The 117,215-nt window shown below is 57.1% G+C and overlaps 4 protein-coding genes across 11 annotated transcripts; 3 read left to right on the forward strand and 1 right to left on the reverse strand.

Annotated features, from left to right (window-relative positions):
• Nucleotides 1–1,927: 1,927 nt before the first annotated feature.
• Nucleotides 1,928–17,731, forward strand: LOC308181863 (nuclear receptor ROR-beta-like). Its single transcript, XM_080565605.1, has 10 exons — nt 1,928–2,885; nt 9,821–9,906; nt 9,981–10,122; nt 10,434–10,847; nt 11,285–11,406; nt 11,602–11,734; nt 12,651–12,758; nt 13,086–13,196; nt 13,582–13,694; nt 13,846–17,731. The coding sequence occupies exons 1-10, from the start codon at nt 2,879–2,881 to the stop codon at nt 14,005–14,007; spliced, it is 1,398 nt and encodes a 465-aa protein (XP_080421731.1). The 5' UTR covers nt 1,928–2,878; the 3' UTR covers nt 14,008–17,731.
• Nucleotides 17,732–21,830: 4,099 nt separating this feature from the next.
• SCAMP4 (secretory carrier membrane protein 4) lies at nt 21,831–41,578 on the forward strand. Its single transcript, XM_080565612.1, has 8 exons — nt 21,831–21,977; nt 26,564–26,627; nt 27,075–27,128; nt 29,721–29,849; nt 32,902–33,058; nt 36,184–36,285; nt 37,290–37,407; nt 38,351–41,578. The coding sequence occupies exons 3-8, from the start codon at nt 27,122–27,124 to the stop codon at nt 38,525–38,527; spliced, it is 690 nt and encodes a 229-aa protein (XP_080421738.1). The 5' UTR covers nt 21,831–21,977; nt 26,564–26,627; nt 27,075–27,121; the 3' UTR covers nt 38,528–41,578.
• Nucleotides 41,579–45,108: 3,530 nt separating this feature from the next.
• On the forward strand, nt 45,109–82,998 carry CSNK1G2 (casein kinase 1 gamma 2). Of its 6 annotated transcripts, XM_080565611.1 has the most exons (13): nt 45,326–45,485; nt 69,294–69,788; nt 75,439–75,479; nt 76,026–76,095; nt 76,534–76,682; nt 77,102–77,336; nt 77,558–77,643; nt 78,044–78,128; nt 78,228–78,376; nt 78,699–78,782; nt 80,249–80,356; nt 81,887–81,993; nt 82,461–82,998. In XM_080565611.1, exons 2-13 carry the CDS (start codon nt 69,602–69,604, stop codon nt 82,513–82,515), a joined length of 1,356 nt encoding a protein of 451 aa, XP_080421737.1. In that variant the 5' UTR covers nt 45,326–45,485; nt 69,294–69,601; the 3' UTR covers nt 82,516–82,998. The 6 variants fall into 6 exon arrangements, with proteins under 6 accessions (XP_080421735.1, XP_080421737.1, XP_080421732.1 ...); XM_080565609.1 differs by lacking the exons at nt 45,326–45,485; nt 80,249–80,356 and adding an exon at nt 45,109–45,315; XM_080565606.1 differs by lacking the exon at nt 80,249–80,356.
• Nucleotides 82,999–88,114: 5,116 nt separating this feature from the next.
• BTBD2 (BTB domain containing 2) lies at nt 88,115–111,219 on the reverse strand. 3 transcript variants are annotated; one of them, XR_013941605.1, is made up of 9 exons: nt 110,558–111,219; nt 103,703–103,822; nt 99,942–100,098; nt 96,007–96,112; nt 95,009–95,206; nt 92,012–92,160; nt 90,146–90,233; nt 88,959–89,105; nt 88,115–88,411 (listed from the first exon to the last, which is right to left on the reverse strand). XR_013941605.1 is itself a non-coding variant. In XM_080565603.1 (9 exons), exons 1-9 carry the CDS (start codon nt 111,202–111,204, stop codon nt 88,250–88,252), a joined length of 1,818 nt encoding a protein of 605 aa, XP_080421729.1. In that variant the 5' UTR covers nt 111,205–111,219; the 3' UTR covers nt 88,115–88,249. The 3 variants fall into 3 exon arrangements, 2 of the variants coding, with proteins under 2 accessions (XP_080421729.1, XP_080421730.1); XM_080565603.1 differs by having other exon boundaries at nt 91,968–92,160; XM_080565604.1 differs by lacking the exon at nt 95,009–95,206 and having other exon boundaries at nt 91,968–92,160.
• Between the last annotated feature and the right edge of the window lie 5,996 nt (nt 111,220–117,215).

Below are 117,215 nucleotides of genomic sequence, written 5' to 3' on the forward strand. Positions count from 1 at the left end.
GGGGAGGCGAAGAGACCCGGCGTTGCCGATGGTGGCCAGCACCATGCCGGGGCTGGGCGAGCTCGGGGCAGCCCCGACGTGGGGCTGTGCGCATGGGGCTGCTCCCCGAGGCCGGGGTGAGGGGCTGCGGGTGCAGGAGGGGCGATGCTTGCGGGCGGGCGGAGGGGTTCGCCCCTCGCTGGGTGCGGTGCAAGCGAGAGCAAACAGTGATTAAGGAGGGGTGGTGTAATCCCAAATTCCTGCTCACCTTCAGGCCAGCCAGGGTGGAAGGGGCAGATCCTGGTGGCGGAGCTGTGCCGGCAGCTGCCGCTTCGGGATGCTGCAGTTACCATCTCCGCATGCATGGGCTGCTCGAGCCGCCCACAAACAGGGCTTGGCATTGCACCAGGCACGACTGCATGGAGGGGAAAGGTTTTTGGGGAGGTTCAGTGCCCTCCAGTGTCGCCAGGTGCAAAACAGTGCTGGGGCGAGGGGAGGGGGTAGTATCCCATTGGGAGCAAAATCACCCAGCGAGCCCAGCCGAGGCTTTGCCGAGACCAGGATTTGGTCATCTCGGGAATTAAATCCAGCCGAGTGCACAGGGCACCCATAGGACCCCTGCCCTGCACCATCGAGGGCCCCGGTCAGGACAAAATGGGTCCCATCCCGGTGCAGCTCCACGCACACCCCAGGGGAGCAGCATCTCTCTGCCCGGCCGGGAGGGGCACGGCACAACGTCCGCCCCCACCAGCACCCGCCTGGCACAGAGGTCAGCGCCGTGCACGAAGGGTTAAGGAGCCGTGGGGCGCGAGGTGCAGGCGGCGTGCGTGGGTCTGGCGTTGCTCACCGCGAGGCGTGGTGCACGCTTATGCAACCTCATAGTTTTGGGTTGCGCCGGGCACCTGGGGGATATTGTTGGTCTCGCTCTGGCGAGGTTCGGTGGCGACTGTCACAACAGCGGCAATCTCGGCGAGTGGCGAGCGCCTGCCAAGAGGGGCGAGTGTGCCAGGGCCAGACCCACGTGCTCTGGGCATTGCTCTGAGTCTCAGTTTCCCCACCTGTGAAATGGGGCTAATGACGGTGACCTCCTTTGGGCAGAACCTTTGACCTCCAAGGACAGCTGCAGCCTTGCACTGGCATGGAGGAGACGCTGGCCGGGGTGGGATGTGCAGGGGGGGCGCTCACAGAGCCCGGCTGGAAGCGGAGGCTGCGAGCGCCGAGGCCGCCCGTCACCCTGCGTCCCGTCCGCGTGCCCAGCCATGCGGAGCGCGGCGGGGAGGAGGGACGGAGCCGGGAGGAAGGAGTGAATCGGAGCGGCGAGAGCAGTGAACCCGCTCCCAATCGCCATCAGCACGATCACATCAGGCAGCTGCACTGGAGCGCAGCGGCAGCTCGGCCCCCACCCCACTGCTTGCATCCCCCTCCCTGGCCGCAGCCCCTCTACAAGGTGCCACCGCTGCCACCTGCCCACACCGGTGCAGGGGACAAGAGCCAGGGGTGGCCTGGGAGGGTGCAGCGATGCCACGCGTGTGGCCACAGCGGTGGCTGCATCTGTGCCCGTGGCTGATGTCACCTCCACGCCCATGGCAGATGTCACCTCCATGCCCTTGTCATGGTGGGTGCCATCTCTGCACACAGTGGGTCCCCAGACCAGTGCCACCATCCCAAGGACCCAGGTGTCCCTGGGCACTGCTGAGCACCGTGTCCGTTACACCCTGAGCCCTGCTCTGGCTGTGGCATGGACCGATCGCCTCCCGCCCTGGGATGTGGCACCCTGGGGACTCTGGTCACCTGGCACAAGAGTCACGCTGCCAGCCCCATGCCAACACCTCTGACGCTGCACCACAACCACCTGGCCCAGAGCCGTCATCTCTTCGCACTTATTACAGCAGCACCTTGGAGAACCTCGAGGTCCTGGGCACAACCCTGACCCCAAAATCCTTGGCATGCACTGAAGCGGGAAGGAGGAGGAAGCACGGTGGGAATAGCTCACTGCCCCCAAAGGTTTCGCAGCTCTCCCAGCCAGGACGTCCCCTTGGACCACGGCATCTGCAGCATGGTGGCACAGGGACGCTGAGGTGCCCGTGCTTTCTACATCACCCACAAAGGGACGCAGCAGCAGCAGCAGCAGCACCCGATGCCAGCACCCGCTTCGGGGAGCCCGCCTGGAGGTGCGCGTCCCTGTGCCAAACGGGGCCGGGCAGGGAATGGTGCAAAGGGCCGCGGTGCAGTGACTCAGTGGGACACGCAGACGTCCTCGTGCCTGGGCGAGCCAGGCCAGGCATGGCCCTCCCATGGGCGGGCAGCACTGAGCACCCGGCGCGCAGCACCCAACATGCAGCACCCCACGTGCAGCAAGCACCTGATGTGCATGAACCAACGTGCAGCGCCCGGTGTGCAGCACCCGGCGTGCAATGCCCAGCGGGCAGCGCCCGACGAGCAGCGCCCGGTGTGCAATGCTCAGCGTGCAATGCCCAGCGTGCAGCACCAAGTGTGCAATGCCCAGCGTGCAGCACCCGACGTGCAGCACCCGATGTGCAGCACCCAGCGTGCAATGCCCAGCGGGCAGCACCCGACGTGCATCGCCGAGCGCACGGCGGCGGGGCGAAGGAGGAGGAGGAGGAGGAGGAGGAGGAGGAGGAGGAGGAGGAGGAAGGGCAGGAGGTGGGGCTTGAAGTGAAACCGATTTGGGGGGGCGGTGCCGCGCGGGCTCGTCATGTGAACGGCCACATGCTCGGGCAGAAGTGGGTCAGCGGCGCCGCGGAGGGGCAGGTGCCAGAGCCTCCGGTGCCTCCCGGTGCCTCCCGGTGCCGCCGCGCTCCGCAGCCGCCGGCCCCGGCCCGGGACCCCTCGCCGCCCCATGCGCCCCCCGGCGCGCCCCTGAGCGCTGCCGGCCACGATGCGAGGTGAGCCCGGGGCTGGGAGGGGGGCGGCGGCAGCCCGGGGTGGGGGGGGGACACGGGACAGCGGCAAAAGTTGGCCCCGGGAGGGAGGGGACCGGGGCGCCCCGCGTCTGCCCCGCCGGAGCGCAGCGGGGCGCAGGGGGCCGCCGGCGTTTGCCCCATCGGGGGCACGGGGGGCACGGGGGACGCGGGGGGCCCGGGGGGCACGGGGGTGAGGGCACCCGGGACCCTCCGGGGCCGCTCCCGCTGTTCCCCAGCTCCTCTCCTCGCCGGCGGTAAAATCCTTGTTTATTTCGCTTCGTTTCCCGACGCCGGCTCAGCCCCGCGCTTAAGCTTTTCCTCGCCCTAAAGCCCCTTAATCTCCCCGGCAAGATGTTGTTCCCACCGGGGCTCGGGTTAGTCCGGCCCCCCCCCGACTCCCCGCAGCCCGCTCTGGGTGCCCTCGTCCCGGCAGCGGCTTTCACCCCCCCCCCCCCTTGCATCCACCGTCCCGCACAATTCCTCCTCTCGCCCAATTCCTCCTCTCGCCCGTTCCTTTGCAAAGCTCGGAGGAGGAGGATGGAGGGGAGGAAGGCTCTGGCGGGATGGAGCCGGTGCCTGGGGAGGTGACGGTGACGCAGCGGTGGCCGGACCTGATGGGAGCGTGGCTGTGCCACGACACCCTTGGATAGGATTTTTTTTTGTTTTCCCCTGGTTTTCCACCACCACTGGGACTTGTCTGAAGTTGCGCCGTGCGTGGATTTGCGTCTGCTGTCTTTGTGCCTGCGGGGATGCGCGTCTTCGAGCTCCTCAGATTGGTTTTCCTCCCTCTGCGCTCTTGTGTAACGGAGCGCGTGGGGCTGGCGAGGACAGGGCGAGCCCCCCGCGTCCCCTTCCTGCCCCGCCACATCCCGGGATTTCACCTTTATTAGCACGGAGAGAAGCATCAGCGCCCGCCTAATTGATAACAGTGCCGGGCTCTTACGTAGCGCTTGCACAGCCAGCACCAGGCTTAATTAGCAGCTAGGTGAACTTTTCCTTTTTTTCCTTTTTCCCCCCCAATTACTGCATGTTGGCCCTAATTAAGGGCCAACCCCATGAAGTCAGTGTTTCCCCCATCAGGTGTTTTTCCCGCATCCCTGTTGGGCGCGGGGTCCCTGCCTCTCGCCGAAGCCCGCATGCCGCATGGTGACGCTGCCTTGATTCAATCTCCATTTCCTTCCCCGAAGCCGCCGCTCTGCCCCTTTCCCCGGGGCTTACGGCAGCTCCTCGCCTCGGCCCTTCCCGCGCTGCGGCTGCGCCGGAGGCTTTGCCTTGTATAATCCTATAGGGTTTCCAGCTCTCCCGCTTGCTTGTTTTGCAAGCGGCATGGCTCGGAGCGTGCGGTGGCTCGGCAGCCTCTCCAACTTGTCCTAGTGACCTAGATCTGTCATTGGAAAATCAGCGAGGGCGGAGGAGGAGCCTCCCTGCCCGCTCGGGCAGCGTGCGCGCGCTGGCGTGGGCAAGGACGGCGGCACCCGATGGCCTCCCATGCGACGGCTGTGCCCGCGCCAGGCGGGATCACCCTGCCCTTCGCCATCCGAAAATAAGGCGGGTGGGGAAGGCGGCTGCTGGCAGCTTGTCATCCCGCGGGATGGGTTTTGGGATCCTCGGGCGCCGGTTGCCCCTGCAAGGTGCAGGAGAAGGACCCCGATGGGTTCGTGTTAGTGATGCTGCGGGGATAAATCCCTGGGATGGGGCCATGCCCCGTGGCTGTGTGGCACCAGCAAGCGCTTCGTCCCAAAGGTTTTGTCCCCAAGAGCTGGCCAGGCCCCAAAGTCACTCTTGGGCGTTGAAGCAAAACGGAGAGGTGGTGGGGATGGAGGCACCAGGGACCCTGGCACTGGGGTGGGCGAGTCCCGATAACCCCAGGGAGCAGCGGCAGTGGTGCCCGGAGGGAGAAGGCGCAGGGACAGAGCCGCTCATCCCCGCGGCGGCGGGTGGCAGCGGGTTAACCCCGCGGCATCCCCACCTCCCCGCCGGGTTTAACTTTGGACTCGGCAGCGGCTATTTAAAGAGCTGCTGAGGTCTAAATCTTGCCCTGTTTATCGGATGCGCCAGCTCTCTCCGCCTTTATTTAGCCCCACAGAGATAAATCCCCCTCGATTTAGCTGCGGGGCTGTAGGGGGGGCTCCCCTGCCCCAGCCTGGTTTCCCCCACCCGGGGCGGTGGCAGCGTGGGTCCCGCTCAGATGTGGGTCCTGCTCAGACGCAGCAATGCCACCGCCCGCGCCAGCCAAGGTGCAAAGTGCTGCGCCTGCAGGGTTGGGCTTGCAGCGAGGCCGGCACCGTGCCGGCGTTGGCGAGCCCGCTGGCTGTGCAGCCGTGCCGAAGGCACTGGGGTCGCCCCGAAGGCGGAGGAGCGCATCCGAACCCTGCTTTGCCCCCTCTCAGGACCTCCTGCCGCCGAAAGTTTCCACGAAATCTCTGCTAATCGGTTAAGAAACCCGTTCCCACCTCCAGCCTCGCAGCCGGCGCAGCGCCAGGGTTGCGTAACTTGAGTTTTCCTTATTGAGCCGGAGCAGTCGGCCGCGCGGTGACGGTGGCGGTGACCCCGCGGCCCGGAGCCCACACTTTGCTCAGCGTGATGGGGCCGTGCCGGGCGGGCGCTCTGAACCGCCCCAGCCCATTTGGGGTCAACCACAGCATAGGGGTGCCGATGGGCGAAATATTTTATTTCATTTCCTTTTGCCGGGATGCTGAAGGTGCTGGGTGCCACAGCTTTGTTTACAAACAAAGCGCCCGGCAGATCTGAACAGGTGATAATTCCCTGCATTTATTTTTTCCGACACTCCTGCCCAAGGCCGCCTTCACCTGATGCAATCAAGGCTAATTACCCAGGGAAGCTCAGCAGCATCCAGCGCTTGGCCCTGGGGGCAGCGCTGGGGTTGGAGGACAAACTGGGGACTCTGTTGGTCCAGGGGTCCCCCGTGTCCCCATGGAGGGAAGGAGCCGCTGCGTCCCCGTGCGCTCGGTGGGGATGGGGGGAGCTGTTAATTACCGCTCGCTTCCCCTGCCCGGAGGTGCCCCGGCCGGCGCATCGCATCGATCGCGGCAGCGGTATGGGGCACAGACCTACTTTCCCAGCAGGTTCGCTGGGTAATGAGCCCGGCGCTGCGGAGGCCGCGTGCCCCACACGCAGTGCTGGAAAACAAGGGGGTATCTGGGGCAGGGGCAGAGCCACCCCCAAAATGCCTGGAACCACTCCCCAGCTGTCAAGGGACACCCGTGCCCTGGTGGTGGGTTTGCTGCCATCGCTTCGTTTGGACCATATGGGGGGGGAGGCCGCATCCTGGCCCCATGCTGTGGGTTGAAGGATGCGCTGGGCTCACCCTGGGTACCAGGGCATCTTCAGGCTCCTCTTGCGGGGGTTGCAAAGACCCCCCCCAGGAGCCCTCGCCCCCCCGGCCACAACCATCCCCCGTTGATCTGACTTGAGGGGGGGCAGCTCCAAAAAGCCTCCAGGTCTCGGTGCAGTGCTGAGCTTCTCGTGGTGCCCCCACCCCGGCAGGGAGAAAATAGAGGGGAGGGGAGGGATGGGGCCACCCGCGGCCGGGTCTTGCCGCACGCGCTGTGGGGCCCGCCTGGCTTTGGGGCGCGATGCCCGCCCCAGGGCGGAGGCGAGGGCGGGTGGTGCTGGCGCGGGGTGGAAGCCGAATCCTGCCCCGGGGAGGGCGGCTCCGGCTCTGCCGAAACCGTGGGAGCCGCCTGCCCGGGAGGGGACGTGGCTGACGCGGGGCCTCGGCCACGGGGACCGTGCGCGGCGGCCGCCGCAGGGACGGGGAGGGGGCACCCACGGGGTGCTGCAGCTCGGTGCCACTTGGGTGGCAAATGGGTGCCACTGTGGGTGGCTCACGGCGTCACCCCCAAAGTCCCCGTGCGAAGTGGCAGCGGGTCACAGCCCACCGTGGGCACAAAGTGTCCGCCTCGGTGCCACCCCGGTGCTGCCGCCGTCCCCAGCCCGCAGGAAGGGTTAACGGCCGCGGCCAGCGGCGTTACACAAGCGCGGTACGGGAGCAGAAAGTGTGTCAGTGGGACAGGAGGACTCCAGCAGCGTGGGCTCGAGGGATGGACGCGGGGCCAATTGCCACCGCGTGGCCGAGCCCGATGGCCGGATGGTGGCACTTACATAAGGGACAGCCGGTGGCAGCGGGCCTGGAGTTGGGCAAGAAATATTTACAGTGGGAGGAGAGCAAATACCGCGGCTGGGACATTTTAATTGCCAGCTGGGAAATTTTCTTTTTAACCCTTTTTTGCTTTGTGGCCCCTTTTTAGTTTTTAGCCCACGCAGCACGCTGTGTTGCTGCCAGGGGGGGGAAGTTTGCTCGCCCCCACCCGAATAAAACCCTCTGTAGCCCAGCCTGGGCGGTGCGTGCTTGGTGCCGGGGCTGGGGAGGAGGAGCTGGCATGGCCCTCGATGGGGAAACTGAGGCACGAGGGGGGGGCCGGGCTGTGGTGATTCAGCCAGGGGTTACAAACAGAACAGCAATTAAAAGCTGTTCTCGGATTTAATTGCCATCACGCCGGAGTTACGGCTGCATCTCCACGTCAGTTATTTGGGCCTAACGTCCCATTAGAGGGTCAGGTGCTCGCTGTGAGCACACGGGTGTAATTAGCAGGATGCCGTATTCCCAATTAGAGCCTGAAGAGGCTCGTCACGGCCATAATCGCTGGCGGTTTCTCCTTTAGGACCATTTGGAAAATTTGGGGTCAGGAGGTGACGCTCGGCCTGGGGAGAGGCCGGAGCGCATCGTCCCCTCTGCCTCATCCCACAAACGCCGGGGCTGCCGTTCTCGGAGGCTGCATTTTCCAGTTTTGGTGTGCAGACAGGGCTCGGGGCCAGGGTTTAGCCAACACCATCCCATGGAAGGAGAGCATTTCTGCCAGCGGGGAGACGCTGGGGCTGGCAGCGAGGGCTTCTCCAAGCAGCACCCAGTGGCCATGGGCACCTCGGGCTCTGCCCCGCGGGCTCCAGGGCCACCCTGAGCCCGGTTGTCCCAGCGGGCACGCGGTGCCGAAATCGCTGGGGGCCGGGTATCGGCTGCGGGCGTGAGGGCGAGGCGAGACGGAGGATGCATCACCCGGGCGCTCCCGGCGGCTGCAATTAACCTTGCATAACGAACGCCGCTTCCTGCCGGGGGTGGCACCACCTCTGTCCATCCCCCCCATGGCGATGGTGGCACCGCCTCTGCCCCCCGTGACGCTCTCGGGGTGTCAGGGCGGGACGGGGTCCCTGTGGTTTGCACATCGCGGCGTTGCAGGAGTGGAGGCGGTGGTGGTTTGTCGGGCACAGGTTGCAGCAAAAGATGGGAAATTTGGGGTTGTCTCGGTCACTGGAGGCCACCTGCATGGCGGTGGTGGCCGCGTGTCGCCATCCCGGTGCTTCAGTCACAGGGGGTGATGCCATGGGGTTACGATAGGGTCCCAGGGGTTACAACGGCAGTGCAAAGGTTGAGGGGGCTGGGACTGGATGCCCCACACCGCACCTGCCCGCACATCACCCCTTTCGGGAAAAGCCCTGAAATCACCCTGTGCCTTTGGGGCGGGATCTGACCAGAGCGCTCGACGTCAATGGACGGGGCCAGCATCAGCCCGGCTGCCCCACTCTAGGGTGAAGGCTGCGCTGACCAAACCCAGCCTCACCCAAACCATTGAGAGAAACTGGGACATCGCCGGCCTCTGGGTCACTGGGTGAAGGAGGCAGCGGGCAGGAACACCAGCACCGGGGCTGTCACCCACGGAGGCATGGCGCAGCGCGGGGACGAGCCCGATGCCACGCAGGAGGAGTGTGGGGACACGATCCTGCACGGACATGGGGGTGAGACCCCGCTGTGCCTCATCCCAGCCTCCAGCCCAGCGGTGGCCGCATCAGCAGGCGAGCGGTGCTCCCGAAACCCCAGCACAAGCCCAGCGGGCACAAAGTCAGGCGGCGCAGCGGGGACGTAACCAGCCACGTGCAGCCCAGCACCAAAACGCAGCCTCCCGCGGGCTGGAACGGGGTGACTGTCAGGAGCCACCCCCGAAACGCAGCCCTCGATGAGAAATGGTGGCTCGGAGGGTTGGAGAGAGGCAGAAGGGAATTACCCACACCGGGGATTTGCACAGGCCCAGGAGATTTTAAATACCCATAATCTGGCCGCGGGGTTTATTTTGGCGCGGCGGTGGCTGCACAGCACCCTCGGGGGCGCGGGGGCCGGAGCGGGGATTAGAGGGTGCAGCGATGCCGGGAGGCACGTAGGAGCGCTGGGGGGGCAGCGCCAGCCCGGATCTGGGGCAGCTGGAAAATGAGGAGGACGAAGCCTATTAGCAGCTCAGTGCCAGCGAAGCAGAAGCAGGGAGGGAAGCGGATTTACGGGGGGAAGGGGCCGGGACCTTGAGCCAGCGATTGCTATATTGGTCCTCGAGCTGCCGGGGGGTCTGGGTGGGGGGCCAGGTCCTCTGCTTGGGCCGGACCCCTGGCAGGGGGGTGCCTGTGGCTGCAGGGATGGGGGTGCTCCCTGTGCCTGGGGTGTCCTTGGTGCTCCCTGCCCCCCCCCCAGCATGCACACATCGGGCAAGAAATAAGGGGAATGATCCCAAAACTGAGTTCAGGGAGGGCTGGTGTACAAGTACGCTGTGCTAGAAAAGCCAGAAAAGGCTTTTCTGCCCATCTCCTGTTGTTGGAGAGGATGGGGGACCCCATGGGAGTGCCCATGCCCTGGGTGGGCCTTTTTGGGGTTCTGTCCAAGGTGTGAGCATCACCGCAGGCTCATCCAGGAAGGGGCAACCTGTTGTTGGGTCCGGCCCTCGGGTGGCACGGCCGTGCCTCAGTTTTCCCAGCAGCCACAGAGCTGTGGCTGCCGCAGGGGTGGGCGGTCTCCTTGGTTCAGCGGCCGCCGTCATTAACCTTGTGGTTTTCCCCCCCACTTTCCTCCGCCGCAGCCCAAATCGAGGTGATCCCGTGCAAGATCTGCGGGGACAAGTCCTCGGGGATTCACTACGGCGTTATCACCTGCGAAGGCTGCAAGGTGAGCACGGCTCGGGCCGGGCGGGCGCTGCCGCCCCGCCGGGCGCCTTCCCAACCCCTTCCCGTCCCTCGCAGGGTTTTTTTCGGCGCAGCCAGCAGAACAACGCCAGCTACTCCTGCTCGCGGCAGAGGAACTGCCTGATCGACCGCACCAACCGCAACCGCTGCCAGCACTGCCGCCTGCAGAAATGCCTGGCGCTGGGCATGTCCCGCGACGGTGAGTCGCGCCCGGGGCCGTCCCCGCTCCTCCCGTGGAGGCTCGAGGCCGCCGAGGCTGGAGCTGCTTCCTCCACGGGGCTGGAGGAGAGGGCGCGTGGAAATGGGGAGCGAGAAATGCTTTGGCGTTTTCTAAGGGGAAAATTCCAACCTCTGCTGTTTGCTTTGAGCCTGGGTTGGTTTGGGGCAGGGGATGCATCCAGCGGGGCCCCGGTGCTGGTTGGGGCTTCTAAACGCCGCGCTGAGCTGGGACCTGTCCTGCCCTGATGTGGTGACAGCACCCTAATGTGGTGGCACTTTCCTCCCCGTCAGCGGTGAAGTTCGGCCGCATGTCCAAGAAGCAGCGGGACAGCCTCTACGCCGAGGTGCAGAAGCACCAGCAGAGCCAGGAGCAGAGCGGCGGCGCCAAGGATGAGCCCGAGCCCCTGAGCCGCGTCTACACCACCAGCGTGAGCAGCGGCCTCTCGGACCTGGACGACATCTCCACGCTGTCGGACGGGCTCCTCTTCGACTTCCCCCTCACCCCCGATGGCAGCAGCACCTACTACAACCTCGACCTCCTGGCCTCGGCGCAGCCCTCGCCCGACCAGTCCAGCCTGGACGTGGCCGAGGCCACGCTCATCAAGCAGGAGTCCCTCTACGAGCTGATGCTGGAGCCGGCGCTCTTCGCGCACGGCGCGCTGGAGGGCGGCCAGCTGGCCACCGACATCTCCGTCCTTGAGATCGGTGAGTGTTTGCCCAGCCCCAGCACGGTGCCGGGCACGCACGGAGCGTGCAGCCCCGGCGTGATGCTCAGCATGGTGTGCGCAGCACCGTGCTCAGCACCGCACGGGCAGACGCATCCAGCCTGGGGTGCAGTGCTGGGCACGCTGGCAGCAAGAGGCAGACCCAGCCAGAGCGGCCCCGGGCGCTTCCTTCCTCAGGCTGAGCGCTGATGGAGCTTGGCGCAGCTGAGGTCGTGCAGAGCATCCCCTCCTCTGCCCCTCGGACACCCAATCTGTCCTCAAATCCTCGTGCATGAGCCCCTCTCCCCCTCCAGCCTTCAGCCCCTGCAGCCCCCAGGGGACGCCCAGGCTGGGCTGGGAGGGAACAGTGCCAGCACGAAGGGACAGCAGGGTTGGCGGTGTCCCCGCGGCTCACCACCCGCTGCCACCTCTTTGCAGACCAAATTGCCCAAAACGTGGTGAAGTCGCACCTGGAGACCTGCCAGTACACAGCGGAGGAGCTCAAGCGCCTGGCGTGGACGCTGTACTCCCCGGAGGAAATCCGCGCCTTGCAGAGCAAGGTGAGTGCCACGCCGCGAGCGGGTCCTAGCACTAGCGGCTGTCCTAGTGCCACCGCTGCCCGTGGGTGGCACTGCACCGGGGAGCACCCCAGGGTCCCTTCCCTGCCCCGGGTGGTGGGGAGGTGGGAGGACAGGGGTCCGGGGTGGCGACGGGGCAGCAGCGAGCCCTAAGGGATGTCCCCACTGTGCCCGCAGAGCTGCGAGGCCATGTGGCAGCAGTGCTCGCTGCAGATCTCCAACGCCATCCAGTACGTGGTGGAGTTCGCCAAGCGCATCGACGGCTTCATGGAGCTCTGCCAGAACGACCAAATCATCCTCCTCAAAGCCGGTAAGAGCCGGGCACCCGGCCGTCCCTAGCGCCTCCCCCACGCGGCAGCTGCCGTGGCGAGGGCAGATCCCGTCTCTTTTCTCGGCTGATGCTCTCCTCTCGTGCTCTTTCCTCCCGAGCATGCCTGAGCCCCCAGCCTCGCTGCTCCGGTTGCCCCCGGGCTCGGCTCCGGGGGCTCAGCAGCATCCCTGTGCCAGGAGGGGTCTGCACGTGGCACCGGGGACGGAGGCTCCCCGGAAGCCTCTGTGAGACATGACCTCTTCCAGGAAAGCCCAAGACCTTCGGGAGGAGAGCATTGCAGAAACCAGAAATGGGATGGCTGGGCTTTTTTTTTTTTTGTGTGTGTGTGTGCTTTCTGCCAGTTTTTATAGGAGCACAGCGGTTCCTCCCCCGGGAAAAGGGGTACCAAACACAGAATGAAGCAGGGAGAGAGAAAAGGAGAAGACTGGATTCTTCTCCCAGCCAGGGACTGGCAGGGTGCCATACCACAAGGCTCAGACCTGGCCATGCCCAGCACATGGGATTTTAACTCATTTCTTCATTTCTTCCTTCCATTTTGTTTTTCTTTTTATTTTGTTTTCACCCTCTTCTCTCTTGGTGCTCCACCATGACATTGATCGATCCCTGTTTCTGGCTGCTGAATGACTGGATAATATTTCCCTTTGGTGAAATATTGTGGTCACAATTGAAAACCAAAATAAAAAAAAATATGGGGAAAAAAAAACAAACAACAAACCAACAACCCAAACCCAAACTGGATTTATTGGAATAACCATTGTGCTCTTGGAAATGAACAATCCGGACGTCAAACTTGCACTGGGGGCTTTTCTCTTGCTTTCATTTGGTCCTGGGATGATGGAACCCTCCCCTGCCCTCCCCTCCCCTCCCTCGTCTGCTGTCTCTCTGCCTATGTCAGGTTGCCTCGAGGTGCTCCTGATCCGCATGATCCGCGCGTTCAACCCCTTAAACAACACAGTGCTCTTCGAGGGGAAGTTCGGCGGCATGCAAATGTTCAAGTCACTCGGTAAGAGCCGCTTTGCTGCCTCTCTTTCGGGGCTTTCCTCTCCTTTTGATACCCGGACGGGGCTTGCCACCACGTGAAACTGGGACAAATCCCAGCAGGGCTCGGGAGCGAAGTGAGATGCCGTGGGGACAGGAGGGGATGAACGCCCCCTGCGTTTGCTTCTGATGCCCACCGTGGCTGGTACCCGCTTTCCATCCCAGCCCAAAGCCCAGCGATGCAGGCGATCCTCCGCCCGGGGACCATCTCCTCTCTGAAAGCTTTCCAGAGGGTGGGACGAGAGAGGTCGGGGGCCATGCAGAGCCGTGACGCCCCCCTCTTCCCCGTTAGGCTGCGACGACCTCATCGGTGCCGTCTTTGAGCTGGGGAGGACCCTGTGCCGCCTGCAGCTGTCGGACGAGGAGCTCGCCCTCTTCACGGCCGCCGTCCTGCTCTCCCCGGGTGCGTGGGGACGTGGGGGGGACGCCGCAGCCGGGACCGGCCGGGGGTTTCGTGCCAGAGCTGGGGAGAGCTGACCCTTAAATCCCAGTGCCGCTTCCTCGGCGGATGACTGGGGGGAAAAAAAGGCATCTAAAAGTGATTAAATAAAATGATTGGGGGGGAAAAAAAAAGACATCTAAAAAGGCATCTGCCAGGCCAGGTCTCCTCGGTGGATGGCGGAGCTGCACCGCCTGTGCTGCGGGGGGCACGGGGAGGGGCTGCGGGGTTGTCCCACCATCCCCAAAGCCACCCCGAGGAGCAGGAAAGGCAGTGGAAAGAGCAAGAGGAGCCGGCGCCGTGCGGGGTGGGGACCGGCTCACGGCACTGACCCGGCCGTGTCCCGCAGATCGCCCCTGGCTGACGGAATCCAGGAAGGTGCAGAAGCTCCAGGACAAGATCTACGTGGCCCTGCAGCACGAGATCCAGAAGAAACACTCCGCCGAGGACAAGCTCTCGAAGGTAGCGGTGCCAACGGCGCGGGGAGCCCCGCTGGGGCTGGCGAGCGGCCGTTTTCCGTGGGGATAACGCCCGGCCCCAAGGGAGGGGGAACAGCAGCGTGTGGGGTGCTGGCTGGGAACCCCACGTTCACCGGCTCCTTCTTTCCCTGCAGATGGTTTCCAAGCTGCCCCTGATGAAGACCATTTGCAACCTGCACTTGGACAAGCTGGAATTTTTCCGTCTCCTGCACCCGGAGACGGCCGTGAACTTCCCACCCCTCTATAAGGAGGTTTTCAACTCGGAGCTTCAGTACAGCGACCCGCGGGAGAGCTAAGGCTGGGAGCCACCAGCCGCCTCCTCGCTCCCCAGATCTGTGGACGAACTGAACTTCAGAGGTTTGGGGCGGTTTGTTTCAGTCAAGTAATCAAACCCAAGACAACCTGGGGGGGGCGGGGTATCTCCCCAGCTCCGTTTCCTTGCTGTGGATTGCAATAGCTCTTGAATGTAAAGCACCTTGAAGGAAAAGCAAACTGACTTTGCCATACTAATGAAATGAATGTGAAATCTCCGCTCGGGAGAGGAGACGCTCCTGTAAGTGGTAAGGCACCGACTCCTCCCTGTGGTGCATGGATCCGGGGGAGTGCATGCCACACGCACGCCGTTGTGCTCGTGGCACGGTCCCTCCCGCGGTTCCAGCTGCACTCTGTCACTGATATTATTTTTTTATTATTTTTTTAATTTTTTTTTTTAACCCAAACACAAGGCATGGGATGAAGAAGGGGCAATGCAGACTCATCGGGACAGGGGTGAGCCAGGCAGCTGGGGGCAGCAGCCGGCTCCCAGCTGGACCCGAGGAGAGGGCGCAGGCAGAGGCTTCTCTTTAGTCCTTCTCCCATGGGTGCAGCCTCAGGAGCTCAGCCCAGAAAGACCCAGCCATGGCTGGGGGGGTTCAGCGCAGGATTTCGCTGCAGAGCAGGCTGCTTGGAGGGAAAGGAGGCCCAGTGCAGTGGGGGAGAAGCTTTGCAGGGTCTCCGTGCCCTCCATCGAGGTGTTTGCCCAAAGGCTGGGGCTGCGTGGCCGAGCTGCCCCCTCCCCGGTCCGGATGGCTTTTCAGAGCAGATTTTCTCGAGCACCCGAGAGGGGCTTTGCCCTTGTGATTGTGGCCAAATCTCGGCTCCTGGCTGCCGCACCCCAGAGGCAGCCACGCGCCGGTCCCTGCGCGATGCTGTGAGCGGCGGCTCTTTCAGGTCCTGGCTGTCAGTTTTAGTTTTCTTATCGAGACCTTTCCAAATTCCCCGTGGCTCAGCACCCAGAGGAGGTTCTGTGGCCTTTCCTCTTCCTCCCAGCCCGGAGCCAGTCCCGCTGCTGTGTCCGCAAGGAGCACTGCCTCTGCCGTGGGTCGAGCTGCACCCAGGGATTTCCCCCCGGGAGCTCTCTAGAACTGTTTATTCTCTGCTTAGCAGAACCTGAGGGCTTTTTCAGGGTGAAATCCCTCTTTGGGGACAGAGGGAAGCGGAAGGTCCTTATTTCTTTCCTGGGAAGCTGTGCTGCTCCGAGCTTGGGAGGCCCAAAAGGCAAAGAAGGGACAGTTTTGTGGTGTGATGCTGGCAGGGTCACTCGAGGGGCTCTCCGGCCAGGCTCTGCGCGTGGTTTTTTCAGTCCCTGTTCCTGCTCCTCCTGCAGCGAATGCCAAAAGCAACAAGGGAAAAACCTGCTACAAGGCAGCCCTGTTTTCTGCTGACAAAGGGCTAAAATCCCAAGCTCCTTCTCGCTTCCTATTGATTTCTCATGCGTCCAACCACATCCTCTGGCAGTTTGGATCATCACCGAGCGTGAGCCGAAGACCTTCATTTCTGTAACTGCACACCCTAAACCAAACGAGCAGCTTTCTTAGTGATGTAGGGGATATTCATGCTTCTAGTTAAAAGACCTCCTAGGGAAGAACATGGACCAAACTCGATCAGGGAAGACTCGCCAGGAAGGCGAAGGGATTTCTGCTTCGGTGTAAGGCCAAGACAAACTTGGGGTTGTGCTATTCCCTGGCCACCGCCATCCACCACACACAGCTGTGCGCTTTCTGGTTTCGTTAACCACCGTCTGAGCTGATTTTTGGAGCGCGTTGGAGTTCATCAGCCTCGTTTCTCTCCCCGATGTCGGTAGACCCCACGTCTCCGGTGAAGGCTGCCGAGCGTCCCAGCGGCCCCATGCAGTGCCGAGTGCCAATGCGCTGTTCTCCAGCGCGGTGTTAGCAGGGGTGGGGATGTGCCGTGCTTGTTTCCTGCCCTCTCGGATCCTGAAGCTTGACAGAAGTGAGAAGTCAGTATTGCCTTTTTCGTCTAGAGGGTTGTGCCTTTTTGAAAAATCATTTCCGACAGCACTGTTCGCTTCCTGGCTCCTCTCTCCGGGGAAGGCAGGCCTTAGGGAAAAGCACTCGAGAAAATGAATGTGCTTTGCAGAGGGGTCTCTGCCCTCCTGCAGAAACAGAGGGTAAGCGATCCCTTTCTCAGAGGAAATAGCTGCGGATGTTTTGAAATGTTTGGGAAAAAAAGCACACACCCTTCTTCACGTCCTTGGTATTTGTCAGCCAACATGCACGACTGGTCAGTGTCACCGTTTTCATTTCATCGGCAAAGAAACCAAGAAAGCACCTTAAATCAGGAAAAGGCTGAGCCCTCGCCACGAGCTGCGTTTTTCCTGCTTACAGCATCTATCTAATGGGAGAGATTTGGGATTCTGAGCAATAAAAGCCGGCGTGGGAATCTAGGGAAGCCTGGAAGTATTAAACACTAGTAACTCAACCTGCCAAACTGCGGGAACCTGCACTTTTATGTTCTCTTTAAACGAGCCCCCTCATCGATTAAATTATTCCGTGGGAGAGGATCAACTGTTGTTTCAGGAGGAGGGGAGTTTGGGTCCTGGTGCCCATTGTGCCACCATCTGAGAGCCGAACAAGTGCCCAGGGATCTGGGCAGGTGCCCTGGGGCAGGTGGTGTGCGTCGAAAGGGATGGTAGCAGCACACCGAAGCCCCTGCGGCACCTGTGCTGGCTGCAGCCCCTGCTTTCGGCTCGCTCCTCCGCGTTTGCCCAAATAAACAGGGCCGTGGTCACTGTGCTGAGGTCCCTCGTGCTCCCCTCTGTGCCACCAACAGACAGCGGCTTGGCATCGCGAGGAATTGAGCTTTAAGGGGAAGGGAGAACAAAAAAAGCCCGGGTAGAAATGCCTGGAAAAGGGAGATTTGCGTGCTCCCTTGCCCCGGTGTTGCATGTGACAAGTGGAGAGGCTGCGGTGGAGCCCTGAGACCCCAGACTCGCTCAGTGCTCGGTCCTCAGCGTCTCGGAGAAACGTTTCCATCCCACCAGCAGCCAGACGTTTTGCCGCTTTATTTTCAAAAAGACCTGAGAAATGGTTCCCTTTAGCAGGGTGACCTCAGCTGCGAGGGATTGCTCTTTTCCAGATGAAGATTAATTTTGTGTTTGTTTGTTCGCTATGGCAATTTAGCTGAGTGTGCATTTCCACCTCCAGAACCCTCACACTGTGTATAAAAATGGATAAAATATATATAATATATATTCTTGTGAATGTTGGTGCAAAAGAGAAAATATATAAAGTTTCAGTCGGCTTTATGTTATTTTTTATCTATATGAATGAAAGGAAGAAATGGAAAATTATTTTTTTCCATTTAACACCCTCCACACATACCTACCTGTAGATACCAACAGGTTTTATGGAAATGTTTTACTTTTTAGATTTAGGAACATGCTTCTGTTCTCATTGAATGTCTGTCTTGTAAGATTGTAATTTCTATTTTTTTAAAGAAAAGAAAATAACTAAATAAAACTTCCTCTTTCAGACCAGTCAGCTAGGAAGGGAGGGCAAGGGAGGGAGAAATGTTTATTTAAGGACAAAAGCTTTGTCTGATTTTTTCATGACATTAAATAAAAAGTAATATAATGTATGGAAGAAAAACTTTTTATTGAGGTGTATTCTATAGGTATATACATGTATATTGCACAAAATTTACAGGAAGAAAAATAAAGTCTGTTTTACAAGGTAAAAATAATAACGGTGGAAATAGTGTGATTCTAAATTTTAGCAAATACTGAGGCTGGAAGCAAACCCCTCGAAGTCGTGGACTAGCCTTTAATTGTTCAGCTGGCTCAGGACCAAGCTGTAATAGACACCACGATCCAGCACGCTGTTTGGAAACAAGGCTAAACAGTAGAGGTTTTCAGGTGTTATTTATTCACTTCAAACCAGGCACGCACTTAAGTGAGCCAGGGAAAAATTTGGATTTGTCTCCTGTGTGTGCGCTGGGTCTGGAGCCCTCACGAGCACTTCCCATGCTGCTGAGCATCCTCCATCCCGTGCGCTCAAAGTGGGAACAGAGCTTGGGAAGAGGGCTTGGCGTGGGAAACCTGTCCAGGTAACACCAAGCTGAGTACAGTAATCTCACCCTGCAGTACTGGAGACAAGTTTCAAGACAGGCAGGACACGGATTTGTTTTCCAATGGTACCCACCCTAAGAGGGAAGAAAGGAAGACACCTGCCTTGAATACAGCAAGGATACAAGGACCTGGGTGCAAGGATGCTTCTCCATCAGGACGCAGCGGATCAGAGGTATTGTATGCAAAACTTCAGCCCTTTGCCCCCTTAGCTTCCCTTGAAATCCTCACCTGGCAGTGAGCTCCCTGCTCACTCCCTTTGCAGACCCAGAGCCGTTGTGTCCCCAGGCAGCCGCGGTGGAGCTCAGGGAGCTGTGGAGCAGAGCGATATAATGAACGAGGATCTCTCCTCACCCGCTCCGCAGCCAATACCACCCTGCCGCTCCCAGGAGGCAGCATGTGTCCTCCTTCGCTGCTCTCACCCACAGAGTTATATATTGCACAGTAAAACCTGGCTGCTACGGAGAGCCGGGAACAGCCAGAAATAGGGCACGGCTCGTGGGGACGCGGGGAAGGAATCATCCAATTTGGACAGGGAGGTTGCAGAGATGGGGCACCTGGCACCGTAGAGAACCGCTGCACATGGGGCAGCGTGCAGAGCAGCCGCAGCTCTGGCAGCTGTGCAGGTGTAAAGCCCACAGCCCTTCCGAGCAGCTGTGCGCTAACACCTTTATTTGGTTTTCAACTTTAAATAGCTGCCTTTTTTTTTTTTTTTTCTTTTTCTTTCAGAGGAATCACGAGCCCATCCCTGGGCTCTGCCACCCTGTGTCCCATCAAACCTTCTCCCAGTAAGCAGTCTTGTCCCTCTTGCTGGTGGCCCAATATCTCCGGTAGCACTGGATTTACTTGGGCGGAGTGACCTCTACTGGTTTATAGCTAAAATAATCCCTACATTTTTGCGATCCTTGCAGATAGATGGGGTGATAGGAGGTCTGATCCTTCCCTCCCAGAAAATATTTGCCCACCTGGCAAATACTGCAGTCAGTGGCATTGCCTGTGCCCTCTGGGGAGCAACCCTAAGCCATGCTTGGCAGCCTGCCTGGAGCAGGGGCCAAACACGAGCAGTGAACCCCAAGACCTGTGTTTTAGGGAAACTTTGCTGAACTGCAGATAAGAGATGTGAAGGCCTCAGCATTTGCTTAGCTAAGTACTAGAGGGATGAGTCTGAATCCTGTAGCCCGGGGCTGGAGTGCTCTGTTTACAGAAACCACAGCCTCGGAGGCTGTAAATATTTTTGAAGTAGAGTGGGTTTTATATACCGCCAAATTAACAGCATTTACATAGCACTGGTACCTTGGAGACTGATCGGTACTTATGTTAATAAGACTAATGCAGTGTAAATGAAGAGTTAAGGAGCTATAGAGCCACATTAAAGTATATAAGCCCAGAATGTTATAAATCCAGGTTCTGGTGAGGCTGGGTGAGGACTTCTCAGTACATCACTCTCAGGCTGCATTATCACAAAGATTTTGGAGTAATTTGTCTGCTAAATCCTCACTACCCTGTTTTGCTGAAGCTTAAATTCTACAGAAGGAGGTAAGTCACGCAAGCACTGGGCCCTGGGCAAGCGCATTGGTTGCTGCTTGTGCTGATTTAGCTGACTTATTCAGAAGTGAAATCAGCATTTAATGATAGATGTTATAAATAGCAGTCTCCTGAGTGACTGCACAGCCCTGGGTCCTGAATCCAGCTATCACCTATACACGTTGTAACTAATCCGGGAAATAAAATGTGGCATTCACCATTAGTCAGCCCAGTCAATCTAACTAAAAAATTAGGCTACTTAAGTTATATGATTAACTTCCATGGAGCTTCTGGTTTCTGTCAGCATGAGCGACAAGCAAAACCCTTTGGATCTGAGTCTGAAACTGTGTGGACTGGGCTACACAACAGGGCCTGATCACAGTATCACAGTATCACAGATTTCTAGGTTGGAAGAGACCTCAAGATCATCGAGTCCAACCTCCGACCTAACACTAAGTACTCCACTAAACCATATCGCTAAGCTCTACATCTAAACGTCTTTTAAAGACCTCCAGGGATGGTGACTCCACCACCTCCCTGGGCAGCCCGTTCCAATGCTTAATAACCCTTTCGGTAAAGAAGTACTTCCTAACATCCAACCTAAAACTCCCCTGTCGCAACTTTCGCCCATTCCCCCTCGTCCTGTCACCAGGCACGTGGGAGAACAGACCAACCCCCACCTCTTTACAGCCTCCTTTAAGGTAACTGTAGAGAGCGATAAGGTCGCCCCTGAGCCTCCTCTTCTCCAGGCTGAACAAGCCCAGCTCCCTCAGCCGCTCCTCGTAAGACTTGTTCTCCAGACCCCTCACAAGCTTGGTCGCCCTTCTCTGGACTCGCTCGAGCACGTCCACGTCCTTCCTGTAGCGAGGGGCCCAAAACTGAACACAGTACTCGAGGTGCGGCCTCACCAGAGCCGAGTACAGGGGGACAATCACTTCCCTCGACCTGCTGGCCACACTGCTTCTTATACAGGCCAGGATGCCGTTGGCCTTCTTGGCCACCTGAGCACACTGCTGGCTCATATTCAGCCAACTATCCACCAATACTCCCAGGTCCTTCTCGGCCAGGCAGCTTTCCAGCCACTCATCTCCCAGCCTGTAGCTCTGCTTGGGGTTGTTGCGCCCCAGGTGCAGGACCCGGCACTTGGCCTTGTTGAACTTCATGCAGTTGACCTCAGCCCATCGGTCCAGCCTATCCAGATCCTCCTGCAGAGCCTTCCTACCCTCGAGCAGATCGACACACGCACTTAGCTTGGTGTCATCTGCAAACTTACTGAGGGTGCACTGGACGCCCTCATCCAGATCATCGATAAAGATATTAAAGAGGACCGGCCCCAGTACCGAGCCCTGAGGGACACCACTAGTGACCGGCCTCCAACCAGATTTGACTCCATTCACCACAGCTCTCTGGGCCCAGCTATCCAGCCAGTTTCTAACCCAGCGAAGCGTACGCCAGTCCAAGCCCCGAGCAGCCAGTTTCTTGAGGAGAATGTTGTGGGGAACGGTGTCAAAAGCCTTACTGAGGTCAAGGTAAACCACATCCACAGCCTTTCCCTCATCCACCAAGCGCGTCACTTGGTCATAGAAGGAGATCAGGTTCGTTCAGTTTGATCCTCAAACGCTCGGAGGGCTGAGCTCCCAGCAGGATTTGTACACGCTGAGGACACTGCTGTGGCTGTGCTCGGAGGGGCTGAGCTCCCAGCAGGATTTGTGCACACCAAGGACGCTGCTGTGGCCGTGCTCGGAGGCTGCGGGTGCCTCTGAAGCAGCGCCGGTGCTGCCGTGTCCTGGGCACGGCGCAGCCACCTGGGACACCACGCCTGTCCCAACCCAGCTCTGTTTACGTGAAAATAAAACGTTTCTGCTGTGTGTGTGCGGCCTGCACGGGCAAGAGGCACTGCCGCAGGGCGAGGGCTGCGGCCGCCTCAGGGGCGATGGGTGTTTAATGGGGGACTGGGTGGCGATGCTCTGGACGCAGAGGTGCTCCAGGTGCTTCTGCCCACAGTTGGCGGCCGCAAGTCACGCGTGGCCTCGCCGTGGCGACAGGGACAGGGAGGTGAAGGGTGAGGGACCCCCCGCGGCAACGCCTTCCCCCCCCCGCAATTTCGTCCCTCTCGCTTCCCCGTAGCGCAGTCAGCCTCGCCTCAGCCCCCGCCCCGTCCCCGGCTCTCCCCTCACGTGACGGGCGCGCCGCGGGGCATGCTGGGAGTTGTAGTCCGCGGCGCCGTGAGCGCCATGGCGGCGGCGCCCGGCCGGACTCTCCTTCCCAGCGCGCCCCGCGGAGCCGCGGAGGGCTCGGGGGAGCTGGCCCGGGCCGCCGCGCCTGGAGGGGGGCACGGTGAGAGCCGGGCTGGGGCGGGGGGACAGGGACGGGGGGGGATGGGGACAAGGGGGGGGAGAGGTGGGCGGGGGGGGGGACGGGAGGGGACAGGAGGGCGGTGACAGGAGAGGGGGACGGGGACAGGGAGGGGGGACGGGGACAGGGAGGGGGGACAGGGACAGGAGGGGGGTGGCGGGGCAGAAGAGGGGTGACAGGAATGGGGGGGTGATGGGGACAGAGAGGGGGTGACATGGACAAGAAGGGGGTGACAAGGACAGAAAGGGGGGGTGGGGACAAGGAGGGGGTGGCAAGGACAAGAAAGAGGGTGGCGGGGACAGAAGGGGGGCGGTGGGGCAGAGGGGGACGGACAGGGACGGAATGGGGGTGGCCGGGCAGAAGGGGGGTGGTGGGGACACGAGGGGGTGACATTAAGGGGGATGGTGGGGACGAGAGGGGCGGCGGCACAAGAGGGGAGCGTGCTGCAGGGGGGCGGTGTCTGGGAAGGAATCGGGGACAGGGCTGGGGGGGCTGGCGCCTGGGCGGGGCGGGATCGGGGATGGGGTGACCGGGAGGGGTCAGGGTGAGGGGTGGTGGGGAGGGATCGGGGTCAGCTCTGTCGGGAGCAGCGTTGGGGCTGCTCAGGGCCGGAGGCTGGGGCGCAGCGAGGGGCCCCGGGCACAGCACGACGGCAGCTGGGGGGCTGCCGGCCCCGGCCGTGTTCCCCCCGAGGGCTGCTCGGGGATTTTCAGGGATTTTTGCTTCCTGAGGTGCATGGTGTGGGCAGCGACTCTGTCCCGTGTTGTCGCTGAGGGAGGCAGGCCAGACGCGTGGCGTTTTTTTCCTCCCTGGACTTCGGTTTTCGGGAGCGTTAACTAGCTCAGGAAACTCTGACAGGGCCTGTGGCGAGGAGCGGTGACGGACATTAGGCAGGTACCTGATGGTCCGTTGTACCTGGTTCTTTTTTATCCCGGGCCAACCGATGTCGTGCTGTCGCCTGCAGCCCCGGTCCTTTATGCGAGGCCGGTTTGAGCAGGCGGCAGTCGGAGGAACGGGCTCGTGCCCTGAACGCGCGTCCTCGTGCTTCCCCTGGAGCCTCTGCGGTTCTGCCCGTGTGTGGCTGAGCCTCGCCTGCGGACGGGGTCGCATCGAAGTCAGCGTCTGTCTGCTCCGTGTGTGGCGGGACCTGAACTGAGGCCTTTCCCTGTCTGCTGTGGGTGGGGCTGTGTGAGAGCCGCGGGGAATCGCTTCCCCTCGGCCCTGCTCTCACCTCAACTCACAGCTCCACAGTGGGAGGAGAGGAGGGCAGCCACGTTCCTGGAAATCCCGGCGTCCCCGAGGGGCTCCCTCGCTCGGGCTCACGCAGGAGGAGGCCGACCCTGCTAACTTCGGTGGGCCTCGTGCGTCTTCCCAGCAGAAGCACTGCCATAAGCAGTTTACCCGTTCTCCCTGGTGCTGGGTGGCCTTTGGAATTACGTTTTTCACTGGATTTATCCCTCCCTGTCCCACAGAAGGCTGCGGACGTGGTGCTGGCACCGCTGGAGGGGCAGCGCGTGGCCCTGCGAGGGCTGGCAGCGCGTGTCGGGGAGGGGACGCGCTGCCGAGCAGGAGCTGTTGGAGCTGTACGGGGTCTGCCTTTGTAAAGCTGGGCCAAGCGCTTTGGTGCCTTGCAGAGTGACACTCCGAGGAAAGCCTTTTCCCTTAAAAACCAGGGCAGAGTCCCGACTTCCTTTTTAAACGCAGCTGGGAAGGGATGGGAACAAGGCACCTGCCTCTCTCAGGCTCACCTGAGGGAAGTTGGTTTCTTCCCTAGCCTGGGGGTCTCTGCGGGGTGCCCTTGCTTTTAGATCGTGGCTCTTCTGGGCTCTTCGTGGCTTGCAGCATAAGGTGAGTTCAGGAAGCCTGATGCCAGGTCACAGCCTCGCTCACCTCAGGGGTAAGCCCGAACCATTTTAAGGAGACGTGCGTTGTACCCAAACCTCCTTAACGTGTACTCCACTCGTGAAGTCGCTGCGTTACGAGGGAGCATCAGCAAGTTCTGCTGTCACCGTTACGCAGGGACCCTGCCACTCGCTTTGCTTCGGGTTAAACTCTTGGGTACGGGTCTGCGTAGAAGCTCGCGTGTCATCACATCAGGAAGGAAACAAAGTGGTGCAGAGAATATCTGACAGCAGGGCTCCATCAGCTGGCAAATTTTGCTAGAGAAGGCCTGGGATGCGAGGCACTTCGGGGTTTGGCTGGGACACGTGCAGATGGCAGGAGAGGAGCCGGGGTCCCGCTGTGAGTGCGGTCCCGGTGGCTCGCCGCAGCTCACCAGGGGCTGGGGCAAAGCAGGAACCCAGGTCGGCTCTCCCACCGCCCGGCCAGCACCCTTCTTCTGGCCTCCCCCTTATTTGTTCCCCTTATCCCTCTTCTCTCTTTCTAGAGAAAGAAGCAAATAATGAGGAGTAAAAAAAAACTTTTAGAACCAGCTACTATAATATAGGCAGAATAAATTTCATGTCAAACCACGGGCCGGAACAGGACTAGACCTGCGGTCAGGTAACGTGCCCCAAACAGGAACCCCGGGGGTTCCTGCACCACGCTTTCCCTTACCAGAGATGACGATTCCTATCTGGATATCGGGGTGATCTTGGGGTGTGCTTCCTAGAAACCAGCGCTGCTCGCATACGTGTCTTGGTTTAAAAGGAAAATGCCGTCTGCTGAAGTGACAGCGGGCGCTTTTGTCTCTGAAATACAGATGAAGAGAAGCCCGTACTGCCTCCGACGGGCCTTTGAGAGTCCTGTGAGCTGCTCTGTAAACTTGGGAGCTATTCACTGACTGCGTATGAGCACAGTGGAAAAAGGAAGTTCACTTCACACCACGGTTTCCTTAGTGTGGTTTTTTTTCCTCCCACAAATAATGGATTTTGTGTGAAGAAATCACTGCGGCAGAGCACAGGACGTTGATTTTTATCTATTTCCAATTAATTTGAAAGCACTCCTGTGAATAGAAAGCTTATTTGTATGTGCTATTATCTTCCACAAGAAATTCACGGGCGGTTGGATAATCCTTGTGTGTCTGTACCTGTTTATCTGTTTCCTTGTGCCTGGCTCTTGCAACTGGAGCTTGACTTGAGGATATTGAGGCTGCGCAGTGAAATTTTCCATCTGAGTCAGTCGCTGGCCCTCAGAGTCGAGCACTGTCCTCGCTCGTCAGACACAAGACTCCTTCCCTGACTGTGACTCTGAGGCCCGTTATCCCAAGACGCTGCAATCCGGTTTGCAGAAATCCGGCCAAAATTAACTGCTAAGCTGGGGAAATGGGAAAATGGTGACTCGTGTGCAAGCCGATCTCAGCCACTGAACAAAAAACGTTCTTGGGTTGGATCTTGAGGTCTGAGTCCATGCCCAGGGAAGGTTTGAGCTTGCTGCTGTGGGTGTCCATGGGGGAAAACTCCCTCCTCCCAGGGCAGCAGCACCGGAGATTCCTTTCCCTTTGTGTGTTGGCATAACTGGTGTTTGTCCGTAATTTGCTCTTCCCCCAGAATTTACGGATCTCAGCTGGGAGCAGCTGCAGCTGGGTGGGGCGAAGCCCTAATTGTGCTCCGAACTGTCCTCGTATTTATTTTCTATTCATACATAAAAAAAAAAAAGGAAAAAGGAGGCAAAGCCTTTCTAAATCATTTTCTAAGTTACAAAACGCCTGCCAGACGCTGGATGGTGGCTGTTTGTATTGTGGGAAAGCCCGGAGGCTTCGGCTGCGCTGGGGCCCCATTGTGCGAGCCTTTAGCAAGGGGCTCCCAGCCCGATAGGCTCGTGATTTACGCAGCCTTCCTGTCCCCACTCCATTTCTTTAGACTGCACGGGCAAAGCAATGTGTTTTCCTCGACATTGACATAACTGAGATAGCGCATACCTGCGGCCCGTGCGCAGGAGGAGTCGGCGGCCCGGGCAGGTCCTGTTCTGTATCAGCGCTGTTGTCACCACCGAGGGCTGTGCCAGAGTAGGTCAAATAAAAAGGAAACGGATTGCAGCCCCCACAAAATAATTGCACCCGTGTGAAATCCGGGCCCTCTGGAGCAGGAACACGGGAGGACAGCACAGAGGTGCAGGGAAGGGAAAGGAGCTGCTGGAAATCCCGAGAGCTCCGGCTCCAACACAGCTATTCTGACCCCAGCGCCCTTTGCTGTGTTCTTGGAGGGGCAGCTTTTAGTCTGTACTGCCTTCGTTCCTGAGAGTTGTTCACAGAGCCTGAAATGCCCGTTTGGAGGGTTGTTCTGCCGTGGTCCTTGTCAGCCTGGAATTTGCAGGTGTGGGCGCACGGTGGTTGTCCCGAAACAAAGAAGTGAGTAGAGTCGAAGGGGCTGCTCAGTGCAAGCCCCTCTGTGGCTTCTGTCTGTGCCATCCTCAGCAACACGCCTGGCATGGAGCAGACTTCACAGGATTTGATTTCTCCAGAATCACGGCTGTGTTCAGTGGCGGTAACAGGAAGACTAAATCTGCCCTACGATAAGGTCGTGCGGAATTATCACCGTACGGAAGGATGTCAGGCCGCGCGTACCAGTTGATGTTCCGAGCACCAGCAGTTTAATTCCCAGCTAACAGTGACCGTCCGTTTGTTTCAGGCGCCGGGAAGGTCCACAGGGAGCCAACAAATCGTCTCAGCACCTAAATGAGGCGTTAAGTCTGGTGAGTTGGTACGAGTTTCTCTTCCAACGCGCGCTTTGCTGGGTCCCAACCAGACCTGTCTGCCTCGGCTGGAAGGTGCACGTGTCCTGGCAGCGGCCGTCTGTGCAGCCTCAGCCTTTGCCAGGTACCCTCGGAGCACATTTGTTTGCTGCTGAATAAGACGAGCACCAAAAACCCTTGACAGTTTTGTACAGGGTGAGATGCTTCCAGGGGAGCTCTGTACAAACAAGGAGAAACCAGGAGCCTTTCCGTAAGGTTCCAGCGTGCCAAATTTGTGCAGTCTTTAGTGGTTTGCAGTGGGAACCCTGGGCTTACAGTGAGTCAAGCACTGTGCAGAGATGCTCCTAACTTTAATAGCTTTTTTGGGTGCGGGTTAGTGATATGTTCTGGCCTGATTTTCTTTTTTTTTTTTTTTCTTTCTCTCTTTTTTTTTTTTTCCTCCCATAGATCTCTTGCTGTCTGTCTGAAACTTCGCCAGGGAACACTTAACAGAAATGGCAGGTAAGGGCACCTCAAACTATGGCAATGGAAAGAGAAAAATGGTTCCAGATCATGTTTTTCAGTATGGCGTGATGGCTGCAATTCATTAGTAATTCATTCACATGCACTTCGCTTTCTGAGATCTTAGTGATCCCTAAAGGTCTTTAGCTTCTTCTTTTCTTTTCCCCTGCTCATGTTCCTTTTTGTGTAGATTTGCTAGCAGAGGTTACTGGTCTAGCAATAAAGGCTTAGGTGTGACTTTTTGGAAAGTTTTATGAGGATGGAGTTTATTCCCAAAACGAGAGTAGTTCCTTCCTTTCAGAGGCTAAACAACTTTCCATTCCTAGCTGTGCTGTCAATTTTGATACAGCTTAATTTTACTTGTAGTTAAACTAGTAACAAGATTCCTCCTAACTTTTTTAAAATAAGCCAAAGTCCAGGACTTGTACCCAGCTGCTGTTCATTGGTAATACAGTTTGGTTTTTGAAAGCATGGATTGTGCTCGCTGATCTAACGTGTTGATCCAAGCCTTGATGGGAGTGCTGGAGCACTCCAAGTTCCGCAGTCAGACATGAAAGAGGATATTTTCATTTGATGTCTTTGTCTTTTCTTGGGAGTAACCCAGAACACTGGAAAACTACACGGGTCTCTGGGTAGGAGAAAGCAGTCATCTGGCTTCCTGAAGCTGGGCAGCCACAAAGAAGAGGTGTAATCCCGATACTTCTGTATCCAGCAAACCGTTATGGAAGTACTTGGAGCGTTTTGTGAGCTTGAAAATTGCAGTGGCTGGTGCCCAGAAGGCCAGCAGGTTTTGGCCCCACCGTTTGGGGCCTTCTGCGCTGGAGGCTGGCGGCAGCTTTATTGTTGGTGAGAGATCTGTACTGGAGGAGGGAGAAAATGGAAGAGGGCTGAACCAAAGTCACTAGCTGCATCTCCTGTTGAAGAGGGACAGAACAAAATTTCCCCATCCCTCCTAAAAAAGATTGTTAAAGAATCCACTTTACTGTGGTCAGTTAACCTTGGTCTCGCTGACTTCCCTAGAGAGCTTTCCCTAGAGAGCTGACTCTTCAGCTTTACGAGCTGCACCCCCTTTGTTTCCCTTGATCCAGCACTGTCAGGTCCTTTCACGGACATCTGAGACAAATTGTCCAGGAGAAAGCCCAGGAGGTGTTCATAACTTACCAAAAGCTAGCGCTAAAAAGTCCAAATTCCTATGGACTTTGAAAGCAGGCAGGGGAACTGAGTGCTCCATGTGATGTGGTTAGCAGTAGGCGTTAACCAGTAACTAATGCCAGCCCTAGACGGCATCTGAATTAATGCAGGATGCGTTTAGAGGTGATGGGTGAGGAGGGGCAGCAGATGTAATGTTTGTTTTCGTGAGGAAAAGTCTACTGAAAAATCAAGCTGGGCTGGTGACTTAAGACGTTCTTCCGTGTTTAATTGTTATGTACTCCCAATGGGTGTTATCCCCACCATATTTTCTGCATGAACATGTCTTTCCTTTGCGTGAAATAAAGCGCTTTCTTTCCTAAAGCATGGCATACAGCTTTAGACGCTTCCCTGCCAACCTTCAAATGAAGTTAAGAAGCTGCTCCTGCAGAATGTCTTCTCACACAGAGATAATGGCAAGAGAAGGGGAACTCTTGCGCTGACAGTTCTTGTTCAGACATTTCCTCTCGTCTTCTGTGCCATTTGGAGGTTTTCCCAGGACATTCTTCATCTCTTCCTCTGGTTGTTTTTAATTCTGTTTACTGGGGCTGAAGTAGACTAGAGACAATTAGTCACAATGCCCTGGAATCAAACTTTAATCAAGACTTGAAGGCAAGAGCAAACATTCCCAAACATGTAGGAACTCGCATCCAGGCACACGCACATTGCACAGATTTGTCTGTGCATCTGTCTAGAAGCTGACAGCAGCTTAAATATGGAGGATTTAGGCATTTAATTACTTGATTTTTAAAATGTAATTTCTTCCCAAGGTAAGTTCTTCACTGTATTGCTTTTGTCGGCATTTGCTGATTTATGGTATCTGAATGCAAAGCTTTTTTTCTTCTTTTTTTTTCCCCTCTGGGTCTTAACCTTGCATAAAAACTTGACTTAGAAAGAAAGAAGGGGACGTTCATGAATCTCATAACAGCAAAATCATCCCTGATGTCTTGCCTTGCCTCAACTGGATGGCATCTGAGTACTAAATTCCAGTTAGAGATGCTTTCCAAGGGCACCCTTCTTTACAGTCACGAGCACGTACCTAGTACAGGGCCTAAGCCTTGCCCCAGCAAGCCCACCCACTCAGAGCTTGTGTCTGCTTTTGTCAGGAAGACCACCAGTCTTTCCTCCTCCTTGGGTTATCTGAGGGTTTCTAAATAAAAACCTCCGGGCAGTCTGTTGCCCCCAGGTGTTGCTGGCCAGCAGCTTAGCTGGCCTCTGCCCGCTTCCTGAGGAGCTTTGTCCCTGAACTTATTTTAAGGTGGTTTTTTTTGGTTTGTGTTTTGATTGTCGTGAGTCCCCTCGTACTCGGAGGGCTGTCCCGGGAAGGTGTGGAGGATGTCACACTTGTTCAGCCGTGCAAGATCGTTTCTGTATTCAGCTAATCTGTTGTGTTCTGCGTTGTAGAAAAGGTGAATAACTTCCCACCGCTCCCCAAGTTTATCCCTCTGAAGCCATGTTTCTACCAGAATTTTGCAGATGAAATACCCATCGATTATCAGGCCCTGGTGAAAAGAATCTACCACGTATGGATCTGTAAGTTGAATAAAAATCCCGCTCTGGGAAGATTGTGTATGTGTAATAGAAAAACTTAGAATTTGATCACTTACAAGCTTTAAGATTTTGACTGCAATTAAGTGATGAGAAACAATGATTCCTCTTAGAATGCTATAATTTACCTGTATGCCCAAATTTCAGGCTGCTGTGCCTTGAATCTTTGTTGCAGAGCTGCTGTTGAAGAAAGAAGAGAGCATCAGTGCTAGAAAAGCCTATTAGTAAATTCGAGGAAGAACAGAGCAGACTGTATCTGCTGTCTTTTCTAATGTCAAGTGATATTTCACCCTCCAAAATAGCCCTCTTAAAGTAATTCCTGATTCACCTAGAATAAGAGGAATAGGAGGACTGAAGGCTAGAAGATTAACATGACCTGTATTGCTCGCTGCCCATCTCCCCACCCTGCTTTGTGAATGCTGCCCCCAGTTTGTGCCAGCCAGATTTCCCTTCCCAATCGAAGCAGCGCCTTCTAGCCTTACACCGTCTCGTCCCTTAGCCCCCAGAACGTTCCCAGCCCCGTTCTGAAGGGCGTTGATCCCCTTGGTCACAGCTGGTGATTTGCTGATATTCTGTAGGAGCAGAGCTGCTGGCTCTCTGGGCTGGCGTTGTCTGGCTTAGCGATTCAAAAACCGGTAATGAAAATTGACCATTCTTCTCCAAGGAATAAAATCGGATGAAAAATGGTGTGGCAGGCCTAGAGAACCACAGGGAATGCTTCGGAAGATTAAAAATCTTTTTGCCTTGCTTATCTTTTTTTCCCAAAATGCTTGTCATCCCATTTACCCTTCTCACTGAAGGAAAGCTTGTTTTCTGCCAGATACGCATTTGGTAGCCTGGCTTTTATTCCAGATGTATAGGATGTGTGTAGGAGAGAGATTTGTGCGCATAAATAATAGCATAATCTATCACTCCATTGTTCTTTCGTTATTTAGAGATGCTGAAATGAGCTCTGTAATTTTCTTGCCTGAAGAAACTGCTTGTCCCTTCAGACTAACTGGTTAAATGTTGCATGCTGCAAAGCTGCCTTTGTGTGTGACTCTCCTTAAACAAAGCGCCCCTCAGTCAAGTTAATGGAAGGATGGAGAGGTGCCAGCCATTTAGGCAACTGGTCATATGCACGGCTGGGGAGACCTGGAATTTTCACCATGAGTTTTAAATTTCCATCTGCCGCACAGTTTTTGGGGGTGTCTCCCTGACTTTTGGGGACGGGACAGAGAGCAAGAGACATGTACAGAGGGAAGGCAGTAAAGAAGAAAAGGCCAGTAGTAAAAATAGAAACAGAAAAGTCGTTGCTAGAAGGTTGAACGCTCATTACTTTAATTGGATGTGAGCATTTCATTAAGATGGATGGTGGTTTGGGGAAAACTGTACCAGAGCTCCCACTGCTGGCGAACGAACTCCTGCCTGACACGTAGGGAGAACCAGAAGCTCCTTGCAACGTTATAGGTGCTCTTGACTTGATGTGGTTTTGTTTGTTTGTTTTCTCATTCAGTAACTTTTGGAAAACAATTGACTTCTGGAAATAATAATTCTGAGAAGTACAGCTAATTGTTATGTAAATGAAATTCAGATAATTAATACTCTTTCCCCCTTGTAATAAGATACATCCAAACCGTTGCATGTAAAGCCTTGTTGTTAGCTACTTAGAAGAGGGAGAACATTTCTCTTTTGTAGAAGTGTTTTATTTTAGTTTTCATGTAACTCGTATGTCGCAATAAGCAGCTGGGTTAGGATGTCTTACACGCTAGGTTCTCCTGGCTGTGTTGTCAATATGATTTTGTGACCACACAATTTTGTAGCTTTAGCAGCCCCTGAGACGAGTGAAGGCAGAGAAAAGAGTCACTGGAGGAAGAGGCCAGGCTGGCACCGAGAGTCAGAAGACCAAGCCAGAGATGTGCAAGCGTGCTGCAGAGCCGCAGCTTGTAGGAAAGAAAGGAATGGGCAGGGCACGTTTGCTTAGCACAGGGGAAGAGAAACTGAGGGATTTATTTTTGACTTGGTAAATGAGACCGGGGTCTAAAGTGATCCTACTGTGGCCTCGTCCCCAGGCAGCACCGAAGGGCTCTTGGTGTTTGGACTGTCTGCCTTCTCATTTCTCTTTGTCTGTGCTAATTGGTTCGGGTTACCCCCGAAAGATTTTATGAATTACCACCTGTTTTCCAAAATCTGAGCTTGTAGCTGGGCTAAGCCCGCTAGACCCCGGCAGAGCCTGGGGGATGCGGGGACAGCTGCAGGAGTCTGTCAAGTATTAGGGGGAAAGCGGGGAGCCCCTGGCACAGGGACTGAACTCAGCCTACAAACCCTGGAAGCGTTCAGCCTCGCTTCAGCAGTAACGTCGAGCGTCAGAGAAAGGGGGTGGCAAAGGCATTTCCTGCAGGGTTACTGAGTGCGGCGCTGGTGCCCTCTGGGATCTGCTGTCAACTGTTCCTTTTTATCCAAGTGGCAGGGACAGGGATGTGAAAGGGCCTTTAAGCCACCCTTATGTTCGCATGTTCTCAGCCTGATTGGAGTTTGCTTATTCCCTTGCTCAAGGCAGCACTTACAAGCCCTGAAGCTGCTTCCAGACTTCCTCAGAGGCCCAGGGAAATGGAGAGAGAGCCTGCAGGGCACTCTGCTGGCTCTAATAGCTCCTGAGGCAACAACACAGAGACCAAAGCAATGGGATGCTGAGTGCACGGCAGATTTTACACCGCTCTGCTCTCATCAAGGGGTTTTGCCACAAACGGGGGTTGCTCATTGTTCATAACAGTCCCGGGCTGAGCCTTGTGCTGGTCGCACCAGTTGCCACCCAGATGTCCGTCCTTTGGCAGGCCCCGGGGGAGTTTCCTCACCCTCTGGAAGGGGACGCATGTCCGTGCTGCCGGCCCCTGGGCTCACAGCAGAAAGCTGCGACTCCCTCGGAGCGGTCGTGTTGTTGGGCAGGAGTTTCCCACCGCGGTGTGGATCCTTCCTATTATAATGCTGGGTGTTTGTTTATTTCTCCTCTGATGTGAAACAGCACGAGTTCACGCTCTTTCCTGTGCTCTCTTCACAGTTTACTGCATCACGCTAGTAGTGAATATAATTGCGTGCCTGGCCTGGTGGATCGGAGGAGGCTCTGGGGTCAATTTTGGCTTGGCCATCCTCTGGCTTATTCTCTTCAGTCCCTGCGGCTACGTCTGCTGGTTCCGACCGGCGTACAAAGCCTTTCGGTAAGTGGGAGCCCACGAGGCGGTTGAGTTTCTGCTTCCTCTGGGAGAGAGATGTGTTGTTGCTGAGGAGTGCCCCTCTGGAGAGCTGGATAAAGATTAAGGGTTTGATATCTGAACGTCTCATTGACTTCAGAATTGTTTTCAGCGAAGAATGCGGCGACTTTTAAATCGTAGATGAAGGGCCGAGGGTCACCTGCCTCCTCGGACTGGAGGTGAGCAGCACCGAGTAGTTTGCCGCTTCTGTGAGGATGAAATTCATATCTCACCCAAATATCTCAGGCTTAGCAGCACCCTCATAGCAGTGTAATATCAGGGTGGATATTGATTTGGTAAAGCTTTGCAGCGGGCTGTTTTGATGGAAGACTATTAAGTTATCAGGAGCCAAGCACTCTTCTGGATTTTGTCTCCAGATACCTGAGAACTTGGCTGCTTTGCTTTTTAGAAAGAAGTGGTTCACTAGGGCGAGTCCTGAAACTCCACAAGTCTTTAAAGCCATCCTGCATTTTTACTTTAATTAATAATTGTTTGCATTTGCTCGTGCTTCGTGTGTGTCACGAGGCATTATTCAGACATTAATGCATAAGGCTCGTCAGAGCTGTGAAGGTCCCGAGCATTTTCCAGTCTTGTGTAGGGAGAGGTGGCACAGAGGGCAGGTGACACCGGGTCACACCGCAGTCATCAGCAGGCCCCACACTGGGGTCAGGGATTTGGACTCTGAAGGGGAAGCTCTTTCTGGTTCCCCACTACCAGAATCCTCTGGATTTTGATCATTTACCAGATTCTGTGATGAGTTAGTCCAGATAGCAGCAAAAGCAGCTGACAGATACGAGAGTTGGCAGATGGGGTCCTGTCTGTTTAGCACATGCTAGGTTAGTTGCTTAAATGCTCTTCTGAATTTACACTTTGTGTACTAACAACACTGGGCAGCTAATGCACTCGAGGTGCTTAAAATATCAGGGACTACACGAGGGAGTACAGGGGAGGATTATTTCTGACTGAAGGGGAAGGCCACTGCGTTGGATTCATCTGAAAGTTTTAAAAGATGTGAAAATACCAGCTCTGAACTCTTGCCCTCTGGGGCTGGGATTTTGTCTCCATCTCTGGTTCAGAAGCCCGAGAGCCTCCAAGTGCCGACTGGAGCTCTGTTCAAAGAGCATTTTCCGTTCTGAAGTCTGGGAAACATTACTCTTCTTCATTGACCTCCTCTGGGCTTACAAGGACCGTTTCTAATTATTTCTTTAATGTTGTTTGTATGTGTTTATGCAACTGAATACCGAAAGGTCCCTGAGGTTATTCTGTGTAAAGACTTCTACAGTTAAAAAAAGAATAAGCCCTAGAGACAGACTGGCAAGCCCAGAGGCCGTCAACTTTGACGTCCGTCGTAGAAGATGCTTGAAAAACACTGCAGTGGGGCGGCGCGGGTAGTTTTGGGGCTGCAGGTAGTCCTGGTTCCGGAAAGCCAGGTCAGGTCCGCTCGCTGTGCCGTTTGGGAAGACGCAGCCCTTCCACACCGGCATCGTGTGCTGTGAGGATGCTTTCGTAAAACCTTCGTCACACAGCTGCATCCAAAATTAAATTAGCTGCAGAGCTTTGGCGCTAGGGCAAAGCTGTTGCAAATCTGCACCAGAAAGCTGGATCAGAAATCACCTTTTCTGTGCACCCCCACTAATTCCCAGGGATCCTTTCAAGTGAAGACTCCTCCAGCCCTTTCAGGTCTTAGTTGCAAGAATCTGTTTGAAGGCTCAGCCTGGAGCCTAATCCTTTGTTAATTGGCTTATGACAGGCACTACTGTGAACAGTCCATGTTTAAAGTATTTCTTCCACATTGCTGTACTCTGAGGTGCTGCTGTTTGAAGGGTGGGATCACAAGGATTCTCCAGGACAGTTTCTTTCTTTCACAGCATCTATCTAGCCATCTCTTTGGGAGATGGAAGATAACGTTATCAACACATGCAGAGCCGCAGGGCTCTGGCTGGAGGTTTTCCCACTTGTCTCAGAGTAGGCAGGCTTGGTGGCATTGACTTGGCCAGAGCCTGTGGTCCTGCCTCCCTCAGCTTTTGACATTATGGGCTAGAACTATGAAGACCATTAAAATACTTCTGGTGTTTGAGCAGGGGCTGGGAATGACTGAAGCTCTTTTGTGAAGTCCCCACTGCACCAAATTGCTGCTTTAGCTACTGAAGTGTTTTTGTAAACCTGTTCTGTAGATCACGGGCCCTTTGGGTTCCTGAGAGAGCGGGAATAACTCGTATCATTAAAAATGATAGGTCAGCTGGCTTGGAGGGTTTCAGAGGTGTGCCTGGGCTTGCAGTGGAAGGCTGGCTCATCGACACAGCCGAGTTAATAGGACAAAGATGTCCTGTGGCAGAACAGCGCTGTGCCCCAGTGCGCCCGTAATGGAGAGACCATGAGCAGATCTGGGACCGTTTTCCTATTTGGGATTATACTCACACTGCCTATTTCACCTGCATAAATTAAAAGGACCTCACATAGTCAGAACCCTCTCAGTGTACACGTTCTGAAGATGCGGAGTCTGTGCAGATGCCAAAGCACACTTCTGCGTTTCCCCAGGCAGCGTACCACCCGCTTCTCTTGTGGCTATTTTTCCTCCTATTCCGTCCCGGTGCTGGGTTATTAACCGTAGGCGTGTAAGCTTCATGACAAGCAGGCACTGCGACTTTCCCAGCTGGGCTCTCGTGCTCAGGGATCACCTTTAGCACATGGGCAAACTGCCTCTGGTGTCTGGGCTCTTTTGTGCCTGCTTGCTGGTGGCTGAGCTGCGCAGGTGTCCGGCAGCGCTGACTTCAGATATTCGGTCAGAGAAATGCTTCGGGCACTCTGTGTTCTGCAGGAGACTGCCTTTCCTCGTGTGTCACCATATATGTAATTACTTCGGTAGAGCAATTGCAGGAGCCAGGCTTATTGGAAGAGATTAGGCACTGATGATTCATGGATCTGTGCGCTTTCACTGCCAGGGAAAGAGGAGTTGTCCTCAAAGTTCGTAGCTGTTGAGGGACCTTTTCTGAGATAGCACATTTGAGCGTGTGCGCGTGATGGGGTCAAACGTTAACACGAAGCAGTGCATGGTGCCAGTGTCCCCCTAACTGCCTCTCCTTCCTTCGCAGGTCGGACAGCTCGTTTAATTTTATGGCTTTTTTCTTCATCTTCGGCGCACAGTTTGTTCTCACGGTCCTGCAGGCGATCGGATTCTCTGGATGGGGAGCTTGGTAAGCAGGACACGCCTGGAGCCTTACAGCTGAGCCCTCAGCTCCTGTGCCTGAGAGTTTCAGCCCACGGGCTGTTTCCCTGAGCATTAGAGGAGCTGGTGGGAGTCTGTACAGGGTGGGGTGGAAGAAGCTTTCTGATTTCCTCTGTGGCATAATTATATCTGCTCTTGGAGTACACAGTTCTGTCTACTCCCATTGCTGGCTATTGCAAGAGTTCCTGTATTGGCAGAAGTCAGATATCTTCACCTGCCTGGTTTTTTTTTAGCACCTTCCTGTAATGTCCTTCCTTTCTGCTGTTTAACCAGAGAGTTTCAAGATTGATCTGATCCTCTCTTAGCATTGCCCTCAAAGTATTTGCAGCACATGTTGAGCAGTGCATGATGACTCACTGTTGGCCTATAGAGCAAGTATTGTGAGAGCTGTCCTAAAATAAATGGAAGCATTTTAGTGTCTGTCCCTGGTTATGTTATAATTATTTGGCATTTTAACTTTCTGTCTCTGGAGACTTGAGAGCAATTCCTGCTGAAGCTGCAAATAATAGAAAGTCCTAGACTCTGCACAGCATTTAGTTTTAACTGCTGATGCTCTCAAGTTGCCCTGTCTGGTTGTTGCCATCAAAGGGAATAGAGATGCATTACAGATCGGAGGACCCTGATGTTCCATGTTCCCAGGTCTGTTCTCTGGTTGCACAACCTCTGCACCACCAAAAGCGTCCTGGGAATAAATCTTCTCTCCCTGAAGCCTCGCTGTGCAGCTGGCTGTCCCCTAAAGGTCTGAGACTGGCTTAGCAAGGGATGCTGGCAAGCCAGATTTGAGACCTTGGGGAAATACCTGTCTGAGCTGCATTTAGCTCTGACCATGGTCTTCACTGTTTTTTTTTTTTTTTCAATTTTGGGAGCTTTAAAGCTGCCTTGTAACTTCTCTGTGTGCGTAAACCATCTTTCTGGTAACAATTGTGCTTAAAAAAGAGAGCAGTAATGATACTGTTTCTTTGTTTCTTGCAGCGGATGGTTGGCAGCAATTACTTTCTTTAGCACCAACGTTGCATCTGCTGTGTTCATGCTGTTTCCTGCCATTATGTTTACAATGTCAGCGGTCACAATGCTCATCTGCATTTTAAGGGTAGGTGCCTCAGACGTCTCTCTGACTTGGGATATCTGTGTTTTGTATCACAGTAACGTGAACAGGCAGCTCAGCAGCCACTGTGAGCCATCACTGCCTCTGAAGGTTTTGTAGTGTAGTCAGTCGGTGTGTCTCGGACTATTTAGAGGACGAATGCAGATAATGCAGGACAGCTTGAGCTGGACGTGTTCACCGTTCCATGTTCCTTTATGTCACTTAAGCCAAGCGTCGCTGGGATTGTAACGGTGAAGCATCTCAAGATGCCCGCAGCAGGGACAGGGTGGCAGGACGACAAGTGGTCCTTGGTTGTCTGCAGAACGCTGGATTTGGATATAAGACCTTCTGGAAAGCTTCAGAAGACTGATGGCAGAGGAGGACAGAAGATAGAAGGGAAAGAGGACAGGCAATTAGCCCAGCACAACCCTGTCGCAGAGTAGTTGCCATCATGGAGTTTGCCATAGGTTCATTGCAGCGTTTTGCCCCCTGTCACCATGGTTAGCGCCACTGCCCTGTGCCCTGTCAGGCATTTCCTGGTGGTGTGACCTTTAAACCAGATCTTTTGTGTCCCTGGGTTCCCGGTGTAGGTTGTTTCATGTGCTACAGCCGAGTCCTTCAGCCTCAGCCCCACTGAAGCAGCAGTTGACGGTTTTATGGGGTTTTCAGCCCGCTAACCTGGGCCAGCTGCCTTGCTGCATGGACTGTTGCTGTGGGATCCCCAACCTAAATCCCAGGTGTATGGCTAAGACAAGTTCAAGCCTTGCATTGATACTATCCATTTACACCTCTTCATTATGTTATTGTAGTTTTTGTGCCTTTTTTTCTCCCTTGGAAAAACAGTTTGCAGAGAGAGAGGAACAAATACAGTACCAAAATGACTATAAGTCCTCTCAGGAAGAGGTGTAGGTACCTACTGCTGATTTTTCCTCTTGTTTTACTCCGTTAGGTTCACAAGATCTACCGAGGGGCTGGTGGAAGCTTTCAGAAAGCTCAGGATGAGTGGAACAGCGGTGCATGGAGGAACCCCCCCAGCAGGGAGGCCCAGTACAGCAATTTTTCTGGGAACAGCCTGCCAGAGTATCCCACAGTGCCCAACTATCCCCCGGGAAACCAATGGCCTTAAGCAGCAACAGCTGCAAATTGCCTGGATTCTCTTCTTTTTTGGTCCTTTTATTATTGTTATTTGAAAAGATCATTTGCATTCCCCTACACGTACCCCAGTCTTCTGGGGACTTTCTTTTTTTTTGTCTCCTCGTCACTGCAGAAGATGTGTGCTGTCAGCCCACGGCACCTCGGGAGCTCTGCACGGCCTTATCAGAAAGGTGGTTTTTTTGTTTGTTTGTGTTGTTACCAGTATTTGCCTTGTTGCAGACTGAGGAACCAACCGTTCACTGCCCTTGCTTGAGGACTGCTCTCATGACCATATGTGAAGAAGGCTGGCTTCCCCGTGACGGTGAACACTACCAGAATCGCTCCTTCTCCTGCCTCCCCGCTTAGTTTTCATCACATGCACAGCGCACCGCCAAATCGTCTGTAGTTGTAACAAACACAATCAGAGCATTAGTAGCAACCGGTGTTTGCTCTCCCGGATGAATGATCTGGAATTTTTCACTCTAAGGGAAACGCAACACCTGAATTACCTGGTACTAGTGATATTGAAGGTATTTGTAAAATCTACAGCTTCATTTGCTTGCGCTTTCGGGTGAAGAATCCTTTAGATAACAGCGCTTGCTGCGGGTGAGCGTTGTTCAGATACTAAGTCCACAAGAGTCCTCATTTGCCTGGCTAGGACTATTGTTATGATAGAAGTCTTGCTTTCCCTGCCTCCAAAAGTTTTTGCTAGATCCGTGTGCTGCGGAGATGCAGATTCATCTCATTTTGTTACTGATTGCTCACTAAAAGCCTGATTCAAAGCCCACTGGAAACTATTGAAAAGCTGACTGCTGTTGGGCTTTGGACCTGGCTGCCTGGGTGACGTTCACCCCTTTCCAGGCAGGCAGCGCGAGATCTCTGTGCCATCTAAATTCCAGGTACATGGCGTCAGGATTTTTGTGCTGACCCAATACATGCCGTACTGGACACGCCTTGTCCTGTTGGGACACCTTTTTTTTTTCTGGGCTCCTGGCCAGTAGCTGGGTGCCAGCTAACTATTGATCTCAGTGCTGGGGCCCCAGTGTGGTTTGGGAGTAATTCCATTACAACTGATAAATTGAATTCTGCCTTCTACCGACGCAGTTAAAATCCAACCGTTCTGCAGTGAGCTGTCTCAGAAAGCTCGTTAGTCCTCGTAGCTGACGCTAGCTGTGCAGAGCTGGTACGTGTCTGCGTCGCCAGCAGTGATTTCCTTCCCTGTACGAGCAGGGGGAGAGAGGTTCTTGCCTTTCCCCAGGAATCAGCTGAAGAGAGGATAACGCTCTTGGGAGGGGTTGTTTCCCCTGAGAGCTAGCATTAGTCTCATCACTCATCTTCATCTCATGCATGTACATCAGGACTCCTGGAGCCTGAGCCATCCAATTCCCCTGTGTCCTAAAATGATCCAAGCAGCAAAGGCTGCAGTCTTTTCCTTTCCTTCAACAGCCTGCTAGGAACTTTCTCAAACCTGTTAAAACTGGGAGGTCAGTTCCCGATATTTTTACAGGGAGTTGAGTGTTCAATGTTTGCAGCTCTGGGAATTTCAACGGACAGTGAAGGGCAGAGTGCTCCAGTCTGGAGACTTGAGAGGTGTGGGGCACCCTGAGAGTCAGGCCCAGAGCCTGGCCAGTTGTAGGAGGTGACGCCAGAGGTGTTACACTGGAAGTGGAGTCACTCCACGTCCACACTAAATAACTGGAAAGCAAAATTGGCTCCTGGAAAGGGACAGGGAGGTTGTCCTTGCTAGGTGGAACTGATTTGCAAGTGGTCTTTTGAAAACTGTCTCTACATGTGCCTTATCTAATAAAATGTTAGTTCATGAAGGAGAACTTTTCCTTCCCCACCCCCCCGGCAAAACTTCCCATTCACTCTATTAACTTTTCCCGTGTCATACTGTAAATACTAAGTGAAGTACAGCTTGGAGTCTGCATGACACCTTTGTTACTAGGGCCAAAGCAAAAGCAAACATTAATGGGAGGTCAGAGCCTCCGCGAACTTCAGTTTACAAGCAACACTGACCCCCTGCTGCAGAGCCAGCCTTTTGCTGGCTCTGCCTCATGCTTCAAACACAAGGGTGATTTTTTTTTTTTCTTGCGAGTGTGCAATGTGCTTGTAAGTACAAATGCTTGATGCCTTCTTAATAGAATACGACCCGGTCGTGTTGTCAAGCTTTTAGGTGCCTTTGTCTTGTGTCAAGTGAAATTTTAAGTGTTCTTTGTCGCTTGCCATCAGAGAGTGATAAAAGAACTGCCTGTCGATGAACTCCCTGGAAATACGATTGCGCTACGGGGGAGCGAGGTGAGGTGAGCGGGGCCGCACTCGAGGGTGGCCGTGCTTGGGGGCCCAGACGCGGGGTGCCCGTGCAACACGCTCCTCTGGCTCTGACCCCTGCCATCCTCGGCCTTTTGCCAAATTTTTTTTCAGCAGAAATTGTAGTCTTTCTTTTTTTAGTGTTTCAGGTTGGAGATTTCAATTGAACCAAGAGGAGAAGCGTTGCCAGGGGACTCTTGAGTCCGGCTTCTCTTTTTCCCCTTGGATAACCCGGGGATCTCTTTTAAAGCACCCATCCTCACATTTCCAACCTTCTTGATGCGGTGAGGGGTGTGTACTTAGGAGCCTGCAATCCAAAATGGTTGGAGGCAGACACCAATATCATGATCCATTAGCAAACACTGCCTGAGATTTCTAAGGAGCTTAAATGAAACCTCCCTGGACGGGAGCTGCCATCTCCAAACACATCGCCCCCCTCCATCCTCTTAGATGCCAGAAACCGTAATTCCAGAAAGTTGACTCAACACGCTGCCTGAACTGCTGTGGCTTTTTTTTTTTCCGACTCCTCTGTATGTTTTTTAATGTTTACATTAGATTTCTAAGACTCCTTAATACCATTAACCTGGACCTGGCTCCCGGTTTCGTTCGGCATCATGCGGCATGTACGTGTGCGATGTTTCGTGTCACTTGTGGGGCTCTGGGTTTTGTTTGTGTTTTTCTTCTGATCACAAGACAATAAATGCTCATCCTGTGCTTGATGAGAAGAACTGGCTGCATTAGAGAAGTGTGTCTGTTCCTAGGTAACCAGAGTTATCTGGCAGAGGGAAATGGCGAAATCTCTGTTTTCTTCCAGTCTCCCACCACTTTTTTTTTCCCTTAAAAGAACAGCGCGTTTATGGATGAGGCTCACCCTCTTGCTGGGGACCACCACAAGAGTTGGCGTGCTGTAGTTTGTGTTCTTGCAGATGCCTGACAAGTGTTTTACACCAATGTTACCATTATTCTCATTTCCTAGCTATGGAGAAGTGCAGGTGATGTGGCGTGCCGGGGTTGAACCCTCCTTCCTGGCCTCTCCTTAGCAGCACACGTTCACATTGGCCCTTTGCAGTGCTGGCCTCTGCCTTGTCTGGTTTGCTGCCTGGAAAGATCCCGTCATCCCTGGGGCAAACAGGCTGTCTGACAGCAAAGGTGAGTTGCATCGCTCTATTTAGTGTGCAGCTGGATTTACTGCCCCAAATGATGCTATCCTGGCTTCATACCCCAGCTCTGCTCCATAGCGGATTCGTAATCCTAGAAGAGCTGTTTTCATCTCAGCTGCTCGATCCCACATCTGCTAATCTCAATGTTTTCTTCATCTCCAAAGCCTTGTGCCCCCTCTGCAGCCATTAGCATCTCACCTTCGCTGGCAGGAGACTGTGTAGTCCTCATGTTCACAAAAGTCTCACAGCAGCACCTTTTCCCTGAGCTGTTTTGCTCCAGGCATGCATGGGGCAGGTAGGCATCACCTCCTGCAAATACTGCCGGCTCTGCCCGCACCCGGGCTGCGCTGGGCTCTCAGAAAGTCGATGGCAGCTTTGATGTATTGGCCTGAGCACGATTCAGTGAGGCAGCAGGGTCAGACGGAAAGCCCCAGGCACTGGTTTAGGTATTAAATAGCATTTAGGGGGCTGCTGGTTGTCTGCACCCTGAATGTCCGTCTCTCTGCTCCTGGCTGTGTTATGGAAGTGTGAAATCAGGGATTTCCAGCAGCTGCTTGCTGCTGCGTCCATCACATGGTGAGTATGAGGATGAAACAGCTTTTACTCAGATTCTTGCTCCAAGCCCTCAAAATCTTTGCAGGAGGTGCAGGTTTGAGCTCCTGCTGCTGCCACGAGCGGGGCAGGTCCCTGGTGCTTGGGTTTTCCTCCGCCGCACACCTTGGACGAGAGCCGGAGCTCAGGGGCTTGGCAGGAGCAGGGGGCAAGGTTCAGTGGGGATGGGGCAGTGGCTGCGCCGCCGAGCTTGGCCCCACAAAAAGAGCTCCCCAAAAGTCCCACGGACCCCCACATTGGGGTGGGGGCTCTTCCCTTTGCGCTCCTGCTCCTCCGGCTGGAGCCCTGTGGCTGTGTGGGATGGGATGCTGTGAGTGGCCTCGCTCTTTCTTCTTTTCTTTTCTTTTTTTTTCTTGGCCGATTCTTAATGGATTTCTATCACTTTGGTGCCATTTCCCGGGCCCTGAATGCAAATGCTTCAGCAGAAACACTACACTGCCTGCTCCGAGCAGCTTTTTCCTCTGTATGAGTTACAGCAGTCGTTTTTTTTGTGTTGCCTGCTTGCGAATTAGCCCTAATTAACTCGTGCCCTGGGGAGGAGGGCAGGGTTCAGAGCTGGATGCTTTCCCAACAGAAATTCCCTGGCTTTTCTCACTAACTCGCTGTGCTGAGCCGGTTCCATAGCATGAGTTGTAGAGGTCTCTGCAGCCCACACCTGGCACACCATGTATTCCCTGCCAAGTTACGGCATGCTGGAGATCCAACTTTAAATAAAATCAGAACTCTTTACTTTCTTGTCTCCTGCTCCAGAGGATGGATAAATTATCAAGCCAAATGTCTGGACAACTCATGTAGTCTCAAAGTGCTAGAAATCACCTTTCTCCCCCCTTTCCTTCCCCCCCCCAGCGCAGCGGGATGCAGTGTTAAAAGCCCCCAGACTCTGTAGGATCACAGGCCGGGGCCGTAGCAGGCTGGGAACCCATCAACATCACCCCACGCTCAGCTCCTGCCTCGGGGCCGAGCCCAGGCTGCTCTCGACACACGCACCGTGTGCTGAACGGTGCCAGGGCCCGTCAGCACCGCTGCGCCCGCTGCGTCGCAGCCCCGCGGGGTGACGAGGTGGAGCGGGGCCGTGCTGGGCAGAGCTGTGTGTGACTGCTCGCAGGGTGTCACCAAAAGGGACGCAGAGGGGAAAAAAAGGGGATGCGGCGGTCTGGGATGGTGCGAAAGGAAAAGGGGAGGGCGGCTCTGCTGCTGGGGACTTTGGGAGAAGCGTTACCTCCAGCTGCGGGGCACAGATAACGGCCCTCCTGCACCCTCCTGCGACAGCAGGAATCCCCGCGCCGGGGACGGAGCTGCCAAAGGGCAGGGCCCAGGGGTGGCAGGATCCCCGTTTGGCTCCCGGTGTTGCTTGTTCCGTGGTCCTAATTCTCTGATGTCGCCATTCTTCTAGAAGCAAACACATGCAGGGGAAAAATACCTTGGAGGAGCAGTGCGAGGCGGGAGAGGGGCTCACCAGCAGGAGCGCTTCCGCGCAGCTGGGAGAGAATTGATTCAAGCAGCTGGGGTGGCTGACATGGGTGGCTGGGGGGACGATGGAGCCTGAGGACCGGGTTCTCCCCAGACCACCCCAGCTCCTTTGCCAGGTATTTGGGGGCGAGTCTGCCCCGTGCCGTGACACCGATGAGAGCAGCAGGACCCCACGGGGCGCCTGCTCCCCCTCAGCGCCAGGGTCGCTCTCAGAGGCTTGGGGAGGGACGGCGGCTGCGTGCCGTGGGGAGGCAGCGGTTCTGGCCGCGGGGAGCGGCGTTCTGCGGCTGAATTACGTGAATAAACCCAAAATGGACCAATGTGACGGGCTGGGGGGGGTGGTGGCAGCAGGGCTGGGCCCCCGCCTGGCCCTGCGGGTCCCCGAAGCAGGGCCACCCCCTACAGCTGTGCGCTACACTTTGGTTGATATATGTATATACACACCATATATATATGTATATATCTCCCTGATGTATGTGTATATATGGTATATGTGCATATATGTATATATCTCCCTCATATATATATGTATATATCTCCCTGTCCTGAACTGGGGCCATCCCCTACAGCTGTGCACTACAGTTTGGTTGATATATATATATATATGTATATATATGTATATATCTCTCTGGTATACGTGTATATATGGTTATGTGTATATGTGTATATATGTATGTATCTCCCTGTCCCTGCAGGTTCCTGAACTGGGGCCATCCCCTACAGCTGTGCACTACACTTTGATTGATACATATATATGCATATATCTCCCTGGTGGCTATAACCTATAGCAGAGCTCTGCCTGCAGCAGGACCCGCACCATATAGGGGTTATGGGCAGCAAGGGACCCATGCCCTATAGCAGAGCCTGTACCCTATAGTAGCAGGGCCTGTCCCCTATAGGGGGCAGCAGGGGCCCGCCCCTATAGCAGGGCCTGTCCCCTATAGGGGGCCGAGCCCCTTCTCGGAGCGCTGTGGGCAACAAGGGGTTAAAGGAAAGCCCCGCCGGGAGCCGCCGAGCGCGGCGCTGCCGTAAAGCGCCCCGCCCTGCTGTAAAGCCCACGCCGCGCTCCGCAAGCCTCCTATTCTCGACCGCGCTTTACGCCAACGCCGCTGCGCTCCCCCAGCCTCCCTTCCGCTGCGCATGCGCCGAGCTGCGCCGGGCCTCCCCGCTCCGGAGTTCGCTATTCAGGAAAGGCGTTTGCGCCGGCGGCCTGGCGGGGGGCGCATGGGTGCGTGCGGAGCCTACGCCGGCGGCGTAGCCGTGTGGCTGGCTGGGCGCTGCTGAGGGAGGCGAGAGGCGGCGTGAGGGGAGCCGGGCAGGGCCGGGCCGGGGGCGCCGCCATGGGGAGGCGGCCGCGGGGCAGCGGCTGCGGGGCCCGGGGCTGAGGGACCCGCCGAGGTAACGGCCGCCGAGGGGCGCCGGGGCCGTGCCGGGGCCGTGCCGGGGTTGCCCCGGGGCTGCGGCACGGCCCGGGCGGGACCGGGAGCGGGGCGGCGGGGCGCTGAGGGGGACGGGGGGGGCGGCCTGGGGGGGCTGGGAAGGGGCTGAGGGGGCCGTGGGGGCTGTGGGGTGGCTGAGGGGGCTGGGGAGGGTTAAGGGGGGCTGTTAGGGGACTGAGGGGGACTAAGGGGGGTTAAGGGGGTTGGGAGGAGGGGCTCAGGGGGCTCTGAGGGGGCTTAAGGGGGGGCCCGAGGGGCCCGGGGGGGATCCTGAGGGGCCCGGGGGGCTCTGAGGGCCTGGGGCCGCCTCGCTGCGGTTCCTCCCCGCGCCGCCTCCTTTGGAGCTATGGGGGAAGAGGCCTGGGTCCCCCCCCCGACGTCGTGTGTCCGTCTGTCTGTCTGTCCGTCTGTCTGTCCCCCCCCCAAAATAAGCGCCGTTTGGGGCTGGGGCCGGTAGCGGGGCACCCCCGGGTGTGTCCCCCTGCCCCGCAGCCGGGGCCTCGCAGGATGTTGGCTCCTTTGTATGTGGCTTTCCTCCCTCCGGAGGGGCCGGGAGGTGTTTATTTGGGGAAGGGCCTGCGCCGAGCCTGCTATTTAAAATAGCTCTTTTCCTTGAGCAAAGCGGGTGCGGGGGGATGTGAGAAACAGGGAAAATAACCTGCCCTCCTTCTGCCCCGCCGCGACGGAGCTGACTCGAGCTGTTCCTACGGCACCGGGGAGAGGTTTGCAGCTGGGGAGCAGCTCTCCCCTGCCAGCCTGGCAAGCAGGGAGCCGCCGCCAGAGGCCTGCGGCTCCTGGCTGGTGGCTGGCAGAGGGAGCCGAGGGGCTCCTCGGGCCGAGAGGGAAATAAGGAGACGTTTGGGGGCTGTTAGGGAGCGAGGCTTTTCTCACGAGGCATGGCTTGCGGTCTGAGCAGCACGGGGACCGGCCACGCTAAGAGTGTTTCTGAAGTTAAAAATGAAGTTTGTTAAAGCTCTTTCAAGCTGCTGAGAAATCCGCCTGTTCTAAGCAGGGTGGAGGTAACAGGGACCCCAGCCGCGTTCTGTGTGAGCTGACTGCTGGCTTGGGAGCTGCCTCGTTGGCTGATCCGTTTGTTTTCCTGCCGTACAACAAGTGGGTGGGTATCTGGGAATACGCTCTGAGGCGTGTGTAGGCTCACCTGCCCGCCGGGCTGTCCTGTCGGCGTGCCCCCACCTCACCGCTGCCAGGTTTAAAAATCGGGCCTTATGTAACGGCATGGAGGAGACGTTTGGGGTTTGCCAGCGCGTCTGACAGAGAATTGCTGCGAATTAGGGCAGGAGGCCTCCGTGGGGAGTGTGTGGAGAGGCCTCCCGCGTGGCGGGGCAGGCTTGGCTGCTGTCACTCGCCAAAGCTTTGTTTGGTTTTGGTTTAATTTGGGGTGTTGCAGACAGGAGCGGCGTTCCGGGGCGATTTTATCGCCGCTTGGCACCTCTGGGCCTCTGGACGGCTTGGGAGCGTTGTGGTGCGGGCCGGGATGCTCTGCCCCGACCGCGGCTCCCTTGGGTCCATGGTGGCACGGGTGCTGGGGCATCGCCTCGCTAACTCGTAGGGACTGCGGCCCTCGCGTGCCGCTCTGCCCTGGGATTCGCCCTCCTGCTCACCGCTGCGCAGTTCCGCGAGGCCTCAGGAATCCCTTCAGTGGTTTCTCCGCAAGACCAGCTGCCGCTCCGCGCCCGCACCGCCGTGGCCGGGGTGCAGCTGGTAGCAGCTTGCAGGGGGAACGCGCTCCTGTGCAGCAGCTTCTCAGGAGGTGCTGGACGGAGCTGCGTGCCGCTGCCCTCGCGGCGGGGCTGGCGCGGGGGTTTCTTGTTGCGGCTCTCCTCGGAGCGAGCGGAGGGGAGGAAGTTGGCGCTCGCAGTTCAGCAGGTTTCCGAATTGTGCCCTGCGAGCGCTCCTCCGTGCCGCTGCCGGTACGGCGAGAGGCTTCGCGTCGCCTCTTGCTTTGTATTCTGCTTCCGAGCTCCTGTGCAGCCCGAGCGTTGTCAAAACTGCTAATACGGGAGTGACTCAGCGGATCAATGGGAGCGACAGGAGGGCTGTGCTGATGGACGGTCAGGATTTTCCCCCCACCCCCTCCAGCCCCACTGGGCTGGAAGAGATGATGTCCGAGAGCCGCTGCCAATGAACGTGTTTACCGGCCTCGGGCCTGATTGCCTTCTCCAGCCTTCTCTTCCCCCCCCCCCGTGGCTTTCCCAGCTCCCCTGGCGAGGAGAAGCCCTGCGCCGGGAGCAGCGGCGCTCGGCTGTGCCCCCCCTGTCCAGGTGCGTGGGCAGCCGGCGGTCTGAGGGCGTCCGAGCGGCCGCAAGGACTGGCCCCGGCGCCTGCGAGCCGGGGAAGGAAGCGGCAGGGCACCCGCAGCCCCACGGGCACCCGGGGGTGTCTGGGATCGCAGGGAAGCCTTGGCCGGTGGCACCTCCTGCTGGAGCTCTAGAGGAGAGGGGCAGCCCTCGAGGCCGGGGAGGAGAGGTGTCCCTTCTCTCCCAGCAGCGTGCTCAGCGCCCCGCCGCGCCTCGCGCTGCCCCGTCCTTTCTGGCTGCCGCTGGAGTTAACCCCCCCTTCCCTCATGGTGCTGCCGAGGGGCGGGGGACTCGTGCTGACGAGGGGCTTCCTCCGGGCGCTCTTTTCGGGGAGCAGCTCTGCCTTCGGCCCCGTGACTTGTGGGCGTAGCGAGGAGCCGCTGGGGCCGCTCGGCCCCGCCGTGCCCGGTGCCCTGGGAGGGGGCGAAGGGGAAGGAGTCGCCCTGGTTCCGGAGTTGTGGCGGAGAACAAGTTCTCTTCCCGCTAGAAGAGCTGCGTGCTTATAAATAGTTTTGGTTTTTATTGGAATGGATGTTTATACTTCCTACGGGCAGGCAGCATCTCCGGGAGGACCGTCGCTGCCGAGAAGCAGTAGGGCTCGGCTGTGGGGGAAGCAAAAGGTGACTTTCCGCTGGAGCAGCCCACCACCGAGCGTTCGGGCTCCCCTCCCGGCTCCCAGCTCCCCGCTGGCTGCCCTCCATCTCCTGGGGGATTCTCCCGAATCCCTGCTGGGGCTGCAGCACCTCCCGGTGCGCAGCCCCCCCGGCTGTTTCGGTGCTGCATTGTTCCTAGGAAGTGGTTTTTAAAAAAAAACAAAAAACAAAACAAAAAAAAAAACCAACGTGGAGCCCAGCGGCCATCTGGCTGAGGTGCTCCAGGGTTCCTCCTGCCCTGCCTCTGCGGTGGTGCTGGCTGCGGGGCGGCTTTGGCAGCTGGGGTGAACCCTGGGCCAGCCCTTCCAAGGCTCGCCTCCACCCTGAGCTGTCCCGAACTGGGATTTTCCGCCCCCCCCTCACCCCCTCGTGGGTTCTGAGGGTGCTGCTGTGCTGGGGGTGAAAAGCGGCGCAGCGAGGGCTGGGGGGAAGGCAGCCCGTGGAGAACCACACGTCCGTCTGCCTTCCGTTGGCTGCAGCGGCAGCGTCGTGGCAGATCGGTGAGCTCGAGGAGCGTCGAGGTGATCCCGTGCCTTGTGATGCGGGAGCTGGTTCTTCGGGGACGCTGCAGCTCAGAGGCAGAACTTCGCAGGGCGGTTGAAAATGCGGCACGGGCCGAGACGCGCGTGCTTGCTTTTGTGGCCCACGGAGAGGAGGGTTTGTTGGGCTCTCCGTGGGCTCCCGGGCTGCGAGAGGGGCTGCGAGGCTGGAGGAAAGAAGCGGTAATTTTCTGTCATCGTTCATTTTTACCCAGCCCCTAACCGGAGAGCGTCCTGCAGCCCTTTGCCGTGTATCGTTACGCAGTGCTTCGTGAGGGAGGCCTGGCTTTTACTCGCCAAGTGGCGGAGGAGATGCTTGGCAGGCGATGGGCAGGCTTTGCCCTCCTGAGAGGGAAGTGAAGTTCGTTACCAGAGGTTAACGGTGGCCTTGGCCTTGGATTCTGTGCCGCTGCCTTCTGGAAGAGCTGCGCAGCCCCTGCGCACCGGGAGGGGGCCCTGGGGGGGCCCTGCGAGCGCGGGGAGCGCCCCCTCCCCAGCCGGGGCTGGAAGGCGCCGGGAGCAGCGGCTGCGCCCCCAGCGCGCTGGGCAGGGCGCGGGGCTGGCCGTTGGGCTCCGGTGCCCGTGGCTGTCCGACGTGAAAGCGGAAGGCAGCGAAACGGCTCCGTGCTGCTCACGGCTCCGCGCTCCCAGCACCCGGCGTCTCCAGGTAGGAAATGTCACCGCTGTCGGCTTTCGGGGTAGCGCGAGGTACAAACGGCAACGCAGAAGAGCCTTTTTCTTCTCCTTTTTTCCCCGTGGACCGTTGGAAGTGACCAAGTTCGTACTCCCTCTTGGTGCAGGGGACGAAGGTGCTTTCCGGTACCTTCCGCGTGGAGCGCTTGCCTGGAGCACCCCCGGCCCGGCCGCGTTCGCTCCCCTTCTCTTTGGGTTTTACTCAGAGCCTTGTTTTTGTGTTGCCCAGCCCAGAGAACACTGAGGGCGCTGCAGGCAGGGTTCGCCTGCCGGGGGAGACCGCAGCTGAGCAGCGCTCGCCTCTGGTGGGCGCGGGGTCGGCGGCGCTGACGGGCGCGGGCTCGTCCCTGCCGCGGGCCGCGGCAATCCCTGCACAAACGCGCTCAGCGGAGCTGGTTGCTCCGTGGGTTGCCGTGGCTGGGGAAGGAAAAGGAAGTGCTGCGAGGGCTGCAGGGTCGCTGCTTCCTCCAGGGTAACCTGCAGGTGGGTTGAATGGCGTGCTGTTTCCACAGGGGCGGCCACCTGGTGGCGGGGAGCCGGGAAGAGGAGCCCACAGCAGGTTCCCGCAGTGCTGCGGTAGGCGTCTGAGCACAGGGAGAGCAATTCCAGCCCGGCCAAGCTCCACGGCTCCGTGCTGCCGCGCTTGGAGCTGGGCGCGTGGCTGGGCCGTGCCCAGGGGTGCCGCGGGAGCGGCTCCCTCCACGTCCGCCTGCCTGCAGCGGGGCAGCAGAGCTGGGCACCCCTCGCGGGCACCGGGTTCAGGAGAGCGAAAGGAGCTCGGCTATCCCGCTAACGGCGGTGCGGCGAGCTGCAGGACACGAGCTGTTCCTCAGCATGCTGTTCGGGCACACGTGAGCTGCGGGCCAGTAAATGTCTCCAGCGAAAGCTACCTCTTGGGGAATTTGCCACGATTTTGACTGGGCTGCTGTGGGAGAGGTGAGGCTGGCTCAGCAGTCGCATCCGCTCCTGCCGGCTCACTGACTTCGGCTTCTACCTCGCTGAGGGGTCTTCCCGCAAGAGCCTGCGCGTCTGGCAGGGAGCTGCGCTGCGCTGCGTGGTCTCGGCCCAGAGCGCCTCCCGCACCGGTGGGCTGGAAGGTGGCAGGAGAAGAGGCAGTGCAGAGCGAGCAGGGGAACCGGCGCATACAACGTGTGCGTGGCGTGAGGATGCGCTGCAGCGGGCTCGGTGAGAGCAGGGCCCCAAAGCGTGCTAGCGCGCAAGCAGGGCACGGTCCCCGCTGTGGCCCTGGCGGGGCCGCAGCCCCAGTTCCGCCCGCTCCTGGGACAGGAGCGCAGCGCTCGGTGCTTTGCTTCTCTTTCTGTTCAGAGCCAGAAACCAAAGTCCGGAGCGACGCTTCCCCGGCCAGAAGCGTTGAAAGGTACTTGCTGTTGTTTTCGGGCCAATGTTTAACTTGCTCCTGTGATGAGGAATGCCTGCTAGACTCTAAATATTTGCCTTGAGGAAGAAGTCGGAGAGAAGAACATCCGCTGCGGCGGCTCGAGGGGGGCAGGGGGGCCGACAGGAAATGTGCTCACGTCTCCGCGCTTACGGGTCTGTAAAACCGCCCGCCTTCCGCGCGGCCCGGCCGGGGCAGGTACGGGGCGGCCCTGGCTGAGCCGCGGCGCGGGAGCAGCGGGGAGGAAATGTTTGTGTGCTCGGGCGCGCGGCGCTGGGTGTGGCTGCGTGCACGGCCCTGGCCCCGCTCGCGCTGCCGGGGGATTTCGAGGCGCGCACTCGGAGCTGCCTTCCACCGGGGCAGCGTCCGGCGGCGGGGGCAGCCGGGCTGAAGCGTGCGTAAACTTCCTGATGGAAGAATCTGAGCAGAAAAGAAGCGCTCTGCTGCTTTTGCCGTAGTCTTCGGTGGCTGTGAAACCCTCGGCAGCGGATCCTGCTCGCGGCAGGATTTCCCGTGCCCTGGACCCGCTCGATGGGGCGCTTATGGCTTCTCCTGCCGTCGCCCACTTCGGTGTGATCCCTCTCGCGGCGCGCCACGAGCGCGCGGCTCCGGTAAGGCTGTAAGGGCGCCCGCTGCCGCTCGTCTGCGTGCGGCTTGTCCCTGGTTCTGGGCAGGGAGCAGCTCTGCGGCGATGCGCTGGGTGCCGGGGATGTACCTCGGGATCGGGTGGGGCGGCGCTGGCCTGCCCACGAAGGAAAGCGTGGATTCAGCAGGCACGTGAGGGAGTGGGGACGGGGAGGAACCCGCTGCTCTTCTCCCACCTTGCCCTGGCTCGGGTGCCCCTGCAGGCTGGCCGAGTGGTTCTGGGCGTGAAGCCTGGCCTTCAGGGGCGAGCCTCTGCCTCAGCCGTGCGTTCGCTGCTCTTGTTTGCTCCTTTGGCCACCCCTGGCCATTTTAGCGGAGCTTTGCATAGATCAAGAAGAGCGCCTTTACTCCTGAAGCAAAGTCAAAGGTGCCCGGCGTTAGCGAGGAGGGCTTTGCCCAGCTGGGAGCTTCCTCCTTCCCGTGGAGCAAAGGACGTGCAGGCAGCCCTGAATCACCACCTGAAGCTGCGATCCGGAGAGCAGAGTCCAGCTGGGGCGGCTCGGAGCGCGGCTCCAGCTTTTCCTGACGGGTTTGCCCTTGGGGACACACATGTTCTTGTCAGAGCGAGTCCGAGCCCTGTCCAGCCTGGAAGCCGGCAGGGTGCTGGTGTTGGGAGGGGAGCGGGGATCGGGGGGCTCTATAGGAAGGTGGCAAACTGACTTTTTGCCCCGGTTTGCGTACTCTGCAGGCACCTGATAGCGTCTGGTGGTAACTGAGCTGTGTCCGGGCAGCCCAAGCGCTCTGGCAGCGGCAGCCTGGAGCCCCTCCGGTGGTGCAGCCCCAGCGTAAAAGGTTTTGGAGGGGCTCGTGGTCCCAAGCAGGGCCAGCCAGCGTGCTGGGCGTGCTGCGGGGCTGATCACAGGTGGGAGCCCAGCAGCGCCGCGCTGCTCTGGGAAATCTTGGTCTTCTTCAATGTGTGGCTGGGTCTGGGCCCACAGATCGGCTGCACAACGAATGGGGAGGCCGGGGGAGCTGAGTGCTCCCCACAGGGGCTGGAAGAGGTGCCGGGAACAAGAAACCCAAGTAACGGACTCACAGAAAGAGAAGAAGAGGTTTGGGTTTCGGATGGAGGCGTGCTCTGGAGAAGGGCGAGCGTGTGCTGGCTGGGGTTTCTGGGACAAGCCGGGGAGGTGCGAGCCCGGATCGGAGGGAGAAGGGTCGGTTTGTGCACGCGACCAGCGCCGCGGGTGCTGAGAGCAGCAGGATGGAGTGGGCGCTCCTGGGGGCGCGTCCTGTCTGCTGCTGCTTGCGGGTGATCCCCGGACGTTATAAATTAAGCCCGTTAGTAGGGCCCAGAGAAGCAAATCGTGAGCAGGGAAGGCAAAGGGAGGAACCAGCAGGCTTGCACCAGATCCACCTGCCGGAGGGCCGGGTGGCTTTCGGCTGAACCCCGTGGGAAGCCTCCACACGGAGCTCTTTGTCTCCCAGCCAGCAGCGGCTCTGTGAGCACCTTTCTGGCTGCAGCCGCCCACGTGGCGTTCCTGCTTCAGCCCTGGCCTCGGGGTCTCATGAAACGCTCACAGATGGGGAGGGGGGGAAGGTGAGAACCAGCCTTTGGAACATGCCCTTCTGGTGTGGAGGTTGGTGGCAAAGCACAGCGGGGCCTTCATCCACGGAGCTGTCGCGGCGCTCAGCAAGGGGCTGCGAATCCGATTCCCTGGGCGAGGAACTGCGGGGTGGAGGAGTGAAAAGGTGCTGAACCATCCGTGGTGCGTCCAGGCATGGGGTGCGGGTCTCTGGCCCCTCTGCTTATCCCTCCCTGCGAGCCAGCAGGCTGGGGTGTCTGTCTAGGACTGAACGCGATGCGGCAAACCTCCGGCTGGTCAGGGATCGTCCCTCGCTGCCCCCTTTACTTCGGCGAGATCAGCGACGCGTCAGGGCTCTGCACGGCTTCCCTTCCCCAGCTGTGAAATAAGCAGGTCGCTGGCGTGCCTCAGAGAAAGGCTGCGAGGAAAAAGGTGCGGTGCACTGAGCTGCTTGGTCTTGTACCCGAGGGGGTGGGAAGCTGAATGCCTCCTGCGTCGCTCGTTGCTCTGCAGGCGCTGCTGACACCTGCGCGTGGGCCGGGGGACGTTGTGCCGCCGCGCATCCCCCTGCCCGTGGTACAGATGAATGGCGCCGCTCCTCCTTGCTGCCCATTTCTCCCCCCGGTCTGGGCTCTGGGTCCTGTTTGAGGCCCGGGGCAGCTGTTCCCGTCGGGCGGCCGTCCCCGGAGGGGCGGAGAGCTGGGAGCAGCGCACGTGAGGCAGGGCGGCTCGCTTCCAGTAAGGAAGCGCTGCCGGCATCCCAGCGCGGGGAGCTCGACGGCTCAGGGGAGAGGTTTCCCTGTGAAACCGCCCCCGACGCTTTCCCTTCCGCCCTCCTCCTTCCCCTCCCAGCTCTTAAGGCTTGGCGGTAATTTGGGAGGAAACGCGTGGGGCTTCGAGCGGCCCGAGGAAGAGCGCAGAGGGAGAGGCGGCGCCGGCTCGAATGTGGGACAGCTCCGCTCGGCGGAGCCAGGGCCTTGTCACCGGTGAGTGACACCCCCTGCACACTGCCTCCGGGGGTGACGGGGCTGCTTCCGTCGCCCGTGCCATCCCCTCCTTCCGTGTGACCTCAGGGGAGCTGGGGAAGTTGCAATTAGCCGCACGTTGGTGACGGAAGAGCCCGGGCACCCCTTCGTCCCTGCCTCGTGTTGCAAAAGGCCACCCCAGGGCTGCCGCTGCAGCTGCCTCCGAACCCGGTTCTGTCAAAAGGATGTGGGTTACGGGGGAAAAGATCCCAAACCCTACCCTTCAGAGTGCTTCTGCCGCCCCAGCTCCTGCCGACAGCGGGGGGGTTGGGAGCAGTACGCACGGCACGAGGGCGAGCGGATCCCTGCGGCGGGCCGAGGAGGCCTGCTGTCACGCCTCGTGCCGTGCCCAAGCCTTCGGCAGTCGGCGCGCGGAGCCTGGCCGTACGCTTCCCCGCCGCCCTCGCGGATCCCTTGTCCCACGGTGAAACGTGGCTGGGGGTGACCCCTCTGGAAAGCCCTTCCTGCTGCAGGCCTCGCAGGGCTCAGCCTGCCCCATGGGATGAGGAACGATCCCGAATCGTGGGGACAGCAGGCGCGGCGGGCTGTGGTCATCCTTCCCGCGGTGCTGCGTGGCTCTCACCGCGGCTCCTGCGAGCGGGCGGGGAGCCCCGCTGTTCGCCGTGCCTCTGAGAAGTGTCGGAGAAGGCTTTTGGAAAAAAAAACTGCCCGGTTTCTCCCCAGTTCCCAGGGCTGTCCCGTGCAGGGAAGGTCCCTGTGGCAGGGCCGCGTGTGCAGGCCAGGTTACGGGGCACGGCAGCGCTCGGGACCCGGCTTTCCTCCCGCTTGTGCTGCCGCTTTCTGTGCGCCGTCCGGCAGCTGCGTGCCTCGGTTTCCTCTTCTGTACCGACACTTCCCCAGCGAAGTACCTCACGCCGCCTGCTGCGAAGAGTAGTGCAAGAGCCAAGGGGCGTTTATTGGCTGTGTCAGCCGTCCGGAAAACCCCTGGAGCTTGTGCCTGGGAGCACCAGGAAGGCACAGGAGGCGACGCTGCTGCTCTGATCCCTGCCCAGCCGGGAGGGGAGGAGGTGGGTGCCCAGCCCCTGGAGCCGCACGGTGCGGGAGCCAGCCCGGTGGAGAGGATGTCCCATGGAGTGTGGTGTGACGGATCCGGGCCTTTGTACGTGTTCGGGGCGGCAAGGGCACGCTTGGAAAGGGCAGCGTCCACGCCTGGCGTTGTCTGCAGCTCCCCAGCGAGCTGGGCTCTGGTCAGACGGTTCTGGCTGCCTGGAGGGGATCATCAGAGGGGCTCCCTCACGTGTGGCCGCTTGGGAAATTGGGGTCACAGACATGAAGAAAGTCCCCCGTAGGCTTGGCGCTCAAATCTAGCGTGGGCAGCAGGGATGTCCTGCCCTCCAGAGGTGGTGGCTTTGAGGAGGAGAGAGCATCGCCTGCAGTCAGAGCTGGGTTGTGCCCGTCAGCCGCAGGCTGCTGCTCGCTGCTGCTGCTGCTCAGGCTCCCGACTGCCCTGCGCCATCCCGCCTTTCCCCTGCTTGCTCCCAGGGCTGGATCTCAGCGACGTGCTGCTGGACGTTGGTTTCCTGGTCCCTGGAAGCTGGGAGCAAGTGGAAATGCCCCGAGCTGTTCAGCGATCCTGAGCCTGCTCCAGCCGTTTTCAGGCTGGCTGTGCCGTGGGAGACCCGTGGTGCGAGCGTCGGAGGGCTGCGGTTTCCAGCCTCCTCTGCCTGCGGGCTCCTGAGGTTATCTGGGAGCCTGTCCGAGTGCTGCGGGAAGGAGAAAGTGCCAAGTCCGGGAGCCTGCCGGCCCTTCCCTGCGCCGCGTTCAGTCCTGCCGGGAGGAAACCTCCCCCAGGTGGATGGGAGGGCTGGAGCCTGCACCCAGCTTGGGCGTAGGGCAGGAAAGGAAGGGAAGGGAGCTGCGCGCATCCAGGAATTGGCTTCTGTGAGAGGAACGGGACTGGGAAATGTCTGCTCCTTTGGAGAACAGCTGTGGAGCCCTCGTCCTGGCTACAGCTGGCCCCTCAGTGCCGGCAGGAAGCACGTGTGGGATTCGAGGCTGCAGGACCCACGGGCACAATGTTGCAGAGAGTGGGCTGGGGCCGCAGGACGTGCTCCCCTCGCCCTGCATTGGTGGCGAGAACAGCCTGGGGCTCTGAGATCCTCAGGAGCTTGCTGTGCATCCACCTGACCTCGCGCTGAGGCTTCAGCACGCGTGCGCATTTAAAACCTCCCCTTCGGAGGGGCGAGGGAAGAGCCCGAAGTTCCTAGCAGCAAGCAGCGCCAAGCCCACGCCTCCGGGTGCGCTGGCGACATCCTCGTGCGCCCCGCAGCCTTTGCCTCGTGCTGGGCAGGCACCGCAGCCTCTGCTGCCAGGTGCGGCATGGCTCTGGCTGCGGAGGAGGAGGGGAGGAAGCCTTCCTCTCGTCCGGCTGCCTGTGAAACCGACGGCAACTTTGCTTTCATATCTGTTCCTGTCCCCGCTGCCTGACGCGCGCTCAGGTGCCTTGTCAAGAGAAAGGCAAGCGGTGCTTGATACTGCTCTTATATATAAAAAAAAAAGAAAAAGTGTTAGCTTTTGAGGACACGGGAGTATTCAGGGACAGTGCTGGGGAAGCAGCGTGCTGGTAGAGATGGTCTTAACCTTATTTCAGGCTGCAGTGGCACAGGAGGAGGTGTTCTGGCCTCAGACGGGAGATGCGAAATGGAAGTGGTTGTTCCAGGCTGCCGGGTGAGAACCGCTTATTTATCTCGAAACCTTCTTTTCGCTGCTGCCTGGTGACTGCTAAGCAGGCTGCGAGCCCCAGGGGTGGGCGGGAAGGCACTGGAAGGGGAATTTGCCTTGCTCGCAAACCTGCCGTCGGAGCAAAACGACAGAAAAAGCGACTCCTGCGCTGCTGGGAAGGGCAGCGAGGGCACGGCCGTGCCTGGGGCCGACGCTCCTGCGTGGCTCACGTCCCGCGCCTGCGGGCACTCGCCTTCCGTGTCATGAGCCCAGGCAGCAGGAGGGGTGGCAGAGCCTTCAGGGTGGGTTTTGCCCTGCAGGTGAAGCAGAGGGGGGTTAAAAAAGATCTGTGTCCAGCGGCAGGGGCTGAAATACGGAATGGGCCTGCCCACCTTGAGCATGTTGCAGGCCCCGGCTCTATAGTCGTCTTCAGAGGCCGGTGCTTGGCAGCCGCTCGAGCTGTGGCTCTCCTCGCGCTTCTCCCCACCTGGGGTACAGAAGCGACGTGGTGCTTGGGGTGCAGGCAGTTTTGGGAGCTGATTTCAGCGAGGGGATGAGCAGGCTTGAATGCAAACCTCGGGCATCGCTTTGGGTGAGTGCTGGGGACTGCAGCGCGGGGCTGGGCCCCGTCAGATCCCCCTGGGATGTGGGCACTGCAGCTCCCTGGGGCTGGTGCCGGCTGCTGCTAGACCTGCTCCGCTGTGCTCTGGTTGGAATAAGGGGCGCCGGCAGGTCTTGTCTGTAGAAGCAGAACCTCTGCAGCCCCTATCTCAAGGCGAGCGTGCTTGGGACAGCGAAAGCAGCGGGAGAGCTGGGCAGGAGGGGACCGCTCGGAGAAGCAGCAGGAGCTGCTCTTCCCCCGGTCCCTGTGGACGTGGGGAGCGGGCGTGCAGGGTGCGGGGCTGGTGAACGGCTCTTCGCCGGCCGATTGCTGCGGCCTTTGGAAGGCAGCTGCTTCCTCCGCAGCTCTGCCTTCCAGCAGCAGCAGCACGGGTTTAATTAGCGTCTGGTGTCGGACCGGAGCTCGCTGTGCTGGGGAGGCATTGTCTGGTTTCAATAAATACCCGCCGGCAGAGCCACAAAAGCCAGCGCATGCGAGGGACTCGCCGGCGGAGACCACTTGTTGGAGCGAGCGGCTGGGGTGTGAAGTGCCCCAGCGAATCCCGCGCTTGTGCCGAGCGGGAGCTTGAAAGGCAGCGGCAGCGTCTTGGCTGGGGCGCCCGCCTGCGTCCCGTGGAGATGAAGAGCCGGGCGTTGGGCTCTGGCTGCTGTCCTTTGAGCTCCCCCAGCCAGAGGCTCCGCGTCGCCCGTAGTGAACTTCCTTTCTTCTAGCACTACCAAGTCTGCATGAGTAAAACCGAAACCACCTCAACGTCCTAATCAGTTTTTTTTTGTGTGTGTGTGTGTGTGCTGAACTGCTAAGATGCGATAGATTCTGCAGAATTACAGCCTTGTGTAATTTACCTCCTGCAGGGGCAGAGGATGAGCCCGTGCCTTTTCCGCTGCTGTTCAGAAGAAGGGTTACAGCTCTGCTTACCCGCCTGCAGCGTCCTCCTTACGGTAACGGTGGAGCGAGTTGCACTTTCCAAGACAGAAATTGCCCCATCTGTGCACGGAGCACCAGAGCCGCGCTGTGCAGGCAGCAGAGCGTCGGGCTGGAGCTGGCCCCTTGCTCTGCGGCCTTCCAGCAGCGCAGCAAAACCTCTGCGGGCCCCGGAGCCGAGAGGAGAGCTGTCGCTGCTCTGGGCCAGCAGAGGCAGGCGTAGGGAACAAGGAGAAGACGCTGGCAGCATCCCAGAGCCGGGCGGGAGGGGAAGGTGGGCAGCCCCACGGCCCCGCGTTGGTCTCGGCGTCTCTCGGCACCCGGGTTTTGGTGTCCCCGATCCCTGCGGTGGTTCGGCGCTGCCGCTGTTCCCACACGCTGTGGGTCCGGCACTGGGACCGTGCTCCAGGGGCCCGTGGGGTGCGCGTGGCTCGAGACCCGGGGGGTGCCTGCCCTGGGACTCGCTTGGGCCAATTGCTCGTTCTTTTTGCGGGGTTTGTAAAAGTCAGCCGCAGCGTCGTTGCCACTCAAGCCTCTCTGGTGAAGTTTCAGTGCTTTTTCTGCTAGATTTCGTGAATTCTGTAGTTGGAAGTTTGAGTTTGTGGCTGCTGAGCCCAAAGAGATGAATGGACTCGAGTGGGCACTGGGCTCTTGGGTGGATTTGGCTGACTCGTGCTGTGTTTGATCTCTCCCGGTCTAGTTTTCAGATTTGATCTTATTTTAGCATGTGTATGTTTACGGTTATTACTATTACTATATTTCCTAGAGAAGTATTTTTAGCTTTTTGCTTGGTTCCTGTGCTGCTGCTGAAATTTCAGTCGTGGTATTTCCGGCTCTTTGGTCAAGCACTGTTCATATTTTCCATCCAGGTGTAACTGCTTTGGATGGGGATCCAACGAAAAGAGTGAAATTCTATATTCAGCTGGAAGCAAATCGCAGAGCAACGCGCAGCGGCGGAGAGATGCTGCGGGGAGTTTGCTTTGTGGCTGCTTTTATTGAGGCGCTCAGGTGTTGCCTCTGCAAGCTTCTTTGTGTCTAAAACCGTTAAGGATCTGTGTTCTGGATTCTGACTGTCCGAAGCGCGTCGATTTCCATTTCTGCTTATGCAGGTGGGGAGCAAACAGGAATCAAAACTGCCCCGCTCGTGTTGGTTAAAGACGGAGCCGTTCCCGTACTGGATATTGTTGGGTGCCAGGTAATTGCTGCCGAACGGCCGTCGGAAAGCTGACTTTTGGTAAAGCTGCCGATACGCACGCACATCCTCGCCTTGGGAGCTTGTGTCACCTGCCAGGGCCGCGCTGTGGCACGAGCTTTGTGCTCGCCTCGGGACGGAGCAGATGTCTTAAAGCCGTGGTAGCACCAGGAGCTCACGCTTCCGTGCGAGGTTGTGATATCCCAATTACCTTCAGAGCGTTGCCTTTGCACCCACCTGGGCTCTGCCACGGGCTGAAAAATCCCATTTGGTGTTTTTCTCCAGTTTTGCCGCTCGTTTAATTTCGTTATGTCTGGGCAGCAGCTAACAGGCTTCGCTTGTGCGTCTCCGTTGGGTCGGGGTCTGTGCGGAGGGGGTACTGCGTGTGCAGCCAGAGCCTTGGCTGCTCGAGCCTTCCCCCCCCCGACCGCATCGTCAGCGGTGCTGCTTCTGCTGGAGTGTGCCGAACGGCTGAGGTTCTGCTCCCCAAGCAGTCCGATGGTTTTGGATGTCAGCTCGGCACCTCTACAGATCGCAGTGAAATCACGCGTGAGTCATTATTGGTTTTGCACTGTGGGGACTCGGGGTAGCTGAGCGCTTGTCGGGCCGCCGAGCCGTGGAGCAGGACTCCCCGGCAATAGAGACGTCCTCTGCTGCGGTGCTGGGGCTCGACTTCCCTTGCTGTTGTCGAGGGAAAGATGTAGTGTGCAACTCTTTCCTTAAAGAAGAAGCCTTGAAGCAATCGCTGGGACCCATTAAAAAGCCACGCGAACGTTTGGAGGCTGGGAGAAAGTAAATGGGGAGAGATTTGGAGCTGGAGGTGAAGAAGTGACCAGAGTGCAGTGCCTAAAGGTCTGCCGGGGAAGGGAAAGGCCAGCGAGGAGAGAGCTCCTCCGGGTCAGAGAGCAGCCGAATAGACGCGGTAGCTGGAGGAGGAAGCCAGGCACTGCAAGGCAGGAAGGAAAACCCATCTTTTTCACAGCTCAGGAGGTTGGGGGGGGGGAAGGGGGTAAAAACATCAAATGCTTTATTGTTAACTTCTTTAACCCTGATATTTTCGTGGCTCGGATGTTTCTGGGACGTGGTCGAGAGCCACAGAGGGTTGCAGGGGTGGTACGGCAATAGAGCCCCGCGCGATAAATGCTTTAATCTCTGACAGAAGCTCCAAGCATTCCTCCTCGGTCTTTTTTTATTACTGTTATTATTTATTCCGGGTTAACTCCATAGCTGGAGGTCATTTGCTCTGCTGGTGTTGTTTTTTTTTTTTGCTGGAGCTGCCGCAAGTGCCCGGTGCTGCGGGGCTGAGCGCATGCGGGTGGAGCCCTGTGTCCTCCCGCGGACACACCATGTCCTCACAGGGAGCTGGGAGGCCAGGAAGGGAGGGGAGGTTTGGAACGAGGATGCTCGGATCATGTCGGATTAAAAGCTTTGCTTCTACAGTTTAGGGTTTCTTTTTTTTTTTTTTCTTTTCCCTGAAGACTAAAAGAAATTCTGGTAGAAACATTAGCCTTGGCTTTATTCCTGTTTTTTTCTTTCTTGTCAAGAAACAACCTGGATGAAGGGGGATTTAAACAAAAAAAAAAAAAAAAAAAGGTTTTGGACAAAATTCCCTTGCAAATATCCTCGCTGTACAAACACAGTGGGGCCAAAAGGGAAACCACGCTGCGCCATGGGGCTGGGGGGGACCAGCCGTGGCTGCTCGGTGTCGAGAGGGGACCGGCGCTTGGGGCGCTCCCGGTGCAGTGACCGTGGCGTTGGGGCTGTGTCTGCCGGGTACTGGGTGCCGCGGTCCCGCAGCAGCCTGCAGATGTGGACCGGTGTCGGTGCCACCGGCGATGGAACCGCCTGCGAGGGAGCCGCCGGGAAGGCCGGCTGCAGGCCTTCAGCTCTGGGCCGCTCGTGGGCGCGAGCTGGCCGGTGACCTGGCGGCTACGGCGGGTAGCTTTCGTGGCCTGGTGCTGCCGGCCGAGGCGGGAGGTCTTCAGCCGGTTCTGGGGCTGTTCCCTGAAGGATGCTCTGAAGGAGGGGGAGGGAGAAAGTCGCTGAGGTCTCAGCGCTGCTCAAAAGCTGAGAAGGAGCCAAGCGTCTCCCCAGGGAGCTCGAATGGCCAAAGCAGATGGCAGGGGGTTGTTATCCTGGCGTAACGGCTGGGATGTGGAGGGGCCGGGAAGCCGGAGCTGCGAGCTCTGAAATCCCAGCCCTGAGCCGGAGCTGCCAGGCTGCCCCGTCTCCCGAAACACGCTGCGCTACGCCCGGCTTCCCCGACGGCTCTGCGTCGGCAGTGAAGTAATGAAGTGTTTAACAAGAGCTTCCTGTTGTGCTGACACCACCGTGAACGCACAGAGGAGGAAACGGAGTAAACAGCGCTGCGCTGGTCCCGCCTGGCTGCGAGCAGGGAAGGGGCTCAGCCATTGCGAGGAGGCCCCAGGGCCGTGTCTGCTTAACCCGACCCCGCTGGGGCTGGGGGTGACGTTCTTGTGGCTGCAGAAACCACAAAGCGTCTCGCCTTGCTGGGAAAGCAGCTGCTTTCAGGACTTCCTGATTTTCAGGGATTCCCCTCCAAAAAGCCCTCCGCAGGGGCTGTCACCACGCGGCAGTCTGTCCTCCGGCACCGCGGGGCCGGCCCCGCTCCCCTGGGCGAGGTGCTCGCGCCCCGAGCTGGGTGCCCCGAGTTCCTCTGTCAAAGCGCCGCTCTTGCCTTGAGGGAGGAGGAGGAAATCGGGCCGGAACGCACCGATCTGCTGCCCGGTGGGTTGCTTCGGGTTGAGCGGAGCGGGAGCTGGTGGAGGTGTGGCGTGGAGCAGCTCGCGGCGCCGCGCCGTCCCCCTGGCTCCTCAGCCCGCGTCGGGGCCTTCCCTAGAATGAGGACCGGGGCCGGGTTTTCTCCCAGCTGCAACCTTCCCCTCTTCCTCGTGGGGAAGCAGCGGGTGACGGCCCGCGCTGTGGACCCACGTCTGAGCCGATCGCGCTCCTGTGGTGGGAAGGAGCGAGGCGCTGGGCGGCCCAGGGCTGGAGGAAGCTCAGCGGGTCCCTCGGGAGCCCGTTGCGTCGCCGAGCCTGGCAGCACAAGGCGGGGAGAGGAGCCTGCGCTTCCAGCTTACGACTTTCCTGTTGCCCAAGCCAAAGGTCAGCGGGAACAGCCCGAGTCCCAGTCTTGGAAGGACTCTTCGCGTAACAAAAGAACCTCCTACCAATTGTCTTGTTTCCTCGAAAATCCGCTCGGCGCCCATCAGCGCGAAGGCTTCGCGTCGCGGGGAGCTTGGCGGCATGCGATGGAGCGCGGTGCTGCCCCCGAGGCGAGGGCAGGAGCCCGCTCCTTGTGTCCCGCGCGCGGGCAGCCGCGCTTGGAGCCGTGCCGCTGCGTGGGGCCAAACCACCGTGGTGCGGGCGGGGCGGAGGGAAGGCGAGCGAGTGGGGTCTGCTGCCGCCATGGGGGCGGTTGGGGAGGAGAGGGCTGTGAAGCCCACGTGGTTACGTTGGTGCCGGAGCTGGGGGAGCGCTCCCGTCCCGCCGTAGAGGCGTGCCCCTGCGTGTTGCTGGCCGGCAGCTCGCTAACGGGGGCCGGGCTGGGTTTGTACGCGGGCAGGCTCCCGCTGTCGCTCCGGGTGTGCCGGTCACCTCGGCTGTCCTGCAGCGTGTGCTGGCGTTGGGCTCGGACCACCGTGGATTGCCCGTTGAATTCCCGGGGTATGAGAAGTGGTTTTTACACCTTGGAAACTCCGCTGGGTTTCCCTCTTGTGGCAGCTGTACGGGCAGGGTTTTTCTCGGAGCTCTCAGAGTTGCCAAAGTGAGGAGCTGCAGCCCGGAGGGCGACTCCTGTCAGCCCCGGGGAGCGCGGGGCGCTGCAGACCCAGCGGGAAGGATTTGGGACTTCAGAAGGTTTTTCCTTTCCTCTCGGTCCAGGGCTGGTGCTCGCAGAAGGCGGCTTCGTGGCCAGCTCCCGCCCTCTGAAGTAGCCGGCGCGGTCTGCCTGCAAGCTGCAGCCTCATTCCTCCAGCACCTGGTGCCCGCTGTGCTCCTTGCCCCCGTCAGCGCGTGGCGCCTGTGGCCGTGTGTCGAGCCTGCGTCTCGGGAGGGCCTTTTGTACCGCTGCCGTTCCCAGCACTAGGTTGGGAACTTTTTTTTTGCCCCTTTTCAGCTTCTGTTTCCATCCTGCAGCTCCTTGCACCCCCGGATGAGGTCTCCCCACGAGTGCGGAGACCTGCCCTCGCTGTGGGTGCCCTCGCGTAGCGTGGAGGGGACATGGAGAGGTCGTAGCTCGATGGCTAGACGTTGCCATCACCCTCTTGCCGTTCTTGTGCCTCTCTTTGCTGCTTGAGTTGCAACTTCTTAATTTTATGAGCACGCTTGGCTCCATTTGCAGCACCGAGGGCCTTTCCGGCTTTCTCGGACCCAGGAGATTCCCCAGCTGCTGTCCCCAGCGTTTAACACATCAGCCTCGTCCCCAGCCGGGGGCTTCCTACCCTCTCCCCCGCCGCCGGCAGCGCCGCTTCCCTCGGGGGCCGCCGGCAGAGCAGCGTCCCCGTGCCGAGCAGTGGCTGGCGGAGGGAACCAGCTCGCGGGGTGGTTTCGTGCTGGCGCTGAGCCGCGACCCGAGCGGCGGCTGATGCCAAGGAGCAGAGCTGCTGTGCGGGTGACAGCACGTCCCGGGGGAGCTCCGCAGGCCTTCCAGCTGCAGGTAGGTCGCTGAAACGCGGTCCCGGGAGCCGCTTTCCCTGGCCCCAGCCGCGCGCGTTATCCCCGCAGCCCCTGCGACTCTCGCCCCCTTCCGCTTGCCCGCTGTTTATTTTTGGCAGGGTGCAATTTCAGCCGACCGCATGGCTTTTCAGATGGCCAGGGGGCCCCAGCGAAGGAGCAGCGGGGGCTGGCGGCGCCGCGGTCGTGCCTGGAGGCTGCGTCCTGGTGCTCGCGCCTCTGCCAGCTGCTCAGAAGCTGGAGGTGGCCGGCAGCACCGGTGCCTCCTGGCTCGCTGTGCTTCTGGGTTGCTCCTGCTCACAGCTGCCCCCGGTCCCTCCCCACCTCTGCCTCGATCCTGCCCACTCACCGCGGGCTCCTGGGGGAGAGATCGAGCTCTGGGGAAACCTGGTGGGGCTTTCGAGAGCTCTGGGAAGCCTCCCTGTCGTGGCACAGCTCTTCCCCGTTCCGTCATGACCAGGGCTGGCTGCCGGCGCCGAAGACTGGAACACATTCTTAACTACAAACCTTTCCAGACATCATCTGGGACCGTCTGCAGCTTATTTTAAACACTCTGGATCTTCCTTTGTTTTAAGACTTTTGATCTCCTTGTAAGCTAAGACTTCATCTGCTCCTTAAACTTTTAAGATTTATTGGGTTTTGGTTTCAGCTGTGTAAGGCCACCGGTTGCTTCTCGGTCTGGATTTCTATATTGGAGCCAGCTGATGGGTTGTCCTTTGGGACATCGGGGTATTTGTGATTATTTTTAGCTTTTAATTGGCAGGGATCTGTGCTTTGAGCTGCGCAGTGTCAAGGGCTTTTCTTCCTTGTGCTCTCAAGAAGCTTTTCTCTCCCTTTCATCTGGAGGCAGCTGTGTTCCTCTGCCGCTCGCAAGGCGCAGAGTGCACGGGGAGGCCGGCTCCGAGCGGCGGTGCTGAGGGCTTGCAGGGACCGGGGCTCGTCTTGGCCGGGGCTCCGTGACGAGGTGGCAGCGCCGCAGCGAGCGCCCGGCGGGACGTGGCCGGGCCAGGACGCCCGTGCTGTGCCCCGAGGAGAGCCGCGGGCTCGCTCGGGGTGACCTTGGGCATCGCTTCCCTGCGCCGGGCCGCTATTTTTTTTTCCCCTCCTCTTCCCCTCTTTTGTCTTGCCCTGCTTAATTGTAACCTCTTTGGGCCAGGAACTCTGTGTGTGTATAAAGGGCCCAGAACAATGTGCCCCAGATGTTATTGTACAAACCCTTTCTCGTCAGCCACGAGGTTTCACAGGAAAGAAATTTTAAAAAGATGTTTTGTTTTTTTTTCAGCGTTTTAGTCTTGCATATGCGGTCGGGAACCTCGCTCCGAGTCCTGGGTCTCAGAGACAAGGGATAGCACTGGAACTGCAGGGGGTAGTTTTGGTTTTTCTCTAAAGAAGAAAAGAACACCCCCTCCCCCCCGCCTCTTTTTCTCACCCCCGTGACTGCAGGGAATAGCTTGTAAATGTGACTGGAGCAGACCTGGCAAGCTGAAAACCAGATGGCAAATAAAAGAGAACCCAAGGCTTAAACAGACCCGCCAGCAACCCCTTCCCTGCCTTTCCAATGATCTCTGGGTGTTGGTTTGCCCCCTGTATGGTACTTTCAGCGTCTCTGTGGTTCTGTTTTGGGGAGGTGCTCACGTCACTTGCACTTGTCTGCAGCTTGTTTCAGTTTCAGGTTCCCTGGGTTGGAGCACTTCACATCGCAAACGCTGCAGGGCAGGGGAGTGCTTATTTGTTTTAAGACCACAGCTTGCTTTGGAATTTCTCCCATCAAACTTTAGGCCAATTTCTTTTTTACTCTCCCCCCCCCCCCCCCCCCCCCCCAAGAAGAGAGAAAGAAGTTTTCTTAGTCTCGTCTTGCATCAGATTTGACGCCAGGCCAACAAATGCAGCCTGGAAGGTGCTTCTCTGAGGCTTCTTGTCTGAGTGAGGCCTGGGTGAGGATTCGTGTTGGAAATGCAAAAATGCCTGGTGGTTTTACCAGGACATGTTTTCCCCGTGACGCGGCTGCCCCTGGGTGACAGCGTGGGGCAGATGCGGATCCCCGGCGCTCGTCCTGCGGTGGCCGTGCCGGACCAGCGCAGGTTTGGCTCTCACCAGTCCGGCGGGGCTGTTCGCTCCAAAGCCACCGGAGTCCTGGGATTTTACCAAATGTTTCTGATGAGGTTGTTCTCAATTCTAAGAGCCAGAGCCGCCTGCACGGCACGTAGTGGGAAGCCTGAGCAGTCTCTGAAACCGCGCAAAGAGGTGGGTCCTGCTCTCGCGCCGAGGTGCGGGGAGGCGTCGCCTCTCCTTGGCGCTTCTCAGAGGCGAAAATAGATCCGCCACGCGGGGAGAAGCTGCTGGCCCTGCCCTCGCTCACACGTCCACCCTGCTTTGGGAACGGGGGGGGATCAGAGCATGGCAGCCCCCTGGCGCACCCGGCCTCGCAGCCCGAAACTGGGGCTCAGAGCTGGGCTCCTTTGGGCGGCCGCTCCCGGGGCCGCGGTTGCGCTGTGCCGCTGCGGATGTTTGCCTCGGCCGGGGGAGGCAGCGCGGTCTCCACAAGTGCTCGCAGGAAGCAGTATTTATTAAGGCTAGAAATGTATTTTTTCCCTTCTGTTAGGGCCCTGTCTCGCTCCATTGTCTGAAATTCCCATGCAGAGACTGGCCCATAACTCAAAAAAAAAATAATAATCCCGAAAGCGGGGGCTGGAGCTCCCAGGGCTCTGGCTGTCGGCCGCCTGACTCTGTGCAAACAGTCTGGGCATGAAATCCCCCGGGACCGAGCATAAAGGCCTGATTCAAACCGAAAACGGTGTGCGAAGCAGCACAGCCTGCGCGTCGCCGCCTGCCTCCCCTTCGCCGGGGCCGGGGGCTCCCGAAATGCCCTGCGGAGGAATCGGCTCCCCCGGGGCCCGGCGGGAGGTGGGAGTGGGGCGGCAGGGCCGTGCCGTGCGCCGAACCGGGGCGGAAATTATCAGGGGAGCGAAGAATGAGCAGGATGTCACGTGCCGGCCGTGTGCGCGCGGGGCTGGGGGAGAACAAAGCGCGGGGAAGCCCTGCTCCGCCGCTCCCAGCCTGCTTCCTGCCCGCACGGGCCGGAGCTGCCGGGGCAGGGAGCGTGGGGGCAGGAGGCAGCCCCCAGCCGCCCGCCGGGCTCGGGGGGCTGGCGGGCTCTGCCTGCCTCAGTTTCCCCTGCCCGAGAGGCACTGGGTGCCAGGGCATGGTGCGGCAGGGAGCTGCCTTTGCCCGTTGTAGGGCGCTCCTGTGGCAGCGGTGGAGTGGCTGAAGCCCTGGGCGTCGCTGCCATCCGCGGAGGTGTTTGAAGGAAGGTCCGAGATGCGTGGGGAGAAAAGTGCTGGCGCCGGGCCCCGGCCTGGCTGGGCGCCTGCCCTCGGTCTCCAGGGCCAGGGCTCTCTGCAGGTATCAGCCCAGGGGTCGGGCGATGGGCGCCGCGCGCCCGCAGCAGCCCCCGAGGCTCAGTGGGGGCCGGGGGCCGGGCACGGAGCGGTCCTGGGGCTCCACCACCGCTGCCCCTCGCGCACCGGGTCCTGCCCCTCGCCGAGCTCCGGCTTGCCTCCCTTCTTTCTCTTTTCCTCCGTTACCTCTTAGACCCTGCCCCCGTGCACCCTTTTAGCACAAGAACCCCCTTTTTTTTTAATTATTATTAATAGCTATTGAGAGCCAATAAAAAGCTTTATGGGCTTTGGCCGAGCCTCAGGGCTCGCAGTGTGCTCATTTCCTGGAGTCGGAGCACTGAGGGGTGCGGGGTTGCTTGTTTAACCCGCAGGTAACAGGGCCGCGGTCGGCGCTGGTGGCAACTGGGGCTGGAGAGGAGCAGGGGAAGGGGGGGGGGGTGGGGGGCTGCCTCTCAGCGGGGCCCGGGACCAAAAGCAGGGGCGATCAGCGCTGGTGGGCAGCGGGCTGTGAATGCGCGTGGCCGGCTGTCCGGCCGGCTCTCACGTGGCCTCCCGGCATGCCCTCCCGGCGTGCCCTCGGTCCTGCCTGGCCCTCTGCACGCTCAGCCCTGTGTTTAACGCCCGGGCTGCCCCGCACTGCCGGGAGGGCACACTGCGGCTCTGGGCGGGCAGGGAGCACCGCTGCGCTGGGAGCTGGGTGGGGGGGATTTGTTGTCCCACCCCCCATAAAGGGGAGCGAGGGGGCGGGTTGGCTGTGAAATGGGGCTGCTGCAGGTCGGCAGCACGGTGGGGTCGTGCCGAACCGCTGGCCAGGTGGGCACAGGGGAAGGAGCTGGCCCGAGGGCTGAGCCCTGCCATCCCTCGGCGGCGCTCCCTGTGGGTGCCGCGCAAGCTCTGGGTTCGTGCTCTGGCTTCCTCTGCCCCGCGGTTTCCTTGCCCTCCGTGCCAGATAGCGAGCAGGGGGCGACTGCCATCCTTCAGAGCCGCGGGTCTGACGGCTCTCCCTCCTGGGTGGCAGCGCCCCGCTCGGAGCAGGACCTGCCTTCGTGTCCCACCCGGGCAAGGCGCTGCGTGACAGCATGGCGCACGCATGTGCCCGGCCCCCAGCTGCTCTCAGTGGGGGTAATGGGCCCTGGCTGCTGCTGGGCCCGGAGAAAGCCCGTCCTCACCCGCCGGCAGCCTTCTTCTTGGGGACGTCGTTCTCCCCAAGGAACTCTTCTGGCTCCGACGCACTGTTTTGCCTCCTGCCGTGGCCAGGCTCTGTTTGTTTTATTTATGGCAGCGTTTTCGAAGCTGGACCCGCTGCGCCGCTCCTGTTCCCCCAGCCCTCCGTCGCGGCGCCCTTCGTCATCGCTAGCGGGCCGTGCCCCCGGGGAGACGGGAGCCGTGGCGGCGCTGGGGCTCCCTCTCGGCACCTCCCTCCCCGTCGCCTCGTGCTCATTTTGTCCCTCTCTTCCCGCAGCTCGCCGAGCGAGGAGCTGCGCTGGGAGGACCATCTCCGCAGGATGTTCTCACCACCAAGGAGCTCCCTGTAACTGGCGACGATGACAATCCCGGCGGGACCTCGCAAAGCACTAACGTTTCAGTAGCCCAGCACCCGTGGGTGGCCGCTTACCCCTCCTTCTCCACGCCCCTCCCTCCCATCGCACCGGGATGGTGTATTAACCAAGGAGAGCCCCGCTTCTTTTCTCCTCGCCCCTCAACTTTCGGCAGCTCTGGGATTTGTATGGCAGCAGCGTAACCGTGGAGAGGCCGGGGTATCACAAACTTATGGATTTTGATAAGAGAGGAGGGAAAGGGGAGCTGGAGGAAGGTAAAAGGATGTCCAAGACGGGTGGAGGAAGGAGCAGTCATGGAAGCCGGAGTGCTGGAACCAACTCGGGAGTCTTAATGGTGGGTCCCAACTTCCGCGTCGGCAAGAAGATTGGATGCGGCAATTTCGGGGAGCTCCGTCTAGGTGAGAAGGGCCTTCTTCTGTCCTCGCTACGCCTGCTTGTGCCGCGATTGCTGCGTCGTCCTCCCGCAGCGGGAGGAGCCGGTACGGGCACTGGGGATGCTGACTGGCCACGCGGCTCTGAAGGCGTCGCGTGCTGGGGTAGCTCGCGCTCCCGTCGCGGGGCTCTCTTTCCCTCAGCGCCTTCCCGCTGTGCTTCATCTTCCAAACCCCCTCTCGGAGCTGGCGGACCGATCGCAGAGGTGTTTCTGTCTCTTTCCCGTACCTGTTGCTCCGGGGCTTCCTCACGGAACGCGCTGAAGCTCAGTCCTGGTGGTCCTGGTGCAGGCTCCCTTGGAGGATGACGTGTGCCGAGGGGCCGCTGTGCTCCCGGGGCTCCCCGTGCTGCGCCCCGTGCCCAGGGAGGGAGGGCGGGAGGTCTGCGTGGCGCTGGTCTGCGGCGGCAGGCACGCGGGGAAGGGGCAGCACGTCACTCTGGGGAAGTTCCCCGGTTGGTAAAAGCGGCTCGTTTCACATACCCTCCGGAAACTGTTATGGAGGGGAGAGAAAAAGGGCTGGATAAAACCCCAAAATTCTCGTGGTCACTTTCAATTTCGAACCGCGTTTAGCAGGAAAGGTTCAAAAGCAAACCCTTCCTCGGTTTGAGGGGTGGGTTGTTCATTCCCAAGGAGTCAAAGTGCCCCAGGAGGTTTTCACCGGGCTTTTAGCTCCCCGGTGGGCAGCCGGGAGAGGCCTGGCAGTGCCAGGCGGCGCCGTGCCAGGGGCGCAGGCTGGCCGCCGCCAGGAATGCGCGGTGGATGCGTCGGCAGAGCCTGTGCCAGGCGGGGCGTCAGCCTCGGCTGGGCCGCGAGCGCTTTGGGGACAGGGTTGTGCCGGAGGGAGCTGGCGGAGAGCCGCTCCCCGGAGAGGCTGGGGGTTCGTGCCGGCCGCGGGGCTCGTTGCCGCGTGGTGCTTGAGCCAGCGCCTTTTCTAGCCAAGCTGGGAGCACAGCCTGCAGTCGGCGGGCTCTTCTCGGCGGGCTCTTGGGGTTTTGAAAGGAGCGGAGGTGGGAGGCTGCCCCGAGCTGCCGTCGGCCCGGGCACCGCGTGGAGGGCAGGGGAAGTTTCCCCACCTCGGCGTGCCCTCAGCCCTTCCCAGCCCCACAGACTGCCGGGTGCCAGCCTGACCCCTCCTGCCCCCGACCTCCCCGGCGGGATCGCCGCTTCATTGCAGAGCGCGCGGAAGGGCGCTGCTTCGGAGCCACTCGGCGGCGCAGGGTCCGTGCCTGGCAGCGGGCAGAGCTCTGCTCCTTCCTCCAGCCCTGCCTGTCCCAGGGGAGGGAGGCTCCTGGGCGGCTTCGGGATTTGGGCCCAGCAGCTGCTCCTTCCACCCCTGCCTGGGAGCGGGTGCCCTCGGGGACTGCGCCTCCCGCTGCGGAGCCTGCGCCGCCTCTTCCAGCCCGGCACATCCTCCAAGGTCCTGCTCTTGTGCCCTGCTTTATTCCGGACTTTTCCCCGGACTCTTGCACTTGAAAGGGAAGTGTGCGGAAAGCCGGAGCAGCTGGGGCCGGCCCTGCTGCTCTGCCCCAGCTGGCGTGCTTGGCACCAAGGGCCGATGTGACCGGGCTCCTCGCGTTCCGGGCATGGCACCGGCGCGGTGCAGGGCAGCTTCTGGGCCCTCCGTACGCTTTTCCTCCCCCGTCCCACCCCGCGGTGCCCGCCCCTAACGCCCTAACGGGCTGAGCACAAGGCCTCAGCGCAGCAGCGTGAGCCGCAGCTACGTGGCTCTGCTCCTAAACTCGCGTCGCTCTTCCCTAGGCGTGCCTCTGGGCTGCCTCAGGGCCCAGCAGTGCCCTTGAGACCTGACACAAAGTAGGGATTCCTCCCGAGGAGCTGCAGGGGTCCGGAGGGATCCCTCTGTGCCGTGGTGGTGGAAGCAGGGATGCTCCCTGGCGCGCTGGGCACCCAGGTTTCCCCCGGGAAGGAGGCGTTGAGTCCTCAAAGCAGGCAGGTTTTGGAGGCCAAAGTGTAGCTCAGCGCTTAAAAAAAATGATAAAATTCTTTGCGCTTTTTCCTTTAAAAACAAACAAAAAAAGCCCAGAGATCTTGCAGGAACACGTTTGGAGGCAACTCCTCCGTTCCCGGCAGCGGGGGCCGGAGGGCGAGGAAGTCGTCTCCAAGCAGGTGCCGCGCTGCCCGACCCCACCGCTGCGCCCGGAGGCAGGCGCCGCTCTGCCCTGGGTGCCGGAGCTCAGCCCCCGGCCGGGGCCGCGCGTCCTCCGAGCTTTGGAGGTGTGCAAGCTCAGGGGCCGTTTGTTAAACGTAACAAATAATAAAAAGAAGCTTTCCTTGGAGGCGTGAGGCGCTTGCGGGCAGCCAGAAGGGGAAGGGCTTGGCCGGGAGTTCCTGGCTGCTGGAGCTGTGCGTGGATCCCCCCCTTGGTGTCCGCGCTGCCCTTGGCATCCTGCGCGAGGCCGCGGCCCGCTGTGACGGCGCTGGCGGAGGAGAGAAGCTCCTGAAAGGTCTGAGGTCGGAGCCTGAAGCAGCCAGGCGCTGTGCAAGCCTTCCACCAGTGCCGGGCTGCCCCAGAGCTACCTCGGAGGCAGGAGCAGCCGTTTGTCCGTCCGTGCCGCCCTGGGGAGGTAGGGTGAGGGTGCGGGGATCCGGCAGGAGCTGCTGCTTTTGGTCTCCTCGCGCTGAACTTTTACGCGTTGGTCGCTTGCAGCGTTTTGTGCTTGCCCCTCTCCCCCACCCCGGAGTGGAAACATGGCAGCTGTCTTCCTTCAAAGGTAAACGCTGCAAGTTAACTTCTCTTTTAAAACTGAAACAGCACCGGGGAGGGAGGGGAAGACAGCAGGGGGTCCTCGGGCAGCGGCCGAGCCAGCAGCAGGTCGCTGGGGACGTGTCCCTGCCCGGGGAACATGTGGGCTGCCGGGGACGTCCCCAAGCCCGAGCCGTGGCTTTCACCCGCGGCCCCCAGGCACCTGCTTGCCCAGGGGCTGCTTCTGGGGGCACAAACGGTAACCTGAGAAAACGCGGGCGGCGGTCAGCGCGCTGCACCGAGTGCTCCTCCGGCTTCGGCTCCGCCGAGACGTCCGTCCCCGTCCCGCCCGCCCGTCCCCATCCCGCCCGTCCATCCCCATCCCTCCCGCCCGTCCCCATCCCGCCCGTCGCGGAGGGCTCAGAGCAACCTCAGCTGGGTGCCGCGGCGGGGCCAAGCTGCAGCGCTGCCCGGCAGCTCGCGGGCGTCTGCGGCAGGGAACAGCGCCCGGCCTGCTGCTGGGCGGCCGCTGGCCTCCCTCGCCAACAGCTCACGCTGGTTTTTCCCCTTGGTCTTTCGCAGCCTCCTGCAGAGGAAGGTCAAACTCCAAAATAACCTTTGTTTTTTTTTTTTAATTTTTTTTTTAATTTTCTTCCTTCCCTCTGATCTATGAAAAAGCAACGCTCCGAGGAGCTATCGTTGCCTGGCCCGAGGCAGCTCGTGGCCGCTGCTGGGAGCTTCCGCGCCGTGGGGCTGCCTCGCGGCGGGCACCCCAGGAGCCCGACGAGCCCCGGCGGCGCTGCGCTGCTGCTGGGGGCAGGAGCTCGGTCTGGGGGCGCGGCGCCGAGCCCGGCCCCTCTCCGGGCCGTGACGTGCGGGAGCAGGTGCCTGACCCCACCGCTGCCAAATCTGCCCTCAGCGGGGGGGAATCGGGGCGTTAAGAGGAAGCCGCGTCAGGCTTTCGAACGCCGCGCGGCCCAGCCTGCCCCCCCGGCCCCCCCCGGCCCCGCGGCTCGGCGGCCATCCGATGTGCCGCCCCGTGCGGGTGCCGGCAGCTCCATTTGGAGGCGCCGCCAGCACTGAGCGGGGCAAAGGCCTCTGCAAGCGCAAATATTTGCCTGCTGCCGCCCATCCTGCCACTTTTCCATTTTTTTTTCTCCCCCCCCCCCCCCCCCCCTTCCAACCCCCCTTTGGTTCCGTGAGGCCTGCGGCGCTGCCTGCTCGCGTGGCAGCTGGGTCCGACCCGGGGCGCCCCCAGGACTCAGCGCTTTCGGGGCACCCAAGCTGCCGCTGCTTCTCCCTGCTCCCCGTCATTCCTCGCAGCTTCGTCCCAGCCCTCTGAGCACCGTAGGAGGGGGCAAGCCACGGGGGTATGAAATGATCGGGGGGTTCCAAGTGATTTGGACTCGTTTCGTGGCCAGCTCCCTTAGGGGCCAGTTTTAGCGTCCCACCAGCAGCAGGGCTGCAGCTCTCCTGCCGTGTATTTGTTGATTTTTTGCCCTATTAAGACCCAGCCCAGCCTCAGGGAAAACCCTGCCGTGATTTTAGGGCTGCATGTTACTGCCCTGAAGGCAGCAGTGAGTTTTTGGACCTAACAGCAAGGCCCTGTGGCTGGGGCACACGGGGGCCCAGCACCATCCTGCCCCCGCCCCCCCCCAGTCCCGGTGGGAGCTGCTCCCTCCTCCTCCCCCTGTAATCCTGCCGCTGGCTCTGGCGCTCAGCAGCTGGCTCGGATGTCACCCGGCGAGGATTTATTGCTGCTTCAGGTGGAGAGCAGCAGTCGGAGCAGATGAAATCTTATGCCGGGAGGAGCCTGTTCCCCGAGCAAATTGCTGCGAGGAAAGCCGAGGGGACAGATGCAGCTCCGCGCCGGGCAGCGCGGCGGCTGCTGGCCCTCGCGCCGCGGGAAGGGCCCTGCCTCCGTGCCCCTGGCGTGCCGGATTGCTCGGGCAGCAGGGGCTCTGATCCGTTTGCAAACCTCTCGCCTTTTTCTTCGTGGACCTCGGGCAGAGGTGGTGCTGGCGCTCCCCAGGTGTAAGCACCTTCCTCGTGCCCTCCTGGCTCTGGTGCAGACGCCGGAGCTGAGCCTTTGTGTAGCTGGGGGTGTAAAAACCCCGCAGGGAAGGTGCTGAGCTGTGTCGGAAGCCATCAGCAGGGCTCTGGGGCGCTGTGGGAGCTCTTCCAGCTCTCCTGGGCACCCAGAGGCAGCCCGGCCCTCCTGCGGCACATGGGTGCCTTCAGCTCCTCGCACGGCGCGGGGCCGTGCTGCGGGTCTGCTGCCAGCCGAGCATCAGCGGGGGCACCTGGGGGCCTAAATCTGCCCTGGTGCCGGGCTCAGCACCGTTCCTCAGCTCCTCCCGGCCCCGCCGCCTGCTGCCTCGCCTCCGTCCAACGGCGGGACCCAAGAGGGGAGGCCGGCTGCCGGGCTTTGGTCCTGCCGGCCACGCTGCCCCTGCGCCCCGGGGGGGCCTCCCCTTCCTCCCTGCCACCCTCCGCGTGGTCCCGCTGCCCGCGGGCGCCGTCCCCAGCCCCGTCCCGGCGCAGGGCAGCTGCAGCAGCCCCCTGGGGAGGAACGGGCGGCTCTGCGGTGCCGCAGCCTCACTGCTTGGCCGCTCGCATCCCCGCAGGCCAGCGTAGGGAAGCTGCCCCCCCCCTCCCAGCAAGCTTGGCGGCGGCCCCCGGCAGCCGGGGGAGGAATCCGGGTGCCCCATCCGGGGGTAATTAGCAGGCGTGTTGCAACGCAGCGCGGTGGGCTCCGGCTCCTGCTCGCGCCTCGAGGCCTGTTTGTGGGTTTGGGAGCTGCCGAACCTGTTGGGGAAGTTCTGCAGGCCCCTGGGGGCTGCAGCGGGTTTTGGGGGGGGGAACGCAAAGGCTCACTCACTGCCAATGCCTTTTTTTCCATCTCTCCCTGCAGGAAAGAACCTCTACACCAACGAATACGTAGCTATCAAATTGGTGAGTCTTTTTGTGGTCGGGGGGCGGGGGGGGACACGTTTAGGCAGCCTCAGAGGGCAATTGTTCGCCCTGCCCGGCCTGTTAAAGTGGGTCGGGACAGGCTGCGTACGGGAGCTGCGCTCGCTGCTAGGAATTGAGGGCACGCAGGCAGCCAGCGTCATTCCAGGTGGGGTGATGCAGCCCTGGGGAGAGCAGCTGGGGCTCCGCTTCGCCAGGAGCTGGCTGTGGCCTGCCGTCAGCACCCCTTCAGCTGGTACCAGCGCAGAGAGCTCCTGGAGAGCGTGGTCCCACCGACACCAGCTCTGTGAACGCCTCCCCCAGCCCCTGGCTCTCTCTGGAGGGGTCGGATCAGGCTCCCGCGTGGGCTGGTTTCCTCTCCCTATCCCCTGGGTCTTTGTCTTCATTTTGCACTGGTTTTTCTCACCCCTGAATGCTGCCAGCCCCAGCTGCTGCCAACCTGTGAAGGGGGAGTCTGACAGCCAGACCTCCTGAGCGTCCCGCTCCGTGCCACAGCCTTACCTCTTTGTTCTCCTTCTCTCCTCCAAGGAACCCATAAAGTCCCGGGCCCCCCAGCTGCACCTGGAGTATCGGTTCTACAAGCAGCTCGGCAATGCAGGTACGGGGCCGGGGCCGAGCCGCCGCGGGCAGCCGGTGTCTGGGCGATGGGGCTGGGGCAGGGAGAGACTCCTCCAGAGGTGTCGGCAACTTCTGCAGCTTCGCTCCCCAGCCCGAGCTACTCTGCCCATCTGCTCGGCTGGGAGAGGCTGTTCTTACGCAGCCACATCTAATCTTTGATCCCTTTTTATTTAGTTCTTCCCCCCCCCCCCCCCGCCTCCCCCGCAGCAGTCGGGGGTGCAGACGGAGCTGTCTCCCTCGCCCTCCTGCCAGGAGCAGAGCCGGGCCGCCTGCGGCGTGGAGAGGCGGGGGGGCAGCGCGGCGACCCCCCACCAGCAGCCCCCGTGCTGGCTCCGGGAGCGGCGTGGCCGTGACAGCGGGGCCACGTGCTGCTCAGCCCCGCCGCCACCGCTCACAGCCCCTGCTCCGTCTCTTGCAGAAGGAATTCCTCAGGTTTACTACTTCGGCCCCTGCGGGAAGTACAACGCCATGGTGTTGGAGCTGCTGGGCCCCAGCCTGGAAGATCTCTTTGATCTGTGTGATCGGACCTTCACGCTCAAGACCGTCCTGATGATCGCGATCCAGCTGGTGAGCGCGGCACCTCGCCTGCCGCTCCCTGGGGGCTGCGTGGGGACCCCAGCACCGGGCGGGCCTCTCCCTGTCCCTCGTCCTCTCCCCGATGCGGGAGGGACGAGGCACGGGGCTGTTCCCTGTGCCCGCCAGGGTCGTGCCGGGTGGCCCTGGCTGACCTGTGCTCTCCCTCGCCCTGCTCCAGGCACGGCCAGGTGTCTGTGGCTGCGTCGGAGATGCGGTTGGACCAGAGCTAAAGGCCCGCTCTGCCCGTCCTTGCGGCGCAGTGAGGCGCAGCATGAGGGGAGCCGGGCTGCTGGCTGGGTCGAGGCAGTCTGAGCAGAACAGGGCCCGAGGGAGGAGGGCACGGGGCGTTGTGTCCGCGGCTGCGGTTGGCACGTCTCCACCGCGGTGCTGACCTCCCCTCCTGCCCCTAGATCACGCGGATGGAGTACGTCCACACCAAAAGCCTGATCTACAGAGACGTCAAGCCAGAGAACTTCCTGGTGGGGCGGCCGGGCAGCAAGCGGCAGCACACCATCCACATCATCGATTTTGGCCTGGCCAAAGAGTATATTGACCCCGAGACCAAAAAACACATCCCCTACCGAGAGCACAAGAGCCTGACGGGGACAGCACGCTACATGAGCATCAACACCCACCTGGGGAAAGGTGCGAGCGCGCCGTGCGGCCAGCCCTGCCTTGGCCAAAAGGGGGGGGAAAGGGGGCTGCAGGGCACGAGCTGCCCCCTGCCAGTGGTGGGGCTGGGGACAAAGAGCCTCTCCTTCAGCCTGGGGGGGTGGCAGGGGACGTGGGGTGCTGCGGGAGCTGGTGGGGACAGGGAAGGGGGCTGTGGTGGGAATGAGCTCACGACTGCTTCTTGCCCCGCTCAGAACAAAGCCGCAGGGACGACCTGGAAGCGTTAGGACACATGTTTATGTACTTCCTCCGCGGGAGCCTTCCTTGGCAAGGCCTCAAGGTAACGGCCAGCTCCTGCTGTCCCCACGCACGGCTGCCACGTGGCTCTGGCTCTGCCCCGGGCAGCAGCCGGGAACGGGGGAAGAAAGCTTTGGCCCCTGGGGTGGCCGAGGGTCGGTGCCTTGGTGGATTCCGGGGCTGTTGCTCTGAGCTCTGTGCCCGACCCTCGCTGTGCTGAGCGGCTGTAGGGGCCCCCTCTTGGTGTCCCCCCCTCTGTGGGTGTCCCAGCTGCCGTCCCAGTGGCTGTGCTGGCGCTGCGCTTGCCCCCAGCCTGCCCAGGGCAGGTTCCCAGCAGTGAGCTCCCGCTGCCGCCTGGGCCAGGGGGACCAAGACCCCGCTCCTTGTCTGACAGCACCCGGTGCCTCCCCCTCTCCTCCTGACCTGCTCCTTGTCTCCGCCAGGCTGACACGCTAAAGGAGAGGTATCAGAAGATCGGCGACACCAAAAGAGCCACTCCAGTGGAGGTGCTCTGTGAGAACTTCCCAGGTGAGGGCTCTGCGTGGCCCGTCCTCGTCCCCAGCCTGGCCCCTTGCTGGCCTGGCACCGTGTCCCCCTGCCCCAACCGAGCCCACTCTGTCCCCGCAGAGGAGATGGCCACGTACTTGCGCTACGTGCGGCGGCTGGATTTCTTCGAGAAGCCCGACTACGACTACCTGCGGAAGCTCTTCACAGACTTGTTCGAGAGGAACGGTTACGTGTTCGACTACGAATACGACTGGGCAGGGAAACCGCTGGTGAGCGGGGAGGGAGCCGGGGCTGGCACGGGGTGCTGGCGTGAAGGAGGGCCCCAAAGCCAGCTCCGAGCCGGGGAATCGGAGCTGTCACCCGGGAGTTGGAGGCTCCTGGAGCTAAGGGGAACCCCGCGGCCCAGCTGGCGCCTCGCTTTCTGCCACGGGCACCCTGCGTGGGCTCAGTGCGGCTGCACACCGGGCGGGGAGGTGGAGGGGCTGGGATCTGGCCCCGATTCCGAGCTGCTCTGTACGTTCGGAGCAGGCGGTGGTGGGTGGCGGGAGGGCCGCTGGGGCGCAGCTGACGTTGTGCTTGTCGTGTCCCCAGCCCACCCCCATCGGCACGATGCACAGCGAGGTGCAGGTGCAGCCCCCGAACAGAGACAAAGCACAGCCACACACCAAACACCAGGTGAGCAGCGGCGCGGCCCCGGCCGGGGCTCAGCACCGAGGTCGTGCGTGGCTCAGGCTTCTGAACTGCGCTGCCTCAGCGCCCAGCAGGGGCTCTTCATGGAGGAGGGACCGCGGCGCCCTTTTTCCCCCAGTGCTGGCTGGCGGAGGGTTTCCTCCCTGCGGGTCTGGGCTTGAGGCTTGCGGAGGACCCTGGGCTGCGTCCCCGGGGCCAGGCGGCTGGCAGAAGCAGGGGGGAAGCAGCCGCAGGAGGCTGGAGCACAGCTGGGAAACGCCAGGGCTGGGCTCCAGCTCCAGCTCCAGCGGGGCTTAGCGCTGGTGGGTGTGAGCACGGGACACGCCGAGCCGCCTCGGTGCTAAGGGCGATGCCCCCGGTGCTGCATCCCCCCTGGGGCAACGCGCCGCTGTTTGCTGTGCCGCTTCTCTTTCACCGCTGGGACACAGACACGGGACGAGGGAGGGGTGTTCCGGGAGGGTCTGTGGGGCAGCTCGGCAGCGTGTGGCCCCACAGCAGGCACGTGGGGCCGAGCCGGGGGCAGCGCAGGGCAGAGGGATGGGCCAAGCTGCCGGCCGTACTCCGGTGCCGCGGCCCGTGCAGGAAGCATGGTCTGGGGACTGCCACCAGCAAGAGCGAACCGCACACGTTTCCCTAGCTGTCCCGTACGGACCCTGGTCTTCTTGGTTTGAGCATCCAAGGGGAGCAGGCGGGCTGGAGCCCGGCACGCAGCACCCGCCCTCCCGCAGCCACGGCCGGTGGCTGGGCAGCGTCCCTAGGGAGGCGCGACGTCTTCCGAGCGCATCTGGCTCCTTCCTGGGAACTCGTCCCCCGTGAGCTCTGCCCTCTGCCTCCTGCACCTGACAAGTGCCGTGCTCGACGTCTCTTCTCGTGGGCCGTGGGGAAAGCAGAGCACAAAACTCCCGCAGCACTGAAGCAGTTTGGGACGTGGGGGTCCGAGGACCCCCAGCAGCCGTGGGGCTGCGCCATGCTCCCCGTGCTGAGGGTTTGGCAGCGGGGCGCTGCATCGCCGGGGGAGCCCTTGGGGCACGGCGCAGCTCGCTTCCTCGCCGTGTCACCACGAAGAGCCTCTGCGGAGCGGCTGCCAGACCCGCCCAGGGCGGCCGAGCTCCGTGGGGCAGCGCGGCCCCAGCTGCTCCATGCGGAGGGAAGAGCCCGGTTCTCTGGGGGGGCTGTGGGTTGAGCGTGGCAGGGAGGGTGCAGAGCCCACCGTGTCCCAGCGGCGGTTTCAGGGAGGAGCCGCCGGGACAGCGCAGGGCGAGCGCCCTCCGCAATCACAAACTCGAGCTGCTCCGGTCATGGTTTTGCTTTTGCATGTCTTATTTTCTCGACTCCTTTTGCCACTCTTCTCCCCGCCCTTTCCCTCCACCTCTTCCCTTCTCTCCCCCATTCTTCTTCCTCTTTTCTTTTCTTTTGTTTCTTTTCATTCTGTTCCTCCTGCCTGTCGCGAGCAGCCGCCCGAGGGGACGGAGTTGTGGGATCCTCAGGCCGGTGGGCAGCCTGCCGAGGAGCCTTTGGGAGCTCACCTGGCAGCCGGCAGGCTCGGGGGGTCCGTCCAGGTACACGCAACCACGCGCCGAGGGCATGGGCGGGCTTGGGGGACAGCAGAGCCAACCCGCGCCAGGCCCAAGCGTGCCTGCCGGCCGTGCCAGGCGGCAGCCCCGCTCCTCCGCCCGGGGCCGCGCACGCCGGGCTCTTGGCCAGGCTGCGACACGCCGGCACAGGGCTGGCCCCGTGTGATGCCCGGGGCCCCGCTCCCGGCTCGCGGCCGAGGCTGGCGCTGCTTCCCGGGGCTGCCGCTGGGACTCGCAGGGCAGCTGGAGATGGGCACAGCGCCGGCTCTGCTCCGTGTCTGTCCCAGACACGGCCTTACCCCCAGCGGGCATTTCCCTTTGCCTCCATCGCTCGAGTGGAGCGGCGGCTTTGAGCCCGGCTTCTCCTCCCTTTCCCTGGGCAGCCCTCAGCCTCGGCTCCCCGCCTCGGTCCCGTCCCTGCGCCGCCAGCCCCCCGCTCGCCGCCTCCTGCCCCTGCCTCGGGCTGGCCGGCTCCAGCCCGCGCGGTCGGGTGGGGGCACCTGCACCAGGGGCCCTGAACGCCCCCCAGCCGGGCCTGTGCTGCTTCCTCTGTCTCTGCTGCCGTCCCCGCCGCCGCTGCTCACTCCCGCTGCTCTGTGACGGATCTCCACGGGCGCTGGGTCCTGGGCTTTCGCTCGGCTCCCGTCATGAGGGCCAGGGCCGGCCGTGGGGACAGCTCAGCCTGCCCGGCTCCTCCTGCGTCCCCTCCCTGCCCCTGCGGCTGCTCCCCGCTCCTGCTCTGCCGGCCTCCCTCCCATCTCCGCCCGCGCCCGGCGCTGCGGGGGGGTGCTGGTGGCTCACAGGTCCCCGGGCTCGTTTCGGGGGGGCTGTCGCTTGAAGGAGCCCCGCTGGCTGGGCACCATGGCTGTCGGGCGGCAGCTCTGTGAGCCGGCGAGGGGCCGAACGTCCTCATGAGGCCAAGCAGCTTGGCGATGCCTGCGCATCCCCCAGGGTGCTCCTGGCTTTGCAGGAGCAGCAGAGGGGTTTTCAGGCAAGTCCCCGTTGCCTGTGCCAAGCCCACCCCTGCCTCGGTGACCGGGTGTTCCTCCCGGCCCTGCCGCCTGTGAGCGGGCAGGGCCCCGGGGGGCTGGCAGGAGCCTGTGGGGTGGGCGCTGGGCTCGGCCCCACAGGGCCCAGCAGTGCCAGGGCTTGGGGTCCAACGGCGAGAGCTGTGTCTGGGTGCTTGGCTTGGCAGAAGGATGGTGTGGGGCAGCGAGCAGCGTCACGGGGCCGCCAGCAACCCCTGGCCTGGGGGGGTGGTGTGCGGGGGCGCCGGGGTCGTTGCTGCGCTCAGTGCCGAGGCGGAGCAGCGCTGGCTGGGCGAGGGCACCATCCTCTTGCCCCGTGCGGGGACGCCGGTGCTCCTGGCTCTGGCTCTGGCAGGGCAGGGCTCGGGGGGCTCGGGGGGGGGGGGGGCCGTGCCACCACCTGGGGCTGCCATGGGGCCGGGGACGAGGCTGGGGACCAGCCGGTGCCCCGCAGGATGCCCCCGCGCTGACGCTCACTTCCCCACAGGTGATGAGCTCCACCAACGGCGAGCTGAACACAGATGACCCGACTGCAGGACATTCGAACGCCCCCATCACAGCCCCCACCGAGGTGGAGGTGACAGACGATACAAAGTAAGGATGCTCCCTGGCCCCGTCCCCTGGGGCAGGCGCTGGTCAGGGCTGCCGCCCCGCGGTGCCCTGCCTTGCCCCCCTGGGGGAGGAGCAGCCCAGCAAACATCTGCAGCTCCTCACGGGGACCCAGCGAGTGGTGTCCCTGCAGGGCCACTACCCCCAGCCCCTTCCCAAACCCGGCACAGCGCCCGCGTGCGCAGCTGGGGCTGTTCCCTCTCGGGGAGCCCCAGGCTCCGGCCAGCGGTGTTTGCCGTGGCTGCCATCGAGTGCCAGGGCCAGTGCCACCATGGCGAGCATCACTTGCTGTGGCCATCGCTGCGCTCCACACCCGGCCCAGGCCATGTGCTGGGGCAACTCTGCCCCAGGTGGGGCTCTGCCGGCTGCCAAAGGCTTGGTGTCCCCTGATCCCCCGTGGGGGTGCTGATCCCATCTGGGCCCGGGCACTGACGGGTCCCCTCTGTCCCCAGGTGCTGCTGTTTCTTCAAGAGAAGGAAGAGGAAAACCACCAAGCGTCGCAAGTGAGCTGCCGGGGCCGGGTGGAGCGGCGTGCGCGAGGGCTCCTCTCCCTCTGGCCGTGGCTGGATCTTGACCCGTGGAGCCGGCGGCGGCGGCCCCTCGGTTCGGACGGGGCTGGGGCCGAGCCAGCTGGCCTCCCCCGGCGCCCCACGCACAGGCGGGGAGCGGGGCCTCCCCAAACTGCTTGTCCTTTCCTCCGCCACTCGCCCAGTGCGTGGCCGTTTACTCGAACCAAGCCCGACTTCGCTGAAGTTCCTGCGTCCGTCTAAAAGAAAAAAAGAAAAAAGAAACGGAAACAAATCCACAGCGTCACTTGCTTCTGAGTCTATTCCTAGTTTGAAACGGGGATCAACTCTACAGACTCTAAAACGTCGCTGTCTTAGAAGAAGCAGAAGACAATTTCGAGAGCAGTGGGCTAAGGAGGAATTTTTTTTTTTTTTTCTGTTGCTTCTTTGTCTCTTAAGTTAATTTAAAGTGAGTCTCGGTGCAGAGTGCTGAGTTGTCAGTCTTTGACCGTCATCTTCAGTGTTACCGAATTCTGCTCTTTCGTTAGGGCCCCTTGTCCCCGTCCCCGTGAGGTTTCCCCTCCCCTTTCGTTAATGCCTGTGGTGACGAGCGCTGTGGTCTCTGGTACGGCGAGAAGTGCTGGGTGCGTGCGGGGCAGGGAGGGGGGGAAATGCGTTTACACTTCTTTTTACGATGCACTTTTGCTAGCAATACAAGTGATGTTTGGTCTTGCCATGAACAGCCAGTGACTCCTGGGGCAGGGGGCACCGGGACAGGACCGAGCCGGTGTCAGGCAGCACCAGAGGGACCCGCGAGAGCACGTTTCAGAGCGCAGTTGGAAGGAAAAGCGTCTCCTCTCTGACGCTGTGATGTCTTAGGGCTGGATTTGTTTCCACAGCAGCTGTAGGTCTGTCAGGCAGCACAGGGCAGGGCCTGTGGCAGCGTTTTCTTGGCCTTGGTTTTACAGCCCCCTGTGCCATGTGTCTGAGCCCCCCGGGGTGACGGCAGGCACAGGGCGAGGGCGCAGGGCCTCGTGCCAGGGTGGGCGCAGAGGCATTCGGCGACGGTGCCCGGCTGGCGAAGGGCACCAGGGCGGCCAGCGCTGCCGCAGCCACCGGCCCGGCAGCCTCTGCCCGCTCCCCCCCGCAGTGGGGCCGGGTCTGATTCTGCCAGGGGAGTGGGGGGGTAACGAGGGAGGGCGGGAGGGGGCCGGGTTTTTTTTTTAGCCATCGTCTCACCCACAGGCGCAGCCCCCCAGGCACCCTGCTCCTCACCACCCCAGGGCCACTGCAGCTTTCCCACGTGACTGACCCCGCGCTGCTGTGTGCACTGATCACCACACATTGGAGGGGGGAGGGAGGGGCACGCTTATCTTTACCAAAACCCTGTTGTTCTACCCCGAGAGCGGGGCTGAGGCTGTGCTGAGGCTTCTGGGGGGGTGGGGGTGGGGGAAAATGGGAACATCTGTGGCTGCTTCGAAGCATTTGTCCAAACCGAGCATCTCGGGAGGGAGGGGAGGCCCCAAATAGCACGAGGGGCTGCGCCAGCCCAGGGGGTGCTCACCCTGCCCTGCCCCAGCACCCATCGGGCACCTGCGGCCCCGCGGGAGGGCGCAGCGCCACAGCCCCGCTTCTGCCTGAATTCAGGATTGAACCCAGCTTTGGCTTCTGGGCTGCAGCAGCCCCAGCTGCCGCCGCATCCCCTGGCCGCGGTGGGGAGCGATGTGCAGCGTTTGCCCTCACTTCCCCAGCGAGGCAAAGAAACAAAACAAAACGAAAAAAATCGCCTTAAATCTTCCCTGGAAGCAGACCCTTCTCAGAGCATCGGCTTAGACAAACCCAATCAGAGGCCGAAGAGGAGCCGTGGAGGGGCAGGGACACGGCCGAGGGCGTTTGCCTGACTCCAGCTGCTCACCCGCTGCCGCCAGCAGCTGCAAGGGGGGGGGGTGAGGGCTGCAGCCCCCAGGACTCCCGGTCCTTCCAGCACGGAGTCCAAACACTGAGATTGTACGTGAGGGCGTTTGTTCCATTGCGAGTTTAGTTACTGCTTTAAAACAAAGTGTACAGAAATGGCATTTAAATTTCTCTGATGCTTCTTTGAAGCCATAGAACTTAGGGGCTTTTGTTTTTTTTTTTTTAATAAAAAATATAAAATAAAAATAATAATAAAAAAATCTTTAAAACCCTCCACTTTTGTCTGTGTGTAAATGCGTGGCCCTAAGGGTGGGACATGGGTCCGCACCCACTTTTCCTCTGCAGCTCAACAAGTAGCGTTTGCCCCATGCCCCACGTGGGAGCTGCCACGGCCCCTTTGAGGGCTGGTGCCTCAGCCCCAGATACTCAGGTGCCTTTCCTGCTGCTAAACGCTGCTGAGCTGCAGCTGCAGCCCCTTGTTTCTTTTCCATGTGAGCAGCAGGAGCAAAGGCCAGGGGTGCTCAGGGGAGCTACAGCAAGGCGATGGCTCCAGGCAGCTCCCTGCTCGGCCCAGCTCTTCCCCCAGGCTCCCCGGGGGTGGTTTAGGGCTCAGGCTGGAAGTTGATGGACACAGCTTCCCCAGGGCAGAGCTGTAGCTCAAGAAAGGAAAAGAGCAGGAAAGAAAAGAGCAGAAAAGAAAGAGCAGGAAAAGCCAAGATGGGGCCTCGTGCCTCCTCAAGGGCGGCGCTGATGCAGTTGCAGGGTGGGAAGAGGCCAGGGGCCAGGCTGAGGGTTCCTGGGGAAGAGCAGCAGGGAGAGGTCCTGTGATTCTGGTTCATCCATCCCAGCGAAGATGGGGTTTGCCTGCACCACGCTCCACCCAGGGCCGGCTGAGGGCTGCAGCCTGGCTCAGGGCTGCCCCAGTCCAGGGCATCACCAGCACCAGGCTCTGGCACAGCCCCGAGGCGCTGAGCAAGGCGCAGCCGCTGCATGCCCATCAGCTCTCTTCAAATCAGGAAGAAACTCTGTAAAGACAACCTGAATGTCTTTATTGATTTCCTATTTACAAATCACAAAGCTGGCCAAAAGCAGAGTGTGAACACTGAACGAGAGCATTGGATACATTCATCAATATAGCACTGGAGTCGAGACAGTCCCAGCTCTGCTCGGAAGGTGACATGGTACAACAGAACGTCTCATACTTTTGGAAACAGGCAAGTCCAACAATGAATTACATTCATCTATCTACAAAAGCCAGAATTGCATCAAACTGCATAAAAGCCGTAAGAACAGAAGTTGCTCAGGTGTAGTTCAGAGTCTGACTCCTCTCCCCCCCCCCGACAGGACAAGCAACCAGACCTACCTTGTGGCTTGAAAGCACGAAAGGTGAATTTGGGAAAAGAAATTGCATAACAAAAGAGCAGTAAAAACAGATGCTTCAGGGACAAGCCAGCAAGGGCCCGTCCACCTCAGCTGAGCTAGGTTACAGCAAGGCCTGCCTTCAAGTCCTGCTCTTTCGATAGCCAAGTGTGCAGCTTTGCTTCTTCCGTATTCCAATTATTCCCACTATTGCCACCTATATACAGAAGTGCCCGAGGTGCCGCACCCACCGCAGCCAGCCCGTCGCGGGGCTCTCGCAAGCCCCGAGGTGGCTCCGGGCAGGGACGCAAAGCTGCCGCCGCCTCTGAGCGGAGCGGCAGAGGCAGAGCGCAAGCAGGGGTGCGTGCCCCAAGGGGCTGCCCCTCAGAGGGCAGAGCTCACCCGTCCTGCCGATCCGCCTCGCGACACCGCTTGCATTGCACAGAGTCAGGTTCAATAACTAAGTCATGGACCCATCAGATGTTGGTATTTTTTTCCTTTTTTTTTTTTTTTTTTAAAGTACTGGCCATATTAAAAACATCCTACCTTGAAGCAGGCTTACAATATACACATCTTACAACGTCTTCCTAGAGAACGTAACACACTATCGACATCTCTAATAGCTACTGACTACGAGGTGCGGGGTGTTCCTGACCGTATTACTGCTGCGTGGCTGACAAGGAGACACCCGGCCGGCCACAGGCTGAGGACAGAGCCCAACCGGAGGGAGCAAGGGGAAGAGACGCAACTTCCCCAGTGAGCGAGCAGGCACTCAGCCATCCGCATCAGCGAAGGATGACCAGGTTTCAACTTCCAGCAGCTGAACAAGTTGGCAACTGCCGCCGGGCCAGTCTGGGCAGCCTCGTGCGCCCAGGGCAGAGGGGGAGGTTTGCAAAAGGGAACCTCAGCGTTGAGGCAGCACCACAACGTGCCAGCAAGTCCCACGCAGACTTTGGAGGGCTCTGGACACCCTGCCAAGATGTCCTTTAGTTACGGCTTCCTCTGCAGAGGAAGGGGAGGGAAAAAAAACAGCCTCCAGTGGGCAGCGCCTCCTACCTCATCCCCACAGGGCACCTTTACCTACTCGGCTATGGCTGAACCTGCTGACGGGGAAAACAACCAGTCCTGAACAGGTAAGAAGGGAGCTTATTCACGATTACTGAACTAGCCAGCCCAAAGCCAGGTGATGTTTGGAAATACCGTATCTTCCTCCTGCGCCTGTCCAAACAGGCACACTGCAAATATACACCGGCAAACAGAAAATCTTTAATGTTTTCCTAAACTGTTCCATAAATCCTCGTCCATCTGCTGCGTTATTAGGTAACAGGCGGTTGCACATCAAGCCTCTTCCTATTTTGCATCAGGGCAGCAGTGCTCTGAAGCAGCCTAGGAGTGGGTTAGCAATGCACAGAAACAAACAAAAAAAATAGAAAATGCATTGAAACGTGCATGAGAACAGCAGCAATACACAGGAACATGGGGGCCAGGTGAGGCAAGTTCCCTTGCTTGCTCCAACTGACAAATCCCAGCACTATCTGCAAACAAAGGATTTGATTAGCACAGTAACGACTAGTACAGATTTCCCTGCTGCTAAACGCTGCACGGGGTTATCTGAGTATCACCCATCATTTTGAACACCATACGGAGTTTGGAAGAAGCACCACGGGACTCAGCACAGCAGCTGCCCCCAGGAGAGGACAGAGCCTGCCCTGCCAGAGCCGCTGCCCCTTCTCAGCCCTGCAGGGGAGCTCACCTCGCTGTCACCAACTGCCCAAGGTAAAGGATTGTCACAAATTAGTGAGAATAGCATGAAAACGCTGTAGTCTCTAGAGGCGCTCTAGTTTTGAGGTCTCCCTCAAGACCGTGTAGTGCTGAAACAGCAAGCCTCAGGGAAAAGGCCACTTTCTGTCACTTTTTGAAGGCGGCTGCACGTGCTGCAGCCAGCAGGAGGGGACGCGCCAGGCGCAGGCTGGTCGAGCTCTGCCTTTGCAGTGGTGTTGCCGGCCAAGCACCGCAAACCGCTTTGCCTCAACTGCTGCACTAGAGCAGAGGAGGAGGAGGGGCCATACAGCCCGACTGTGTCTTTTTTTCTTTTTGCAGGATTTGCTCCTCACAGCAAGTGTAACCACGACCAGAGCCACTCGTTTCCATGCTTCTGACTGGTGGAAAAGCATCTACATTCATTACAGTCAAAAAAATGCATGTTGTTAGATAGGATTAATCAGTAAAGTGAAAAATGACTAGCCACAGACAACCTACAAATGATACTGGTAAACCAGTTAGTCTGGTATGGGATAGCAGCAGAATCACTAGCACAAGGCAAAACATGAGCTTTGAAATGGTTTTACTGAGACCTTTGGCTAGTGTGGCTCCAATTGGTGTGGTCAAACTCAGCCAGAAATTTAGTTTGGAAGGTCACGGGGAAGAGAACAGAAAAGTCCAGAGCCAGCTCCGCAGCTGCACTATGTGTAGAAGATGATCTCTGGGATTTGTCCATCCTCCACAGAAGTGCCGTTGTTATTCCCAGCCGCGTAGCAGAACGTAAAGCAGGTTTTGGCTCCTGTTGTTGGTGATTCATGGATCACTTTGCGCAGTCCTTTGGTTCCATAGTGGGAATCTGGACCCTGCAATGGTTACAGAAGATGAGAAGAACAGATCAAGACAGAGATCGCAGCCCTGCTGGACCCTGCTGCCCAGGTACGCTCCACCCAAAGCAATGAGCTTTGGAAGTCTCAGCACCTCCCTTTTCTTTCTGCTTCTTTAGTTATTTTGAGCAAAGTTTTCATCTCTATCAGAGCTTAACACTGCATTTAACCAGATCTCAACAGTTCAATAACAACTTTTTTAAGCCAGTGCAGACGGGCTCTGGATTACACGCATACAGAGCTGACAGTTTATCTGTGTGCACCAAGAAAAAAATCCCCTCGCTTCATCACTAATACAGCCTGTTAATTACTGTACACTTGCTAGACAAGTTAAAAACCAACTCTGAATGCTGATGGTCAGTATGCACATTGCACCACCAGGTGAAGGTCTCCAGAGGAGGCCTTTAAAACTAAACTCGCCTCACTGAAACATGCAGAGAGAGTAAGAACCACATTGCACTGAAGAAGCCTGCTTTCACCTACACTTGTAAGCCTCTCTTCTATCCATGCTGCCCCGCTACAGTACCTTTAGAGTAGCACATGCTGTATAGTTGACGTTGGGTAAAATCTCAACAGGTTCCTTGAACATGACCCGGAAAGTGTTTGATGATCCATCACAGCTGAACCCCGTGTCATTCTGCCCCAGGACCGTGTTACTGTCTGTGTGGATGATCTGCAAGAGATGTGTTAACTTTTAATCCGTACAGTTAGTTGAAAGCTGCCCTGCACATCAGAATTGGCACTAGTGCAGGCACCCCCCCAAACCGCACTGGATCTGAGGGACTCGGTAGTTTGACCAGTTCCACCACAGCTTCAGAGCCCTGTTGCGACTGCACTATCCCGTTGCTTGTGCCATCACACACTGAACAACAGCGGGCTTGCATCCCGGAAAACCCAAGACAAAGACATTCCCCTCTTTACCCTGAAGCCTGGCGCAGCACGGCAGGTGGCTGCTTGCTTAGACCTTTGCTTCCTTTTAGCCTCCAAGAGCTCAGAGGCACTAGAAAGAGACCCTGGCAGTTTAGGAAGCACAGACAGACTGTGCTTGTCACATCAGCTGTGTTGGGGTAACTTTCCTGGGGGCAATCGCTCTCATGGGATCCAGACTCAGGCAGGTTACTTACGTACATCCAGAACAACGTGCACAAGACTTGTATAAGACAAAGTCTTTCAAACAGCTTTTAATGGACTTCAGACAGCTGTGTCAGAAAACAAGCTCCCTAAGTCCTACTTGCCATCTCAAACAGGTGCACACTGGCACTGCACAGGCCCAGCACACTCACAGCAATTGTTTTCTTCTCTTCCCTTGCTGAACTGTGACTGCTCCGCTGCATTTGTACAGCCTGGAGCGAAAGTACAAATGGCAATGCAATACCCGACCGCTGCTGCAGAATCAGCCTGCCTGCCTGATGTAGGAAAATGTGCATGGCTTTTCTCAAACTGTTTCACAACTCTCCTGGACATATTTTCAAAGGCCATGAACAGACTTGGGGAGATACTGCAGTGATGCGTGCGATGGGAGGCTGCATCAAATTGAGAGCAATAATCCCTCTTATCCCCAGTGCCCCATCTGGCCCACACTACCTCTGCCAAGCACCCTATCTATAAAACAAATGCAGTCCCTTCCAAGTTAAGATTCTGTTGCATACTCACTAAAACGTGTAAAGTAGTCCCCACAGTAGCAACGATTTTTGACGTAGTACAAAGAATTACCTGTATATTTACTTGGTAATCTGTTGGCCCATGTATGGATCCGTATAATCCAAACCCAACCACAAATATCCTTTTGTTTACTGAGAACCTGCAGGAACAGATCACGAAAGTCAGATCAACTTACCACTCCTGTACTGAAACAGTACGATGATGAAGCACAAGTATCTTCACTCACTTTAATTTCATATCTACTGTTTAATCAAGCACATACTGCAGTTCCAAGTGCAACTCTTACTAATAACTGAAATCCTTTACAGAAACCATAACTTGTAAGCTTACATCTTGGACTGTCCTAATGGGCCAGCAAGTAAATTTGTTTGCCCATGTAAAATGCAAAGCTGCATCATCCCATCATTGGGCTTCGGAGTCCAGCTCAGAAGCACCTTGAGGTTGCAGTATGATGTCAGCATCCAAAAACGCCAGCCAGGCAAAGGCAGAGTAGCCTGCAGAGCGTGGAATAGCACCCACCTCACAGCAGCAACAGTCTTTCAAGCAAGGTAACAGCAAAGACCACTTAAAGTGTCATTAGGTATTTCACTGCTAAGCACTGGAGGAGAATTGTTAATGTGCTTTTGAGCATTGGCTGAATATAACTGCAGGGTAGCAGCTAGCTGCACTCAAGATTTACCCAAGAGTAGAAAATAAGAGTCAATAGCTCCTGAATGCAGGAATCCCTGCTGCCTAAGACATCAAGGGCAAGGATATTCACCCCCCTGTTCAACTCTATCTTCTCAGCTAGCAGAAAGCCTCAGTGGCTGCCAAACTGCCAGCATCGTTTCTTAACCTGCTTCACCTGCCCACCAATTCTTTCAGCCCTGTGTATTCCAAGGACAAACACTGTGGCAAGCCAGAAGCCACTGTACTGCCCCCCGCACAAAATATTCAGTACTGAACCACACACAGGCCTGGCTGAAGACGGACGGACCCTGATGCTGTCAGCAGCTGTGCATAAAGTCAAATACAAGACCTCTGAATGCTAGATCTCAGAGCAGTAAATGTTTGGAGCTAGCAGCTCTTCCAACTGGATCTCTGGGCCAATATGGACCCTTCCAGAAGGCTGACAGCACTATTGGTATGCGAGGGAACCACCAACGGAGAACCTTGAGGTTTTTAAAGAACTGTATTCATGCAAGCTCCTTTTTCCCCCAAGACAAGGAACAACCTGGAAACAACCAAAGCTTTCAGGATACTTCCTGTCTTGCTCTAACCACTTGGACACTCAAGGCTTGCAAACCACCACCACTTGCCATGCCATGCTACGTCTGTCACCATGGCTGGACTTTGCTGTCTCTCTCCCAGCTTAGGTATAAACAAACTAGATGTTAGCGGAAAGGCAGGCGCAGCAAGCATTGTCATTCTAATCCCTCCCTCAAACAGGCAAGATTAAGGGGCTTCAACAAACCACGTTTACACTTAGGATACAGCAGGGAACTGACCTGATGGAGCACTGGTTAGTCAACGTACCCAGGCACAGGAGGCGGCTGTAAGCTGCCTGGTGACCAACCGCTACATGCCCATACAGCTGCAGGAAGCCATTTGAAGAGGAGACAGATACATCCACCAAGAGGCCTGTGCTCGAGGGCCACAATTGCTGCAAATCTTTGCCAATACAGAAGCAAAGTGGCAGCCTGCAGCTGCACATGCAGGTTAATGCGCCTGGTGAGGCTTTTGCCCAGCAAAACGCTTTCTCTTTGTGGTTTGCATGAGGGTTCATGTGGCAGAGTCAGGGTCTAGCACGTAACCTTGCAGGTTTAGGTCTAGAGTAGGCTGAAAGCTCAGTAAACATGAATCTATCAGCAGCAGAATTAGCAGAGAAGCTGACCTTATCCTGTCACTAGTCCCACTGTACCCCCAGCGGCTCTCCACCTGCTGGAAACGGCTGATGCTGCACTCCTTCCCCCGCAGGCAGCAGCGTGGTCGGTCGATGAACTCCACCCGTGGCTTTGGGTTCACTGTGAAGTGGAGGAACAGGCTCACCACCTCCCGGTCCGTGAGGATTCCCGACTGGGCAGGCCCTGCAGAGGAGCACGAAAACCATGAGGTGGTCAGCCTTCACAAGCTGAAAGGGATACTTGCGAGGTTTCAGGGGTAGGAGGCACGCATGACTTGCGAAGGAGAACATCAGAAACAGGATTTCACTGGCATGTCCAGAAATTAAGCTTCAGACAGAAAGCGCTGCCTGCCTTTTATTTGCAGGGTAGCGGTGGGCTGCGGAGCCTCTCTGCAGAGCACATACGTGACATGGCAATTAAGAGCACAGCTCCACAGAGCCAAAACGCATTTGGCTAAAAGGGATGGTTTAAAAACAATCATTCAGCTAATCCTTCCTCCATTCCCTCAGGATATGATAATACAGATAAGAGGGATTTTCATACATCTACACTGGTATTTTATAATATTAATGTTAAGACACCATGGGAGCCCATGAGGGGTAATGGGAGGGAATCTCACCTGGCCACCATCAACTTAGAAAGAGGAATACTTTTCAGTTGAGACAAAGGTGGTTCAGTTCCTGCACTGCTTTGACTCCCTCCCTTCCTGGGGCATTTGAACTCCGTTTTTTTTTTTTTTTTTTTTTTTTTAAAAAAAGATTCTTTGCCTGCTTTTGTAGAACCTAGAAAAAACACTAGGGATTTTTAGCGTGAACTGAGCCATTCTCACCTTTGCTCCCATAACTAGATGTTTATTCCAAAGAGATGTTAAACTCAAGCTTTGGAAACAACTCCAAATACTTTCAGAAGTGGAACGGGGTAAAAATTAGTCCACATCTCAATTCCTTTAGCAAATAGTAAAAAGTTGCTCTGCACCTCTTATTTGTGAGAGGCTTTCTACACAAAGACCACTGGTGCATGGTGGAGAACTGAGTGTTCTGTAACATGAAAAGCAAAGCCTAGCTACTTTTTGGTCCAATGTGACTTGTAGTTGGTTAAATTCAGCAAGATGTGAAAACTGGGCCCAGCTGCATACTCCTGGCCAGTAGACATAACGTGGCCCAAGACCGCAATAGGTACAGATGAAAAAAATAAAGGAAGAAGGCTGTTAACAGATGAATGAGCTTGTGGATACTTTGCTCAGCAAAAATTAACCATCACTGATCAAGTCTAAACGTATCCTGTGCTGCTGCAATGCAATTCTCAAATGTTTCAAATTACCTACTTAAAGGGGGAGTGACACATTTGCCAGTTAAAACGTCTTCATGCAAAACTCCACATTCAATACAGATTATACCATAAGCGGGTGAAACCACCACCCATACCATGCCCTTCCCCTCACCTCCCCTCTAGGGAGTGAGCAGCAGAGGGGAGCCATTTCCCTCTCCTTCCTCTGCTGGGGTCACCAAGGAAGTCCCTCAAACACTCAGGAGGGAGCTGAAGCAGTCCCAAGGTAGGAGCTTGTTGAAGGGACAGCTGACCTGTGCAAGCACTCAGGTTTGGTGTATTGGAGTTTCGTTTGTTCATCTTTCAGATTAAAGTGGAAGGAGAAAACTTGAAAAGTTTCTCTCAAAGCAAGAAGACAGATCAAAGATCCCAGTCCAACAAACAGCTGTGACAGCCAGTATAGGGTGGGGGCATTCCCCACTCCAAGGCTTCAACCCAAATATGCCAGAATTAACACATTCCTCCCACTGAGATGGATTTACACAAGATCTGAAGGGAGGACTGAAACACAAAAATTCACAGCTCAGTACACGTAATTACCCTGCCTTAACACCATCCAGGAGGATGCTCTCTTCCATCTAGCCAGACTGCGAGCCTCTGACCCTGCTGCAAGCTGCTGTTTGGCACAACACGCAATGCAGGAACAGAACGTGCTATGTTTTCACTGAGTGCCAACACAAAGGAAAAAGCTACTAACTTTGGATGAGCAGATCCCTGTCTCCCTGGCCAAGCTGTTTTTGAAGAGATTCATGTCCCTAAATCCACACCGCTGCTGTGACAGGCAAATAAAGTGGGGGGCCAAGTTTTAAGCGCAGATTTACTTTACTAATATCCCTCTTCATCTAGAAAGATGTACATTAACTATCAATCAGCTGATGCCATCTTTGCCTAAAGAAGAAATTCACAAAGAAAATGACTGACTCCTGTTTCTTTGTACAGGTAACTGTAGCATAAAAGGAGTTTCAGCTTTGAAAATGGTTCCATGGTGTCTTTTAGCATGAAAAATGTTTAAGCCAATTGCCAGTTTTCAATCCCTGAAGAACCACCAGAGCATGAAGTCAAAAGACAACAGGCAATGAAAACAAAACTCAAAAAATATTTAGTCAAAATTGTTAAATGCATTAGACATCTTTTAGACCAAAATCCTACTGTAAACCTGAAAAACAACTTGAGAGAAACTAAATACCACCAACCCTTCAGCTCAAAGAACATTTTAAAAGTTTTTCTTGTTATGAGGCTCTGCTCTGAATGGTATCAGTAAAACACGGTCAACATCACCACTGGATTAGAGGCAACAGCGAGCAGAGGGTGAGGAAACGTCCTCTTCTCTCTTGGGGAACAGGCTACAATCAACAGCAACTATTTACAACACCATTTGCTTTGTGTAGGTTATATGGCTGGAAACGAATGCATGTGAACCCATTTATATCTCAGCTGAATGGGAAAGTAACCATGTGAACATACTGTGAAAGCAAATGAGGAGGTATGATCCTACTTGCACCTGAGGGAGCACCTTTAAAAACAAGATGATCATGGATGGAAACAGCATTTACACAGCAGATTCTGTAGGTCAGTGTGAATGGGGAATAATCTTAAGTTTAAGTTACTGCAGAACACAGCAAAAAATCCACTTTCATGTACTTAGTCCTCTGTAGTTCAGAGAAAGCAAAGACCAGGGCTGCCAGAAACGCCTTTGTTCAGTTACCTGCTGCAAACTCCTCAATAGTCATCAATGGGAAGCGGATAAGAGAAAGCGCTTTGCCCAGTACTTTCCGCTTGTTCTCTGGAATCACCTGAAGTTGCTGCCGTTGACACTCAGCCTCTGACCAGCGCACCACTGCATTAAACAAACGAACCTCCCGGATCCCCAAGGTATCCCTCTCCAGCACCGCAACCAGGGTGTCTGCAAGGCAGGACAGACAGGGACAACTTTAGGCACTAACCCGAATTACCTGGTTTTACCTAGCCACAACTACCGCATGTACAGCCAAAACGAGTGAAAGAGAAGCAGTTGAAAAAACAGCATCTCCCAAAAGCGCTGCCTGCAACCTATAAGGAAGATATATCTGCATATTCCATAAGCAAGTAACTCACCGGAGCAGCAAACAGTGCCCATTTATTTGGTATGTTAATGCAAGCGCAGTAGAATAAATTGCAACTTACTTGATGTGAAATTTGGATGAAGCAAGCAGCACACAAGCCAGAAGGTTACCTGTGTCTTACCTCCATATTCCATTTCATTAGAAGAAGGTTAAAGTCTGAATTTTAATGTCTATTAACTGTGCCCAGCAAGTTTGGCTACTGCATACGATAATTAAAATAACCAGTTCTTGCTTCCAAAAGCGCAACACCTTTTTAACTCCAAAACCTGATGAAGACTCAGGGAACACGGCCAACTCCACAAAAGAGGGCAAGTTACACCCACCCAAAACCTGCCAACATCAACAGAGGAAACAGGCTTTGTATCATGCCCAGAAAAATCAAGTTGCACCTAAGTAAGCAGATTCCAGGATATTTCTGCAAGTGAGCATGCTCTTTTGCAAATGCTTCGTCTCCAGCCACTTAGTGCCAGGGACTGTTCGTTCAACAGATTAATAGAGAACAGCAAAGCTACAAAAGAAAAGCACCAAGTATTAACCTGTAATAACTTTAGAGCTTAGCCTGTTATGAAAGCCTGCAGAAGACGGAGGAAAAAATGCTTACCTAGATCAATGTCTGTAAACCCCTCTGCATTGATGGCATCTGATGTGTTCTTGTCTATGTTCTCTAGGCAAAGGCTGGCCAGCTGAGGCTCATCAAAAAGTCTTGCCTATTAATGAAGAAGCAATCATTAACACAAAAGGTATTTTAAAATTTACCCTGGGTAAGGACGCTCCCCCAGAGCCCATCTTCATTAGCAGTACTTTGCCTGACTGCATCACGAATTCACTGGGCTGCAGCAGTCTTTCACAAGCATTTAAGCATGACAAGGCAAACACTAGAAAAAAAAAAATCTGCATTTGGCATCTGTTCTGTTTTAGCTGTGCATGTCTTCAGGCACGTCTTTGTTTCAACATCACGTCAGTTAACACGACTGTAGTGCTTTCGAGCACCATACTGACCATGTCAGCTGAACACGGGTAATTTTTACTACATTATTTTTATATTTAGAAGAAAGCTTTGCCCAATGACTCCAGGCCTGCTCGCTCTAAGGATATGAAGAGGTGGCTTATTCTGTAAGAACACAGTCACGCTCATCTCATGTATTAGCAAAATGCCTTAACAGGCACACAGCTCCATCCCAGAGATGCACAAAACCCTGCAGGGTAGGCAGCCTGCTTAGTGCATTTGCTTATTTTTACACAGAAACATCCACTCCAATCTAGTTACCTTGAAGAACTCCCCCCAAAATAGGGTACTAGTCCAAACCAAATCTGTACACAGCTCGGAGAGTTGCTCAGGATCTCTGTACCCAAAGTCCTAATATTTCACTCCTCACCTCAGATCCCCCCGCTCCGAGACCACAAAGGCACGTTATCATCCCTGTGCCTAGCAGAAACAAAAGCAAGGTGGGAACACACAAAAGGCACCAGGATGACTTCTCATCTCCAGTGCTTTGTCTTTGCTATTTAGGAAGGGACCATCTTTGCACGACACCTAACATTACAGAGCCACAATACCCGGGGACTTGAACTGCCACAGGTAAGGTTTACAACTTGTGTTTTGGGCTGGGAATTCAGTCACTCACAGAGGCTCCGACCCTTGGGCATCTTCTGCTTCACCTTTGTTCACGGGCTGTAGAGTTCAGCAGAGTCCACCTTCGACGTTGAGACCTCAAGCACAAAGAGCTGAAACATCTCAGCGTTGTGATGGGCCAGGGAAGTCTCACCAGTCGTCCCCTGCTCCTAGGGCTGGAGGCCTGCCAGCGCCTCGCACTCTTGGCATCCAAGAGCTGCGACTGACTCAGACTTTACTACTGGAGTGGCTCTCTTCTGACACGTGAAGGACTTACATTACAGTCATGGAGTTCTCCCCCAGAGCTCCTTCAGGCAGGCTATTACGTCTTGTTGATCAGAATGACATTTGTGTGTACATCTGGCATGAAACTGCACCGTGTTCACTATGAGGCACAGTCGATTAGGAAGGCTGTTTGTTGCTTATATTTCTGCCAGAGATAAGCAGTTGCTTGAAACACCATTACTGTCGTAGTTGCCAACCCACAGCATTTAGCAAGGATACATGCAAAAGAGTTTTGGGATCTTAGGCTCTACAATCAGCTGTCCACAATCTTAAGCCTGTTGGGAAGTGTTTTGTACAAGATACATCTCAAATCTCGAGTCTGTAATTGACAGATCTGTTGCAAGAAACAGAGGCTGATTTTCACACTGAAGGACCAGATCTCAGAGTCTCTTGATAACAGACCCACTGAGTGAGGAGCCTCGTGCAGCCTACCACTGAGATACGTTTCTGAAAGAATTCCAGCCTCAGACATTTAAGAGACTCGGTATATTGTGACAGCAAACATACACTGGATATGAATCATCAGTGATAATTAATCACAATGGATAAGCCCTAAGCTAATTTCACAAAGCAAAAGGAAGCAGGAAGGCCTGTCCCCATCCAGCATTTCAGCTGCCCCAGCACAGCTGACAGCACCAGGCACTATCTTGGTTTTGATACATGAAAAACTAGTACCCCTTCTTGCTTTGCCAAAGGAACTTTGTGAATTGTAAAGAAGTTACTGCAAACCTAAATGCTACCTTGCCATACCTGAGACGTCAGGTTGCGGAGGGACACCATGCCACAAAATCCGTACATAAGGAATACCACCAAACAGTTTGTGTGTCTAATTCTCATCAGGTGATGGCAAGCACAGGATGCCTCTTCAAAACTGAAGTCAGTAGGAGAGATCGCTTCTCAGCTTTTGGATAACAGCTCCCGATCTTTCAGATTTCAGGCTGCAGAGCCCAAAGATCAAGACCGCTGCAGCCAAAGAGTTACAATTGTCCCACGGTGAATCAGATGGGAGTGCAAATTTGGCTACCATTACCCAAGCAAGAACCTTTAAATCTTAAACCTTTCCCACGAAGTGGAATGTGGCTCCCCCCATGTATCAGAGGCTGCCTCACCCACTTATGGCATGTGGAAAAGAGCCAAGTTTTTTTAAAGAAAAAAAAACATTTGTTAAAAGAGACAGTATTTTACACTCAAGCATTAGACATTTAATGCAGCCAAAGCTGAATCCTCAGCAGCCAAGAGTATCTACAATGGCAGTGTAAAGTAGAACCACTTTGAGAACCTGATCCAAATATTTAAACTCATATAAAATCCCAGCCTAATCACAGCAAACAAGCAAAGAGCTCAGCTGCTCTGAGCCAACACTGCTTCAGGCTTTGCAAAAAAAACTGCAGGGGGACACTGCCACTGATGCAGTAACCACAGTCACAGCCTGAAAGACGCTTATACTCCTGACAAGGAGGAAAAGAGCCGGCAGCCAGCTATACTGGGCAAGGGAGGACAACCTCGCAGAGCCAGACCACTTCAGTGCACTGGTTCCCAACTCAGGGCATCTGTGAAGTCTCTTCTGCAGGGTTTCTTTAACATCAAAAATCACGGCAGCTTTCCTGAGCAGGCTGATCAGAAACAGTTCTCCAGAGCTAGTCAAAAGTACGTCCATTCCCTGAAGGAAAAACTCAGCGCCCACAATGCATGTTCGGTTCTTGTTCCTACACCACCCAGAAGAGGGTGTCCCTGGCAATGTGACAGACGCTGCAATGCACAGGTGACGGCATGGCTACACCGTGGAAGTCACTGGTATGTCAGCTGTTAGCAGAGAGGGTGGCAGGGACCAGAAAGAAAAAAAAATGAAGCCAAGGAACAGGAAGGATAGTGATGCTAGATTAATCAACCTGAGTGCAAACCTGATCTTCTCCAAAATAAGCAGAAGCAGTAAACACTGGCTTCCAGTTTGCTACTTAAAAGAGTCAAACGCAAAGAGACCAGCCCAACCCCCAGATAAGAGGGAAGGGCACACGGACATGCAGTCAACCTGAGTCGAGAAACACGGTTGTACTGCGACTCCATGTCTGCATGCCTCCTGTACGGCAACAGGGTTAGCTGGAGCAGGCTGAGGAAGAGATCACTTTGTTATCTCTAACAGGTAGTGGCCATTTCCTCTCCTATGCAAATTAGCCAACCAAAGCGCTCTTGAAGGAGTTGCATTGTCTTTTATCCCCATTCTGGGGGAAACTATTGCAAAACAGCCCTTCAAAGAGTGTCTGGCCAGTCAGATGAAGTAAGCTTTGCACGGAGAAAGTCCTGAACCCAAACAAGTGAAAATCCTCTCATTTCACTTTTCTTCTTGGCAGATGAAGTTTTTCCATCCTGTTAATTTCTTCCCCAGTTCACACACTGGATGGAATCTCCTGCCACACCAAAACAAAAAGCAGAGCTGAAATGGCAGCAACACTTGCTGTATCTTATTGTTCCTCATACGAACCTGCTCATCAGCACTACATTCCTGTAAGAAAAATCAAAAAGCACAAGACACAGAACTGCTCCGTTTTGGACAATCAACTCTCTAACACTCAGAAAACTTCTATTTTCTTATTCTGACGGACGTCACTCAAGAAATTTAATCCAAATGACTGCAAGCTCACCTGTGTTAACAGCATGAATGCATTGTCTGCTCGGAGGTTTTTTTTAAGAAATTCCACACAATGAGCTTCCAGGGCTGGAACCGCATATTTTTTAGCTGTGTAAAGCGTTGTCATAACAGTCTCTGGTCCAATCTGAACTTCGTCTGAATAAAGAAATCTGAAAGCATACAAACAAACATTGCTCTGATGTAGCCAGTAAGATAACAAGGTATAAAAAAAAAATCCCTTGCAGTTCATAAAAGCTTATTTGTGCTTCTGCCCATCAGCCTGGCCCCATTTTTGGAGAGATGGAACAATTTTTACATCCTTCCCAGTGATTCTAGTTTGTTTTTTTTTTTTTTTAAACAAGCAAACAAAAATAGCCTCGAGTTGTGCCAGGGAGGTTTAGGTTGGATATTAGGGGAAATGTCTTTACTGAAAGGGTTGTGCAGCACTGGAACAGGCTGCCCAGGGAAGTGGTTGGGCCACCATCCCTGGAGGTCTTCAAGAAACATGGAGATGCAGAACTTCGCAGCGTGGTTTAGTGGTGGACTTGGCAGTACTGGGTTAAAGGTTGGACTGGATGATCTTAGAGGTCTTCTCCAACCTGACTGATTTTATGATTCTATGAAAAACCACTCCTTACGGCATAACTTTTAATGAATAAAACAGAATGAATATCTGTTCTAGCAACTCAAACTGCCTCACATCCCCACAGCCAGTGAGCTGCTTAGCCAGCCACTTACACTGGACTGGAGCATTCTCTGGCCAAGTGCAGACTGTGAATTAAAATTTTCAACTGTTCAGTTACACTAAACAAGGACAAAAATTCAATTCTGCCTGCCTACTTCAGAAGAGAGGCTCCATTATTTTAGTTCCAATTCAAAAGTTATCAGAAGCAATCAAACATCTACATCTACTGCAGATGAGAGATGTTTTACCCGTGCGCCACTTCCCCTCATCTCTCCGCTTTATATGCTAAATCTTTGTTAAAACAGTTTTGTTCCATTATACAGGTGTTAAAATACAGCAAGAAATATAACTTAGGCGTAAAGCAAGAGTTAATTACGATGAAAAACAAGGACTGCCACGCTGCTAGCAAAGCATCAGCCTTCACTGTTAGGCCAAAACAAGGACGCACATTCATACCGCATGGAAAAACAAAGGTCTTCATAGGAAGCCTGCCCGAGCCTCCTCATACCCAAGCATGCTGATTAGAGACAACAGGAACTGACAGGCTGAATTCAGTAAAAACAGTTACACATTTGATGTCAGTCCTAATCCCATGCAGAGTTTTTGTTTACTGTTTTTCCTTTAACCAGTCAAGCATTTGCGATCAGGGTCTGAAAGGCACCAAGCAGGCTTTAAGCACAGAGACGTAGTATTAAGCCTGTTAGCAGGACTTGGCATTCCTGTTCCACGGGAGATTTTGGAAACTCCAGCCATTTCTTCTGCTGCATTTCTCCAGTGGCCTGGGGAGGCACAAGAGCACGTCGTGTTGCAGCTGGTCCTGCAGGCTTCGCGCAGCTACAGGGCTGCTCTCCTGCAGGGGGACTGGCTGCAGCACGGCCACGGAGCTCCTGGTCCTCCAGCAACAGCGAGGGTCAGGATGCAGCTCCGGGATGCAGAAACAGAGGGGTTCGGAGGACAGGGACCGCTCTCAGTGCCACTGAAAGCAGGTTTTTGTGTCGCTTTAGAGCATCCGTTAATAACAGCATCAAGCCACTGGCTCACAAATGTGTTTTGCACACATCCCTTCACCAGTTCTACTTTCACTACACAACCCTGTTTATTACAAGCTTAAAAGAACATAGTTGTACAAAAAACAACTAGTTTCATTTACTGCAATGACTACATCAGTAACTATTTTTACCGTAGTCTAAACTGTACGCTAAGTGGGATAAGAAGAGATGCTCAAACTGTGAAAAAGCGCAGCATAGTTTAAAAGAAGATTCAGACTGTGACCTCAGAAAATCAAAATGGTTCTTTTGGTTACTATTTAAAAAAAAAAAAGGGGGGGAAAAAGAAAAAAAGAAAAAAAGGATCTCTTTTGCAGTTACAGCAGACCTGTTAAAGGCTCCTAGCCCACAAACACAACCTGGTGCCCAGAAGGGGCCTTGTGCTGAGTGTTCAGGATGAGCAGTTTGTCTCTTGATAAGCTCCTGATCCTGCAGCATTAGGTCATGATCCGGACCAAGTCCACGGACATATATAAGGAGCAGCTTCCACTTCGGATCAGCATTTTGAGGGACTGGTAGAGCTTGGTAAGCTTCCTACGGGAACAACACCCACGCCTCCTTTGGCACTTTTAAACAATGAGCTTAGTTCAGTTCTAGATTTAAGCACCTAAGATATCACTGGACTACAGGCACAACTGCTGTAGCATTACTGCAAGCTTTAGAGTCACTGTGGCAATCCACACAATATTCCTCTTACAAAATATAAACATTTCTGTTGAAATCCACTGAAACAGATCATCTTAGTCCTTTCAGATGACTGTTCTCTTCCAAGATCATACTGTTCTTTTTATGTGACTGTTGAAATTTCAATACTGGCAGGGTAACAACCCGATTTTGCCTCTAATTCGCTCGATATTTTAGCCTTGCTAAGTTTTAAAGACAGATGCTAACTCTGTACTCCACAGAGATGCTCAGAGACAAGCTGCTAAAGAGTCATATGCCAGTTGAAGGGATTCCCCATGTGCCGGTGTCTGGTTTAAAATGAGCCAAAGGGGAGGGGGCTATGGGCTCCCTGTTATTTCTGGCCTATCATCCTATGAAGATCAATTCTAAAACCTTCTAAGATAGCACAGTCATGACCTAAGCACTTTTTGAAGGTAAAGCAAAAAGTGTGCCAAAGCTATATATAATTATTGTTCCCAATAGGAAGCAAGCAGGGAACATGTCAAGAGCACGGTATTGGAAACCCCGGGAAGTAGGTTACAAAAATCCTATAGAAATGGGACAATGACTTTCCAGCATACATTCAGGATTGCTGCTGGATGTTATATGGCACCAGCCAAGCTTAAAGAAATCAGTGAATAGGACGTTACAGCCCCTTCCTCCTCCTTCCCCCAGCACGCAGACTGACAATGCATGTTGGAAATGGAAATTCAAAACCAGCTCTCCAAAAGAGGAATAAAGCATGCTCAGGGGGAGATACCACACAGAATGTCTGACACTGATTTCACACCCTCGCTTACCTGTTATAACTTGCTCATATGCCCATAAACTGAGCTCCAAATATTTGTAACTTACGGAGTTCTAAGAAGATTACTTTTCCCCACTTCTTTCTAACAGCATTTGGATCAAATCAAACCAATTCATTTACAAAAAAAAAAGTTGAGACACTGTCTAAGCAGGTACCAACTTTACCGAAAGGGCTGGCATGCGAACTTAAGCCAACTGCCCGTCAGAACCCCTCCCTATCACTGCATTTTCATGGCCGAACTATATATAACTACATATTTACCAAACTAAGTTTATTTTTGCCCACACTGCAGATCAGCAGCGGGAGGGCGTAATCATTTAATGGCTGGTAAACCTAAAGATGAAGCGAGTCAGATATTTTTGTGCAGCAGCTAATCTAGACTTTTACCCAGGAAAAGGGAGATTTAGCACCAGCATTTAAACACCCTCAAACAGATCAACAAAGAGGCATTTTACTTAGAAGCGTAACGATCTCCACTTCACAAAATGGTTCACTGCTTTCATTGAAAATACCCTTCTCTACAATAAATCTGTTCATTCCGGTTACGCTGTGTGTTAGAAGAAGCAGCTTACTTCAGCAAAGCTAGGAAGGCAGCAGGCTCCACATCAGGCAGCTCAATCTCTGTAGACGTTGTGGCCATTCCACCATTAAACATTGCATCGAAGACTGCACTGCCCACAGCCAGCACAAATCTAAAATTAAAAAAATAAACAAACAAAAAGCTTACGTTAAACCATACTCACTTGCAAAAAATAAAAATAAAAAATCCCAGGCTAGTTGCTGTTCCCCAAGGCCTCCCCCAGGGAGGGCAAATCGCTCGTAGCGGTAAAGCAAAAATGTTTTGCAAGAGAAGGGAGTGCCAGACTTTCCTTCATTTACTGAGAAAACACCAAAGTTGCAAAGAACTTCATTCTGAGCCCAGTCGCGGTATACAACATAGCAATGGTTCACCAAAAGACAAGATTTTGTGCGTCATGGAACAGAATATACGTGGCTGCTTTACAAAGCCCTTGTAGGAGCCTACGGCCGCTTGTGAGGTAGAGAAATTAAGAAACAGCAACTTAAGGAATTCAAGTTCTTCCGGCGAATAGAGCCCAAGACTTGGTGCGGTTCCCCACAGTCACGGACAGAAAGTATTTACAGAAAACTCGTCACTACACATCACCCACCTCCTCACGTCTCCCCAGAGAATCCTTCATTACAGCAGCGCGCGCAAACCGCGCCAGCGGCGTCCGCGGAGCCGTGGGCACCAAAGCTGCTCCTCGCTCAGCCTAGAGGGCGGGCAGACCCCAACGGGCAGCAAACCTGTGCCATGAGGTGCCTGCAAACCCCCTGCACGCTGCTATGAGTTTACACGGCGATTAACAGAGGAAGGCATTTTTATCAGCCCTAAAGAAATAGGAAGCGAGAATTCCCACAAAACAGATTTGAGACCGAAAATAATCTTTCGGCCCTCCCATGTAAACAAGACGATTTCCCTCACTGATAAACACCAGCTCCTGTTTTAGGAGGAGCCACGGAGCTGCCGAGAGGCCTGTGTATATCTAAGCTACTGCCTCCGTGCCTCAGAAAAGCACTTCTGAGAACTCCCATTGTTTGAAAACTCAGAGACGAGTTTTTCCCAGGAAAACCAGCTTGTTCCTGGTGGCTGCAACCACGCAGCTCCCTGAAGTTAAATAAAGCAAGGGCCACGAAGGTCCACCTCAGCAGCCCCCGCCTGGCCGATGAGCATGGGGACATGGAGGAGACGAGAGCGTAGAAGCGATGACTCCGACCACTTCCAGCTATAAAGGAAGAAAATTCAGCAGCTCTCGCTGCAGCAGAGTTTGAAGCATGCTTCAATGGAGAGAAGTATCTGGAACTGGGGGCAGAAAACCGTACGTGACAGAAGGCACGAGACAGAAACCTCCGGCACTCGGGCTCCAAGGAAAAGCCCATCACTACAGAGGAGCTTTGGTTAGATTTTACCATGGTAGGAAGCTCTTTTTCTTTTCCCCTCTCCACATTTTATTTAAAATTTTTCATTTTCTCACTTTTCACTCTGCCCCCGTTCAGAGGAGACCTTCTATAGACACAACAGGGAGAAGCGCTGTAGACATGCCAGGCTTGTTTGCTGTGACGGGCTGCTTGGCTGACGAGCTGGGTTGTATTGTTTCTAATTGGGTAAGAGAGCTAGGGACAAACCACACTGGTTTAAAAAAAAAAATATGCACATGCATATTTCTAGCAAACAACTCCCAAGAAAAATGTCAAGAACAAATAAGAAACCTCGTTCACAATACTAGGATTGCCAGATGAAACAAAACTCCTTGTTTTTACAAAAGCAGTGACGGTGGCAAGACAGTTGCTGGCATTATTTGCTACAAAAAAAAATTAACATAAATAAATTGCACTCTAAAATTTTCATTTTCATAGCCAGCGCAGTCTACATCCTCAATTAGCGGAGAGCCTTCAGAAGCATTCTGAAAAGGGCACTCATTTGAAAGAAGCTGTCCAATCCTTGCTTCCATTTCGCTCAGTGACAAGTCAGCTTGATTTTTTTCACACTGCTGAACCCTAAAGGGATCCCAGTAGGTGCCAGAAAGATGCACAGCACTCTAAAAAAAACCTGCAAGACTACAGCTTTTCGAGTTTCCTTAAAACATTAAAGGGACGCAACTAAGGTAAGAAAATCCCTCTCTCTTCGTGGCATCTCCTTACTCTTGCTAAAATGAACACTTAAACCTATTCTGAAGGCACTCCAGGAAAAGAAGGAATGTGCAACACGTACACATTTGTTTCCCCAGCTGTGCAGGTCTGCAAAAGAGAGAGCTGGGTTTGTTTTGGAGGGAAGAAACAATTATGCCAAACTGGCAGAGTAATAGAGATGTGATAGTTTTTTTCTCCTATTTTCTGAAGCACTGTAGCAACCAGCGCACCGCAGGGCTCTCCCCTGACCCTAAGGAGCACTGCCCGATGCAATTATGCAAGTCTCCAAAGGGAACTGCAGGTACCCTAAGCTCCCCGTAGTGTCCCAGCTTTGCCAAAGAAAGAATCCAAACATCGAGTGTTATTTTTAAACAAGTGTGGTAGCAAAACAAAGTGAGCTACTGAAAAGATGCAGAGAAATGAGCAGAAGCTGAGCAAAACAACTAAGAAAGCAACATCTGATTCCTCATCATTTCCCCTGCACACGTAAGAATCAAAGTAAACTGGCTTTCAGCAATAAAAGCAGAGTCAAAGGAGCTCAGATGAGGTGAATAATTTGACTGTCTTCACGAAGATCCAAAGCTGACTCTGAAGACTTTTGGAAGCCTGCAAGAAAACATCTTCATTACTCTGTTTACAGCTTCCTACCCACCAGTTTTTTTACTGCTTCCTTGCTCACCTTGGTATCACCACTTGTCACCTCCTTAACTTGTATACCCAACAGTCCTGCCCCCTTTGCAGGCAGTTACAGTTCGAAACGAACCATTTGAGAACCATGACTATCCCACCACTGCATACCACCTCCCTGCTCCATCCGCTCCACTGCGGAGAAATCTTAAAATACCTGTATCAGAAGAGCTGACACGGGAACAGAGCAACACGTGATGTGAGGGAGCTCCGCAAAGCCCTAGGTGACAAGAAGCGAATGAACAACGATCGCTTGCTGCATCCTTCCAGCGCAAGGAGCAGAGCCACCAGGTGAAATGAGGTCCCAAGACCCCAAGGAGAAGCCCTTCAAAGCACACCTCCGGGAGCCGGGCGGTAGTACAGCCCGCCACGTGACGCTGCAGGCACGACAGGTTTATACACATCCAAGAAAAGACGGGACAAGCTCAGAAGGGAAATGCCTGGAAAAAGCTTCCAAAAAACTCAGCCCATCTCCGAGCTGTGATTCTCCCAGGCTGAAGCATACGCAGGGGTGCATCGCCGTACACTTGCCCCGTTCCATTTTGGGCCATGTTTTCTGTCCAATTAACACGTATAATTACCCCATCCGTGCAGCTCCCGGCCGACAAGGTTTAGATGTTTCCAATCTCACTGATGTGCATGATGCAGCCAGTCTGGAAAAGGGCAAAAAAAAACAACCAACAACTTCCGTCTTACTGTCGAGCATAATCAATGCATCGATCTTGGCCACGTTGCCATCAAGTGGCATCAAAACAGCCTGCTCAGTCTGATGTTTGTTAGCCTTGGAATCAAAAAACATACGGCTGTTCTGCCTCCTTCACGGCCGATTCGGCAGCAAGAGGGAACAGGCTAACGGCGTGGAGACCAAGCTTGCTCCAGGGTACGCAAACAATTTCCACAGCGTCTGGAGCCTCTTGGAAAGAGGATGCGTGATCTTCTCAGGGCTGTGGATGCTTCCCAGGACGGATGCTTGGATAGAAGACCCTTCAGTCAAGCCCAGCACAGCCACTTATGATATCTGTCTGCAAAGACAGCTTTCAATTACAGCATCACAGTTTGCTCTTGGTGAGGTATCTGTCCCCTGTTTCTAGAGCTTTATAAGAACTGCTGAACTTGCCAGGCTCTCTTAAAAGCACCTAAACATACAGCTACAGTGCTCTTGGAAGCCTCCTGCCGGTCACCACCATGCGAGGACATCGCCACCTGCGACCCGCGATCGCTCGGCATTATGCCACGCAGCTCCCCGCACCTACAGCCACGCCATCCCCGCCTTTCTGAGGAGCCCGACAAGAGAAGAGCTGAGCTATCATCACGTCCAGCTCTTAGATTACTTGCGCTAACCAGGTTACTGCCAAAGCTGACAATTTGTACCACGCCATATTAAAGACCACAAGTCTCACGGTTTAAAATAAGATATTGCAGACCATTCCTCAAGGCATCACCAGCCACTGTTCAAGAACCCTATTTAGGGCATGCTCCTACTGTAGCCACTCTTTATACCTGGCCTAGTCCGAAACCAGATTGTAGAAATACTTACCTGTTAATTGTGCACTATTTCAGGCACCTAGCATCAAAGTACATCATCTGCCCTCGCCCGCTGAAGCAATACGGTGCCTCTCAAATTAAATTCGTTGTTGCTTTGCAACTCAATTCCAGCACAAAATATCTTCTGCTGTTAGGCTGCTGTGGGAGAGCTGAGCACAGAAGGGGTCTGGGCGGTTTTATTTTAAGCTCTCTGTTTCTGAAATAACCACAGTACTTCATGAATCATCAGGATATCCCAACTGTAATATCATACAGGCAAGTTTCACTAAAATCTATATAATCCGTAAGTGGGATGTCACGGCATGACACACTCTATTCTACCTTCACCACCCAGAGTTCCAGATGGATTTCAGAGCAATTAAGCAACGTTTCACTTTGGGGCTATTTTTTTTTCTTTAGCTTCATTTATTTTCCACTTATTTCTGGCTGAACATTGCTCCTCCCTATCTAGCAACCCTAGTTCTCGGGACAGGAGCAAGCATACTCAAATACTAATTAAGCTCCAAATTATCAAGTGCAGAACTGACACCCTCAACATTCCAACTGGCCCAGAACAAGCGTGCTTCAAACAGAAAAAGAGAAAAAAGGGAAATCTGAAGGGAAAACTTCCAGGTGCACAAGCACATATGAGAAAAGCGATAGCCTGAAATTGCTTGGAGGGAGGCTCCCTTTGCCAAGCACGGCTGCTGAGCACACTGACAAGCCCTCCCCCATCCCCAATTAAAACAGGTCCTGCCCTCAAGTGAAAGACTCCTGCGTTTGCTGTTTGTACATCTGAGCAAACCAGAAGGTACTCCCTGAAGCAGGGATTGTGAGTGACATGCAGCAGTTCTGTTACAAATCGAAGGAGCTGCCCCAAGAAGCCGCTGAATGTCAATCAGCCACGTCCATTCTGAATTACCCAGGTGGGGACAATTCCCCAGCTTTTCAGCAAGCAGTAAGCTCCGAGCTGCAAATTCTGAAATGGCAGCTTGGCCTTCAGCATTTACGAACATACACAGGTTTCCTCCTGTCCAGATGTCATTCTCAGTACAGCTCTTTCAGAATCGCAGGTTTGTTTCGTAGTAGCGATTACCTTCCAAAATACAGGGCTTCAGCAACAATTCAATACCTTGTATTTTTTAAACCAAATTTCTGCCACAACATTTTCCTTCTCAAATCATTGCTCTCTTCCTTCCATTCTCACTGCTCTCACAAATCCCTTTCTCTGTTGACAAAACACTCCTCCTTTCCTCCATAACCCACAGAAACAAGGACTGCTTTCGAGTGAAATCCAGGGGTCCGTTTGTCCCTGCTGCACCTCTCTCTGCCGGCCGCTCTGCCAACGCACCTCTGTCCCACCTACCCTTCAGGGGAAAACACAGCCAGACACCAGACCCTGTCCACTGATGCGGCAAGCGTAGGAAGGAACACTAAATCAATCTGAGGGTTCAGAGAGGTTCAATGCAACACCGGGCAGCCCAACCGAGGAGCAGTCACCTCTAAGCACAGACATGCAGCCAGGAACATGTGAAAGACCAACGCACAGGGCCCGCGGGTGGGATCTGGTGTGCCACAGGCCTGGCGATGCCGGCTCCGTCTGGGGGCTGGTGCTGGGGGCTGCAGCAGCACAGAGCCGGGCCCGGCCACCGCAGCACCACGGAGAACACGTCCCTGAGCTCGGTTACCCGACCCCTGTGTTTGCTTTCAGGAGAGAGGATCCCTGTAAAACCCCCCCGAGACACGTCGCTCCCCAAAAGGTGCCCCGGATGCTCCACAGCAAACCCAACCCGCCCCCCAGCACAGCCACGATCCCTGAGCAGCCCCCCAGCACAGGCTGCAGCACAGAGGGGGCACCCACCCCAAAACCCACAGCTTGGCAAGGCCTCGCGGGGCCTGGGTGTCCCCCTCCAGAACCTATTATCCTCCCCCAAATCCCTTCTGGGTCGCCTGGGCCCCCTCCAGGGCCTACCTGTGTCTGCCCCCCAAACCCTGCTGGGTCACCTGGGTCCCCTCCCCAGGGCCTATCACCCTCCCCCCCAGAAACCCTGCTGGGTCACCTGGGTCCCCTCCAGAGCCTATTATCCACCCCGCAAACTCTGCTCGGTCACCTGCGCCCCCCGCCCCCCCGGGCCTATTATACCCCCCAAAATACTGCTGGAACATCTGGGTCCCCCCCTAGGGCTTACTATCCCCCCCCCAAAACCCCTGCTGGGTCACCTCGGCCCCCTCCAAAGCCTATTACTCCTCCCCCCAAAAACCCTGCTGGGTCATCTAGGTGCCCCACACGGCCTGCCTGTGTCCCCCAAACCCTTCTGGGTCACCTGGGTCCCCCCCCCCCCACATCCCACTACCCCTAAAACCCACCTGGGACACCTGGCTCCCCAGGCCCGGGGCACCCTCAGGGGCTACGCGTCCCCCCCCTCCCCAAACCGAGGGCAGACAACCCTCCCCCCCCCCCGGCCGGGTCCCCCCCCGGCCCTGCCGCCCCCCGTCGCGCCCCCAGCGCCGCGGCCCCACGCCCCCACCTGTGGGCCGGGATGCGCTGCGAGCCGCGGCCCTTCCCCACCAGGAAGTGGACGTCGCTCAGCACCTCGTTGTTGAAGAGGAAGGCGAAGCGCTCCTGCACCGTCGGCTTCGTCGCCTGCCAGTTATACACCGGCTCCCGCTGCAGCGCCCCGCCGGGGCCGCCCGCCCCCCCGGCTCCCCCGGTGCCCCCCACCGCAGCCGCAGCGGCAGCCGCCGCCGCCGCCGGAGCCGCCGCCGCCGCCGCCGGGCCCCCCGCGCCGCCTCCGCCGCCCGCCGCCGGGTTGGCGGCGCCGCACTGGTTGTAGGTGAGGCCGGGCGGCGACGCCGGGGGGGCGCCGTTGCTGCAAGCGGCGGCGGCGGCGCCGTTGCCCGGTGGCGGCGGCGGCGGCTGCGGGCAGGAGGAGGAGAGGCCCCCGGGGCCCCCGCCGCTCCCACCGGCCGCCATTTTGTGCGGCGGAGGCGCAGCAGCGGGCGGCGCGGGGCGGCGCTGCAGCAGCACCAGCACCAGGAGCGGCGGGCGGGACACGGCGGCGGGCGGGAGGGGGGCGGCGATGGTGATGGCGGCGGCGGCGGCGGGGCGGGCGGGGCCGGCGGGGCCGCGGCTGCTGCTGCTGCTGATGCAGAGAGCCGGGCAGCAGCGGCGCATGGATGGGGCACGGAGCCGCCGCCGGCCGGGCCACGGGGCGGAGGGGGGGGAGCGGAGGCGGTGGAGGCGGCGGCGCGGGGCGGGGAGAGGAGAGGGGAGGGGAGGGGAGGGCGGCGGCGGCGGCGGGAGGGGCCCCGGCGGGCAGGCCCGGGAGGGGGCTGGCGCTGAGGGGTGGGAGGCTGGGTCTGAGCGGGCAGGGGGGGCAGGTCTGAGGGGGTAGGGGGCAGTCCTGGGGCGAGGGGGCAGTGCTGAGGAACGCGGGGGGCAGTTCTGGAGCGTGGGGGGTCTGGAGCGAGGGGGCGGTCGTGCAGCGAGGGGCGGTTCTGAGGGGTCAGGAGGCGGATCTGGAGTGAGGGGGCAATTCTGAGGGGGTAGGGGGCAACTCTGAGGGGTCATGGGGCATTTCTAGAGCAGGGGGCAGTTCTGAGGGGCCAGGGGGCAGTTCTGGAGTGAGGGGGCAATACTGAAGGGCCAAGGGGTGGTTCTGGAGTGAGGGAGTGGTTCGGAGGGGGCAGTTCTGAGGGATGTGGGGGGCAGTTCTGGAGTGAGGGGGGCAGTTCTGAGGGGTGTGATCCCCCGGGGGGGCGTTCTAGGTGTATGAAGGGCTGGGCGGTCTCCACCAGGGGATGAGGAATGGGGGCAGCTCCACAAGAGAGAAGGGTACGGGGCTGAAGGAAGAGTCCCTGGGGGAGAGGGGGGTTTGGGATACGGAGTGGGGAAAGTCAGGTGCAGTGAGGGGCTGCACAGAGGGGGTACACAGAGGGCTGGGGCTCCATGCTCTTACTAACAGGGCTCCCCACATCCCGAGGACACCGCTATCCCAGGATAATCAGCCCAGAGGAACAGGGCCACTGCTGACACCAGGGCTGCTCCCCCAGCACCGCAGGCATTGTCCTGCTTGGACAAGCAAGCAGCTCCTCTGCGACCGATCCCACCGCCTGGTCCGTCGTGTCTTGGTGTGCGACTGTCATGACACCACGGCAACCCTGATCCCGCAGGGTCAGAGCTGCCTTTCCATGCCAGTCAGAGAGGCCAAAAGCACGATGGCTGGCACCAGGACTTAGTTTGCCTCTGGGATTCAAAAGGAGGCTCACAATGCATTCTAGAGTGCCCTGGAAGGCCTCTAGGGCAACCTAGAGGAAACTGGAGGTCACTGGGAGGATTTCCGGGGGAGCTAGAGGGCACTGGGTGGCCCTGATAGACCTGCGGAGGACCTAGAGTGCAGCGGAGGACCACAGGAGGCCTCCAGTGTGCTTGGGAGTGCACTAGGGAGCCCTGTGAGGCCTTCAGAGGCCACTATATTCCAGAAAGAGTCTTATTTTGCCTCTAGGGTGCAGGAGGTTTCTCATACGGCACCATAAATTGCGCTGGGCCTGCTGTTGACCCACTAGGGGGCAACAGCAGGCTCGCAGGATGCCCTAGAATGCCCTGGAAGGCATCCTAGAGGAAAAAGGGGGGTCACTGTGAGGCTGGGTGCCGTATGAGCCCCCTCTTGCACCCTAGAGGCATAATAAGCACTCTTCCAGGAATCTAGAGGCCTTGCAGGACTCCCTAGTGCACTCTTGGGCACACTGGAGGCCTCCTGTGGTCCTCCGCTGCACTGTAGATGCTGGGTAGTTCTACCTGGGTCACCCAGTGCCCTCTAGCTCCTCCAGAAAGCCTCCCAGTGACCCCCAGTTTCCTTTAGGACGCCCTAGAGGCCTCCCAGGGCACTCTAGGGTGCCCTAGAAGCAACCTCTTGAATCCTAGAGGCAAAACAAGGACTCTTCCTGGAATCTAGAATCCTCTGGAGGCCTCGCAGGGATCTCTAGAGCACTCTCAAGCACAATGGAGGCCTCCTGTGGTCCTCTGCTGCACTCTAGATCCTCCAAAGGTCTACCAGGGTCACCCAGTGCCCTCTAGCTCCCCCGGAAAGCCTCCCAGTGATCCCCAGTATTCCACTAGAATGCCCTGGATGCCTCCCAGGGCACTCTACGATGCACTGAGAGCCTCCTCTTGCACCCTAGAGGCAAAAATAATGACTCTTCCTGGATTGTAGTTGCCTCTGGATGCTTCACAGGGCTCTCTAGTGCACTCTCAGGCACGCTGGAGACCTCCTATGGTCCTCCTCTGCACTCTAGATCTTCTGTAGGTCTACCAGGGCCACCCAGTGTCCTCTACTTCCCCCAAAAAGCCTCCCAGTGACCCCCTGTGTCATCTAGGATGCCCTAGAGGCCTTCCAGGGCACTCTAGGATGCACTGCGAGCCTTCTCTTGAACCCTAGAGGCAAAATAAGGAATCTTCCTGGAATCTAGAATCCTCTGTAGGCCTCGCAGGGCTCTCTAGTGCACTCCTAAGCACACTGGAGGCCTCCTGTGGTCCTCTGCACTCTAGATCCTCCACAGGTCTACCAGGGCCACCCAGTGCCCTCTAGCTCCCAAGTAAAACGTCTCAGTGACCTCCAGTGTCCCCTAGGATGCCCTAGAGGCCTCCCAGGACACTGTAGGCTGCCCTAGGAGCAACCTCTTGAATCCAAGAGGCAAAATAAGAACTCTACCTAAAATCTAGAAGCCTCTAGGGTATCCTACAAGCCTGCTGTTGAACCCTCGAGGCGACGTAAAGACAAGTCCAGCAATCTAGTGGTCTAACACTAATTATGATGTACATCACCAGTTTCTCCCATCAAAAAGTGCTCCCAAAAGAAGCCTTTGGTACACCTGAACTCCCTTGGGGAGCCTTTACTCAACCCCACACACAACAGGGCTCTGCGCCTTCTCTCTTTCCAAACAACCCTAACCAGAACACTAAGCCCAACCCTAATTAGGACCCTAAAAAAAACATGTACGGGGCCATTTTCCCCCATCAAACTGTGCTCCCAACGGAAGCCTTTGGTACACCTGAACTCCCTTTGGGAGCCTTTACGCAACCCTTCAGCGCCTCGAGGTGTGTGTGCATGTGAGAGCAAATGCGTGGTCCTTGATTCAACATGCTCAGGAAGGCAGTGCGCTGGCTTCCCCTTCTGTTTTGCGTGCCTTTGCCATACCATTTTGTTACTGCACAAAGACATGTTAGTTGCATTGCTTCAAAGCTTTGAGACCCTCATATAGCCGAGGGAATCTCCCAGATTAATCGCTGTGGCACATCACTGCGGTATCGTTACATCACTAGTTTGGACCGAGAGCTTCCGACCTGGTTTTGTATCACGTTATCGAATACCTATTTCTGCTGCATAACATACCAGCAGGTTTGTGCTGCATTTTTTTTAAAGCTGTGTTACGCTAAATGGGGAATCTCCCCTAACCACAGCTATGCTGGGGTTCAGAGCTGGCCGTCGTAATTGTCCCTTCTGGCATCTAATCTGTGCATGCAGGACTGCATAGGAGTCTTTAGAGGGATGTTGCTTTTTCTTGTGAAATATTTCTAGTATTACTGATAACTGAGCATTGCATACAGACGTAGTCTCTTTCAAAAACACCGCGTTGGTTTTGCTGTCACACCATTTGCTCAGCGTGCCACAGACTCACACTCCCTTGATGGCCAAGCTGCTTCCATGCAGTTCAGTGTCGCCTTTTTTTTTTTTTTTTTAATTCGCAAACACAACGTCCGGATGCCTGGATGGTGCCTGCGCGAAGCCTGCTGGGTCCCGCTCAGTCCTGCTCTGGTTTCATCTGCCTTGTACAGGCCATAAACATTAGAGGGAGCTGCAGACTACTGCACGTCCCCGCGCGCAGCTGGAAGGTTGGACACTTCATGGTCGCACGGAGCCTCGTCCGGGGCAGGTGGCACCGGCTGGTCCCCTGCCCACCACGCTGGCTGTGCCGCAGCTAATTAGAGCTTATGTATTTGGCACGTGATTAAATGAATGAAAAATGATTCATTTTGTGGTGGTAGCCTGAGGCTCAAATCCAGGCCAATGGAAAGAAAGCTGTGACAGAAATAAGACGGGATCATGTGGACAGCACAAAGGTGTGCTCGGGGTGCTGTCACCTGGGCAGGGGTGCAGGAAGGCACCGCGGGATGGGGCGAGGTGTTCGCTAGTCACGAAAGCAGCAGCGATCAGCAGCGTTATTAGACAAAGAAATACAGTCAAAAATAGTGCCATCTGGGAGAATTTAACTTCCCAGAAATAAAGCTGAGAACAAACGCTCCTAAAAATGGCAAGGCACTGTTATTTCTGGATCTGATAGCCAACAGATTTCTTCACAAATCAGGCACTCAGCAAAAGGCGGTACTATTTTAGACCAGGTTTTTAGGAAGTAATCGCAATGCGATAAAAAGGCTAACCACGGTAGTGATTCTTGGTGGAGGAATCTGTGAAACTCAGCTGATGCTGGAGGAAGGCTGGCCAAATACAGACCTGGAAATAGGGGTCTGTCGCACAGGGGCCAGCTACAAGCAGCTGAAAGCCCGTGGTAGTGGGATCGTTGGGGCTGGAGCACTCGGAGGTCGGTGACAGAGAACACCCGTCGCGTCTGTACATTGTAGAGGCAAAAACCACTTATATTTGCAATAAGCATTCCAAGCAAAAGACTGGCATAGCCAGAGAGGGCTGGCCGAACAGCTCGGTCAGACTGCGACAGGCTTTCAGGAGCACTGGAGAGGAGACCACACGGCAAGACAAGCCGCAGCGTGGGTGTTAGCAAGAGCAGGGCTAAAATGGGACTTGCCAAACCCCATGCTTGAGCAATGAGCGCTTATTTAAGCCTCTGGCCAGGTGAGCAGATGCGTCACCAGGCTGTTGGTGTGCTCTGGCCATGGCAGCAGCGGCTCTCCCACATTCGGGGAGCCTCGGCTGCTCTGCACCGTCCTGCTGCCACCGAGGGCCTCACGCTGCATCCAGTGCACTGGGTGCTGTCGGGGAGAACCTGCACGCCCACAAACCAACCACCAAAATGGTACATTCTACCAAAAAAAAACCACCTCTAATTGGTTTGTTTTGTTTGCCTGGACAGGTGCAGTAATCCACTGCAAAACACGCAGGAGTTCTTTCCTTCCCTGCCCTGTACTGTGAAACATTTTAAAAGCAGAAAAAGGAAAATTACTCTTTTTTTTCTTTTTTTTTTCTTTTTTTCTTTTTTTTTTTTTTCCAATACAAACCTTTCATTCCTCCATCTCTGCACGCTCAGGGTGGTTCTGGGGCTGGTGACCACGAAGGAGCCCGTGGTCCTCACAAAAGGCTTTGTCCAAGCAGGACAAGGCGTGGGTTGTCCACCATCACCAGCACGGCCACGCTTCATCCCCCAAAAACACTGACACCACTTCCAGTGCGGTGAGCCGACAAAACACCAACACCACTTCCAGTGACACGAGCCACTGCATCCCACCAAGGCCACAGGCCCTGCCATGTCACCTGGGTGCCACCAGGACGGCCAACACTATCGCCTTTCCCACTGCAGGATGTTTGTCACCACAAAGCGTCACGGCCACGTTAACAGCTCCCTCGTCTCAGCACGAGCAACTATTTTGGGCTGATGCTGCAGCACCCGAGCAGCGCAGGTTATTTCAGCTCAGGGCTGGGCTATTTTCAGCGCTGCCCTTCCCCACACGTGCTTTTTCCCGGTGTCCAACCGCAGGGCGCTTTTTGGGGGCGGTGGAGAGGAAGGGGGACCTCGTGGGGGGAACAGTTTGCCAAGGTTAATGCCCAAAGCAGAAACCTTTGCCCCCACCTGCCTGGGATCCACCCAGCCTTTGGTGGACAGACCATGGAAAAAGGGAGTGTTTCTGGAGCAGAAAGCTGACAGTCCGAGGCCAGGGGAGACAACACAAGAGGGGAAGGAGGGTGATGGGGCTGGGAGAAGGATGCACAAGGTAGGAAAAGGAGAGCAGAGGGCTGGGTGCTGCAGAAATGGCCAGGGTCGCCGTGCAATGGCTCCAGAGACACAGCTCAGCAGGATGGATGGGGCACCCCCTGCTCATCCCCATCCAGGGGGCTTCAGCTCTGGTGCCACCCAAGCACCCCTGGGAGAGGACACACTGCCCAGCCGTCCTGGACAGATCCAGATACTGCAGGAAGCAGCTGAGCCATTTTTCAA

This window comes from Anser brachyrhynchus (assembly GCF_964034855.1).
Source record: "Anser brachyrhynchus genome assembly, chromosome: 23".
Classification (NCBI taxonomy): Eukaryota; Metazoa; Chordata; class Aves; order Anseriformes; family Anatidae; genus Anser; species Anser brachyrhynchus.

Coding starts and splice junctions, on each gene's coding strand:
- LOC308181863 (XM_080565605.1), top strand. Junction 10,848..11,284: donor CATCTCCGTCCTTGAGATCG/GTGAGTGTTTGC, acceptor ACCTCTTTGCAG/ACCAAATTGCCCAAAACGTG. Junction 13,695..13,845: donor CCGAGGACAAGCTCTCGAAG/GTAGCGGTGCCA, acceptor CTTTCCCTGCAG/ATGGTTTCCAAGCTGCCCCT.
- BTBD2 (XM_080565603.1), bottom strand. CDS start 111,204: ATGCGCCGCTGCTGCCCGGCTCTCTGCATCAGCAGCAGCAGCAGCCGC. Junction 95,207..96,006: donor GTTTACAGACATTGATCTAG/GTAAGCATTTTT, acceptor CCTGCCTTGCAG/ACACCCTGGTTGCGGTGCTG. Junction 90,234..91,967: donor GGGACTAGTGACAGGATAAG/GTCAGCTTCTCT, acceptor CTGTTCCTGCAG/GTTCTCAGTAAACAAAAGGA.
- SCAMP4 (XM_080565612.1), top strand. Junction 33,059..36,183: donor CCGGCGTACAAAGCCTTTCG/GTAAGTGGGAGC, acceptor CTTCCTTCGCAG/GTCGGACAGCTCGTTTAATT. Junction 37,408..38,350: donor TGCTCATCTGCATTTTAAGG/GTAGGTGCCTCA, acceptor TTACTCCGTTAG/GTTCACAAGATCTACCGAGG.
- CSNK1G2 (XM_080565611.1), top strand. CDS start 69,602: ATGGATTTTGATAAGAGAGGAGGGAAAGGGGAGCTGGAGGAAGGTAAA. Junction 69,789..75,438: donor TTTCGGGGAGCTCCGTCTAG/GTGAGAAGGGCC, acceptor CTCTCCCTGCAG/GAAAGAACCTCTACACCAAC. Junction 78,783..80,248: donor AGCCACACACCAAACACCAG/GTGAGCAGCGGC, acceptor GCCTGTCGCGAG/CAGCCGCCCGAGGGGACGGA.